The 123,554-nt window shown below is 39.9% G+C and overlaps 6 protein-coding genes and 1 non-coding gene across 17 annotated transcripts in view; all 7 read left to right on the forward strand.

Annotated features, from left to right (window-relative positions):
* Positions 1–16,011, forward strand: part of arntl2 (aryl hydrocarbon receptor nuclear translocator-like 2) — a 23,299-nt gene extending 7,288 nt beyond the window's left edge. For 3 of the 5 annotated variants that reach the window (XM_017690406.2, XM_037540082.1, XM_037540081.1), the window contains exons 2-18: positions 1,994–2,054; positions 4,183–4,312; positions 4,584–4,637; positions 4,724–4,765; positions 6,816–6,973; positions 7,088–7,167; positions 7,487–7,579; positions 7,822–7,939; positions 8,127–8,273; positions 9,016–9,256; positions 9,807–9,913; positions 10,349–10,499; positions 10,679–10,746; positions 10,962–11,076; positions 11,167–11,257; positions 11,356–11,455; positions 11,602–16,011. In XM_017690406.2, coding sequence (XP_017545895.1) covers positions 4,260–4,312; positions 4,584–4,637; positions 4,724–4,765; positions 6,816–6,973; positions 7,088–7,167; positions 7,487–7,579; positions 7,822–7,939; positions 8,127–8,273; positions 9,016–9,256; positions 9,807–9,913; positions 10,349–10,499; positions 10,679–10,746; positions 10,962–11,076; positions 11,167–11,257; positions 11,356–11,455; positions 11,602–11,753 — 1,770 coding nt within the window. In that variant the 5' untranslated portion in view covers positions 1,994–2,054; positions 4,183–4,259 and the 3' untranslated portion in view covers positions 11,754–16,011. The remainder of the gene's footprint in view (positions 1–1,993; positions 2,055–4,182; positions 4,313–4,583; positions 4,638–4,723; positions 4,766–6,815; positions 6,974–7,087; positions 7,168–7,486; positions 7,580–7,821; positions 7,940–8,126; positions 8,274–9,015; positions 9,257–9,806; positions 9,914–10,348; positions 10,500–10,678; positions 10,747–10,961; positions 11,077–11,166; positions 11,258–11,355; positions 11,456–11,601) is intronic. The other 2 variants (XM_017690396.2, XM_017690387.2) reach the window with 2 other exon arrangements.
* A 6,663-nt stretch (positions 16,012–22,674) lies between these two features.
* si:ch211-245j22.3 (uncharacterized protein LOC563798 homolog) lies at positions 22,675–30,422 on the forward strand. Its single transcript, XM_017694765.2, has 5 exons — positions 22,675–22,806; positions 23,817–23,949; positions 28,808–28,957; positions 29,410–29,515; positions 29,703–30,422. The coding sequence occupies exons 1-5, from the start codon at positions 22,697–22,699 to the stop codon at positions 29,825–29,827; spliced, it is 624 nt and encodes a 207-aa protein (XP_017550254.2). The 5' UTR covers positions 22,675–22,696; the 3' UTR covers positions 29,828–30,422.
* Positions 30,423–32,843: 2,421 nt separating this feature from the next.
* On the forward strand, positions 32,844–63,414 carry ppfibp1b (PPFIA binding protein 1b). Of its 5 annotated transcripts, XM_017690318.2 has the most exons (29): positions 32,844–33,065; positions 42,096–42,180; positions 42,966–43,171; positions 43,816–43,902; positions 43,977–44,090; positions 44,262–44,393; positions 46,153–46,245; positions 46,480–46,572; positions 48,395–48,512; positions 48,810–48,854; positions 50,072–50,133; positions 50,222–50,306; positions 50,582–50,721; positions 52,426–52,523; positions 53,118–53,177; positions 53,928–53,988; positions 54,126–54,152; positions 54,238–54,409; positions 55,483–55,624; positions 57,386–57,517; positions 57,797–57,947; positions 60,502–60,613; positions 60,733–60,821; positions 61,002–61,124; positions 61,238–61,363; positions 61,450–61,638; positions 62,690–62,857; positions 63,005–63,070; positions 63,162–63,414. In XM_017690318.2, exons 2-29 carry the CDS (start codon positions 42,117–42,119, stop codon positions 63,246–63,248), a joined length of 3,042 nt encoding a protein of 1,013 aa, XP_017545807.2. In that variant the 5' UTR covers positions 32,844–33,065; positions 42,096–42,116; the 3' UTR covers positions 63,249–63,414. The 5 variants fall into 5 exon arrangements, with proteins under 5 accessions (XP_017545807.2, XP_017545828.2, XP_017545819.2 ...); XM_017690339.2 differs by lacking the exon at positions 53,118–53,177 and having other exon boundaries at positions 32,845–33,065; positions 63,162–63,413; XM_017690330.2 differs by lacking the exon at positions 48,810–48,854 and having other exon boundaries at positions 32,846–33,065; positions 63,162–63,413.
* trnav-cac lies at positions 34,032–34,104 on the forward strand. Its single transcript has one exon. It is a non-coding gene; the product is annotated as a tRNA-Val (tRNA).
* A 4,120-nt stretch (positions 63,415–67,534) lies between the features above and the next one.
* On the forward strand, positions 67,535–72,281 carry endouc (endonuclease, polyU-specific C). Its single transcript, XM_017694638.2, has 8 exons — positions 67,535–67,841; positions 68,069–68,128; positions 68,244–68,343; positions 68,757–68,868; positions 69,981–70,102; positions 70,539–70,651; positions 70,835–70,985; positions 71,702–72,281. Exons 1-8 carry the CDS (start codon positions 67,831–67,833, stop codon positions 71,960–71,962), a joined length of 930 nt encoding a protein of 309 aa, XP_017550127.1. The 5' UTR covers positions 67,535–67,830; the 3' UTR covers positions 71,963–72,281.
* Positions 72,282–74,504: 2,223 nt separating this feature from the next.
* On the forward strand, positions 74,505–103,330 carry polr3b (polymerase (RNA) III (DNA directed) polypeptide B). The gene is made up of 28 exons (XM_017690303.2): positions 74,505–74,576; positions 74,779–74,811; positions 74,967–75,023; positions 76,028–76,092; positions 76,190–76,265; positions 76,361–76,461; positions 76,676–76,767; positions 76,852–76,969; positions 77,101–77,209; positions 78,341–78,463; positions 82,139–82,255; positions 82,421–82,555; positions 85,754–85,915; positions 86,017–86,217; positions 87,794–87,956; positions 89,212–89,365; positions 90,229–90,303; positions 90,528–90,626; positions 90,763–90,890; positions 93,505–93,714; positions 93,992–94,150; positions 94,388–94,505; positions 94,801–94,943; positions 99,432–99,535; positions 101,329–101,495; positions 102,160–102,273; positions 102,401–102,574; positions 102,754–103,330. The coding sequence occupies exons 1-28, from the start codon at positions 74,505–74,507 to the stop codon at positions 102,881–102,883; spliced, it is 3,399 nt and encodes a 1,132-aa protein (XP_017545792.1). The 3' UTR covers positions 102,884–103,330.
* Positions 103,331–105,087: 1,757 nt separating this feature from the next.
* On the forward strand, positions 105,088–120,214 carry rfx4 (regulatory factor X, 4). 3 transcript variants are annotated; one of them, XM_017694338.2, is made up of 18 exons: positions 105,088–105,485; positions 107,664–107,750; positions 107,992–108,061; positions 109,422–109,545; positions 110,514–110,575; positions 110,938–111,151; positions 111,577–111,654; positions 111,808–111,971; positions 112,991–113,091; positions 113,167–113,225; positions 113,351–113,495; positions 114,420–114,514; positions 114,804–114,921; positions 115,868–115,987; positions 116,097–116,258; positions 116,854–116,980; positions 117,065–117,206; positions 118,976–120,214. In XM_017694338.2, exons 1-18 carry the CDS (start codon positions 105,443–105,445, stop codon positions 119,246–119,248), a joined length of 2,184 nt encoding a protein of 727 aa, XP_017549827.1. In that variant the 5' UTR covers positions 105,088–105,442; the 3' UTR covers positions 119,249–120,214. The 3 variants fall into 3 exon arrangements, with proteins under 3 accessions (XP_017549827.1, XP_017549740.1, XP_017550004.1); XM_017694251.2 differs by having other exon boundaries at positions 105,089–105,485; positions 116,815–116,980; XM_017694515.2 differs by lacking the exon at positions 105,088–105,485 and adding an exon at positions 105,535–105,680 and having other exon boundaries at positions 116,815–116,980.
* The last annotated feature ends 3,340 nt before the right edge of the window (positions 120,215–123,554 follow it).

The following is a 123,554-nucleotide window of genomic DNA, read 5'->3' on the forward strand; positions in this document are numbered from 1 at the left end:
TTAGTAATCTAGTAATTACCCAATTTTCTGGTGTTGGACTTATCTGACCTGGAATGGGAATTGCTTATAATAGAAAAATGATACATTTGATGTTTGAAGGACATGTACAAGAATCTTTTATGGCGAAACATGCATAAATGTGTTTCTTACTGTTAGAGAGCCCGGTAGGAGAATTTAAAATGTTTAAAACATCATCCAAACTGCTAAGCTTTGCCAGTTGACCAAGAAGGTAATTTGTAGTCAGTGATTTTCAAGATTATACACCAGTTTAATCCTGGCAACTCAAAAAACCATGATCTAAATCAGCTAAGATGGGAAGATGGACAGAATTTTGCTCCAAAGATATGAATGGCAGAATGGCAGCTAAATTTTTCTTTTTATTTTGGCGACCTGTCTTTAAATATTTTGATGTAAATAATGCGAGTCAAGTAAGTTCATTCATGCAGTGTTTAAATGCTGCTGTTAGACCTGCAGAAATGATATAAATAGGCATTATTCCTTGCTAGATACCTGCTCCTACTTTCAACACATTTATTTAAGTTATTTAAATAAGAAACCGATTTTGTTTAAGAATTAAAAATGTCAATATCTCAATAAAGAGCAAAATATTATTCATATTGTGACTTGGGCTAATAAAAATGTTTTTTTTTTTTCCTTTCACGTTAAAAGAAAAAAATTGAATATTGACCAATTGGACTGTGAATAAATTGGAAGCAGCCATAAACATTCATGATCAGTGCATCACTAATGAAGATTGTTTATGAAATCTAAATAATACTGAAGCTTTTTTAAGCCTGTGACTGTGTAATAATGTTCTGGTCTCACCTCTGTTGTCATCTTTACAACCTGTGGCTTAAATAGAGAAAAGAAACGAATGATTTGTTTAAGCATGTACTGTCATTAGGTCCTGTTAGTACTGAAGGCCATTGGTCAGGCAACAAATGATCTTTTATTTGTGTGCTGTGCTGTGCTGTCTGTCTGTCTGTCTGTCTGTCTGTCTGTCTGCAGTAAAGAGTTAAGAACAGTGAAAAGAGAACATGAAAGAGTATTGAAGCCTCTTGTTGAACTAGGTTGGCCATACTGTGATAACAGGCCTCTAAACACAGAAAGGTAACCTACATGTGCTTACTAAGTGTGTGTGACATGACAATTTCTTATATGAACGTTTTCATCCATGTTCAAGTGTCGCCTTTTAAGGTCCATGTGCAAAACTGGGTTTCTGGGTTTTAAGCCTTCGTATTAAATTTCATCATGAGCTTTTATAAGTGTTTCCTAGTCTGTTATTTAGACCTGCAGTTGTGCAGTGTTCCTCTTTTTTTTGGGGGGGATGTTTTTTGGAGAACTTCATGGTCTTTGTGTACATGCTTGCATTTCATCCATGCCCTGGTTCCAGTAGTGGGAATAGGTGTAGGTGCTGTTTGGGTTCCTTTCAGCACATTCTTTGTTGTTAAGCTGGACAAATTGATTAACTTTTTAAACGATTAACCTTTTAAATGTATTTTACATTTGTTTTCAAGTCAACCTGAAATCAAAATGGACCTTTTTTAACTTGTTAGTTCATTTGCTTGGTTATTTTAAGCGCATTCCATTGCCATATCTTTCAAAATACAAACATTTTAATTCTCTGTATTCTTTGATTGAAGTGTAGTGGCTATTTGCCTGAATCTATAAATGCCTTTTGATGTTTGGTTGTGTCACCGTGTACTATCGAAAGGAAAAAAATGATACTAACTGATGAAAGATGAAAGCATGTTTTTCTTCCCCCTCCCACTATCCTGACCAATCATCGAGCGAAAACACCTGTAATCACCTTCGCTTCTGGCTCTAAATACATGCAACTCCATGTAACCTCCTTTGTTATCCTCACTTTAATCTGTTGTTTTGTTTTTTGGACCAGTTGTAAAAATACTCACTATTTAATGAGTTATTTCAGTTCATGTTAACATTAGTGTGGTAGTTCATATATCTGGCAATATCTGCACTGTTTTCTAAGGTTTTCCGCCATGCTGTGGTGCTGTGAGACGAGCCAGCTAATGACGGATTGACAAGCACAGGTTTATTTTACCTATATTTATTAACATATTATTACCAATATTTATTAACATATTTATTGCTGATGTCTTTTCTCTTGCTCTTCGGTAGCCTCCTATGTCTTAACATTTAAAAAAATGCATATTAAAATCATGCTTTCAACAAATAATGAGTCATGTTTCAGAAATTGTAGAAAAATGTTGCATAACTCTTTTGAAGAATCTTTGACGGTCTGTTTTTTCCTGCAAAACAGACAGATTCTGCTGGTTTCTGCAATCTAATCAAACCCTGAAGGATGAACTCTTGTCCCACCCTCAATTATTTCCCACCCAAATATTTGATTTCACTCAGAAGTGTGTTATATTAAGCAAGAAGGATTCTGTTACACTATCCAAGCTGCCTGTAAAAGAGAATATACAGTACTGTGCAAACATTGGAGACATTTATTTATTTATTATTGAACATTTATTTAATTTCCGGCAAAATGGCCATTTTGTACAAGGAGATATTTACGAGGTCATTAGACATGAGTGAGAGTCAATGGAATATAAGTAAAAAAGCCGTTTTCCAAAAGTAGAATTCATTTGAGAAGAGAAGAGAAGAGAAAATGTGACTCCTGACAACAATGTAAGGACTGGTAGACCACCAAAATGGTCACCACCTGAAAAAAATGTACTTAAAAAAAAAAAAAATCCATCCTTCTACTGTGAGAAGACAACTCGGTGCTGTGCAGCTGTCAAGAAGCTGAGAAACAGCAAACAAAAGATCCTGGTGTCCTTAAAACGATGGACTAGCCACCTAGACCTCAACATCATTGAATGTGTCAGGGATTGCTTGGATTATGAAAAGCAGAAAATGCAACTTCTGAGAGGTGTGGAAAAATGTCCCTGTACATTTCATTGGAAAAACTGAAAGCAAATCTCCTGACAAGAATGGAAGCTGTTATAAAGGCAAAGGATGGACACACAAAATGGTGAAGGTCATATTTAATTGTTAACACTGGAGTATAATTTTCTATTACATTTTTTTTCCTGAACATTAAGAACTTGTAATATTGGCTGTTTTGACAAGAAATTAAATAAATGCAATTAATAAATTAAATAAACTTCTGCACAGCACTCAAAAGGCAAACATGTCATACATCTTGGAGCTGTGTGTTTTAACCAATTATCAGGCGTAAGCAGATGAAACCACTTTATGCAGACCCATTCTAGAGCATGTTCATTAGAGCTTTACTGACCTAGCGTTTATGAACAGTTAAAGCTCTGTCTGGATTAAAGACCAAAATACCTAAACATCTATCTAAGTTGAAGTAACCTTTTCATCAGAAACATTCATTTTTCCATCAAGTCTCCTAAAGATTTAGGGTGTGTAGACTTGGCAGGTTTGGTTCAATTAAAGTTAACCCCGGTACGATTGCACTGTTCATGCGAGTCCTTCTAAGCATGTCTGTCTGACTTCGAGACAAATTGGTTTTTTTGTTTTGTTTTGTTTTGTTTTTTTTTTGACATGAACACAATACAGATTGAAGACATCTAAACAGACTAAGGAGAGAACAATCCATCCTTTGTACAAGGATTTTCTAATGGTGTTTTGACACATGCATGTGTTCTGTCATCTCTTCATTAGCTCTGAATCAGTAATTACTGCATAGTTTTGGTTTTGAACCAAGGCTGTCATTATAAAGCACTCAATATACATTTTTGACTGCACACACCAATGATTTGCCAAGGTTTCTCTTTGTTGTAAAAGCAGCCATTTGAGGCTGCGTTACAGGGATTTTGCTCCGATTTGTGATGTGCAAAACCAGAGTAACGCAGGGACTCTTTTGGCTTATCGCTCTAATATCACAAAACAGATAAAATAAAACAACCAAACAGGCCAGATAGAACAAAGAACGTGATTCAGAAAGTTAAGTGAACGTTATTGCAGTTACTGTACATCATGAAATTTGCCCAGTTAGTTGTTGCATTTTGCTCATGTGACATTTGATGACATCTTTTGGTTTAGCGATAAATGTCAGTGTGAACGCTAAGCAAACTAAGACCGAATTACAACCATGTGTTATTTTCTGCTTTGGTCTGGAACAAGGGAACCTGAACTACAAGCACCCTTAAAATCCCTCTTGGTGGGTGGTTGGTTGTGTTTCAGGGGATGCGTTGGAGGACAGACTCCAGAGTCACTCTGTCTCCATTTCCAGTCTGGTGACCCCCCCTTCAGCCGCTGGCATGGCCTCTGGCATGGAGCTGCCGAGGAAACGAAAGGGTAGCATGGACAACAAGTGAGTGCATAGTTTTATTTGTTTATGTGTGTATATTTGATATATTTTATCATGTATAAAGATGACCTCAATAGTGAGTTTTTGTTTTAAAGAGAATGCAAAGTAAATCTGAATGAAATGTACTTTAGAGTTTCTGGGTTTTATGTATTAGAGCAGAACATGCAGAATGCTAAGAAATATGTGTGGTTTGTATTAGTGCTCTGAGAGTGAAGCCTAGCCTCATTTTTTTGGCTTTGTTCATCACTCAATCACTATACCACTTTGTCTCCAGGGAAACAAAATCTGCATCGATGCTGGATGAGGATATGGAGGATGAACATGAAAGGTACTCGATCTGTGATGACATTCAAAATGTCTCTCCTACATGCTTCTACTGTTGTTTTTAATGTCATGGAGTGTTTCTGCTTTTAGGTCAGAAGGGGATGATCAACATGTGAAAATTAAGTGTTTCAGGTACTAAAACAATTCCTCATCTCTTTTTTAACCATGTTTGCTTCTTGTTGTCTTCTGATCTGATGTTCAGTGTACTTTTATGCCTGTTACAGAGCTCCAGGCAGACATACATACATGCATACACATATATACACACATACATGCCTAATTAAATAAATACTGTGCAAAGGTCCTCTCTTGCTTCAGATAGGGAAAAACCAACAGATGTTTCTGTCCATCCTTCCACTGTGAGAAGGTCTGAAAGAATGTGTAGCTGTCAAGATGTCATAACTAAAAAAAAAAGAAAGACAAAGATGAACAAAACAAAGAAGCTGCCAGTTCTCAGAACAATGGACTGACCACCCCAGAGTCCAGACCTCAGCATCACTGAGTGTTATAACTTGGTTCGTGAGAAGCAGAAAAAGCAACCAGCTTCTAGGATGGAACTTTAGAGGTGTGAAAAAATATCCCTGCAGATTTCTTTGAAAAACCGAAAGCATGTCTCACAAAAAAAGAATGGGAAGCAGTGAAGGGGAAAAAGAGGGCACACTAAATATGGAAAGACGTATACACTATATTTCCAAAAGTATTCACTCACCCATCCAAATTATTGAACTCCGGTGTTCTAATCACTTCCATGGCCACAGGTGAATGGGTCGCTCTCAGGAGCTCAATGAGTTCCATTGTGATACCTTGGTAGGATTCCACCAGTGCTTTTGTCCAGTTGTGAAATTTCCTCGCTACTGAATATTCCGCAGTCAACTGTCAGTGGTATTATTACAAAGTGGAAGCGATTGGGAGTGACAGCAACTCAGCTCCGACGTGGCAGGCAGAGCAGGGTCAGCCGATGCTGAAGCGCATAGTGCGCAGAGGTCGCCAACTTTCTGCAGAGTCAATTGCCACAGACATCCAAACTTCATATGGCCTTCAGATCAGCTCAAGAACAGCGTACAGAGCTTCATGGAATGGGTTCCCATGGCCGAGCAGCTGCATCCATGCCTTACATCACCAAGTGCAACTCAAAGCATCAAGTGCAGAGGTGTAAAGCGCTGCCACTGGACTCTAGAGCAGTGGAGACGTGTCTCTCTGGAGTGACAAATCCCGCTTCTCCATCTGGTAATCCGATGGACGAGTCTGGGTTTGGCGGTTGCCAGGAGAACAGTACTTGTCTGACTGTATTGTGCCAAGTGTAAAGTTTGGTGGAAGGGGGATCATGATGTGGGGTTGTTTTTCAGGAGTTGGGCTCGGCCACCTTAGTTCCAGTGAAAGGAACTCTTAAAGCTTCAGCTCCAAGAGATTTTGGACAATTTCGTGCTCCCAACTTTGTGAGAACAGTTTGGGCACGGCCCCTTCCTGTTCCAACATGCCTGTGCACCAGTGCACAAAGTAAGGTCCATAAAGACATGGATGAGCAAGTTTGGTGTGGAAGAACTTGACTGGCCTGCACAGAGTCCTGCCCTCAACACCTAGAAAACCTTTGGGGTGAATTAGCCCGGAGACTGCGAGCCAGGCCTTCTCGTCCAACATCAGTGTCTTAACTCACAAATGTGCTTCTGAAAGAATAGACAAAAATTCCCTGAAAACACTCCTAAACCTTGTGGAAAGCCTTCCCAGAAGAGTTGAGGCTGTTATAGCTGCAAAGGGTGGGTTGACATCATATTAAACCCTATGGATTAAGATTGGGATGTCACTCAGTTTCATATGTAGGTGAAGGGAGAGGAGTGAATACTTTTGGCTGTATAGTGTTTAGGCATCTCAAATACATGTTCTCATGTTCTATTTTCTATTTTTGTGTGTGTATAGTAGATTGTTGACATGAAATTTAAAGAGTGGTACATTAACACATTTGTTTTACATTTGCACACCTCACTCAATGATCTAAATGGCAACAGTTTTGGTATTTCACATTGATGCAATTAGAATTGTTTGTCATGCACATTTAAACTTTCAGCTTTTCAGCTGGAAAGGTCAGGATAGTGGGGCTTCATGTGTTCCATGAATTTCATGCAGTTAAATCAAGTGAGTTACTTGTCTGCCATTTTTTTGTGTTAAACAACTTCCCTACTTGTAGGGAACCTCACAGCCAAATTGAGAAAAGGCGACGGGACAAGATGAATAACCTGATTGATGAGCTGTCGGCAATGATTCCCACCTGTAACCCAATGTCCCGCAAGCTCGACAAACTCACTGTGCTGCGCATGGCTGTGCAACACCTCAAATCACTCAAAGGTAGGTATCTATCCACAGGCGCATATGGTTACACCCATCAATCGCTCTGCTTTTAAAATCAAGACTTGAGAGCAATGCATCATTTCCTGACTGCAGATTTTCTTGTTTCGCCAGGTGCAACCAGCTCCTTTGCAGAAGCCAATTACAAGCCTTCATTCCTCCCGGATGATGAACTCAAGCACCTTGTCCTCAGGGTAATCCTGCAATATGTACTGCAGCTGGTCCAGTACGGCTGTGTAAAGCCTACCTCTCTGAATGAAAGCGCACAAAGCTTTACGGCTACTGAATGCCAAGATCGGTTCAGACAATGCCAAGTGTATATTTGGAGACAAGTGAAACAGACGGGCTCTGATATACAAGATGCTTTTTAAACAGCACTTGCAGCAAATTCTTCTCTTTTTTTGCTTGTCCATTTTTAGTGCGTTATGTAAACTGTGTGTTCTTAGCAGTGGAACTGCTCTTCCTCTCTGTATGTTTTTCATTCTTTTGACCTGCAGTGATCTTGTTGCCTAGGCTGCTGATGGATTCCTCTTTGTGGTTGGTTGTGACAGAGGGAAAATAGTCTTTGTTTCAGAGTCTGTCTCGAAGATACTGAACTACAGTCGGGTGAGCAGTTTTTCTTCATACGAAAAAAAAAGCAAATTAAAAAAAAGTTATATAGAGGTTGTGGTATTCTGTAATTAGTCATATGGCTTACTGTCCTGGACTTTTACGGTCCCATGCACTTTCTTTAGGTTTGCTTTGTGAACAGGTTGCAAACATCTCAGAACAGTGTGTTTTGTTGTTTATGGATTGGGGATGTTTATTGGGCACACTTTGGCTCATTTAAATGTTATTTTGCTTCTTAGCCAGAGCTGATTGGTCAGAGCTTGTTTGACTATGTTCACCCCAAGGACATCGGAAAAGTAAAGGAGCAGCTTTCAGCCTCAGAACTGTATCCACGGGAACGCCTTATAGACGCCAAAAGTAAACACTCTTAAACTAGAGCTGATTTTGCTTTCTGTATTTTTTTGTGTTCAGTTTGTGGTCAAAAACTGTGCATTAGTGATTAATGTCGTAAGCTATATATTTCTAAGCTGTATGTGTAATTTATATATATATATATATATATATCTCCAATACTTGCTTGTATGACTGTGAATCTCTGCTGCAGCGGGACTGCAGGTGCAGGCAGATTTGCCTGTGGGAGCCGCTCGGCTCTGCTCAGGGGCTCGCCGCTCCTTCTTCTGCCGAATGAAGTACAACAAAGTCACTGTTAAAGAAGAAAAGGACTTCCAGGCAGGCTCTTCCAAAAAGAAAGGTAAGTAGTACAGACTTGTGCCTTAAGGTCCAGGAATACCAATTACAATTGAAGTCCCCCTAGAGAGCTCTGGTTCTTGCACAGTATAACATTTACTTTTCTGTATTATACAATAAAACAATTGCATGAAGTGTCTACATTTTCTTCAGGAGAAATTAGTTGTTTAACCAGAGCAATTACAGACATTAGTCTTGTGACTATTACAGGACAAAATTCTCAGATTTGTGAAATTTTCAGATTTTTCTGAAAATACTTTGGCACTGGTCTCAAAACCTGGGTTAGTTTTACATTAGTGAGGTACTACAATCAGGGATGCACATTCATATTGGAATCAATTTCATATTGATGGATTTTTTTTTTTTTTAATTAGACAGATTTATATTTGACTGATTTACCCGATACTTGAAGTATTTCTTACTCTTAGAAAAAGCACAATGTTTAGGTGACACTGGTCTACTATACTGAGATATATACATTTTATATATTTTATTACATTTATACTCTGCAGAAATAAATGTTACATTTCTCTATGATGCTAATCAAGGTGGATTTGGTCCAGACGTCTATATTTTATAAATTTTGTAGTAGACACAGTCATGTGACATGTTACTGTTATTGAGTGTTGTACCTCCCCTGGTTATTGATTATAAAAACTTTGGTTAAAGTAAGACTTTATTTGTGATCGCACAGCCCTCGTTATGTGAACTTTTTTCCCCTTCTTCATTTCTTTCTCCCATCTCAGAATCTCAGCGATACTGTACGGTTCACTGCACCGGCTACATGCGCACCTGGCCTACCAGCCAGCTCTGCACAGAAGGTGAGGCTGAGGCCGACAAAGACAGCTCACACTTCAGCTGCCTGGTGGCCATAGGTCGTGTGCACCCTCACACCGTCCCCCAGGCCAATGGAGAAGTAAAGGTCAAGCCCACAGAGTTTGTCACTCGCTGTGCCATGGATGGCAAATTCACCTTTGTGGATCAACGGTAAATAGATGGAGTTTTATCTCATATATTTCCAAAACACATTGTAACTTCCTTGTCTTAATACCTCTTAAATTTAGGCATTGTGGTTTGGAAACAGTTGGTGTACACAGGACCTTTGGTCAATTTGAAACAAACGCCTTTTGACACAATGAGGAACTAAATGAGTCAAACTTGTCCTTTTTGTTTGTTTGTACATACCAAACACAGGCTTAAATCATTTTACATGAGCATTTTCCAACCTTGGTTTGTCGCTTGAACAGCATACATGTGAATGACCTCTAGTTCTAATTGGTTGTCCTGTAGTGTGTTTCATTCAAAAAGCAGTGTGGACTGAAAAACTTCTTATAAAATCCTCAAGAATTAGGCAGATGTATGTAAATGTGTTGGCTATTGTTAACATCACAAAAACAGTGAATTCAAAATGAGCGTTTTTTGCAGCTTAGTTTTTTTATATAGAGTGGAGAGTGAACAGTATGTCATGAAACATGTAGCAATGTTTATATGCGGAATCACAAAACTGTGTTTTGCTGAATCACAAAAACCTGTTTAGAGCCACCACCATTCTTGGCTACCTGCCTCAGGAGCTGCTAGGCACATCCTGCTATGAATACTTCCATCAGGACGACTTGCCTCATTTGGCAGAGAGACATCGAAAAGGTGAGCGATCAGAGTTCAGTACAGAGTGGCCTCCGGACTGCGATACTCTATTCTGACCACAAACACTAACACAGTAAAAAGTAAAAGTTAAAGCTACGACAACCTCTAATTTGTTTGATGAAAATCACATGCTAATTGGGGCATTTTACTGTTAATGTTGCCATTAAATTTGATTTGGGTTAAGCTTTTCTGAGAAATCAGGCAAGTTGCTGTTGTAGATTTTTTTGGCAAGTGGCATCTGCGTGTGCCACCTGCACATGCCAAATCCTCATCAGCGATTAGTTGCTTATGCAGTTAGCTCCAGTTTAACAGAGTAAGTCCACTTTACTGCCTTGGGCATGCTTGATGTGTTCAGTGTTCCTGTTTCTAAAATTAGAAACTGTTGACTTTTGTTACTTATATGTAAATGAGTGAATCAACCTTTTTTCTTTGCAGTGTTGAGAAGTAAAGAGAAGATTGAGACAAACTGCTACAAGTTTAAAACGAAATACGGTTCTTTTGTCACCTTGCAAAGTCAGTGGTTTAGTTTTATAAATCCCTGGACCAAAGAAGTAGAATACATAGTGTCAACAAACACAGTCATATCGTGAGTACAAATCTCATCCTTTCCTTAGAAGGACAATTAAATATAATTCTCGACTTGCTGAAGTTTAGTCTCACAAATGCTGCATTTCTATGTTTGAGGCGACTGCTGAATGAGTAGTTCTTCTTCCTGAACATTGAGATGGTGACAGTTTGTTGTTTAATGCTTGTGTTTTGATATAGTGGTAAGAGTAATCCAGGTGGGTCAGGGGACAAGTCAGAACAGCCTGTTGATTCCAAGGCCTCTGAAGGTGATCACTTTGTTTAGTTTGATATTGCATTTATTTGATGATTCAAACTGTAATCAACGTTTTAAAGCTTAGAGATATGATCCTGTTTAATCATGTTGTGTGAAGAAATATTTGGTAACTCCCAACACCAAATAATATTTTCATTATAATGAAGGAACACTGTTTGACTGTTTCAGTCCTCTTGAAGTGAATCTCTACTGTTTTTGCCTCGTCAGATGATGGTAAGAAGTCCCTACCCATCATCCCAGGGATCTCCAATGCCTCAGGCACAATGATATATGCTGGAAGCATTGGGACTCAAATCGCTAATGAGTTATTAGACTTCAATAGGTAAGACTTGGACTACCAGTATTTTAGCAGGTGTTTCTATGACGTAATAGAAATTTAAAATGCATGTGATTTTTGCAAAATTCTCATTAGGATGAACTCCTCCCCATCCAGCGGCAATGCCAGCCCCTTCAGTCTGCTTCAGGACAAGTCTCCACTGGCCCTCACGCAAGCTAGCAGCAACGTGAGTCAGTCTAACAACCATATTCGTGTTTGAAGTCAAACTTGTGTGTGATGCAGGTTTCGTAGTGGCCTAATTACATGATTTTCTATGTTGTCAAGGTGCCAAATGGGGAGGCAACAGATGTGGAGATTCCCGGCAAATCAAGCTCTGAGGATGACGCACGAAGCGGACCCTTTGCAGCAGGCGAAAACGTCTTGGGTACCTACTATTCCATTGTATCAGTGTAGATTTTATCTGTCAGCTTTGTTCATTGTAGTGAAGTAATTCATTTTTAACCATTAGCTCACTATTTGTTTTTGTAACTTTAAAAGACATATATTTCTTTATTTTTGTCGTATCTGCAGAGGGAAGCTCTCAGTTGGATCTTGAGGGGGTTCCAGGGCTGGGAAGCCTGAGCAGTGACGAAGCTGCAATGGCCGTCATAATGAGCCTGCTTGAGACTGACGCCAACTTGGGCGAGGCTGTGGACTTTGACGAGATGCACTGGTCTCTCTAACCTCACGGCTCCAATGTCTTTCTATTTTTCGTATTTCTTTTTTTTTTTTTTTTTTTTTTTGGAAACTTTTTATTTCATGATGGTCTTTTGTTTTTAAAACAAACCTTCCATTGCTGGCAGATCATCTACATTCTCTGGCTCCTAGACATTTTTAATTTATGCTCTTGTGAAAGATACAGCAAGTCCTCCGATGATTCCTCAGTGGAAGTGAATGGGATCCACAGAAAAGGACACCTCCAAACACTTATCCTTTTTTCTTATTCTCTGTCTATCTTCCAGCTGGATGATGAGCAAGGGTCTGCTTGAGGAAGCTGAGTACCTTAAGCAACAAGACCAGATTTTATTGGTCCGCTGTGCATTTCTCTTCTCTGAGGACGCAGGTTGAGGGACAGTTGTTAGCCCCACTCTCCTGTGCTGAGAAAAGCATGCTTCAGCCAAGCCATAAAGCAAGTACCCAAATGGTCCACTGTTCTTCAGTGGATGAAGGGACTTTTTTTGTAATGTCCTTAGATGTTCTTCACTTGAACTATGTATGGAGCTTTTTAAGGCAAAACCGCACTGAAAATTTTTAACAGGATCCCTACATCTTTAAGGAGTCAAGGGAAGCCTGACAGTTATTGCTCTTGTAAGCAGAAAGAGTTTGTTTGAGTGCTGAACCAGAACAACATGGGGATGAAGAGGCAGGCTTGTGGTCATTTGTCAAATAGAAGGACTTTGCAGGGACTTCTGAATTGGCATTGGGGTCTGAATACCACCCCCCACCTCCTTTGGTCTCAAAATCTGTGAACTTTTGTTTTATTTGACCTTGGTTTATACTTGCAGATCTGCATTCAGTGGTGTTTTTAAAAGTTAGTGAATGAGGTCTAAGCTGAGTGATTGAATGCCATACCATGAAGGTCTCTTTCAGAACACGGATAAACAATAGGAGAAAAGCAGTGGAGAAGGCTAAAAATCATTAAAATCAGTCCAGAACACTCAGGGAGCAACTGAATGGGAAACCCTTTGCCATCCATTATGTACAAGTCTTACTGCAAATTAGAATGCTTTCTGTTGGCAGTACAGTATGTATTTTTTGTGAACAAATACCAGAATTAATATACACACAGACACATACACTACTCACAAAAAGTTAGGGATATTTGGCTTTCGGATGAAATTTATGGAAAAAGTAAAAAGTTCACGCTACAGTGATATATCATGAAAGTAGGGCATTTAAGTAGAAGCATGCAGTGGTGATTTCCTCATCTCAAACAATTTATTGAAATAAAAGCCAACAACAGTGATGGGTATACCCCAACAAAAAATGTCAATGTCTTAACAACTCGTCATGTGCACTTGAGCATCAGTTACAGCTTGACAATGACTGTTCACAAGTCGACTCATTGTCTGCTGAGGCATTGCATCCCATTCTTCTTGAAGGGCGGCCCTCAGGTCATTGAGGTTCTGGGGTACAGAGTTATGAGCCTCTACATGGCGACTCAGCTGATCCCGTAGGTTTTCTATGGGATTGAGGTCTGGAGAGACCATTTGAGGTACACCAGTCTCCAGCAGATGTTCCCTAATGATGTGACCTCGATGAGCTGGAGCACTGTCGTCCAAGAAGATGAAATGAGGCCTGTGTTGTTCATGCAGAGGCACAGTGACTGGATTAATGATGTTATTCGGTAGTATGGGCTTGTCACTGTAACATTCACAAGTGTAGGGCATTTCTGTATTGACTAGACACACCTGCCCACACTGCAAGTTGTGCAAAAAGTACTGAAACATTGAACAGTTGGGCATGTGCATTCAGAAGTATAGAGAGGGCCACATTAAGTTCACGTGTAAAGGTTAGAGTGCATTTTGGTTTCATCCTGAAATTTCACCCGAAAGCCAAATATCCCTAACTTTTTGTGAGTAGTGTGTGTATATATAATGAGGAAGAAAGCCTCCAAATGATTACAGGAAAAGGAAAAATCCTACTTTAGAACCAGACTTTAGATTTGCACATTAGACATTAGATTTGTACTTCAAATAGAACTCTGTTCTATAGCTCCATCCTCAATGCTTTTAATCTTTGCCCGATTAGCTCCCATTAGGATACTGATCATTTCTGACGTCTATGCTGTGACTGTGCTCAGAGTCTTTCAACTAAGTACGCACAATCAGTAAGAGCCTTCCACAGACTAAGCTATGGCCTACATGCAATATCTGACTAGCAAAATAATAGTAATTAGCCAAGTTTGGCTGCCATCAATTGTGGTTCGGTAGAAACATAATTTAAAAACTCTTTTCCAAGTATTAATAGTGACCTCTCTGCAACAGACCTGTTTTCCCCACTTCCCCACTTCACTTTCCCTCAACTGGCAGCAACACAGTTGCACTGTTGAGTTTTAAAAAAAAAAAACATGTTGGCGTCTAATGGCCTTATTCGCTGGCATGTGTTTGACTCTTACTGACATACCAAAGTCATTTTGAGTGACAGGATAATTCAGGTTCTCTGCTGCAGTGTATCTTTAATGTACTAGAATAATCTCCTGTAATTCTGTATCATTGGTGTGTTTGTTTTGAAGAGGTTTTGGTAAATGTGCTTGTTCATGTTGATCATTTCAAATGCTATCCAGACTACTACTTGAAGGGAGGAGGGTCCCATCCTCAGTTCCACGAGACTCCCGTGTATGTTTTCCCACCAATGTGTCCAGAAGCTCCACCTGCCTGTTTGAGACATGATTGAGCTTGACCACAGTCCCTCTCTTCCCCATGCGTCGCTTTACCAAACACATGGACTGGAGAGTATTTAGGAAGGGCATTTCCATTAAACCTGCTTGGTATTTCATGGGATCATTTGTAAGTGCTGTTGTGACTACACACTTAAAAAAAAAAAAAAAAAAAAAAATTGTTCTTCAAGGGTTCTTTAAAAAAGAAAATTGTCTTACATAGAGCCCGTTGCATGCTTAAAGGGTTCCTCAGGTTGATGGAGAATGTCTTTTATATGGTTCTATTTAGAACCTTTTTCTTCTACATAGCACCTAAAAGGGTGCTTCCATTGTTACAAGCTTCACTTTGTAAAAATAGAAGAACCCTTTGGTCCTATATAGAATCCTTGTCAAAAAGGCTCTGAATAGAACCATTTACAGCACATCCTCTATCAGGCTGAAGAACCCTTTAAGGTGAGCAAAGAACACTTTAATCAAGCAAAAGATTCTTTATGTATTCATTATAACCTTTTTTTGTTGAAGAACCCTTGAGAAACCATCTGTTTCTAAGAGGGTAGGCAAATTTTCCATACCATGTTAACGGTTTGGAGTACTAGCCAATTGGCAGCCTGGTATGATGGCCAATGAGGGCTTAGATTGGTCAGCTGGGGCCTTAAGCACAGGAACAGCTGCTCTCTCCACCCATACGAACAAGCAGTGAGCTGTGACACATGTGCCATAACTATGAGAGGCAAAAAAAAAATCATTAATTGTCTGTCTTTGAGTTATTGTTTTACTTTAGAATCTATGTACTGTGTGCATTCATGCCCTGGCACAATGTCACTGTTTTTCAGTGTGCGTATGTACTATATGTGTCATCTGCTGCAGTGGCACTAAGCAAAAATTGAGTACTGTACTTAGGTTAGAACCACAGACCTTATCTTCTACTGCTTTTAGCCCCAGTTTCAGATATCTTGAAATAGCCTGCATAGAAATATGCTAGTGTTTTTTTTTTTTTTGTTTGTTTGTTTGTTTTTTTTTGTTCCCTTTTCTTCCAGTGATATCCATGCATGCCGCCTTTTTGTGTACCTGTTAATTTAGCTTTTTTCTACTTTTTTGTTAGTGGTAGATAAAGGTGTTGTTTGCCTTATGAGACAGACTGGGATTTTGTCATTTTGTTTTTTTCTTTCTTCTCCTTTTGTCTTGGAGAGTGGTGGTTAGTGTGGACTGTAGACTGTTCATCCACTGGGGACTTCTTCTACATTTGCGGTTTCCACAGTTCCTCCCTTCCATGAACTGCTTGTGAGGGGAATGTGGGTTGGACATGAGCAGGCCACCGTCCTGCATGCACTCTGTCTAAGCCTTTGGCAGAGGCTGTTGGAAAACAGGGGGACTTCATCGATGCCAGTTCCACACAGCCTCCTCTGTATTTTTTTTTCATCCTCCTTCCCGTTATATTATAAAGCACTTAAGTGTATGACACCATCGCTGCTGCTGTCAACAGGTCTGGTTCATGGCAGCGAAGCTGTCTCTCTCCGAGCTATCCTGTAAAAAGATTCTTAAATAAACATTAGTTTCATTTACGTTCTGATTGTCTTTGACATGCATGCAGTTTTTAACTCGGCTACACTCTGAAGCTGAAGAGGTGGCAAGGGTGTGAAAACAAAAGAAAAGTCAAATTTACATGGCACATCTACTAAAGAGACCAATTAAAAAAAACCTGCTTAGATCAGAGGCTTCATGTCAAAAACAGCCACAATTTCTACATGACCATTTTCAAGCCCTTCTATATCTCTTAAAATTAAACAGGCTGTTTTGGTTACTGTGCCATTTAAGAGAGGCCTGTAATTGACAGCAGGGGTAGACCTCAACTATGAGAGACAAAATGAGGGGGGAAAAAAATCAGAAAATCACATTGTCTGATTTTTAAAGAATTTATTTGCAAATAATGGTGGAAAATAAGTATTTGGTCACCTACAAACAAGCAAGATTTCTGGCTGTCACAGACCTGTAACTTCTTTAAGAGGCTTCTTTGTCCTCCACTCATTACCTGTATTAATGGCACCTGTTTGACCTCGTTATCTGTATAAAAGACACCTGCCCACAACCTCAAACAGTCACACTTCAAACTCCACTATGGTGAAGACCAAAGAGCTGTTGAAGGACACCAGAAACAAGACTGTAGACCTGCACCAGGCCGGGAAGACTGAATCTGCAATAGGCAAGCAACTTGGTGTGAAGAAATCTACTGTGGGAGCAATAATCAGAAAATGGAAGACCTACAAGACCACTGCTAATCTCCCTCGATCAGGGGCTCCACGCAAGATCTCAGCCCGTGGGGTCAAAATGATCACAAGAACGGTGAGCAGAAATCCCAGAACCACATGGGGGGACCTAGTGAATGACCTACAGAAAGCTGGGACCAACATTACAAAGGCTACTGTCACTAACACACTACGCCGCCAGGGACTCAGATCTTGCAGTGCCAGACGGGCACTTCAAACTTCAGACAAGCACATCTGAAGTTTGCAAGAGAGCATTTGGATGTTCTGGAAGAGTATTGGGAGAATGTCATGTGGTCAGATGAAACCAAAGTAGAACTGTTTGGTACAAACACAACTCGTCGTGTTTGGAGGAGAGTGAATGCTGAGTTGCATCCAAAGAACACCATGCCAACTGTGAAGCATGGGGGTGGCAACATCATGCTTTGGGGCTGTTTCTCTGCAAAGGGACCAGGACGACTGGTCCGTGTACATGAAAGAATGAATGGGGCCATGAATTGTGAGATTGAGTGCAAACCTCTTTCCATCAGCAAGGGCATTGAAGATGAAACGTGGCTGGGTCTTTCAGCATGACAATGATACCAAGCACACTGCCAGGGCAACAAAGGAGTGGCTTCGTAAGAAGCATTTCAAGGTCCTGGAGTGGCCTAGCCAGTCTCCAGATCTCAACCCCATAGAAAACCTTTGGAGGGAGTTGAAAGTCTGTGTTGCCCGCCGACAGCCCCAAAACATCACTGCTCTGCATGGAGGAATGGGCCAGCATACCACCAGCGGCGTGTGCCAACCTTGTAAAGACTTACAGAAAATGTTTGACCTCTGTCATTGCCAACAAAGTATTGAGATGAACTTTTGTTATTGACCAAATACTTATTTTCCACCATTATTTGCAAATAAATTCTTTAAAAATCAGAAAATGTGAATTTCTAAAAATTTCTTTTCCTCATTTTGTCTCTCATAGTTGAGGTCTACCTATGATGTCAGGCCTCTCATCTTTTTAAGTGGGAGAACTTGCACAATTGGTGACTGACTATATACTTTTTTTCCCCCTGTGTGTGTATGTGTGTGTGTGTGTGTGTGTGTGTGTGTGTGTGTGTGTGTATATATATATATACTGCTCAAAAAAAATAAAGGGAACACTTAAACAACACAATATAACTCCAAGTAAATCAAACTTCTGTGAAATCAAACTGTCCACTTAGGAAGCAACACTGATTGACAAGCAATTTCACAGCTGTTGTGCAAATGGAACAGACAACAGGTGGAGATTACTGGCGATTAGCAAGACACACTCAATAAAGGAGTGGTTCTGCAGGTGGGGACCACAGACCACTTCTCAGTACCTTTCTGCTTTCTGGCTGATGTTTTAGTCACTTTTGAATGTTGGTGGTGCTTTCACACTCGTGGTAGCAGGAGACGGACTCAACAACCCACACAAGTGGCTCAGGTAGTGCAGCTCATCCAGGCTGGCACATCAATGCGAGCTGTGGCAAGAAGGTTTGCTGTGTCTGTCAGCGTAGTGTCCAGAGCCTGGAGGCGCTACCAGGAGACAGGCCATGCTCTTCACAAATGAAAGCAGGTTCATACTGAGCACACTGAGCACACGTGACAGAGTCTGGAGACGCCGTGGAGAGCGATCTGCTGCCTGCAACATCCTTCAGCATGACCGGTTTGGCAGTGGCTCAGTAATGGTGTGGGGTGGCATTTCTTTGGAGGGCCGCACAGCCCTCCATGTGCTCGCCAGAGGTAGCCTGACTGCCATTAGGTACTGAGATGAGATCCTCAGACCCCTTGCGAGACCATATGCTGGTGCGGTTAGCCCTGGGTTCCTCCTAATGCAGGACAATGCTAGACCTCATGTGGCTGGAGTGTGTCAGCAGTTCCTGCAAGATGAAGGCATTGAAGCTATGGACTGGCCCACCCGTTCCCCAGACCTGAATCCAATTGAGCACATCTGGGACATCATGTCTCGCTCCATCCACCAACGCCACGTCGCACCACAGACTGTCCAGGAGTTGGGACACCATCCGCCACCTCATCAGGAGCATGCCCAGGCGTTGTAGGGAGGTCATACAGGCACGTGGAGGCCACACACAATACTGAGCCTCATTTTGACTTGTTTTAAGGACATAACATCAAAGTTGGATCAGCCTGTCGTGTGTTTTTCCACTTTAATTTTGTGTGTGACTCCAAATCCAGGCCTCCATTGGTTAATAAATTTGATTTCCATTGATGAGTTTTGTGTGATTTTGTTGTCGGTACATTCGACAGAACAAAGTATTCAATAAGAATATTTCATTCACTCAGATCTAGGATGTGTTATTTGAGTGTTCCCTTTTTTTGAGCAGTGTAATTCAAAAATAAAAATAACATCAACTGTTTTTTTTTCGCACAGAGAGGGACTTTTGGGGTTGAGGGTGTTGTAGCATTGACACCCCCTCCCACACACACACTCTCGCTAAACAGGCTGTTTATGTTGTTCTTTAGTGACATTGCATGTTATACATTAACTGTATTATTTTATGTCCAGCTCAGAGCTGGTCACTTTATCAGAATTCCCTTCCTTTAAGCTCAACCTGTAGTTTTTTTAATGGCCATTTATTGATGTACATATTTTGTTGGCCATCCTCAACCCTTCAACAGGAACTTTCATTCAGTATATATCAATGTTCATTCCATATATATAAGTGTTCATTGTGTATATATATATATATAAAACCAATATTCATTCCATATATATCAATGTTATATCATTTGACCAGGGGTGGCCAAATTCTTGCATTTCTGAATTCAAAGATCCATTTTCAGAAACATCCAATTTTCTAGCTATCCATAAGTTTCACTGGTGTTACTAATCTTCAATGGCGTTACACATAAGGAAGGAAACACCAGTGACATTTTAAATGAAAAATGCATTTTACAAAATGGCTACTACAGAGCATCAAACCACATGTTATGAGTCATGGAATATTCAGATTCAGATTCAGTTTCCTTTATTGATCCCAGGGGGAAATTGCAGTTGTTACAGTTGCAGCCATTTATGTAAAAATAAACACTTTACTAATAATTTAAGACAATATAGAGAAATTTACAGTATGTACACCAGATTTAAGTACTTAAGAATATAGTAAGGTGGCGGTGATTGTGATAGTAATGTGAAACATCAGGTATAAAGCAGGTACAATTATTTAAATGAAGTTAGTGTCCCTCTGAGTTATTGCACACACAATTGTTATTATTGCACATATGAACAGTTTCGTATTGAGTTTGTGAATCACACACTGAGGGAGGAGTTATAGAGTTTGATGGCCACAGGTAAGAATGACCTCCTGTGGCGCTCTGTGGTGCATTTCGGTAGAGTGAGTCCACTAATTATCCACTAAAATATATAATTTAATCCATTTGTGTTGTATTTTTTCACAATTACCTGTGAGTAAGTAAGTTAAACCTGTGACTTCAACTAAAAGCTTCATATGAAATCATGAGCTAAATGAGGAAATCTGTGAGAACTGAAAAGACACAGTGGACTCACCGTGTGCTTTTTTAAATAGATCTTCAGAATATAGGTAAAAGAAAGTCAGGTGATGTCATCAGTATGATTTTAGTTCAAAATAAGAGTTTTTTGATACGCGGTAACACCAGTGACACGACTCCTGGGGACAACAGTTTTCATAATATATTGTATAATATTTATTTATTATTTATTTATTGATTTATTTGTTTATTTTTAATAAATATTTTTATTTAAAAATATTTATTTATTTATTATTTATTATTATTTATTTTTATTATTATTTATTATTATTATATATTATTTATTTATTTATTTATTTATTATATGTCAGGATCAGCAACAGGACTTAAGCCAGCATCACCACCTACATCGGCACTCCACAGGGCTGCGTCCTCAGCCCTATTCTCTACACCCTGTTCACCCATGACTGTGTCGCCTCCCACAGGGACAACATCATCCTGAAGTTTGCTGACGGCACAGCAGTGATAGGACATATCACTGGTGGAGATGAAGCAGCCTACAGAAGGGAGGTGACCAGACTGGTGTCATGGTGTGATGACAACAACCTCATCCTCAACACGGACAAGACAAAGGAGCTGATAGTGGACATGAGGAAGGAGAGGAGACCTCATCGGCCACTTTTCATCCGGGAGCTCGAGGTGGAAAGGGTGAGCAGCTTTAAATACCTGGGTGTCCACATCAGTGAAGACCTCACATGGTCACTGAACACCAAGCAGCTAGAAAGGCTCAACAGCGGCTGTACTTCCTGAGGAGGCTGAGGAGGTTTGGGATGTCTCCGGTGATCCTCAGCAACTTCTACAACTGCGTCATTGAGAGCCTCCTGACCAGCTGCATCACCGTGTGGTACGGCAGCTTGACTGTGATGGATCGTCAATGCCTACAGAGAGTGGTGAAGACTGCAGAGAAGATCACCAATTCTCCACTGCACTCTCTGCAGAACATTTACAACCATAGAGTCCAAAGGAAAGCTGCCTCCATCATCAAAGACCCCACCCACCCCCAGCACGGTCTGTTCAAACCTCTGCCCTCAGGCCGGAGGTATAGGAGCATGATGTGCAAGACCTCCAGACTAAAGAACTCCTTCTTCCCCACCGCAATCAGAGTTCTGAACCTGAAATAACTATTCCCACTTCGGTCTGCCAGACTTAGGTACAGACGTGTGATGTGTACCCCACTGGTAAAGAACTCTTTCCTCAGGAATAACCTGCACCTACTGCCACTTTAACTGTAGCACATGTTTACAATTGCACTATTGCACTTTACCACTCATTTCTGCTGCAGATAATCATGTTCCCGGCAAGGCACAGCACTATCCATCCATACCACTGTAATTTATACATTGCACTGTTTCTTGATTAATATATATGGTTGTATATATACTCTTTTGTATTTTTAATGTTATATCTGGCATTCTTAGCGAGGAGCAAAGTAAGCTTTTCATTGTATATAAGGAAACCTGTTTCCTCTGTACATATGACAATAAACACTTTGAACTTGAACTATTTGGTATTTGTTTTTATATATTACATAGTCATTCAAAATATGGCCTCACCCTTTACACATGACTGTGGACATGAGCACTTCTGTGGTGTTTGAAATATTAGATAATTGACTTAAAAACCAAAATTGCTAAATTGATGGCTGAAGAATGTGTCATTGTTAAAATAAGTTACTGTTTTTTTGTGTAAAAAAATTTGTAAAAAATATTGTAACCCTACTATGTTTTTTTTTTTTTTAGTGTATATATCTGTAACACAAAAATGAACATTTCTGTAGAATGACCCTTATGCTTGGGGTGAGGTGTGAACAGTGTGGTTTGAAACTATAAAACCATATAAATACTACAGCAAATAGTCTTAGTTATATAAAAAAGTAAGGAAATCTTAGTTTTCCATGAAATGGGCTTTTCATTCTCAGATGAAAGCACTGAAAAACATACTTACAGGAACACATAACCACATAAATCAGCCTTTCCTTTCTCTAAATTAGGGTAGTCATTACTGTATTGTTGTTAGATGATAAGTCGGAGCATAAAGCTGGCTGAGAAAACCACAGGCTAGTGTTGCTACTTAATCAGATCACGTGTACATCTACATGCATCTGTACTGCTGCAGGTGTCTAAAGTGTATTCTTAACTGGGTCACAGGGTTACATGAACATGGTGATGCGCACGTGGGTGCACATCTCCCACATAGTCACAGAGAAAAACTTAGTGTTCCAATTACTGCTCACAGCGCTCATTAATGTTGGTGTAGGGGAGGAATGGGGTACCACAAAACACTTCACAGCCCACGCACCCTTGAGAGGAGCTGTTCTTGAAGTAATTACATTTGCATCGCCCCAACCTGCCTGTTGCCCCCTGCTGGGAGATTACTTTTGCCTAATTTCACAGATGCAGGATAGCACTTGTAAGAGTGATTAAGCTCGAGAGAAGTAAGCAGGGCTGGGGTATAAATGTGTCACTGTCTACTTTACAGAGGAAAACAGTTGAGGATGGGACAGACTGCAACCTTGCCCAGCAGAAGCGGATGCACTTACGTCACACAGCTCTATGAGTGGTTTAGGTAAGGTTAGATATTCATCGGCGTTTGATTCACAGACGTATTTTATGTTTGCATGAACTGTACTTTACATGTTGTAGTTTTATGGTTTACTTATTTACACGCTGATGACTTCTGGCTTATGGGCATTTAGTTCTTAGAAATAATTGATTATCTTTTTATGGTTCTGACCACATGAATATTACAAATGAGTCTTTGCTTTTCATTTCATCCTATCCTACATGTTTTCAGTCATAATTGCTATATGTATATATGTATACATATATATATATATATATATATATATATGTGTGTGTGTGTGTGTGTGTGTGTGTGTGTGTGCATATATATATATATATATATATATATATATATATATATATATATATACACACAGTGGTGTTTGAAAGTTTGTGAACCCTTTAGAATTTTCTATATTTCTGCATAAATATGACCTAAAACATCATCAGATTTTCACACAAGTCCTAAAAGTAGATAAAGAGAACCCAGTTAAACAAATGACACAAAAATATTATACTTCTCAATATCTCAAATGTTTGAACACTGTTAATTACATTTTTAGTTCATTTTCTTATAAAATGTGGAAGAAACATCCATAAAAAAATATAAAATCCCCACTTACTTGAATTGACAAAATGTTACGCTTCATTTTTTCACAATATGTTAAATAAAAAAAATAAACAGTAATTGTGCATTACAATGTGCACCAGTGTGTTCTCTGTAAAGGATGTGAAACTTATTTTCACTTAGAAAACATCAAGGCTTTTTGCGAATGCTTGATGTCCGTGCTTAATTAATCTGGGTAGATGTGATGAACAGATCCAAAACCTTTTCAGCGTTCTGACCATCATTTCCCCTACTATATGTAGCCGCGTCAAATTAATGGTAGCAAATTGGTTTATGGCTTTATATTAAAATGTTGAGTGGATTAATGGGACCAAATTCAGACTTAATAGTATACCACCATAAAGGGGGGAATTTTGGATTGTGCTGATTTCTCTCTTGTCTGGTAGGAAGTTCTTAAACGAGTGCCCCAGCGGCCTGATCACTCTCCATGAATTCAGACGCCATTTCTGCAATGGAACTGTCGGAACAGAGTCTGCAGAATACGCAGAGCAGATATTCCGCACACTGGACAACAACGAGGTATGGTGGGACTTGGCTGTATTAATTGTCTTTAATTTTCTATATACACTCAAAGTCAGAGTCCACCCCTTATTTATATAATTTCCAGTCAAAACAGTCATGAAGAGATATTTCTTAAGTGATGTCAGATAATTCACTTGCATAAGGAAGCATAAGTCAAAGGAAAATAAGAGGAAAAAAACAGCATTTTCCAGACCTGGAGTTTAAAAAAAATCATTATAAGGTCCAGAGAAATTGAGATTACTAACAATCACACAAGACCTGGTAGACCACAAAACTGTCACCATCGGATGAAAAGTACTTAAAGCTTTCATCTTTGAGAGAGCGGGGAGATCTGCTTCAGGTCTGAAAACAATCCCTAGTCTGTTCACTGTGAGAAGACAATTCAACACTATACGTCTGAAAGGATATGTACAGTGGGGAGAACAAGTATTTGATACACTGCTGATTTTTCAGGTTTTCCCACTTGCAAAGCATGTAGAAGACTGTAATTTTTATCATAGGTACTCTTCAACTGTGAGTGATGGAATCTAAAACAAAAATCCAGAAAAATACATTGTATGATTTTTAAATAATTAATTTCCATTTTATTGTGTGAAATAAGTATTTGATACACCAGAAAAAGAAACTTAATATTTGGTACAGAAACCTTTGTTTGCAATTACAGAGATGAGACGTTTCCTGTAGTTCTTGACAAGGTTTGCACACACTGCAGCAGGGATTTTGGCCCACTCCTCCATACAGATCTCCTCCAGAGCCTTCAGGTTTCGTGGCTGTCGCTGGGCCACACAGACTTTAAGCTCCCTCCAAAGATTTTCTATTGGATTCAGGTCTGGAGACTGGCTAGGCCACTCCAGGACCTTAAGATGTTTCCTACGGAGCCACTCTTTAGTTGCCCTGGCTGTGTGTTTTGGGTCGTTATCATGCTGGAAGACTCAGCCACGACCCATCTTCAGTGCTCTTACTGAGGGAAGGAGGTTGTTGGCCAAAATCTCACGATACATGGCCCCATCCATCCTTCCCACAATACGGTGCAGTCGTCCTGTCCCCTTTGCAGAAAAGCATCCCCAAAGAATGATGTTTCCACCGCCATGCTTCAGGGTTGGGATGGTGTTCTTGGGGTTGTACTCATCATTCTTCTTCCTCCAAACATGACGAGTGGAGTTTAAACGAAAAAGTTCTATTTTTGTCTCATCAGACCACATGACCTTCTCCCATTCCTCCTCTGGATCATTCAGATGGTCATTTGCAAACTTCAGACGGGCTTTGACATGTGTTGGCTTGAGGAAGGGCACCTTGCGTGCACTGCAGGATTTTAATCCTTGACGGCGTAGAGTGTTACTGATTGTTTTCTTTGAGACTGTGGTCCCAGCTCTATTCAGGTCATTGACCAGGTCCTGCCGTGTAGTTCTGGGCTCATTCCTCACCTTCCTCAAGATCATTGATGGGAGATTTTCTGTTATTTTGCATTTCTTCCATTTTCTAATAATTGCACCAACAGTTGTTGCCTTCTCACCAAGCTGCTTGCCTATTGTCCTGTAGCCCATCCCAGCCTTGTGCAGGTCTACAATTTTATCCCTGATGTCCTTACACAGCTCTCTGGTCTTGGGCATTGTGGAGATGCTGGAGTCTGACTGATTGAGTGTGTGGACAGGTGTCTTTTATACAGGTAACGAGTTCAAACAGGTGCAGTTAATACAGAGAATGAGTGGAGAACAGGAGGGCTTCTTAAAGAAGAAGTAACATGTCTGTGAGAGCCAAAATTCTTACTGGTTGATAGATGATCAAATACTTATTTCACACAATAAAATGGAAATTAATTATTTAAAAATCATACAATGTATTTTTCTGGATTTTTGTTTTAGATTCCATCACTCACAGTTGAAGAGTACCTATGATAAAAATTAGTCTTCTACATGCTTTGCAAGTGGGAAAACCTGAAAAATCAGCAGTGTATCAAATACTTGTTCTCCCCACTGTAGCTGCCAAGAAGCCGTTACTGAGAAAAGGAAACAGACAAAGAAGGAAGGAAATTTGCAAATCAGACAAAAGCTGCTGGTGTTTTCAAACCAATGGATTGACCAATCCAGAGTCCAAACCTTACCATCGCTGAATGTGTTTGGAATTACAGGAATTGTGAGAGGCGGAAAACGCAACCAACTTCTAAGGCTGAACTTTGGAGGCGTGGAAAAATATCCCTGTAAATCGAAAGCTAGACTCTGGAAACCAATGGAAGCAGTGACTGAAAATATTTAGCTGTTGAGCTTTTTGTGTAATTTTGTGTTAAACATATGTTTTCTGCTATTTTATCCTTTCATTGAGAAATGAATAATGTAATGTTTGTTTTGACTAGAAAGGGCAGTCTCTGACTTTTGCACAATAGTGTAGGTATATATGGTATATATATGGTAGGTATACACTGTCAGAAAATATATATACTGTCAGTAAAGAGCACTTTTTTGTCCTCCCAAGGTGCAACAATGTTTTCGTGTTCATATGTGTGTCTTTGAGTTTTCAAGACATACTGCATTCACTTTTCCAGTGGAAAGGTGCACATTGGACCTTTTCAGAACTTAACTTTTTAAACAGAATAGTAAAATAAAAATCCTGCAGTCAAAACAGGTCTTACACTTAAAACAGTGGTGGTAAACTGTAAACTCTTCTCCTGGGAGACCCACGTCCAGCACAGTTTGGCGATTTTCCTGCTTTTAACACATCAGCTAAGAAAATTAACTACTGAGTTGAATGCATAGTTGTGCTGGACAACAACCATCCAGGACTGCAGTTTACCACCGCAGGCTTAAAATAAAGACAACTGAATATGTTACAATTACGCTCCTTGACCAAAAGTACTGAACCTCCCTCGTATTCCCTGAATATATATTCACTGTACTTTAGAAATGCTATTTTCTAATCAGCCAATCATGTTGCAGACCATCAGAAAGGGCATACAATTTTATCTCAGCTGAAATATTTAAGTATTTCTATCTGCTGATCTCCTGGGATTTTCACACAAAACAGTCTCTAGGGTCAGAATAGTGCGATAACGAAAAAACATCCAATGACGGCAGTTCTGTGGGTAGAAACTCCTACCCTCCTCCTGAGGGAGGTCAACAGTGAATGGCCAGACAGTGAATGGTTTGAGCTGAGAGAAAGGAGACTACTAATCTTGACTCTACAGTTGTAGTGGGTAGAAAAACATCTCAGGATGCACAATACATCGAACCTCAAGGCAGCTGGGCTACAATAGAAGACCACATTGGTGTAATTGTGTGCAAATGTTTTCTTGGCATACTTTGGGCCTTTTAATATCAATCAGTCATTGCTTGAATGCCACAGCCTATTTAAGTATTTTGTTACTGCATCCCTTCCAGTGGTGGACAGTAACTACATAAATGTAATTCATTACTGTACTTAAGTAGTTTTTTCGTGTATCTGTACTTTACTTAAGTATTTCCATTTTGGGCGACTTTTTACTTTCACTCCACTACATTTCAGAGTCTAATATCTTACTTTTTACAGTGCCACTACATTTTGAGAAATCTGTCGTTCCTTTTGGTTTCTGTGTGTATAAAAACATTACATGTCGAAACGACAGAAGCGCAAAGCCAGAGAACCAATCAGGGCACAGCGGTCACTTTGTTTAGAGCTGGTTTTGACCTGTTGGTCATACCGACCCAGTGCAGCACACAGTTCAACGTCAGCGCAGCAGCGTAAAACTTTGTGAGAGTCTGTTCAACATAAATGATGGAACTAAGCTAACTTTGTGTATGTCCACATATGCAGTTGTGACTGACGCGGCTTTTTTCCGAATTTATACACACTGTTTTCATTTCATAGGAAATTTGTTTTTGCTAGTTTATGCTTATGAACTGAGACCTACAGATCAATACAGTAAAGGAAAAATCATTTGTGAACCTGTGTTTAAAACAAGTTTTTATATTAAACTTAAACTTGTAACTAAATTGCAAATAAATATTAAACTGACACTTTGCTTGTGTGTAAAAAGTGATTTCAGAGCCACTCGGTTCTCCCTGATGGAAACTGTTTACCTTCAGTGTTTTGTGCTTATGATCATTTTAATAGATGTCAGCGCCACTAATTAATGACGTTCTATTAAAAGACTGGTTTACCAAGAGAAACGCTGGAGGACGCTTACCTGAAATGAGTTCATGAAGCCAGTCTTGTTATAAAAATGATAATAGGACATTAAAGTCATAATGAATCTATTAGTACTTTTACTTTTGATACTTAAGTACATTTGAAGGCAAATACTTTTGTACTCGAGTGGAGGTCCAAAGGGAGGAACTTCTACTTTTACTGGAGTAAAATTTTTGGGTATCTCTACTTTAACTGAAGTACATGATTTGTGTGCTTTGTCCATCATTGATCCCTTCATGGCCACAATTCAAACATATTATAATGGCTACTTCCAGTATGGTAATGCACCATGTCACAAAGCAAAAGTCTCAAACTTTTCATGAAAATGACAATGATTTAATTTTTCTTCAGCGACCTTCCCATTCACTGGATCTGAATCTAACAGAACCCCTTTGGGATGTGGTAAACACAAGATTCACAGCATGAAAGTGCTCCTGAAAAAAATCTACCAGCATTGCATGATGCAATCATGTCAACATGGACCAGAATGTCAAAGGAGTGTTTCCAACATCTTGTGGAATTCATACCAAGAACAAATGAGGGAATTTTGAGAGCAAAAACCCAGTATTAGTAAGGTGCTCAACTTGTTAGGAAAAATAACTGACACGAAATGCCTTACGAAAAGGTCTTTGTGTTTTAGCATTGAGAATCACACTTGGTTGTAGACAATGGTAAATGTTGGTTTATTACTTTACAGGATGGAGTTGTTGACTTCCGAGAGTATGCGACAGCCATCAGTATGCTGATAGAAGGCTCATCAGTAGAGAAATTACGATGGTCATTCCGGCTCTATGACAAGGACAAGGATGGAGCCATAACACGATCAGAAATGCTTGAGATCATGCAGGTGGGGCCCTTGTTCAGCATGTGTGCTCAACGTATAATAAGGTGACTGTTTTAAAAATCACTTGTTCAGACACTCCTTCTAATTGAGAATTCTAGTCATCCAACATTTGTACCTGACCTGACTAATGCTCGTGTGGCCAAATGCAAAGGCTTGTGCAAAGCCATTCCAGGAGAGTAGAGGCTGTTACGGCAGTAAATGTGGGACAAGCTCCTTATTAGTTTCTGTCTACAAACTTTGGACATATAGCATATTGTATTGTGTCAGTCTATGTTTGCTTTGTATGAAGAAAACAGGTGAACACTGGAATCACAGTGACTTCTCACTTGGCACCGATGTTTCAACAATTAGATGCTTCAGTTTTCTTATTCATGCAAAAGAGGTTTTCACTACCTCCGTACTCCGTTAGAGGGCAACAGAGACCTACTTTGCCAACATGTCCTGCTTGTTGTCAGGCTGTGTACAAGATGAGTGTTGCAGCCTCCCTGACCAAACCTAATTCACTGACTGCTGAGGAATGCACCAACAGGATATTCGTACGACTGGACAAAGACAACAATGGTAAGGTGATGTGGAGGGGTACAGAATTATTGCCCTTAATGAAATTTAACTCAATTTGTTGGGCTTACACTGGCATTGCATTGCATGACACCCATAGGGTGAATGTGAATGTGGTAGCTCTAAGTGACAACTTATCTCAATTAATGAGAAAGCAGAACCTATTTGTGCTTTTCCTCCATCTCCACAGCCATCATCAGTCTGGAGGAGTTCATTGAGGGAGCGCTGGATGATGAATGGATAAGAGAGATGCTAGAATGTGACCCCAACACGGTGAAGGTGGAAAAATCCCTTAAGGGCAATTCAGTAGTCTAGAGCTTTGAGTTCATTGAAGGATGAAAGATGTCATATGTACTAGTGCACTGGAAAGTAGTTCTATGTATGTAGGATATAAAATGTAAAATTGTGTGCACGCTAATCAAGTTCTATAATAAAAGTGGAGTGTTTTATGAGTAACTTGAAGTTTAAGCATTTTGAGCTCATCATTGATATTAGACATTATTATTTACATCAGAAAAATAGGACAGTGCATTGCTCCGGCTTTTTATAACAGCATTGCTACTGAACTAACTGACTAGTGCTTGCTTCCTCAGCCTTATTACAGTCGTCTTGCAGCATGAAGTTGTGACGCTGTGTAATCACTATGTTTTCAGTTGACACTCTATATAACTTTGGTAACTTGATTGAAAAATGTTTCAAACATGCTGTTAAACGTTTAAATTATATATTTTGCAGTACCTTTTACCTGTGATTGTAATGTTCCTAAACAATTAGAATAGGCTGCATTGATTTTCAGACCGAGTGTTATCGTTTCCACTGTTTAGGATGCCTTAGAAGGATTCCCTGCTTGACAATACAAAAGATGTCTCACTGTTAAATATGCCTTTTAACCAAAAATAAACAGTTTAATGTGGTGATTCCAGGCCACTGCTTCTTCCTTCACAGGTCTTTCACACACTGCCATTTAACACAAAGGCACAAATCTTGTGCTTTAGCACAGGAGTGTTGAACCCCACTAAAAGGCCCATATTAAAAATCCCAACAATTCTGTGGACCAGAGAACGCCTCTGTATTCATTTCTTTAAAAAAAATTTGCTATGACCTAAACTGACCATTGTTTATATTTTGCAGTCTATATTTTGCATCTATATTTTGCAGTAGCAGCTTCGGCATATTTTGAATAAACAATGGTCAGTTTAGGTGGGGATTTTTAATATGGGCCTACAAGTGGAGTTCGTCACTCCTGTGCTAAAGCACAACATTTGTGCCTTTGTGTCAAATGGCAGTTTGAAATATTCAAACCCAGTGGTGGACAGTAACTAAGTAAATGTAATTCATTACTGTACTTAAGTAGTTTTTTCATGTATCTGTACTTTACTGAAGTATTTCCATTTTGGGCGACTTTTTACTTTCACTCCACTACATTTCAAAGTCAAATATCTTACTTTTTACTCCACTAGACTGTTAGAAATCTGTCGTTCCTTTTGGACTATGTGTATATAAAAACGTAACATGCCAAAAAAAAAGAAGCGCAAAGCAAGAACACCAGCCAGGCCACAGCGGTCACTTTATTCTGAGTTTGTTTTGACCTGTTGGTCATACCAACCCAATGCAAGCACACGGCTCAACGTCAGCACAGCAGCATAAACATTTGGTAGTACATACATCTACCTAAATGGTAGGATGGATGTAACTAACCTAACTTTGTGTAAATAGACCACAATATAGAAATATGTCCACATATGCAGTCGAGACTGACGTGTTTCTTTTTTTCTGAACTTATACAAACACTTTCATTTTATAGTAAATTAGTTTCGGTTAGTTTATGTTTATGAATAGAGGCCTACAGATCAATACAGTAATGGAAAACTAATATTAATTAATATTAATTAATATTAATCTTAAACTGAAACTTTGCTTGTGTGTAAAAAGTGATTTCAGAGCCACTCGGTTCTCCCTGATGGAAACTGTTTACCTTCAGTGTTTTGTGCTTCTGATCATTTTAATAGACGTCAGCGTCACTAATTAATGACGTTCTATTAAAAGACTGGTTTACCAAGAGAGACGCTGGAGGACTTTCACCTGAAATGAGTTCATGAAGCCAGTCTTGTTATAAAAATGATAACAGGACATCAGTCATAATTAATCTTTTAGTACTTTTACTTTATACTTAAGTACATTTGAAGGCAAATACTTTAGTACTTTTACTCAAGTGGAGGTCTAGAGTAAGGACTTCTACTTTTACTGGAGTAATATTTTACCTTGGGGGTCTCTACTTTAACTCAAGTACATGATTTGTGTCCAACCTCCACACCACCCCTGCATATTTATTACTAATTAGCTAAAGCTATGCTGTTTGCACATTCATGAAAGCTAAAATAAGCGCTGCTCTCTGTGCTGCATGAATGTACAGCTTTAACCTACAGCAGTTTACCACAGTAAACATTAGCCTGCTGGCTGATGTGTTATTCAGCCGCAGACCGTTGGAGCTCCGCCATGTTTACTTCACAGACACAGCGAACTGTAGACCTCAACTGGAAATGGGGTTTTGTTTAGCCAGTTTACAACCTGCACTGCAACTAACAACAGTTATCTGAATAAAATAAGGCAAAGTTTGACGACTTTGAAGGTGACTGGAAGCAACAAAAGTTCAGCACTTTTCTCACCACTTACAAACGAACTGCGCAGGAAACACTAAATAACCGGCATGTCAGTGGGAAGAATATCTTGGGGGTCAGTCGTGGGCTGGAAGTTAGGGAACTGGCCCTGTGACCGGAAGGTTGCCGGTTCAATCCCCAGGGCCGACAGCACAGGGCCCCCCCCCCCAGGGCCCCAGGGCCCCAGGGCCGACAGCACATGACTGAGGTGTCCTTGAGCAAGACACCTAACCCCCAACTGCTGCCCACCGTTCTGGGCAAGTGTTCTCACTGCCCCCTAGTGTGTATATGTGTGTATATGTGTGTGTGTGTGTGTGTGTGTGTGTGTGTGTGTGTGTGTGTGTGTGTGTGTATTCACTAGTGTGTATGTGGTGTTTCAAGGGTTGAATGCGGAGGTGGAATTTCCCCGTTTGTGGGATTAATAAAGTATCACTTAACTTATCCAGTTTCCCCACCAACAATCAGCAACACATTAACAACATGTACTTTGAGGTGGATTTTCAGAGCGGCTTCCCCCAAATCTGAGCACGTGTCAGTTATAAAAGAGTTATAAATGAGACGAATCTGAAAACGTGCCCGCCTCAACCGTCTACAACTGCAGCCTTAAATCTTTCCTCGGAAACTCTGAAACCGGCTTCACTTTGGCTCCACAGAACTGCCCATGGCGACTCTCGTGCCAATCCCACTGGATTTGGGGCGGGCTTTTCCCAACCAGTGACGCAGTCACGTCCACAGCTCCCTGTCGACATGGCGCAGGGTGAGGGGGAGCACGAAGCGCTGTTGGGAGAACCAACCCTGTAAAAATAAATAAAAAGTAGTAACACATAAAGCGGCGAGAGACGTCCCGGATCGACCGCACATCATCTTTTGATTTGTAGGCGCCAGTTCAGCTACTGGTAAGTTGTTTTTAAAGTAGCGGTCCGTGTAAACAGGCCGAGTCTAACTTTCTTCTGAGACTCTACTTCCAGAACTTGCTGAGTGGACTTGGTGTGGTCTCCTCGGCAGATGGGCTGCGTTATGGATTCACTAACGCTAATTGTCGTATTATTGAAACGAAAGGTTGGCTGAGGCCCATGAAGATATGGCATGTACTTATCTTTAACGACTGGTTCTATCGGCAGTAACGCAATGTGCTGTTTCCTTAGCCCGGGGGACTTCGTGTGATTCCGCAGAAACGCTTTGCCGTCGCCGCTGACTAAATCTTTTTAGAGAGAAAAGATGCCGAGGTTATTATCTGCGCTCTCCATCCAATACCTGAAAAGAAGTCGTGAGTTTTCGGTAACTGAACGACCGAAGTGCTGGTGGCAGACTTGGGCTGTCGTCCACGTAATCACGACGGAAACAGACGGTTTAATGTTCCCTTAGGGAGTAGGGAGGCATTTCTCCAGGCCGCCTGTGCTTCACTTACCTGCTCTAACGCGGGGAAGCTGTTATTCTCGCCCAGCCACTTGCAGCAATATGAATGAACTGGGAAAAGTGCAATCAGGTCCGCGCTTAATAAATCACAGCAAGTCTGGTTTGATTTAGTGGCTGTTATTGGCATTGATATATAATGTTTTTGAAGTGTATGTATATGTTATACAGCTAGTTACAACACATTCTCCTTCAATCTGAACAATCATTTCAGCTGGCAAGAATCGTTTTCTACAGTTTATATTAGGTGTGTGTGTGTGTGTGTGTGTGTGTGTGTGTGTGTATATATGTGTGTATATATATATATATATATATATATATATATATATATATATATATATATATATATATATACAGAGGCTAAATACATACATACATACATACATATATACACATATACATACATATGTGTATATATGTATGTATGTATGTATGTATTTATGTATTTAGCCTCTGTAGTGTAGTGGTTATCACGTTCGCCTCACACACGAAAGGTCCTCGGTTCGAAACCGGGCAGAAACAAAGCGCGCCTTTGGGGCAGTCATGGGCTGGAGGTTAGGGATCTGGCCCTGTGACCGGAAGGTTGCCGGTTCAATCCCCAGCGCCGACAGTCCATGACTGAGGTGTCCTTGAGCAAGACACCTAACCCCCAACTGCTCCCCGGGCGCCGTGGATAGGGCTGCCCACCGCTCCGGGCAAGTGTGCTCACTGCCCCTAGTGTGTGTGTTCACTATGTGTGTATGTGTTTCACTTGCATGGATGGGTTAAATGCGGAGATGGAATTTCCCCGGTTGTGGGATCAAAAACAGTATCACTTATGTTATTTGCATGTGTATATATATATATATATATGTGTGTGTGTGTATGTGTATGTATGTATGGGCATACACACACACCGTCACTAACAAGGAAATATGGCACAGTTATGCATATAAACAGTATGAATGAAATTATACAGTCAAATGCTCTGCTACAGGTCATTTTGAAATGACTGTACAGTTTAGGTAACGTAAGAGCTGCAGTGCTGCTGAAACTGAAGCGTGGAAGTAGAAATTTGTCACTGTGTAACCACAGTTTTCTCACTGTGGTTGTGTATGAGCAAAGAGATGTTTAACTAAGCGTAGTGGACTTTTTGATTTATTTTATTTATTTTTTCCTCTGTATGCTATAGATAGCCAAGCAGCTCTTCTCCCTTCCATGCAGTTGAGAGGGTCTGAAATAAGTGATATTCTTCTGTGTCAGTCTGGCTTGGAATAGGAGCCTGTTATTTATGGCTTATTTAAAATCAGGGTCAGATGGACATCCGTGAGTATAAGAGCTGACAGTCTCCGTATTGATTGGCTGCCCATGTTTAAAATATCTTAGTAACACTCAGAGTGGCCTACACGCTTAAACAGACGATTCCTCAGGTTTTTTTTTTTTTTTTGTAAAGGCAATGGTTCTTTTTAGAACCATGTGTTTAGATAGAGCCATTTCATGCTTAAATGGTTATTTGCATGCCAAGCTTGTAACAATAGAAAATGTAAAGCTTGTGGGAATGGAAGAAACCTTTGGGGCTATGTAGAGCCATTTTCAGAAAGGTTCTAAATAGAACCACATACAACGCGTTCTCCCTGAAGAGTCAGATCACCTTCTGTTTAGCATGCAAATGGTTCTATATAGAGCTGATGGTTCTTGACTTGAACTGAGGCCTTTACTGAGGAACCCTTGAAGAACCATAGTTCTTAAGCGTGTAGTCATAGATCCTGTCCTTCTTTTACTTTTTCGTGTGCTGTGAAAAGACAATATTCCCTACTTAACTCTGTCTGGGGCTGTGTAACGTCACCTGTGTGCTATAGCTGGAAAGACAAGTGCTGCTCTTTTGGGCTTACAGTGGTGCACTGTCTTAAAAACTGGAAATCAGAACAGCTTATGTTTCTCTCTATAAAGTGTGGCGTCAGGCCTAAACCAAAATAACACAGCAGTTTGCCCCCTGAGTTATAATTAAAAACTTGACATTTGAGTGCTTGTCACATGGCACATTTTTGAGCATGTCGATAAGGAATATCTGACTATTGGTTTGTGGTAAGGAAGGGTACAGATATGTTGCCTTTCTTAATGTAGTTGTTATGATATGGAATCTGTACTACAAGATGAGAGATCTATAGTACACGTGCTTTAGAACCTGAAGAGTTTCATTCGGTTTTTCTGCCCATGCTGCTTGTTTCTGCTTCTACATGCATGACTTAAAGTAAGTTTGCTGACCTAGGACTTGCCTGACGCAAGTACTTGTATTTTTTTTTTTTCCGGGACAAAGGACCTGAAGGCTGGTATGTTTTTCCCAGCATGTGCCAGTGAAGGTTTGTTTCTGTCAGCCAGTTTGGAGTTCATAGTAGGACAGTAGTTAATACAGCAGAGCCAGTGAAGTGTAGCCCAGAGGCACCAAGCCTGATGGATCTCAGAGGCCATTAGGGTTTTTTTTCTTATTATTTTTCACGCTTGTTACTCACCATTGCAGGAAAGCATGACTATTGCTCTAAGGCGTGCTTAGAGGGAGAGCAAAATGGAGGGAAATATTTGCATTCTGAGTAGTAAGAGTCAGCTATTTCCATTGAGTTGAAGAGTACTGAAATAGTGTTGCTCGTTAAGTTGCAAGACTGGCTGCAACGTGCGATGCCACTAAAGAAGCTGGTCTTCCAGTTCAGATCTGATTTTACATTTACACCCCTCCCAACTTTTTTGTTTGCTATAGAAGTAAAAAGAAGAAAACATGTTTGTGCATGCTGCGGAAATTGTATGTTATGCTCTGTCTTATCTGTAGTCTATAAAATGAATTTTTCTTCTTTTGGTGGACAGTCTTCTTCTGCACATTGCATCTATGTTCTGGTGAAATTCATTGTTTTCCTTTGTTTGGCCTCACTCTGATGTGAAATTCCAGTGACCACATGTATCTGGAATGCACAGTATCCCCACATGCCCATAGCAGTGATTCCAGAATCTGTGGAGATCTGTGCAGTGATTGTGATAGTGGTGAGCATCACAAAGAACTTGTGTTATCATTGCCCAGGCTGGGAGCCATTGTGTTCCAGCTACGAGAGGAAATTCCAGAGCTGCAAGAATCTGCAATGCAAAGCAATGTGTACTAGCATGAACGTGTGTGTGTGTGTGTGTGTGTGTGTTTGTTGTTGGGGGGTGGTCGGGGTTGTAAAACCCATAAGTAGTTTTAAAGAGAGAAGACACTGGGCTTTACCTATGACCACTGTTTTGCAGGACAGACATAATCAAAACACTATAACATTCAGCTTTTTAAATTAACGACAGCCTAAAGAATGAACAAATTATCAGTGCGTCAGCAGTGATCAGTAAAACTGCACAGTCACATTTTTTGTTCAAATTTAAAGATATGGCATTGTTCTTAGTCAGAAGAAAAACCTACATACATACAATAAACTGTTCTATACAATGCTGCTGCGAGTCACCCTTTAATCCTGAAATGGTCATTTAAAAGTTAGTGTTGGGTTGAGTTTTTTGGCTCATCATATGTTTTATGTATCAATATTACACTCAGAAAGAAGGAAGATCTGAAAATAATAGTAGATAATTCCCTTACAACCTCAATCATTCATCAAGTCTGGACTTGACTCTTTTATGAATACTCTCTCGGATGCTCGCAATTATCAGATTCATCCTCTCAGGGAAGGGGTCTGAACTAGCACAGCTGGATTAGAAAATGTTCTTTTACACATTGTGTGCTATTGTCCGCTTCCATCAAAGGGGTCTGCAAATCCCCCAAAAACTTACATAGTGCAGCTAGTGTAGTAACAATTGCATGATAATGATGCACATTTCTGCCTCTAGTCTCTCTTTCAGTAACAAAACAGATCCTGATGGATTTCAGTGCTGTATTTACTTTAAGTCTTTTTAAAGCCTTCCTGTTTTATCTCTTTTAAGTATTGTACTTTGAAATATTTGAAATGTTATGTATGGTTTGTTATTTATAAGTTCATTGTTTATTGTTCGACCCATGATGCTCAGTTACCCATTAAAATAATCATTAGGTTACTCTGTTACTAATATAATCAATAGTGATTTTTTTTTAGCTAATGATTAGTTGGTGTAAAAATATTTGCAACACAAATTAATTGTCTTAATTTATTCCCTGTATGGAACTATTAAAGTATGAGCCTAGCTCGGCAAATTAACTATTTGCTAGTTCTGTGGAAAATAATTGTGGTTGGTGCAAATAACTGTGATCAGGTGATTATGTAATAAATGTGCCTAACAAATGCTAAAACTGTGGAAAGCATGGGAGTTGAAATGCCTTTTCTAATCTGCATACTGTATTTTTCAAGCTAAAGAGGTTAGGTTTGGAAATATTCTTGTCTCTGGACATGATAAAATACTCCAAGCGTTCTCATTAAGTTGATGTAACTTCGCCTAGGCATTTAGTCAGTAGATTGTTTTGGTTGTAAGTTCTGACTTATCCAGGCAAAAGGTGTAATGCTTATTTGTCTCCTTCACATTTTCAGCCCTCTTTGATCCTTTGAACAGCAATTCAGCAGCCATAGTGCAGCACTGTTCTTTCAGTGAGAACCCAGTAATCACTAACATGTTTACCCTGACCTTGAAGACTTCATGCCTTCTGAACGCTGTTTAGTCTATAGCAGCTGACTGTGGGCCGAGGAGACAACACAAGTAAACCTTATAGACTAATTCCACTTTTATGCAAGCATATAGTAACTTTGGTTTCAGTTTAAACTGGCATAGCTTTCCTCAATGACATCTAGATCTTGCACATTTTCACTGAGTAATCTGAATGATAGCATGCATGACAGAAGAATGCATGACTTGCATCAGTCATGACTTCTTTGTGCTTGTCTGATCCTCAGCTTATTCAATAATACAGCATGTCAAGGCAAAACTGTTGCTTGAAAATCAAGTCTAACCATGTGCCAGTGGCTGTGTTTCTTAGAACCAGACGAGTTGCATCACAGATGTGAAATGTGTGTGGTATTCTGCTTCATTTGGTCTATGGACATTTTCAACAGAGCTGAAATGTTTTTGGGGTTGTATCATGTTGCTTGTGGTGCAGAAAGGCCTTTGAATCCCATTTCATTTGACAGAAATGTGATTGCTGCAAAACCAGGATGTTTACAAATTCAGAAATCACTGCGGACTGTGGATTCACAATATTTCAAGATAAAGGGATTTTATGAAAAGACACTGCTTGAAAGGATTTCTGCCTAGAACTAACTTGCCTAGATAAGCTAGACGGGCTTGACGGAATTGGTCTCTTGACAAATTAATGCCTTAGGTTTCCTCTCCTTTTCGAGGAATGCCAGCAAAATAGTAATTAACTCAAAACAGCATTTGCCATGCAATTTTGAGATTGTAGGGGTTTGTAGGGACTGCTCTGTAAGTTCATAGCTGATGTAAAGCAGAGCAGTGGTCCTTCCAGTGGAATCACCTCAAATCATTGGTCTACCTAGGCGTTTCTAAGCCACCGTAATGGGTGTTGGTTTACGCATTCCTGTAACATGGGCTTTTTGTCCTTCATGTGGTGTGTGTTTGTGGGCGGTTTCTATAAAACATCGAGAGCATAAAAGTGAAAACCGCCACCTGAATGCTGGGTGTCACCAGTGTGTTAGACCAGCTGTTTAAATAAAACTCGCCATTCAGCGGGGTGACTAAACAATTTCTCCAACCTGGAAATAAAAGCTGATGTGTTGTGAAGATTAACAGTCCAGAGCCTGTATTGTGCTTCATTGTAGTTAGTACATTGTATCTCCCACCTAGATAGATAGAGAGATGTGCAGTACTGCGCAAAAGTCAGAGAGCACCATTTATTCAATCATTAAGTTCTAATTATTCATTTTCCAGGAGTTATTACTGAAGAGATTACATATAGGCCATAGGGTAATAAAAGGAAAGAAATAGAATGAAAAAAAAGATATAGAAGAAAATATGACATGGTGCAAGACCTGGTAGACCACCAAACCTCTCACCATCAGATTAAACATGCCTAAAACTTTCATCTTTGAGAGAGAGACAGAGATAGAGAGAGGGGAGAAAATCAAGCTCTGCTCTTGCTTCAGATCAGAAAAGAGTATTTGTCCATCCGTCCACTGTGAGAAGAAAATTCAATGCTATGAGTCTGAAAGGATATTTAGCTGTCAAGAAGCTGTTACAGAGAAAAGGAAATAGACAAAAAAAGAAGAAAATTTGCAAATCAAACAAAGAAGCTGCTGGTGTTCTCAGAACAATGGAGTGACCACATCAGACCTTATGTATTTGAGATTATTTAGATTATGAGAAGCAGAAAATTCAGGACTGAAGTCAATGCATTTAGGCATGTAGAGGTGGTCAAGACACCTTGCTGAAGTGCAGGCCGAGCATCAGAACGGGGAAGAAAGGTGATTTAAGTGACTCTGAACGTGGCGTGGGTGTTGGTGCCAGACTGGCTGGTCTGAGTATTTCAGAAACTGCTGATCTCCTGGGATTTTCACGCACAACCATCTCTAGGGTTTACAGAGAACAGTCTGGAAAAGAGGAAATATCCTGTGAGCGGTAGTTTTGTGGACAAAAATGCATTGTTGATGTGAGAGGTCAGAGGAGAATGGGCAGACTGGTTTGAGATGATAGAAAGGCAACAGTAACTCAAAGAATCACTTGTTCCAAGCAAGGAATGCAGAATACCATCTCTGAACGCACAACATGTCGAACCTTGAAAAAGACCACACTGGGTGCCACTCCTGTCAGCTAAGAACAGGAAACTGAGACTACAATTCACACGGGCTCACCAAAATTGGACAATAGAAGATTAGAAAAATGTTGCCTGGTCTGATGAGTCTCGATTTCAGCTGTGACATTCAGATGGTAAGGTCAGAATTTGGCGTAAACATGAAAGCACGGATCCATCCTGTGATCCATCCCTTTATGACCACAGTGTACCCATCTTCTGATGGCTACTTCCAGCAGGATAATGCACCATGTCCCAAAGCTCATATCATCTCAAACTGGTTTCTTGAACATGACAATGAGTTCACTGTACTCCAAAGGCCTCCACAGTCACCAGATCTCAATCTAATAGAGCATCTTTGGGTTGTGGTGGAACAGGAGATTCGCATCATAGATGTACAGCCGACAAATCTGCAGCAACTGCGTGATGCTATCATGTCAATATGGACCAAAATCTGTGAGAAATGTTTCCAACACCTTGTTGAAAGCATGCCACAAAGAATTAAGGCAGTTCTGAAGGCAAAAGGGGGTCCAACGTTTTAATAGGAAGGTCTTTGACTAGAATTGAAATAAATGAAGAGTGATTTCTGAGTTTTGCATTGGACTGCGCTTTATTGATCCCCAAAGGGAAAATCTGGAGTTCAGCTGCCATAGGTTCCTAACAAGGGAACTGAGTACAGTAAAATACATCTTTGTACAGTAGTGTAATGCACAGTGGTGACCCTACCAGCTCACAACTGATTCATTTTGGAAGTTGCATATATGGTGTGCATTTTAGCCCAGAAATTGAGCCCGAGTGGTGGAGTGGATAGGAGAAGATGACAGGGTTACCCTTCATTTGTTTGCTCTGAGGAGTGAGACTAAGATAAAGACGCTGCTGTGTTCTTGGGTGCTGGTCCAGAAGAGCGTCACTGTGTGCCTCCACTGGTCCCTCAACAGAGTGCCCTGTGTCCCAAGCAGCAGTGTGCCAGTAATAGAGGTAAAAGGCTCAATTATTCTTTCAAATCTGTGGCCAATGGTTGTCTTAACTGGGTAACCCAAGGAACAGGAGACAAGCTAAGAATCATCCAGCCTTTCTCCCAAAAGATTTACCGTGCTCTGGACACTAAAGCAGGAACACTGCAAGCCAGAGCCTCTCAGTCTTGTGCAGCTGATTATACTGTTGTGGTAGGGTCCATGTTTGGAAGGTGAAAATGACAAGCATACTAATGAGATCATGATCTGATCAGTTAATAAATGTACAAAATACAGTGATGATATGTATCATTATTGTGATAAATTTTGTCATGATATGCTTTTTGTTTATATCGTGTATATTGTCAGTCCTTCGACAACACTAATCAGCTGCAGTTTTTCATTGCAAAGAGAGCATAATTCATCCTTTTTGATTGGATGGAGTGCTTTGCTGCACCTAAAACACTGACTAAAATTCATCTAGTTGTATTTTTAAGTCATGCAACCTCTGAAAAATTAAATATCATGGTACATGTTGTGTATCCTGAAAACATGTGTTTTAATGTTTGCAAAATTGTCCACCCTTACTACTGCTCCTCTTACTCTGCCAGAGTGCACTTCCTCCTGTAAGCTTAATACTGGTCACAACATCTTGGTATTCAACTATAGGTTCTGTTTGCTTGTTTGGCCACCCCTCACATTCTCTCTGAAGCACTCTTTGCTAGTTGAGCAGCTTCTGTGTTTGTGAGAGAAGAAAGGTTTCCTACTTTGAGTAACTGTAGGACATGTTAATGGTTAGTCATTTGTATTGTTCATGTTTTTGTTTTGGTTTTTCCTTCCAGGGTAAATTCAGAAGACTAAAGATGATGTCTGATGCCAGTGACATGTTGGCAGCTGCCTTGGAGCAGATGGATGGCATCATTGCAGGTAAGCTCTCTATATTTAGTGTAGATATTCACAGAAATAATGGCAAAAATTTGGGTGCACCATGCACCTGCTGTTTTCACCTGCTGATTTCTCTGAAATCTATGATCCGTTGATGATTTTCTGTTTTACATATCTGTACAAGGCTATTGTACAGTGTCTGAACTATAAGAGCTCAAAGAAGTGTTTAAATGGTATGGTGTCCTGCAACTTTCATAGTCATGAGATTCAACAGTAATTGATGCTCAGTTCACTGAACAGGCTTGTGAAGTACTACCGTTTTTCAGCACTAGTTAATTATGGGGATGGCATTTCTTGTAGAAGTAGCCTGTCACATCACATGATGCCCCGAGGTCTCGGTAACTATAGCCTTTATTCTGGTCTATTTCAGACTCTTATTCTCTGGCCTGTAGTCAAAGAGTTGCCCTCAAGGCTCAGTAGAAGGGCACACTGTTTTGTTCCACAGTGTTAGATAATCATATTTTTCATCGCTATGTCTTAAGTCCGATATAATCATTCCTTAGTGCTGCACTGTGAGAATTTTCACATTTAAAGAGGTCTCATTTTGAAGTTGCTTGGCAGTGCTGTAGAGTGCACATGGTTCTTTAGAATGTTATTACTATGCTGCTTGCATGAAGCCTTCCATGAACAGTGAGGGAAAACATTCAGCTTTCTTTTTTGCCTAAGTTCCTCAAATATGCCATTTTTCTTTTGTTTGTTCTGCTTAAGTCATCGCAGTGGACACATCTGAATGAGTAACAATCTGACATGCTGTCAATATCTCTCAGGCTCCAAGGCACTAGACTACTCCAATGGCATCTTTGACTGCCAGTCTCCGACCTCTCCATTCATGGGAGGCTTGCGGGCCCTGCACTTGATTGAGGAACTGAGGGGGGCCCTGGAGCTTATGGACTCAGAGGAGAGAGAGGGACTACGCTGCCAAATTCCCGACACCACCGCAGACTGCCTGGTGGAGTGGCTGCAGGGCCACCTGGTACGCATTCTGCCTTCATAACAGTGTCATGTTACTGCTGTTCGTTACTAGATACAGGCAAATAGCAATAATAGTATGGTATTGCTATGCTGTAAATAGAACTGGAATTTATACAGAAGTGCTTTACATACTAATGCTTTTGTTTTTTTGTAGTAATATTTCTAGTGCAGTCATATTTCAACTGCCGGTAGAGCAGATTATAACTGCTATTTAAGGCAGTTGGAAATGTTTTAGTTACCATGCTATATCTGAATATTCTGATATGCAGATAATGGTTATCTTTACCAAGAAACCAGATCTGACTGTATGCTAAGAGAGAGGGGTTTGGATGACTGCCAAAGGAATGCCAAAGTCAGCATGTAATACCATAACTCAGTCTGTTTACTCAGGGATTTGTTAGTCCATTCACCATTTAAGGTGGTGTTATGAGAACAAAGAGCTCATGGAAAACACTTGGATTGGACACGCAGCTTCGAAATCCTTCTTTGTGATATTTTGAGATGCTCTTCTTTCTTTACATTTGTGATTATCTCTTAACTGAGTGATTTTTCTCATTGTACCCATTACTAATGTAAATGGACTTAAATTTGTAGTAATAAGCTTATTTTATACTTTTAAATTGTCTGTCTTATTTTTTGATACAGTCAAATGGACACATTTCTGTGACTGGTGACATTTACCAGGACAGACTTAATCGTCTTGAAAGTGACAAGGAGTCCCTTGTTCTCCAGGTAATTTTTTTGTAGATTTCGTACAACTGAATAATAGTTGGCTAATTGCTTTAAGTGAAAACAATGCATTGCAGGTCAGTGTTTTGACAGACCAAGTGGAAGCTCAAGGAGAAAAGATAAGAGACCTAGACATGTGCCTTGAGGAACACCGCGAAAAACTGAATGCCACTGAGGAAATGTTACAGCAGGTTAGTTGCTGCTTCTCAAAGCCAAAGAAAAATGCTGCTGTCTTACTTCAGAATTCAGACTAACTTTCATATTGTACATAATTAAATCCAGTTAAATAGAGATTTCACCTTGCTGAGCTTTCGTATGTGCTGGCCATGCATTTGAATTCTCTGCCCCTCTTTTGCTTTCAGGAGCTCCTTCTCAGGTCAGCCCTGGAGACCCAAAAGCTTGAGCTGATGGCTGAGATTTCCAACTTGAAACTTAAGCTGACAGCCATGGAAAAAGACAGGATAGACTTTGATGAACGATTCAGGGATAGTGAGGTGGGGAAGTTTTTATTATTTTTCTTTTTTTTAAATCTTTTTCTTATAGATTCCCCTGCAATTTGTAGTAGGTAAGATGTCTCATTTTTTATATCCATAGATATCCTTTTTATATATATCAGCAGCAGTTGTCTCGGTGAAGTTTGAAACAGAAAGAAGATTGATTTTATTTGTTTTTTCAACTTTAATGAAATTTGCATTTGGTTACTTTCAGTCATGCATTGTGTTGTTGAGGTACACAGGACTCTTCTAGCCCATTGGAATAGCAGACCTTTATTCATGTTGTGCTTCACTTGCTGTCTGGACAAAGGCTAAGGCAAAAACAGTTTCTGCCAGAAGCCATTTCCTCTCCAAAATTGTTTTGGGTGGCTTTTCTTCTCTCTGGAAGGTAGTTATTACTGTGGAAGCTTTGCTCCCTTTGTGGATTCTGCGAGTCTGGGAGTCGAATGCCGAGTTTCCTGAGAGTGGGTGTTGAGCATAGGACTGTGGGAAGGGTTTGTACAAACGCTGTGGAAAGACACATGTGGTGACTTTATGGATAGCGAAGGACTTGCTGAAAACAGATGGATACCTCATGTTCTTTGTAAAATGGTGGGAGAGTGAGGTGGTGCTAAAATAAAATTTTTCATCAGCACATTTTTTGTTGCGCTTAAAGTTAAGGTTTACGTTGCTTCTGTCACCTTGGCCAGAATGAATAGCTGCTTATCCAGTAATGCAAAAAGCAGATGGAGAACTGAACAGATGCTTTTTTTTTATTATTATTATTATTTTTTTATAAAAAAAAAAGATGTTCCTCTCAGATCAGGGACTAAGAGATGACCCGTCCCTGCATGTGTGTTCACCCATCACCTCCCACCAAGAGGTAATAAAACACAGGGATAAGTCTTTTTTTCCTCCTTATGTTGACGTACTGACAAATCTAATTTCTGCCTTTTTGAACAATCATCTTCAGCATAGCACTGAACACTTCAAAGGGTTTTCTGTCTGCGGACAAAACTTTTACGCCCCTAAACGAGTATACAAGGATTGTTACCAGAACTGTGGATTGTTTTTAGAGTAGGATAGTCCGTGCATTCGTTAAGGATAGGAAAGGTCAGGCCTGTTTCCGGTGTCCCATGATTTAATGGCTCCATGCTGTTCCCTTAAAGATGCTATTTTTATCTTCTAATAGCTGGAGGCTTAAACTGGAATTCTGTTGAGGCATAAAGCTGATTTAATCGTTATCGTATAATAAATTTTGCCAATTTACAGTGTTATAAAGTGTTAATGACTTCAGGCAGTTCAGGCTTGTTTATTGAATCATAAATCTCTTGCTGAATGCTGGACACTAACAAACAACTCGTTCAAGCCCAGTGCTGAATGGAAGTCACTGTCACTGGGTTCTTGTTTTCCTCCCTTTGAAATACTGATCTTTTATGTTCTAAGATTTAAATATTAAGCCAGATTGTTGTACATTTAGTCTTTTATGCTGCTTGAGCACAATGTTAAATGCAACATTGAGCTTTACTGAAAATCACAAATAGGCTTACACTGATATAGAAATTGTGGGCAGATGCCTACATTTGAGGCTGACCCTTTATTACTCGCTGATCATATAAACTGGAACTAGATCCACCTGGATTAGTGTTGTGGAGAAATATAAAATGTATTTGTATCGGGATGCAAATGCAGTAATGTTGGGTCACCTGAACACATGTTGACCAACTATTCATAGATCTGTTTGGGAGTGGTTGTAAAATAGTTTTTTTTTTCTCTGCAGGGTTTGATTCTGGAGATCAATGAGCTGCGGTATCGGGTTTCTGAGATGGACAGTGAACGGTTACAGTACGAGAAGAAACTGAAGTCCACTAAGGTAAGCTTTTAGTTCAGTGTCAGTCTGAGCAGTGTTGCTGTCTTTTGTCACTGCTTTAATGTTTTCACTTCATAGTTTCTTCTTTCACCACAGTTTTTCCTTTTCCTTCCATGATTGTTGTAATTACTTGGCTTGACTCTATTTTCACCCCCTTTTTCCTTCTACAAGTGTCTTTTTCATCTTTAAAATTTTCTCTTTCTCTCTTCTTTCCTGGCTATACCACTCCACTGATAGTCGCTAATGGCTAAACTGTCTAGCCTGAAAATCAAAATGGGCCAGATGCAGTATGAAAAACAGAGGAAGGAGCACAAAATCCAGGCACTCAAGGTTGGCGTACCTCAGGGTGACTGTGTGAAGTTGTTTTGTTTTTTTTGTATAAAGTGTGTACACACACACCCACACACACCAGTCACCTTGCCAGGCAGTATTTTTACATATTTGCTTTATTTACTTAAAGTAAATATTCACCTCTAATTTTGCCAGTCTGTTTATAATTGGGTCTGACCAATATAAACATTTTATGGCCAGTACTGATTTTAAGGGGCTGATCATTTTGTCAGCTGATTGAATAGTTTAGACTGATTTTTGTTGTCAGTTATATAGTACTATAATAAAAAAGTAGCACTAGTTTAGTCTGTATAGCTGTTGTGTAAACAGGGACCTTCTGTTGGGCTTTTGAGTTACAATCCTGGAGATGTTGTGACTAAAAAAGTTATCTATCTTTCTATTTGTGTTTGACTATATGCATTTACATGAACTATAGATCCTTATAGTACTTAAACGTATAGCTATACGTATCAAGTAATTTATTCTACCTCATCAGCAGCTTACTGATGAACACTTTATATTTCACTTTGACTTTGACCCGCAATTTATTTGCATTGTGTTATGCTCTAGGACCATTCTCCCTATCCCTATCCCTATCCCAGTCTGTATATGGCTCCATCAAGTTCTAGTGTTTGAAATCTAGAAACATTGTGTTACATTGGACTTATGGTCACAGTAGATAAGACAATCACAAAGAGAAACCCAAGTCCGTCAAATGGAAAGAACATTAATCATGATGTGCATGCAGGATTTCATAGCAGTCAGCAAAACGCAACGACTTTACCAAATACCCAGACATCTGACTTCCTACCTAGCTAATGCAGAAGGAAGCCAGATAGCTAACATTACTGTGTGGAAGCTGGATATCCCATCTGCATTCATCAGCCTTTACATCAGTGCTAGGCAAGCAGTCAGGATTGCTTGACACCACAGGGTTTCTGATGTTTTTGTGTAATGCAAGCTGGGTGTTCTAGTGACAGAACATTTATGAATGAAAACCCAAGTGATACAGAATCATGGATTCTGTCAGACTGGCGAGGCTGAGGGATATAACACTGCTGTGCATAATATTTCATAACACAACAGTTAACATTAAATGCCAGTTTTAGGCCAGAATGCCTCAGGATGCTTCAGAATATGAGCGGTCACATCATATAGACAAGTGAGCCAGTTCTACATACACAGTGTTATACAGATGTGGTGGGATGATTTGGATCATGAGTAATTCCTTTTTTCCTTACTTCCCTACTTTCATTTTTATGGTAAGAGAATTTACGTGTGGTGTATAAAATAAGACTACCCCAGAACTCTCCTGGCTTGTTATGTATCAGTAAAAAACAGCTATTACTCATGGCCCACTGAAAAAGGTGGCTAGTCCTCTGTGGTTCATTAATGTAGGTTTGAGCTACAAATCCAAAACAAAAATTGTTCACTGTTCGGTTACTTGCAGACTCTACTGCACTGTGTAGGCTGACAGAGTACCTTTCAGAAAGAAAAAAGATGAGTTTGTTCAGAATTATGGTCACCTGCTGTTGAATCAACAGAGAAAGTGGGTGATTTTCTTCATGTTTCTTATAGGGATTACTTTGCTGTAATGTGCAGAAATTATATGCTGACCTCTTTTTGCTTCATTGGTTTCAGCCAGTAGTTTATTGTAAGACATTTTTGCACATGTACAGATCTGTACAGATCTCTGTTGCATAACTTATTATACAGCAGAGATCTGTGGCCAGTTGTTTGTTTGTCTGTGGTGTTGCTTGAGCATGAAGCTCATCAAACTAACCAGTATCTCATGATTTATGTGTATGGGTGTGTTTTTTAGGAGGAGCTGGTTACGTTAAGAAGGCAGCTGGATGGCAGAGATGGAGAACTGAGGAGGCTACAGGATGAAACAGGGTCCAGATCACCCACGCCTGCAGGCTTAGAAAGCACCGAGAGAGGTGGGTCAGGCTAAGCCACTGTTACTCATAGCCACATCACCTGCCTCAGCATGCTCTGGGAACTACCCTAGTCCAGGGCCAGGTTTTGATGTGTCAGTGTTATGTTATGGTGCTAACATCTACATCTTGGTGAAAAATACAAGAGGTTGTAATAGAATGCATTTTTGCATTTTATATTTCTAATGTTTTATTTGATTCCATATGACTGCTGCATGTCTGTTTCCATTTAATAATGGACAGTGTTTTGACAGAAGCAGTAACAAAAGATATTGTATTTCATTACTCTGTCTTACACAGTCTACCATACAGAGGAAACTTTTAAAAAGAGGCTCAAAGAAAAACGTAAGGGAGGTTTACTTTTTATGTATTTATTTATGCCTACATATCGTTTTCTTGCTTAGTTCTGTTCTTCTTTCACAGTCTGCATGTATGTACTCATTATGCTTGCTTTTCTGAGAAACGAAGGAGAAGCGTTCATTACCAGTTAAAACAACCACAAGTCACTTTTAGAAGTAAAGGTGAAAAAGAAAAGATGAAAGAAATTGGTTTTAGGGCTGATATCATGGAAAATGATCTAAAAAGTTCAAATCAAACCATTCATTCCCTGCTCCATTTATGAAAACTAAGATGCAAAAGCATTATTTTTTTGAACTTGCAGTGTAATAAAACTGGACATTCAGATTTTTTTACTTGTACAGTCATTTGCAGAACACACTGCACATTTTATTGCACAATTATTGTTTATTTGCTGAATTTAACTTGTTGAGGGGGGGAAAAAAACTTTTGTTTTTATAAATTTAAATGTTATGTTCTATATTGGTCCATATTTTTGTATGCTCTCTATAAAAGATGCTTGACTTATTTTCACATAGAAAATCAACGATATATGTCATTTGACCAGAACCATTAACCCTATTCTGTCTTAAGTAACAAAAATTGCTTTAATTTAAAAATAAGTTACAGCTATTTTTGGTACATAAATCCATGCAAAAATGTAATAAGTGGACCTCAGGAGGAACATGCAAGAAAAATGTAGGATATCGGCCTTAAAAGCATTAAGCATTAAGACCAAGGTCTACATCGGCTTCTGATTAGTGAGACAGTATGTATTACCCCTTTTAGCATGTTGGATGTGTCCTGTCCACACCCTTGTGTCCAGCAAGCAGCCTGTGTTTTCTCGCTTGTCTCCTTTAACAGTACCACCCCGTCTACCCTCCAGCTGTTCTCAGCACCTCTCCTCTGTCACCTCTCTCTGTCTGTTCTTTTGTCACCTTCACTCCGTCATTAGCAGCAGTGCTGTGACCTCTAACCAGAGGTAGCCTCTCAGGCTGGAGACCAGCGCTGTACACTCTGGCTGTGTGCACTCTCACAGTAAACCCAATGGAGCCACTCCACTGTATTCACTGCACTCAAAGTTCACTGTTGGACCTCAACTCTCTCTGTTAATGAGATTTATGATCTGTTGTCGTCTGCCTTGTGTCGGTGCTTTCAGATGTTGCATTAGCTGTCAGGGTTCTTGTTTTGGCCCCTGATTTTACTACATAGCCTGTACTTTGCAGACATGGAAGTGCAGAGAATGAAGAAGGCAGTTGAATCACTGATGGCAGCCAATGAAGAGAAGGTACCTCCATCTCCTAAATTAATTTAATTTTTTGGTGTTTTGGATGCTTTATGTCAATCGGTCATCATTCCTCTTACCTGCTCCACAGGATCGCAAGATTGAGGAGCTTCGGCAGTCTCTTATGCGTTACAAGAAAGTGCAAGATATGGTCATGTCAGTGCAAGGGAGAAAAGGTAAAAAGAAGTTGTGTATGTACTAATCAGTGAGAGAATTCTTGAGGCAAATTAAAGGCAGTTAGCCTTTGTTTGGTCCTGTGAACTATTTCTGTGCGTTCTTACAAGTGTTGACACATCATCCAATTTAAGACATAATTAGTCAAATTACTCAACTTGCTGTTAATAAACAGTAATTGAAACTGATGTGTGAGTCTAAATTAAATGTCTGTGTTCCGTGCACCCGATGCCAGTTAATGAGCAGGCCTCCCTCGCTCTCTTCTCCTTCTCCTCAGATAAAGTAAAAGAAGGTGAAAGTGATGAGAGCCACAGTGACAGCTCCCTCTCCATGTCAACTGCTATCTCAGTTTCCATGGACACTGAGAAGTCCCTACTGGGTTATACTGAGGAAGGGCCTGCAACGAGTCAGGACGAGGTACTGCGTCTCTCCTCAAACTAGCTGAGTCTTCTTGCACGTCCACACAAGGCATTCCTACATGCAGTGACGGGGAACTTCAGAACCCCTAACTGTATGAGATGTTTTAGGAGATATTATTACTCATTTTTCAGTGCGGCTTTTGTTTTAGTTTGTCAAACTTTGTGAGCCCTGATTAGGGGTGGGTGATACAATGTGATACAAGTTTCTGAGTATATCTTGGTCATCATGAGTACAGAAACAACACCCACCAGCTGAATGTTTTATTAAATAGATGCCTATGTGAAAGCTTTGATGTGTTATCCTGTTGTGGGAAGGTTATGCGTTGGTATTCTGACGATGATAGAATTTCAAGAGAGCACGTTTGGCCCTGCTTAATTGGATGTTGTGATATGTGTGTTAGGTAAAATTCAGGGCTCTACAGTATGTTTTCCCAGAACATTTAAAATAGACAGGAGCACACAGAAAAATCTGTGAGCACAAACTTTATATTAACTTTTTCCCTCTACTTTTTAAATGATTTTTCCTGTCAGCCAAAAAGGATTCATTAATCAGGCTTTTCTAGCAAACCCTTAAGGGTGATCGGAACATCATTAGGATCATGTCATATATGCAGTTTCTTTGATTTCATCTGTATTTCTGACTTCTATCTAATCAAAACTAATTAAGTCTCTTTCTCTTCAAGTTTGGCTTGCGAGCCTGTTTGCTAAGCAGCCATTTCTTGCTGTTATGTCTTGATGGTTTTATATGATTTTTTTTTTGGTAACATAATGCATTTAGACTAAGATCTGTGGAAAATTAAATGATAGATAGTATTGTTAGCATTTGCTAACTTCTAAGTTTTTCAGTTTTATACAGTGGGCATTTAACTTCTGGTTCATTTTGTTAAGCATCCACTTTGGTGGCCCATTTTAATGTCAGTATACAAAATCAACATACTTAGCCTTATTTTGAAGGTGCTGTATTGGCTAATAATCCTCATCAGTGCACTGCAAACACGCAGCTAAGCTCTGTTTCTCTTTCTGTTTGAAAACCCATCAGATTTGCCTTCAATGCTTTGAAACCAAACAGTGTGACTTGACAGCTTCGGAAGTTTATTTGGCAGGTTAGTTAGGTTTCTTGTGACATGCACAAAGCAAAGTAGGCCTGATGTTCTTCTTATGTCTTGTCAAAATAGTAACATTTGATTTATCCAGTGGCTTGCTTCACTAAAAAAATTCCTCCCTCGTATTAACAACATACATAATGAAATGGACTCAATGGGTCAAAATCTGTTGTCACACTGGTGCTCCTAAATCAGCATTCTGTTTGTATTTTTGAAAAGAAGAGCCCTGAAGTCCTGAATGACGATATCTTCATCCATTGTTATATAATATTTTTGTTATATCCGCTAGCTTTGATACTGTTATTTTTGAACATCACAAGATTGCAAGATTGACACTCTAGCCAAACAGTTTTGATCCTATTGAATCTGTCAAGCCTGAGGCTTGAACAGACCCAAGCAGAGGACATTGCTTGTTAATTCCAAGTCACACTTTGCTGCTATAGTTGATCGAACGTCAATTTGCAGTCAGAATTGTCAGGAAATAGAGATCCCTGGAGTGAAAAAGTGAAACTAACAGCCTCATAATATTTAGATAAGCTGAGCTATTGGTTTGATCTAATGCACTGTTGGATATTTCTCTTTTTCTTTTTTGTGTGTAGCCAACTATGTTTGTCAGTACACTGCAGGTGCCCTCCCTCACGCCATCTCCACAAGCCAAACAGACTGACGAAGACCTGCAGCCAACGCCGCCACAGAGGTGAGCTGAGCAAAAAAAACAAGTGTGGTTTCTTGAAATTATCTTGGCTGGCAAGATCACCAACCATCAGTGCTACAGCATCCTACCAAGACATGCACTTGAAGGATTTTGCGATTTCCAAATTAAAAAAAAAAAAAAAAAAAGCATAAACCCGATGACTATGGCTCCTAAAGATTACAGACACCCTTAACACTTTTCTTTCATTTGTATGCCTCACCAGTAACATATTCTATCTTATTATGTGTTTCACATTCATTGTCATCATTCCTAACTATGTTTACATCTCAGTCTTCAAGCCTTCCATATTGACATCTTGATGCTTGTTTATAGCTCTTCAGGATAAAGATAAACTCCTTTCCCTGGTTCCTCATTGTTGTTGTCACACCACTGCTTTTCCTGTGTCCTCTACTGTTGTAGGTACTGTTGGGTCACTGTACAGTTTCAACTCCCTTTGCCGTGACTCTTTTCCACTCTTACTGTGTTTAGCAAACCATTGTCTGAACTCTGTCTAGCCTTGTTTGCAACCCACTGCTTGTCCATCTTTCTTTTCCTTCATGTTTAGCATTCCTATTCCAATGTGTTTGTCCTCTGTAGTGATGCAGGGCATCAAGAGCCAAGCCAATCACAGGAGCCTCCAATAGATACCAAACTAGAGTGAGTATGTGTGCCAGAAAGGGGAATTTCCACAGCCTTTTTAAGAGTTCTCAGTCATTATCAGCAGCATTGCTACATATATGGGTCATTACTGCCATAATTGTCTTTATTTGTTTTATTGAAACATGAATTAACGCAGTGTAAGGATGCACAATATTATTGGAATGATATTGGCATCTGCATACATTTGCTTAAAAAATTTGACATTGGTCAAATGGTTAATTTGGCGGGTATTTCAAACTGTTGTGATAACCTATTTATTGCACTCCTATGCTTAAATGTCTACATTTTATTCATTTGACTGCATTTTTAACACTACAGAAGTAAATTTTATATATTTTTTCTGAAATGTTAGTCCCGGTGGACCTGTTTTGTCATTTTATAATTTATGTATTGGCATCAGCAGATATGTACTTGAAAAATATTGGATACTGGCATTAACCTACAATTCCCATATCGGTGCATCTCTAATGAAATACTACGTACTGACATTTTTATACCCCAATGAAGAACTGTTATGTGATATTAAGTATACAACTTGGTCTGAAGGTATCTTTTGTTCATGGTCGTAAGTAGGCAGAATAAGTGCATCCCAAGTGTATTTGTAAAATTGGATACACTCTGTTTCCTGTTATGCCATTCGAAATTGGTATTTACAAGCAGTTTTATGTTTCCTCTGTTTTGTACGAGTGGTTTGATGCTTCAGAGTTTTTGCGAGTAAATGATGATAGGAAACTCATCTTATTGCAGAACTGCGGAGGTGCCCGGATCTGGAAGCCAGAGCAACCTGGATAGCAGTCCTAGTGAAAAGGTGAACTTCATTCTGTTAAGAACTTTAAAAAATAGTCTTTGACAACACAGGCTTTAATAACAGTACTTTAAAGTGACTGTTGATACATCTAGGAAAAAGCAAATATCTGTTTGAAAACATTTTGTTTGTTTTCTCAGAGACCTTTGGCAGTAGGACCCGCAGAAGTAAGTTTAACTTACAGCTGTTATTTCTTCTCGTACATATGTATTATTTTATTTTATTTGTAATTTCATTTTGTTTCATTTTTAGAGCCGAGCTTTTGATGAGTTCAACAAAATTACGACTTTGCCACCAAAGTCCCCCACTATTTCCCGTACTTCTGAGGATGACACTTTTGGCACCAAGAAGGCCAGGTCGTCCTTTGGACGAGGCTTCTTCAAGATCAAAGCGGGGAAGAGAACAGCCAGTGCACCAAATCTAGGTTTGATATCGTGCCTCTAAAGGATTATTTTTAGCCCTTCCTCTACAATCATTTTTAGGGTCCCAGACAGCATTACTGTGTAATAGTGTCTGCTTTTATGCTTGAAACTGTCTTCTTTGCTGTGATGCACAAGTGTTTGTCCAACCAGCCTGTCCAGTGTGGCTTTGTATGTGCATGTTCTAACCTAACGTCTGCCCTTTGTTTATTTGGCATTGGGGTGGTGGCTGTATATAGAGTTAAGACTGCAGCCAGAGTGCAAGAGCTCCAATGCTAGGAACGGTACAGCCCCTCTACAGCAGAGCTGGGCTTGCCGCATGGCCTCTCTGGAGAAACAAAGCAACAACTGGATATGTTCTGTCTCTGTGAACCGGCCTTAACACACCCTCTTCCAGATGGGCCCCTTCTCCCACACCAAACATTCCCTAGTCTCCTTGTCATGATTTAAACTGCCTGCATCTAAAGGAAATCCATGTGTTTTTATGCATGGATTTTTTATATATTCCACTATTCCAAAACCAAGCAAGCAAAAGTGGATTGGTGACATCTTTGGAGTATTTTGGCATTCCATTCATTCTTTGTTACCAGAAGGAGCCCATTGGGATGAAGAATATGGAAGTGTAGTGCCCCCTTAATCACAAGTTATTCTACAACCACATTGTTCTTCGACATCAGATCATGTAACTTTTCATACAACCTTGTACATGCTGTGTAGACCAGGGCTGCTGTGTGCAGTGGGACTAGCAGGCATGTTTTATGACATAGTTTGTGTTGCATGTTTACTCTTTGGTTTTCCTGCATGTTTGCGTGACTTTTCTGCTCCCCTGCCTCAGTGTCCCTGAAACAAACTCTACCAGTTGTTCTGGAGTCCTGACTAGATGTCATCTGCAAATATACTCTATTATGATGTGTTCCTGTAGTTCTTGGAGAAGACTGTTATATTAGACTTCTTAGTTCTTCTGCACTGGACTTTCTGTTCTGGTGTTGGTGTTTTTAATTTCTGCATCTTCCATTTGCAATGCAGACTTAAAAATATATACTTTAAACTTCATAAACTTTTATATGTGTTTAAACAGCTGAGACTGAGCGTGAAGGTACAGACCATCTAGACCTTGCCGGAATGCCACAAAGATCAGCAAACAGTGACAGCACACACACTCTCCCCATCTGCCCGGATGGCAAAAAGAAGTCTAAGGGAATCAAAGCGTTCATAGGAAAGTGAGTAGACCACTGTCTGTCTTCTATAAACCCATTCCCAAAGTTGGGCTGCTGTGTAAAATGTAAATAAAAACAATGCAAGGATGTGTAGATCACTTATATCTATATTTAACTGAAAATAGGACAAAGACAACATATCTAATGTAGCAACAGAGGATTGTTATAATTTTTCAAAAGAATATTTGCCTGTTTTGTATGTGATGCCAGCAGCACATTTCAGACAAGTTTCAAGTTGGGACAGGGGCAACAAAAGACTTGTGAAGTTGTGTAATGCTAAAAAAAAAAAAAAAACACCTGGTGCAACACAACTAATTTGGTTAATTCGCAGCAGGTCAGTAAAATAATTAGGTATAAAAAGTCTTTCAGAAGTAAATATGGGGAGGGGTTCACAAGACAGTGCAGCAAATAGTGCAACAATTAAGGAAAACCCTGTCTCAGATTAAAATAGCAAACACTTTTGGAGATTCATTATGCACGGCACACGCTATTGAAAGATTCAGAGAATCTGGGGAAATCTGTGTGTGCAAAGGACAAGGCTGAACACAAGTACTGACTGGCAGTGATCTTTGGGCCCTCAGATGGCAATGCATTAAAAACAGACGCAACTCTGTAGTGGAAATCGCTGCATAGGCTCAGACACTTCTGAAAACCATTGTCTGTAACACAATTCATCACTGCATCCACAAATGCAAGTTAAAACTACCATACAAAGAAAAAAACAGATACAAACAGGATCCAGAAATGCCACTGCTTTCTCTAGGCCTGAGCTCATTTAAGATGGGCTGAGGCGAAGTGGAAAAGTCTTGTGTTCCTACAAATTTTTTTTGCAAGTCACAGATGCCGCATGCTCCATGCTAAAGAGGAGAGGGACTATCTGGCTTGTTATTAGTGCACAATTCAAAAGCCAGCTTCCATGATTGTATGGGGGTGAATTAGTGCAAATGGCATGGGTGACTTGCACATCTGCGAAGGCGTCATTAATGCTGAACAATATATACAGGTTTTGGTGCAACATATGCTGCCGTACAGACGTTGTCTCTTATGGGAAAGGCCTTGCTTATTTCAGCCAGACAGTGCCAAACCACATTCTGCACATATTACAATAGCACTGCTCCATATTATGAGTCTGAGTTTGCTGTAAGAGTCTGAGTGCTAAACTGGCCTGCCTGCAGTCCAGACCTGTCACCCATTAAAAACATGAAACGAAAAATATGATGAAGGAGACCCTGAACTGTTGAGCAACTGAAATTCTAGATCAAGCATGAATGGGAAAACATTTCACTTTTGAAAACTACAGCAGTTACTCTCCTCCTTTACCAAACACGTACAGTGTTGTTAAAAGAAAAGGTGATGCAGCGTACTAGTAATCATGCCCCTCTCAACACTTTTTTGAAATGCGCCGTTGACATCAAATTCAAAATAGGCATGCATTTTTCAAAAAATGATAAAATTGCTCAGTTTCAACATTTGATATGTTGTCTTTGTACTATTGACAATTGAATATAGAGTTCAAATGATTTGCACATCATTGCGTTCTGTTTTTTGACATTTTACATACCTTCCCAACTTTTTTGGAAATGAGCTTGTGATTTTTTTTTTTTTCTTTTCTTTTACAAAGTATTTGATGTATAGTGTTTGTAGTGCCGTCATGCAAAATGAGAGGGATTTGAACGATGTACTTTTGCTTTCATTGTGCATGCTTAGAATCCTTTTTCTTCACCTTAATCAGTATAAAACATTACTTTTCACTCTTCATTGAAGGCTCAGAAGAAGTCAGTCAACCACATTCAACTTGGATGACAACCTTTCAGAGAGCGAGTTCAAACGGGGAGGAATCCGAGCCACAGCTGGGCCCAGGCTGGGCTGGTCACGAGACCTTCATAACACCAACAGGTCAGTCTTCAGAGGCTTTGTGACTGCTGGTCTGGCCATATGCACTTCATCCTTCAGTTTTGCTTATAAGGAGCAGCTGTGAAGACAGCACCACCTGGTGGTGAGCTTGCTGATATTTCTGTCTGATGTCTGATCTCTGCTTTAGATGTCTTATGGTAGAAGACATAATGCTTCTCCATTTGTTACACACGACACCTTTTTATTGTTTTTTTGTTTTTGTTTTTGTTTACTCTTGCCTCATTTGGCGTCTAAAAGTTTGTGTATGTGTGTGGTTGTCAGTGAGCTGGATGCTCCTTTTGCGCGCTGGTCCCGGGAGCAGGTGTGTGACTGGATGCAGGAGCAGGGACTAGGGCTGTATGTGAACCTGGCCAGGCAGTGGATCTCCTCAGGACACACTCTCCTGCAGGCCTCACAGCAAGACTTAGAAAAGGTGAGCATTCAGCTACTCTCACACATCCTTGAGGAAGAACGGTGTGTTCCTGTCTTATGTGCTCTTTTTCAATTTGGTTTCAATGGGAGTTGTTCCCATGCAGACGTAACTGTGCTGGAGTGTTTCTCACCAATACAAACAAAATGGGCTCATTCCCATCGTTCCCTTGGTGTTGTATACACATGCACACAAAATATATAGTACTGTGTAAAAGTCAGACACTACTCTACATTCATTTAATTTCTGGTGAAAACAGCCTCATTCATTTTTAGGAGATATTTCTGAGATTAGATAGAAGAGGATCCTCTTAAGGAAAGGGAAAGTCAAAGAAAAGTAAATGTAAAAAAAACAGCAGCTTCCAAAACTCAAAGTTCAAAACTTGATTAAACAAGGCTCCTAACAATCATGCACAGTCTGATAGACCACCAAAACTGTCATCATCAGATAAACACTTATAGCTTTTATACCTTTTAGAGACAGGAGAAAGTCAAGCTGCACTTTTGCTTCAGATCTAAAGAAAATGTGTAAGTTTCAAGACTTTGAGAAAAGAATTTTCACTTGGAAAATGTTTTAGAAAAACTGCAATAACATTAAATGTGAAAAAAATTGGTATTATATTTAGTTGTTTAGGTTTAAGTGTAATTTTGTTACATATGTTTTCTAATTTTTAGCTTTCACTGAAAATTCAAAAACTTGTACTTAATGGCCATTTTGACTAGAAATTGAAAAGATTGGTGGCCTCTGCCTTTGCCCAGTATTTTATGTACACAACAATGGCAACAGCAAGAGTGTTAATTTTAGTACCTGTTGTTCCATTAGTCAGAAATTTTACTTTTTTTCCCGAATGTCCATTTCCTAATGTTTAAGTATTGTATTTTGTGTAGTGTACAAATTAGCATTTTGTGTACATTCAGTGATCTGATCCTGGTGTGTGTGTATGTATATATATATATGTGTATATATATATATATATATATATATATATATATATATATATATATATATATATATATATATATATATATATTTTTTTTTTTTTTTTGTGTGTGTGTGTATGTGTGTATGTATATATATATATATATATATATATATATATATATATATATATTTTTTTTTTTTTTTTTGTGTGTGTGTGTATGTGTGTGTATATATATATATAAAATAACCCCAATTCCAATGAAGTTGGGACGTTGTGTAAAGCGTAAGAACAGAATGCGATGATTTGCAAATCCTTTTCAACCTATATTCAATTCAATTCAATACACTACAAAGACGAGATATTTAATGTTCAAACGGATAAACTTTATTGTTTTTTACAAATATTCACTCATTTTGAATTTGATGCCTGCAGCACGTTCCAAAGAAGTTGGGACAGGGGCATGTTTACCACTGTGTTACATCACCTTTCCTTTTAACAACACTCAGTAAGCGTTTGGGAACTGAGGACACTAATTGTTGAAGCTTTGAAGGTGCAATTCTTATCCATTCTTGCTTGATGTACAACTTCAGTTGCTCAACAGTCCGGGGTCTCCGTTGTCGTATTTTGCGCTTCATAATGCGTCACACATTTTCACAGGCGGCACTGCATTTGCACATAATACATTGCCGCCTGAGGGATCGAAGGTCACGGGCATTCAATGTTGGTTTTCTGCCTTGCCGCTTACTTGCAGAGATTTCTCCAGATTCGCTGAATTTTTTGATGATATTATGGACTGTAGATGATGAAATCCCTAAATTCCTTGCAATTGCACATTGAGAAACGTTGTTCTCAACAATGTTGTTCACAAAGTGGTGAACCTCGCCCGTCCTTGCTTGTGAATGACTGAGCCTTTCAGGGATGCTGCCTTTATACCCAATCATGACACTCACCTGTTTCCAATTAACCTGTTCACCTGTGGAATGTTCCAAACAGGTGTTTTTTGAGCATTCCTCAACTTTCCCAGTCTTTTGTTGCCCCTGTCCCAACTTCTTTGGAACGTGTTGCAGGCATCAAATTCAAAATGAGTGAATATTTGCAAAAAACAAAGTTTATCCGTTTGAACATTAAATATCTTGTCTTTGTAGTGTATTCAATTGAATATAGGTAGAAAAGGATTTGCAAATCATTGCATTCTGTTTTTATTTATGTTTTACACAACGTCCCAACTTCACTGGAATTGGGGTTGTATATATATGTGTGTGTGTGTGTGTGTGTGTGTGTGTGTGTGTGTGTGTGTGTGTGTGTGTGTGTATATATATAATAAAATATGGTGTGTGTGTGTGTGTGTGTGTGTGTGTGTGTGTATGTGTGTGTGTGTATATATATATATATATATATATATATATATATATATATATATATATATATATATATATATATATATATATATATATAATAAAATATGGTGGGTGTGTGTGTGTGTATGTATATATTTTACTTACAGTGATTACCTCAGAGTCTCACCACAAGCATTTCAATGCATAAATGTCCTGACATGTTGTGCAAATGACAAATAAACTTGAAACTTGAACTTGTGTGCTAATGCTAACCATTTGCACGGTGGCCTGTGTGTAGGAGCTGGGAATCAAGCACCCTCTCCACAGGAAGAAACTGCAGCTGGCCCTGCAAGCACTGGGTTCTGAGGAGGAAGACAACAAAGGCAAACTGGACTACCATTGGGTAACAAGTGAGAAGCGGCCTTTTTCTGCTCTAAATGTCATAATTAACTGCAGGCTCCTGGAAGTTTACTTGTTTGGCAGAGGTTTTTATTTCTCTTCCCTAACATTTTCCCTGATCACTTTTCAGGGTGGCTTGATGACATTGGCCTACCCCAGTACAAAACCCAGTTTGATGAGGGGAGAGTAGATGGGAGAATGCTTCATTACATGACTGTGGTGAGTCTGCTTTTTTAATGACAGGCCACTTTCTTTCACTGACATTTTACAGTTTACTTTTTGTTATTACTGCTCTCTGAATCCAGATTTCCCAAATGTCATCGTTCTCATAAAAGGATTTGCTTACTGCACTTTTAAACTTGTACTGCATTTAACAATGGACTTGCTTACGTTGGTCAGGATGATCTATTGTCTCTAAAAGTGGGTAGTGTGCTGCATCACCTCAGCATTAAAAGAGCCATCCAGGTGCTGCGCCTCAACAACTACGAGCCCAACTGCCTGCGCCGCAGACCCTCAGATGAGGTATGTGCAGCTACATTGATCTTTGCTCTGTTGTCTTCAGCTGTGCTGGTCCACTATAGAGTACTCACTGCTGTGGGTAATCATGCTGATTCCCTTTCTCTGTGTTGTTTCAGAACAATATCAGTCCAGCAGAGGTCTCTCAGTGGACCAATCACCGTGTGATGGAGTGGCTACGTTCTGTAGATCTGGCAGAATATGCACCCAATCTGAGGGGCAGCGGAGTCCACGGAGGACTGATGGTGAGCAGTGAGAATGAAAAAAATGGTGTTTTTATATCTTTGAGAAATTAATGGCTTTAAATATATGCGTATGTCTGTGTGCTTAGGTGTTGGAGCCTCGCTTTAATGTGGAGACCATGGCTCTGCTGCTGAACATTCCTCCCAATAAGACTCTGCTTCGGAGGCACCTGGCCACTCACTTTAACCTTTTGATAGGCTCAGAGGCGCAGCAGCTAAAGCAGGAGTGTCTGGAAAACCCTGACCATACTGTGCTTACTGCAACCGCTAAAGTCAAGGTTCACTTCAGTACACCAGCCTTAAAGGACAATTCCTTTCCTTACTCCAAAATGTTTGTATAAATCAGTGGTTGAAATGTAAACAGTCATTCAGAGTAGTTTGATGTAAAATGCTTAATTGTCGAGAAACTTGGCGACTTCTTTACAGTGGTGGTAATAGGAACCAGGAGTCGCAATGTAGCAAATATAGCTATTTTTTCATTATCCAAAGCCACCAGTGACCTTGCAGGTGTCTTATGCACTTTTATATGTAATGTTAATTATGGTAAAATCTGAAAAAAATCTTTAGAAATATACGTGCATGAATGGCTTTTCCACAATCTCAAAATTCAAGTTTAAGGTAGCAGATTTGTATACATTTCTTGTAATACCTTTCATTAAGGAAGATGTAAAGATATTACACCCTTTCAGAGTACCTGCCACCACTTACTGTGAACAAATCTGACGCGATAACTTTTTGTAGAATGGAGGATTTTACATCAAAACTTTCCGAATGGCTTTGTTTACATCTTAATCATTTAATAATTCAGAAATATAAAAAAAACTTGGTGGAATTCCCATGTAAAGCAATCATTCAACAAAAAATCTAATTTACATATTTTTCTCTTTATGGAGTGAATCACCCAAGATACTGAATGACACCGTTATCTATAAAAATGGTCAAAAGTATAGACACAACTTAGGCCTAGAGATATCTGCTAATACTGTTATTAGGTATGCGACCCACACACAACATTTCAGAAGTTTGGAATCACTGTTTTAATTTATTTGTAGAAATTATGGATACAAACAGAATACACTAAAATTAATATTCAGAATGCCTTGTATTTGAGCAGTAGTGATCAAACCTTGAGGCAGAACTTATCAAGCAATCACTAAAATAATAATTACAGTATATTATAAAAAAATTTTGAACACTCTTCTTGAATTAGCCAACTTTAACACTATTTGGCTGATCTACTGTATTTGGTAAAATTTAGTTTTTTTATAGAAATATTGCTTTAATACTGGGGGGCTTCCATCTTATTGTGTTGTTGTGTGTTGTATTTAGCCCCGGAAGCTGACATTTGGAAGCTTTGGGAGGAAGAAGAAGCAGGAGGAGAGTGAGGAATACGTGTGTCCCATGGACGTGGAAATGCCTAAAGGACGCAGCTTCCAGAAGGGCTACAGAGGCATGGAGCTGCAGATCTACGAGGATGATTTGGACCGACTAGAGCAGGTAAGGTTGTGTGGACACTTTAATATTAAAGAATAATATCACAGAAAGGACAGCATAATCGTTGCATCACACAAAATGGGCTTATTTAATTCATTTTAATTTACTAGACTTACTTAATTACTTTTTTTGTTGACTTTGTGGCCACAGATGGAGGACTCAGAAGGAACTGTGCGACAGATTGGAGCTTTCTCAGAGGGCATCAACAACTTGACGGTAAAAATCACATCACGCAAATCATACAGTTGTCATCACTCTATAATGTGTTATAGCGCCATGTATAATTATTATGTGCATTGTGGTGCAGAGTATGCTGAAAGATGATGAGCTCTTTAAGGAGATGTCAACGTCGTCACCCAACCCCAGCGTAACTGATGATGACGCCAACATTTAAGGGCGCTTCCTAGGCTCGCCTGTCCATAGTGCTACTGTGATCGGAACTGACTGTGCCAACTCCTCTGCACACCTTGCTCTCTCTCTCTCTCGCTCTCTCTCGCTCTCTTTCTCTCTCTCTCGCTCTTTCGCTCTTTCGCTCTCTCGCGCTCTCTCTCTCTCTCTCTCTCTCTCTCTCTCTCTCTCTCTCTCTCTCTCTCTCTCTCTCTCTCTCTCGCTCTCTCGCTCTCTCTCGCTCTCTCTCGCTCTTTCTCTGTCTCTCTCAGTCTCTCTCTCCCTCTCGCTCTTTCTCTGTCTCTCGCTCTCTCTCGCTCTCGCTCTCTCTCGCTCTCGCTCTCTCTCGCGCTCGCTCTCTCTCGCGCTCTCTCTCTCTCGCTCTCGCTCTCTCTCGCGCTCTCTCTCTCTCTCTCTTTCTCTCAGTCTCTCTCTCTCTCTCTCTCTCTCTCTCTCTCTCTCTCTCTCTCTCTCTCTCTCTCGCTCTCGCGCTCTCTCGCTCTCTCTCACAGTGCCATCCATACTTTATCAGTCTACATAGGTCATGTTAACTCCTTTAGAAGATCCACATTACAGTATTTACCATACAGAACAGTGCCCATAGCAGAATAGATGTCTTTCCTATGTAAGCTGTCATGTGTAGAAGAAGTGAATATGTCCCAAGGAGCAAGATTTTAAGGGTTAGTTTGTCCCAACTTTTGATTTAAATTATTTGTTTATCAAGTAGTTGTGCTTCGATTGCAGGTATTTTATGAATTTTTAAAGGGAATAAGTGGCAGTCCTACTGTAGTTTGCCTCCCAGCTGGTCACTGGAGACTTATGCACACTTTTTTTTTTTTTCTACAGGCCTTACACTCCTCTGTCTTTTTGTCCTTTTTTATGGTAGTAAACGGAGCACAATGACACTTTTAGCCTCTCTGAATCATAGAGCTATTTAACGAAATTTAGATTTTAAAATTGGATTACAAAAACAACTGCCAAGTTTCAAAGCATTGCACACTCCTGAATAAGGATTGCCAGATATCTCAGTGCCTACAATGGCCATATTTGTATTCTTTTACAAGAATTGTCTTGATCTGTATTGTCTGTCCCTGGATTCTGCATATGCTCATTGATGCATGTATTTGCACGCAGTGTATTTTAACACTATGAAACAACTAAGTACAATGCATTTCTAGGGCCCATTTGTAAGAAATGTCATTGCATGTTATTTAAGCATTTGTCATTTTCAAAAGTATTGTGCATCAATTAACATAAAAAAAATCTGCTTTTCATCAGTGCAGTGGTATTTTTTTGGTGCCTCTCAATCATTTCAGTTGTGTATTGTGGTGTTCTGTCAACCTGTGCTCATTTTAAAAGATTAATAAAATAAGTACAGCACACAGTCTTGTTTTGTTGGTGCACTGGGCGGTTTTTCCATTTTATAAGAATAAAAGTGGTCCCAAGAGGATGAATCTAGAATAACTATAAATAACCATATTAATATTGTTGGGAACTAGCATTGCTTGAACAGTTGCCAACATGTAGTTCAATGCTGTTCCTTCCAAAATCACACTCTGACCATTATACAGGAATGGCAGTGGTGTAATGTAGCCGGAGTACAGCTGAGTACAACTCAGAAAAGTGTGTGTGTGCGCGTATGTATGTACAGGTGCTGGTCAACGAATTAGAATAATTTGAAATAGTGCAATCATGAAATTCTTTGAATGCATTTTTTGTGCAGAAAGCAAATCAGGTGTTCACCGCACCTGTCCTACTCGTTAGACTAATCACAGAACTCGTTACCTGTAGAAAATTTGCTCAGCTGAGCTTTCCAAAAGGCCCATTTAGGCCATTTAACTGTGACACTGTTGTTTTATTGAATTAGAATAATGGAGAAACCGTTTCATTGAATTAGAATAAATGCTCGAATTTTTGTTTTCTGTGAAGAGTGTTCACTGTGCAGTATAAAGTCAGGGTTGAGTAGAATTTCTAAGTTGTAAAATCAATCATGGGTAAGCAGCGCGACCTCTCAACCGGAATAGTGGCTCAAATTCAAGCCCTTCGCCAACAAGGCTTGACCCAAACTAAAATTGCTGAGCAGCTCGGCATCAGCCAGTCTTCCGTCTGCAAAGCTCTCAAGAAAAACTGCAGCAAGCGCACCAACTGTTCCGGCGTCCGAAAAACTTCTGCTCGCGACAACAAGCAGCTGAGAAAGATCGCAGTCAGCAACCGGTTCAAGTCCACTTCCGAGCTCACCGACTTGTGGAACAAGCAGACCGGTGCTGACGTCTCCAGATCAACCACTTACCGTCGTCTGCGCGAACTCGGCTTCAAATCTCGCGTTCCAGCAGTAAAACCGATGCTGAACAAGAAACAAATGGAGAAACGGCTGAAGTGGGCCAAAGAACACAGCAAGTGGACTGCTGAAGACTGGCAGAAAGTGGTCTTCAGTGACGAATCACGCTTCTGCATCTCCTTCGGTGACCAAGGTCCTCGTGTCTGGCGTCGTGGTGGCGAAACCTACAACCACGAGTGCGTGAAAAGATCTGTCAAGTTTCCCCAGAGCGTTATGGTCTGGGGATGCATGTCCGCTCGAGGTGTAGGGAAACTCTGCTTCCTCAAGAAGACTGTCAATGCTGCCGTATATCAAGATATTCTGGAAACGTTCCTGATTCCGACTGTTGAGGAACAGTTCGGCGAAGAAGACTTCATATTTCAACAGGATCTTGCACCGGCTCATGCGGCAAAGTCGACCAAAGATTGGTTCACTAAAAAACAGCTTGAAGTTTTGGCATGGCCGGCCAACTCGCCTGACCTCAATGTCATTGAAAACCTTTGGGCCATCGTCAAGCGGAAAATTCGCGACAGAAAGCCTACTACGCTGGACCAACTGAAGCAGAACATCGCCACTGCCTGGGAAGCTGTGAGTGCGGAAACTTGCGACAAGCTGGTCAAATCGATGCCGCGGATACTTCAGGCAGTCATACAAGCCAAGGGGGCAGCCACAAAATACTGAGAAAGTGATGATTGTAATTATAATAAAAATTATTCTAATTCAATGAAACGGTTTCTCCATTATTCTAATTCAATAAAACAACAGTGTCACAGTTAAATGGCCTAAATGGGCCTTTTGGAAAGCTCAGCTGAGCAAATTTTCTACAGGTAACGAGTTCTGTGATTAGTCTAACGAGTAGGACAGGTGCGGTGAACACCTGATTTGCTTTCTGCACAAAAAATGCATTCAAAGAATTTCATGATTGCACTATTTCAAATTATTCTAATTCGTTGACCAGCACCTGTATGTATGTATGTATGTATGTATATGTGTGTGTGTGTGTGTGTGTGTGTGTGTCTGCCCATGTACAGTAGTGCATAAAGCCATAAGATTCAATAGTACTGTGTAATATTTTTGCCTTCTGATATTTGAATTTACTGTATTTTACACAATTACACAAGACTAAGAATCCTGTAGAAATGTCTCTACTACTATGACTACTAATGAGCATGATGAATTTTTTAATAATGCACCTTTGAGTCAATCTCACTGCTGAAAAGAAGCATTTATAATTATTAATATTGAAAACCATAGCATAACATTAGAAAACAAATGCTTCTATAATAAGATCTATAATAAGATCTACAACCATATAACTAAAGATTTTGTCCATAAAGGAAAGCAAGGGCAGAATAGTTCAAATCATCAGTTACAAAGGATTTCAGGTCTTCTTCTGTTTGGTAGTACTAAAGCAACTCCTGCTAAAATGAAAGCATTGCTACACCTGTTCAAACCCGCTTGCCTCCTGCAGTGGTGGAGCAAGTCGTGAGAGTTTTGAGAACTTAAAAGCGCTTTGGGGCAGGTATAGGGCCCTCACCCCAGTATCATTGAGACGGGGGGCTTGAGAGACATTTTTCCGTTAGCTGGTCAATGCAGATGGAAGAAAGATAGCTAACACTACCGGAGGCAGAGTGCTACATCTGGGGAGGGGAGCTGATGACATACTGGATTATAAAGCATTTTCCTTCCATGCTGTGATGTATGTCTGAGTGTTTGTCCTGATGCTAAGAGAGGAGGTGTTGGTTATTGGTTATTTGTTCACTTGACGGTGCATGAAGATGTAATCCTAAATCAGAAGTTACACAATCAAAGAATATGTGAAAACAACTATTTTTAGTGATACTTAATCGCGTTTAATAGGGACATAAGTTAAAAGGTCAGCTTTGATCTCAGACTGTAAATGCTAGTTTTGAGCCGGAATGCCAGTAAACCACAGGTCGAAGCAGCTGCAGTAGCAGCGCCGCCTGCTGTCTGTTCTGGAGATGTGCACTAGGTTGACACGCTGCTATACTTGTTTGATTGTTTATTTGTGACCGAGCGAAATCTCGCAGCTTTATTTAAAGTCCCCATGTGTGTTAACTTGGCTACCTAACTGAGGCTTACTGCTGTTTAGAGCGGTTTCTACACCTGAAGGCTGAGCCTGTGTTTAGGGCGGTGTAACGCGGCGGCCATTTGGGTGTGTTTATCTAAAGGAGTCTGAGGGGAGGATTCACTCTCTCCACTCTCCAGCTTCAGCTCTGCTGTACAGACAGGACTGGGGAAGCACACAGCGATGGCTAGCGGGTACTTGAAACGTTTATATCTGTCTAAAACTTTCCACGAGTGTCTTAAACCATTGCCATTAGAACACTGTCCATGTAGTCTGACTGCTCTCCCGTCATCCTTAACCGAGGCTTATTTTTTCAGTGTAGCTGAGCAGCAGCTGAGGTTTTCATTAGTAAGGTATGAAGTGCTCTGTGGGGCTGGGATAGGAAAGTTGAACTTTTAAACGTTTTTGTCTTAACTTTCAGGCGTGTCTGTGGTGGTTTCATTGGGCTCCTTGCTCTGTTTGCATATATTGATGCGGCAAGGTGAGTATTTAGTCCTTCTCTACTCACTTGTCCCAGACGCGTTAACGTCTTTAGGTTTATTTAGCTCAGATCTTGAACACAAACAGCTCTAAAACAAACTTATGCCAATCTTCAGCCAAACTGTAAACCAGGAGCTGTCTGACATCTTCAACGAGCTTTGGAAGTTGGATGTGAATCGCTTTAAAGCCGGGACAGACTACAGGATCTCACTGCAGGTACTTCAGGTTTAATAGAATCAAAGGGGAATTTCGCCCATTTCTCTAAGATTCTCAGCCGTTGAGATGTAAGTTCATTCAGAGTGGTTTGATGCAAAATGGGCTGTTGTAGAAAAACGTACCTGTTCTGATTTCTTTACAGTGGTGGCTTTGCTTTGGGAACTAGTGGTTGTGGAAAAAAAGATATTTTACTTACTGTCCAAAACTTACATGTGCTGAAATTTTGAAAAATCTGTGAAATTCCCCTTTAAGGTTGATATGACATGTCATCTACTACATTACTGCATCGCTATTATGCAACTGGTCATCACATTGGTCATCATACATCATTAACCTCGCTCAACTCCACCATTCCGCGGTGCTTCCTGACAACACTTCTAACAGATGTTTTAATGATTAAAACTTCTTTGCAGGGCAAAGCTGGTTATATACCTAGTGGCAGCACTACGGCAACAGATCATGCCTCATCTCCTCTCTTCTCCTATGTGAATGAGAACAAGCTGAAATCCATCACTACCTACGCCCGTAAGTGAAAAAGCATATTCTTTGTTCTGAATGCCTCTGGCTTTTCTTTCTCAAACAGATATTTCCATAAATCCTCAGTGATGACAGTCTAGTCTCACTCCTCTGCCTCAACATGCTCTGACACTTGAAACCCATCCCATTAATGTACTGTTTGGAGTTGTTTGGCTCACACAGTTTGCACAAAAGCTTAGACTGCGCCAGGAGCTGCTCTAGACATGTCTTTCCCAGGGACATGCTTATGCATTACGTAATATAATTGCATTCAAAGCGAGTCTGGCTTAAATTATAGAGGGTTTTTCCTTTACTTTGATTGCCCCAAATGTGTGGCACCCACTTTGCTTGGTTACCAAGAATCCACAATTCACTGTGAAGGGTTTTCTTAATGTGTAGAATAACTGCACTGTAATAAGAGCATTAATAATAAATGCAAGTACAGTGTTTCCCTTTAATATTTCTGTGAAATTGAAAACTCATAGCAGAAGGAATTAATGATATAAAATATGTTACCATTTATTTTAAATGTATGGTACACTAGGATATGAAACTAAAGTTCTTTCAACATGTTTTTTATTTAACAGGCCCATAGCCTATATTATTCACATTTTATTTTGTCCTTGAGGTCCACTTAAAGGTTTTATGTACCAAAATTAGTCATTATTCATTTTTACTTGACCACTCCCTCAACCCCTTTTTTTTTTTTTTTAGAATATATTTAAATGATCTGCATTCTGATTAGCTGCCCTGTAAATTAGTGCATGCTTACGCCCAGAGCATTAAAATATAGCATTGAACATTGTGTTTAGATTGAAAAAAATCTTGACTTATTATTCTCATTAGTCAAGAAAGTGTGACGAATTAGGATTAAAAGTATAACTTGAGTTATATAACGGCCATGGCATTTGGTACATGCTCTTTCCAGAGTGATTAACAATAGAAATAATGTTGCAGAGGTGAATGTGGTGTTAGGGGACTTGTCCAAGGTGATCAAGCCCAGCCTGGGCAATGATGGTACTCTATACCAAAAAGAGACCTTGGGCAAGACTCCAAAAACAATGATTGGCAAAGTAGCAATCCTTCTTTTCTCTTAAGCACAATTGTCTGACTCTTTCTAGGTTTCATGAAGCTGTTGGACAACTACGAAAGGGCCACTGGTGTGGCTGAGAAAGTGACCTCTGAGGAAGTGACAGAGAATAACGCTTTCCTGGATGCCATCTTGGAGACCGCAGTCATGAAGGTATATACACTGTTGACTGTTGGTGTAGGCAGTCATGGAGCTCAGCTGTTATATGTGATTTACAAAAGACACTCTAAGCAGAAGACAATGGAGTGCTGCATACAGAAGCTTACCACGTCACCTCTTATTTTCCTATTTAAAAATTTATAGCATGTTATTTTGGCTTACCACTGTATGATACCATTGTAAACTGTTGAAGAATTGGCAGCACATTAGTCTGGTTGCTGTTCACAGTAGACCTACGTTTAGTAAATTCCACTCTGAGTGGTGCTTCTTCCCGTCACATTCTGTTCTTGAAAGCTGCAGGTCCTGGAACATCTCGGGAAGAAAACAATTTCTTGCAGTTTAACATGTGACGTCCCATTTTGGCTGCGTTCAGTAACACTAACATCTGCTTAATTCATTTGAGGATGATTGTTTCGATTTCTTTCTTCAGCGTGCTCACCAGTACTTGGTGAAGAAAGGCAAATCTCAGTCCAGTCTGAGACCGTTTAAGAGTCAGCTGTACTACATGTGGTTCCGTCTTTACCACAGAGAAAGGAAAGGAGGGTGAGTCTCTCTCTTCTTGTGTACATGCACAAGCACTCATGTCCACATACACAAAAAGCATGTGTTTACATAAAATGAAAGAATATTTAGAGATCTAGTGGTTTTTGTGTCTGTCCATCATAAGTAATTTATGTGTTGTGATGTAACTGATGTTTTTTCTTTTGTCTCGCTCTACTCAAATAGTGAGGACTCCAGTGGATTTGAACATGTGTTTGTTGGTGAGACCAAATTTGGGAATGAAATCATGGGCCTCCACAACTGGGTCCAGTTTTATCTTCAGGAGAAGCAGCATCTGCTTGACTACAAGGGCTACAAAGCCAGACACAATGACATGGTAAAGTCTTTCATAAAGACACTGACACACACTACTGTGCAAAATTCAGAGACCATCCCTCATTCATTTAATGTCCAGTGAAAACGGCTGTTAGATATAAGCTATTAGTTTTTCAGGAGATTGCTGAGGAGATTAGATATAAGATAATCTGCATGCGCTAGGAAATCTACAGGTGTTTCTATCTGTCCTTCCACTGTGAGAAGATGACTCAAGGGTATAGGAAGAATGTTTTCAAGTTAAAGAAGCTGCTGATGTTCTCAGAGGACTTGTGAGTCCAGACCTCAACGTTGTTGAATGTGTTTGTGAGAAGAAGTAAATGGAACCAACTTCTCCAAAGACTGAACTTTGGAGGTGTGGAAAAATGTCCCTGTAGCTTTCTTTGAAAAACTGAAAGCAAACTGAAACTGGACGTTTCAATAAAGGCAAATGGTGGACAAACTGAGTACTGAAAAATAATAGATTTAGTTTTTGCAGTTTCTGTGTAATTTCCTGTTAAATACATGTTTTCTGTCTTTTTTCCTGACATAAAAAAAAACGAACAACTTGTATTTAATGGTTATTTTGACTGGAAATTAAATGAATGAGAGGTGGTCTCTGACTTTTGCACAGCACTATAAAGTAGAGGTTAATTTTAGGGGACATTATACTTCTTTCTCTAACTTGGGACATTCTGTGACCTCATCTCTCATCTCGTCTCTTTTTCTCTCCCATTTTAGCCAGATGAGGATGACCATGTCTTGAATGTGCAGTTCAGCTGGCATGGTCTGGTCAAGCCTGTAGGCAGCACTTTCATTGGTGTCAGTCCCGAGTTTGAGATGGCCATTTTTACCATTCTGTTCCTCACATCCACTGAGAAGACAACCATTGCTGTGGTCAACATGGCCGAGTATCAGCTGGAGATGGTTGTCCACAGACACGGACGCTCCATCGGGACGTCCTATCCCAAACTACTGAGCAGCAACAGCAGACACGTATAGAGTTTATTACATCTGATTGTCCTGCTTGCAGCGTACATAGTATTTTTGCGTTTACTGACGTTGTTAAAAAGTCGGGACAAGCAAGTGAAAGACGTGCTTTTTGTAGAAATCCTTACTCATGTAATGTGTAGTTTGCTGGATTTGGGGCAGTAGTATAAATTCACATAAAGCTGAACTGCATGTATTCAGAAACCTTCTTCTGAAGATTTTTTTTTTGCTTCTTTTAACTGTTTGAAACTAGTGCATTATCTCATGCTTTTTAGAATTTTAACTGATGTGCACAGCTTAGTTAATAAAGCTTTTTGGCTTCATCTCTTCATCAAGTTGTGGTTTGTTTTATTTGTGCTGTTCAAAGTGTCAGGAGAGGTTTTCTGGATTTCTTCTTTCACCTCTGGTTATATTTAGCACGTTGCATGTTATTGAATAATTAGAACAATTAAACTAAATTAGTCCCCTAAAATAAATCAGCTGTTACTTATTTGGTCCGAAATGTCTGACAAACAATGACTAAATCTGCAGACCACTGATGAAAATTCCCACACATTGCCAAGTCTTCGCAGTATTTGTTTAATGTGTGGGGAGCGATCTAATTTCAGCGAGAGACATACATGATGAAATAATGTACTGCTGGTTCTTACTGTGCTGTTATTTCGCCATAACGTCACGGGTTTTTCACAAACTCTGTATCACTCCGCTGAGACGCCGTTGCTAAGCAACACCTTTCCTAAGAGACACTACGGCTATATTTCTGTTTGCGCGCAAACAGAAAACGGACACTTTTAAGATCACATTTGACCTACAGCTGACTTGGTCAGACTCTGAAGATGAGACGACACTACTTTCCCAAAGTGTCAGTTGGTCTGTGTGGAGCTGGAGAACGAAGTGCCGGCTCTGCAGCGAATGAGCGGAGCTCGTTACTCTGACGTAGCAACAGCTGCTTATGAAGGAACTATAATTTGGCGGAAGGAATTGCTGACATTAAATCATGCTAAACGCCGCGTTCACAGTCCAATTGATTGATTTCCTACCGTATCTATTTAACTATTAAAAGCACTACAACACTCGAAGTCGTGTGTGTTCGCTATAAAATCACGGCCGTGATGATCTATGACCAAATCACAGCCGTGATGTTATTTCGCGATAACGCACTCGCTCTCACGTTCTATTGAACTTATTGTCCACAGCTTTGTTTTCTTCTGGTCACTGAGTCTGGAGACATATTTCAGGCTAAAAAGTAGTTTTATATCTTAACAGAGAATTAGGTTGTGTTGGTCTGTCATCTGCGAAAGGCAATGCTGAATATACACTACTGTTCAAAAGTTTGGAATCACTTCCAAGTCATGTTAATGGCTTGCTGTTTTATACGCAATAGCACCTTAAACAATGTGGATTTATTTATTACAAACTGTTTACCAAAAGTCGTGGGCTGGAGGTTAGGGAACTGGCCCCATAACCAGAAGGTTGTTTGGTTTGATCCCCAGTACCGACAATCCATGACTGAGGTGTCCTTGAGCAAGACACCTACCCACCAATTGCTTCCTGGGTGCTGTGAATAGGGCTGCCCACCGCTCTAGGCAAGTGTGCTCGCTGCCCCCTAGTGTGTGTGCCCACTAGTGTGTGTGTGTGGTGTTTCACTTCATGGATGGGTTAAATGTGGATGTGGGATTAAAAAAAAGTATCACTTATATAACTCGGTATAAATTCCATGCTTGTCTAGCGCTTGTTTATCTGGCCCTCCAGCATGGTCAACATACCAGCATCCAAAACATAAATATCATTGCTGTCAAAAATGGTAAATCTCCAAAATGGTAACTTTACAGGAGAAAGAAGAAAAACATTCTTAACTTGTAATGGACATCACTGTAACAATGTTTCTCAAAAGTGATTTTGGACCATTTGTATAGTATTTTTATAGTAGTATAGTATATATTATATTATATATATATAGTATAGTATAATTCATTATAACATTATAACGCAAGGCAAAGAGCGACTGGACAAGAAAAACAACAAAAATGGACATATTCTAGTTTTGCTGGTGACCAGCCATGCTGGTGTTTGCGTGGTTTATAGCAGGGTAGTGTCCTACTGATTATTTAAAACCTGTGAAGCTGGGCAGGGCTAACATATTATAACTATTTTATGCATTCATCTACAACAACATTAGCTTGAGGTTATTGAATTATGAATTATATGATTTCAAATTGAACAGTGATTCCAGCCTCTGAATATAACTGATGGTTTTTCTCGTTGGTATTGATGAGAGGTTTACAGCGCAGTTTTCAAGTCAGGTTCATAATTATATACATTGTGTATTCATTAAAAATGAGTCTGAGCCGTTGGATTGATTTGTTAACCGTTAAAAAAAAATAACAAAGAAACAAGCAGCAAAACATTATTTGTGGCCGGAACTAATGATCTTTGTACCGCCCGGGATTCTTTTTCAGTTACACTACACAGTTCACATGTATCCTCACTGGAGTGTTTGATGAAGTAATATGATGTTGTATCGCGTGAATGTGTGAAATTAAAATTAAACATCATGGAAATGTTGAAGGACGACTTCGGGGACATGTCACCCCAGCAGCTCGCTGCTCCTGTGGACACGGTGGAGGTAAACGAGCATTAAAACTTGCAGCGTGCTTCAGCTCGCTGAGCTAGGTTAACTGAGCTAACAGCAGTGGCTCTTCTGCTTGACTTGGCCTTTAACTGGTTTAAAATGCTGCTTATATGGATTATAATATTATATACCTATATAATATAAAAATATTGTATACCCGGTAATAATGGTAATACAAATATTCTCTGTTTTTAAGGAAAAATGGAAGCTGCTTCCAGCGTTTTTGAAGGTAAACATTCCACCATGTTATTAAAGCTGCTGTTCACCACAATAACAAGCAGTCACACCAGAATAAAAGCACTGTTGGTCTTCATACAGCAAAGCAGGTCTGGGACTTAACTCGTCTTAACGAGTTCTTTTCTTTTCTTTTCACTTAACTCTCAGGTCAAAGGATTAGTAAAGCAGCACATTGATTCTTTCAACTATTTCATCAATGTGGAGGTAAGATGCTCGAGCTTTTAGTGACACATTTGTTCCAGACAGAGGTGGATGAAGTACACAAATCATGTACTTGAGTTAAAGTAGAGACACCCAAGGTAAATATTACTCCAGTAAAAGTAGAAGTCCTTAATCTAGACCTCCACTTGAGTAAAAGTACAAAAGTATTTGCCTTCAAATGTACTTAAGTATAAAGTAAAAGTACTAAAAGATTAATTATGACTCATGTCCTGTTATCATTTTTGTAACAAGACTCGCTTCATGAACTAATTTCAGGTGAAAGTCCTCCAGCGTCTCTCTTGGTAAACCAGTCTTTTAATAGAACGTCATTAATTAGTGACGCTGACGTCTATTAAAATGATCATAAGCACAAAACACTGAAGGCAAACAGTTTCCATGAGGGAGAACCGAGTGGCTCTGAAATCACTTTTTACACACAAGCAAAGTTTCAGTTTAAGATTACTTTGTAAATTAGTTACAAGTTTAATAAAAACTTGCTTTAAACTCAGGATCACAAATAAGTTTTCCTTTACTGTGTTGATCTGTAGGCCTCTGTTCATAACCATAAACTAACCCAAACTAATTTACTGTAAAATGAAAGTGTTTGTATGAATTCAGAAAAAAAGAAACTTGCCAGTCACGACTGCATATGTGGACATATTTCTATATTGTGGTTTATTTACAGGTTAGGTTAGGTCCATCATTGGTGTTCTTTCTTTGCTCTTCTTTCGTTTTGACATGTTACGTTTTTATACGCACAAAAACCAACAGGAACGGCAGATTTCTCACAATGTAGTGGAGTAAAAAGTAAGATATTTGACTTTGAAATGTAGTGGAGTGAAAGTAAAAAGTTGCCCAAAATGGAAATACTTAAGTAAAGTACAGATACATGAAAAAACTACTTGAGTACAGTGACGAATTACATTTGCTTAGTTACTGTCCACCACTGATTCCAGAAGATATTAAGAGCTTCGCTAGGGTCTTTAGGTCTCTTCATATATTTTCAGATAAAGAAGATCATGAAGGCAAATGAGAAGATTACAAGTGATGCTGATCCAATGTGGTATCTAAAGTAAGATTGCTGTTTTCCTCTTTCATTCACACTCTGACATTTGAGTTTTACAGATTTAAAAAATTAAAAGTTAACCTGTACTGCCATGCATTTTCAGGTACCTCAATATCTACGTTGGCATGCCTGATGTAGAGGAGAGCTTTAATGTAACCAGACCAGTGTCTCCACATGAGGTATCTGTGAACTAAACACACTAGAAGTTCTGTAGTTTGTACAAATCTGGGACAGACAGTAGTGACAGTCTCCTCTCTTTATCTTTGCCTCCTAGTGTCGTTTGAGAGACATGACCTATTCCGCTCCAATCACAGTGGACATAGAGTACACCAGAGGCAGCCAGAGAATCATTCGCAATGCATTACCCATTGGAAGGTACTTAATTTATTTATTTTTTTCTTCAACACCCATCTCTAGGCCAGACTGAAGACCAAGGTCTCTATTCTGCATCTCATTTAAGATGACAGGAAAGCTTTAGTTTTGATCAAAGGCTCACTGAGCCATTCAAAGAGATGCTTCCTTGTAAACTATTATTTAAACCCAGAAATGACTAAATAACCAGTTTAAATTGCTTTTTTTTTTTTGCCAGGATGCCAATTATGTTGCGCAGCTCCAACTGTGTCTTGACAGGCAAGACACCCATGGAGTTCTCTAAGCTCAATGAGTGTCCCCTAGATCCAGGTACATCCTTAAATAACACAAGAACCACAACAGTTTATTGGGAGAGACTTTCTGTTGATTTTATTTTTATGTTTCTGTGCACAGGGGGCTATTTCATTGTGAAGGGCCAGGAGAAGGTCATTCTCATCCAGGAGCAGCTGTCCAAGAACCGCATCATTGTGGAGCAAGACCGCAAGGGTGCAGTGGGAGCCTCTGTTACGAGGTGCTGCAAGTCATGTGTCCTGCATGTGTTTACACTGTGTTCCAATGTTTAACACACAAGTGGTACTTCTTACCTTCTTACTCTCTATTTATAATTCTCTGATTGTGTGTCTCTTTTTCTCTGGGCTGTAGCTCCACTCATGAGAAGAAGAGTAGAACTAACATGATTGTGAAACAGGGTCGTTTTTACTTGAAGCACAACACACTCTCTGAGGATGCTCCAATAGCCATCATATTCAAGGTGAGCGAGTGAAGACAAAGGTGTACCATTCATAAATCCATGAGGGGGAAAAAAGTATGAATTGGGGTTCATTATGGATGTTCAGTAGCATAATGTGATAATGTAAGACCCTTTTATACACAAGCTACTCCTTGTTTTTGCTGTATCAAAAATGGATTGAATTGCCAAACCTCTATTATATCAAACACCCCCAGTTGCAGTTCACTTGGTTGTGGAAATGAGGACAAAATGCTTTATCATAAATTTGTAACCGAACCATACTGCATTTCTTGATGGAATGGAAATTCAGTAAATACACCTACTACCCTGATGCATGATTTCAGTCATTAACCACCAGATGGCGCAATATGACAAACAGAAAACCAGTGGGACTGTTGCAGTTGGTTTTAAGTAAAAAAGTGGTTATTGTTGCTACTTTGTTTTCAATGGGTAAAACAGCTGATTGACGTCTTATAGCAGTGTTGTATACTTGATTAATTTGGGTTCCTAAAGTACTGTTCTTGTGTCTGAACTGTATGTTCTGTGAGAGTAACATCTAGGTTTTTTACCAAGTACTGTGGCTCAGAATTGATCTTTCTTTGCTTTGTCTGGGTTTTACTGCAGAGAGTGCCTGTAATCACAATGTAAGTTTCAGTTGACCAAGTTATTTAATCTAAGCTTAAATGAGAATTCCCTCAGCTCTAGAGATGTCATCACAAAGTCCCTTGCCTCAGGCTCTCTCCAAATATACAGATATGACTCGTTTGGGACAACGCACTGAGTAAATTGGCTGTGGAGCCTGTTTGCTTTGCAATTGTGCATCCAGAGTAAATTCCTGCAGGTCTTTTCTTGCTACCCAGTGGCCTTTGCAAACGGCACCGACCTGTAAGTGCCCTGGCCTACTGTTCGGTTCCCACAGTTGTCTATTAACATAAGTAAATGTTAAAAGAGGCCTGGGCCTCCTTATCACTGAAATGAATCTTCTGTGTCAAATTTGGGCAGATGTTACAGTGCACATCTGTATAAATCAGGAACATCTTGAGTATATTTGATATACATTGTGAATTAACTTGTCTTTGTCATGATACAGAAAGTGAGCTCACTCTCTCCCTCTTTTTTCTTTTCTCTGCTTTTGTGTGTGTGTGTTTTCAGGCCATGGGTGTGGAGAGTGATCAGGAGATTGTCCAGATGATTGGTACAGAAGAGCATGTCATGGCTGCTTTTGCTCCTAGCCTGGAAGAGTGCCAGAAAGCTCAGATTTTCACCCAGACCCAGGTACCTCACTGCCAATATCAGACTGTACCTCTTACTGCCTAACATAGCAGAGCTATGGATTTTGATTCATGTTAAAAGAAATGCTTCACAAACTTGTATCCAGTACAAAAGAAGTACATGCTCTCTACAAGCAACAGATTCAATTAGGCATTTTCCTGCTAATTGCGGTGAACAGTTTCTGTTTATTTACTGTTTAAAAACATTTCATTTAATTCAGCAAATAAACAGTGTAGCTTTGCATTAAAATTAGCATACTTTTGTTTTCTGTAGGCGGCGTGTTAACTTATTTTTGCTTGGAAAGTCAACAAAACCTAATTTGACCAAGGTGCTTAAGCTGTTGCATCTGACTGTACGTGTTAGTGAGTGAACTTGGCCAAAATATAGGCCACTATTTGCTCTAATAAATTTGGACTGTATCAGCATTTTGAAACACAGGACATGGCTCGAGAAAATACCCATCTATTGTCTAGCTCATAGACAAAATAATAATATGTAAAACTATGAAAATTGGGCAATATTTAACACATGTATTTTAAACATGTATTGAATCAACTCTTGTCTTAGGTCTTTTTGTTAATGCATAGCTTGCACATGAATAATTTGGAGATTTACACCAAATGGCAGCATCTCTCACAGTTTCATTAGTCTTTACAGGGTTTGTAGATTTATTCAAAAACACTGAAATCATGTTTCCCTTCACTTATATAATGATGAAACTTGGATCTGTCAGAGAGCTCACCGACCCAGTGTGAAACAACACTAAATATGTCTGTCTGTGACGTACATTAGTAAACGCTGAGGCCTAATTTGCTGAAAGCGGATGTCTTATTTTGTAGCAGGCCCCAACAATGGATTGGTAAGAAGCATATCTGCATCCTAGCAACCTGCATCTGAGCATGTCCGAGAGCCTGTTTTGTGGGCCTGTGGCATTGTGCTGGTCACATCAGGACTCTAATGAGCCTCACATGTGTCTTCCTATTGATCCAGGCAGAGTTCAGTTAGATAAGACATATTAGAACAAATAGTTAATAGAGGAAAGAAAGGAAATTGTAGGACCCATCTGTTAATGACCACTAGAGGCAGCATCAGTCATCCCCAAAGTGTAGAAAGACATATCTTGTGGGACCAGGGCAGAAGTTGATATCAACAGTCCGATTAAAAACTCCTCTACATTAATTCAGCCTTACATGTACAGTACTGTGCAGTAAACAGCCATGAAAGTGGTAAAAACACTTTTATTTTAATAAAAAAGCAAATGAACATGGAGCATAACTTTGTTTTTAGTGAACTTATTTATATCTTGGTTAGAAGAATACAGTTAGACATAATTGGTTGCTGAATTCATTGTGTTGATTTGTTCAGTTTCATTAGCAGCAACCCTGGTTTAATTCAAAACAGCACTGTATAAACCATTTTTGATCAAATTGAAAAAAGTAGGATTACTGAGAAATGGAAAAAACCCCATTAAATATGGTCTGTGAGTGGTGCTGCAGTCACCCTGTATTTGAGTTAGAGGCATCTGGTTAGATTTCATTGTAGTTTTTTGGGTTATCTCATACGCCTTTACCTATTCATGTCACACACAGGCTCAAAAACAAGACCTGACTTTGTTTGTCTCAAATGCAAAATCAGTGTTATACTGATGAAGATGTAAGTAATAGATAATTACTTACATCCTCAAGAAACACATCATTTATCTATTTTTGACTGAGTTCTCTTTGAATATTCTATCAGTGAGCTCAGTCATTACATCAATTCTGAAAATCTTTATCCTGCATGAAATGTTTAACTAGTATTTCTTTTCATATGACTTACCATATTTTACATTTTTAGGTTTCTGTTTCATTTTTGTTGGTTTTCTAAGTATTTTACTGTATTTTACTGTGTGGTGCAGGTAAGACAGAAAAAAATGGGCTCCATGCCTATTCTCTGTATACCATGTCACCTCTGCGATGCACTACCCCTCTGCTCAGGCAGCCTGTGTGAATGCTCTTAAAGGTGGTACGTGTGAAACATGCCTAAGACTTTTTCACAGTACAGTATGCGAGTTTGTTATTCTTTAAATTTATAGTCAAAATCTATCTAAATTTAAATATTGGTAAGTATACATGGCATGTAGAATCACTCACTGGTACACTTTTTTTAAAGTGTAATTTTTTTTGTAATTTGTAATTGTAATGTACAGATTTTGTAAAAATTTTGTACATTTTTAAATTATGATCTTTTAATTATTGAACATCTAAATATGCAAAAACACAAATATTGCTGTAAGGAAGTCAAGTTGATTTAAGTCTTTAAAAATTGTTCTGATCTTTCACAAATTTTTGTTCATTTAATTTTATTCCTTATTGTGAGTTGCTCAGCCATGTGGCTATAAGTGTCTGAGTGGGTGGTCTGGAAGAAAATCCCAATCCCTGCGACCTTTAACCTCTTTGGTGGAGTAAGTAGTGCCAAGCTCAGGTGTGTGTGTGTGTGTGCGTGTGTGTGTGTCTTTGATACCTGTTTAGTGAGTCAGTGGGTCTTGGGATTTCCTGCGCATTCAACAATTAAATATTTAAGATTTTTCTGGGAACTCTTGTTGAAATCTTTGGATGGAAATTCAGAAAAACTGATAAAGATGTTGTAGCCCAGGTTCCAAGTTTTGCTATAGTCCCTGAGCAATTCCAGTTTCCAGAGTGTTTTTTTGTGTGTGGCAGATTCTACGGCCACCGAACCTGCCGTCTGTAAAAACAGTGTTGCAGAGTCCCAGCATCACAAAGAAAGCAAAATGCATTGTCTGTGCAGGTTACCATAAATCCATACACAAGGTGCCCCAAAACACCTTTGTTAATTTGATTCATTCTGTTACTTGTTGAGAAGTTGGCAATGAAATTCACATATTAGTAACTCTCTCTCTCACCACCTCTTTGAAATTAACCCTGCTAGATGATTGAAAAATGTTCTTGACGATTTGGATGAAAAAAATAAAACAATGTAGAAAACCACTACTGGGCTCTTATTGCATAAGAGAAGCCCAGGTTAGCAGAAGATCATAAGTGACATAAGCAGAGCAGAATGCAATAGGTCTGTCTGAGGAAGTGGTAAGATTAATAGGAAAACACTACTAAGGTGATGCTGAAGAATCACCATACTTCAGCACCACCTTAGCAGTGTCTTCTTTTCTTTTAATAGGTTTTATGACTGAGCTCTAGTCAGTATATGTGTTTTTAATACCTGCAAATGGTAAAAAAGCAAAACTGAACTGAAATAAAAAAAACTCTGTGTCCTCTAACATTCTGATGTTGTGTCTGTTCCAATGCTCAATATACATAATTCCATCGCACAGTGTCTTGTAATTTATGATGAAGTGTGAACAGAGTAAAGTGCTTGGGGAACATTGTAGTACATCAGTGAAACTAAGCTGGTGTTGGAGAAATATTTGGCAAAAGGGCTAATGCATTACAACGTTCAGTGTTCGCACATTTCCCATCTAAAGTGTATTCTGCTTGGGATGAGGTTGACTGAGAGGAAGACTGGTACAAATTTGGAAAAGAACAGTGAACAAGCTTATACACCTGTCATTGTGTAGTTTTTACCAGGTGACACAACAGCTGTTTGTGATTTGTCCAGCTGCTGTCACAATTGAGAGGTAAAAAGTTTTGACATGCTTTAAAAACTTGTTTTTCTTCTGCACAGGCACTGAAGTACATTGGAAATAAAGTGCGGCGTCAGCGCATGTGGGGTGGACCCAAGAAAACCAAGATGGAGGAAGCCCGAGAGCTGCTGGCATCCACCATCCTCACCCATGTCCCTGTGAGTCTCCATCCTTTATTTCTGCATAGTCTTCTTACTAGGATTAGTTCTGTACTGTGCTGTATGACTTTGTAGCAAAAATTTATTTTGTATTCCTGTCCTGGACTTCTATTATATTGGCATATTAGTGTCCATGTGTAAAGTCAGTTTTTCTCTGTCTCCTAGGTAAAAGAGTTTAACTTTCGGGCCAAGTGCATTTACCTCGCAGTAATGGTGCGCAGAGTGATTCTTGCTCAAGGCAACAACAAAGTGGATGATCGAGATTACTATGGAAACAAGCGTCTGGAGTTGGCTGGCCAGGTAAAAACAATGCCCGACACCGTTCTGTCCATAAACATGCAGAAACTCAGAGGAGGTTCTGTAGAAGCTTGAATGGATATAATGGTGGTCCTGGAATAGGGATGAGCTGACCAATCCTCACACTGCCTCTGAGCAGCTGTTCTTGTGCAAGAGGCCCACACCGTCCCCGTTCTGTCTGCTGTCATTCACAACAACTCTAATTCAATTAAGAATGACTGACAGCCTTTTAATGATGCTTGCCTCAACTAAGACTCTGTGTTTTCTAATGCATTTATCTGGTCGTTCAAAACAAGTACAGACATTTTATTTTGGTGGCTGAAGTTGCGGAAAGTACAGTACCTTGAATAAGTGTTGAGCCTGCCTAAAAATCATCAGATTCATCTGGAATTCAAATGACACACAGATTGTTCCAGCCAGTATTTTATATAGCTTTAAAAAGTAATACAACTGAAAAATGCTTCTTGCATAAGTATTCAACCCTTTCAGACTTTTCCTTGTTAGAACCTCTGTTTGCTGGAATAACATCTTGAGCTCTGTTTGGTAAGTTTCTGCCAGCTTTGCACACTTTTTGAGAGTGATTTTCTCCCGTTCTTCTTGACAGAATTGCTCCATGTTGCTCAGGTTGGTTAGATGACATTTGTGGACCACAGTTTTGAATGAGTACCACCAATTGTCTTGGATTAAGATCTGGAATTTGACATGGCCATTGTACACTTATTTTGTAGTTAAAAAAAGGTACTTCAAGGGTTTTGTAGTAAAGAAAATGGTTCTATAAAGAACCATGAACACTCAAAGAACCGTTTGCATTACTAAAGGGTTTTTGCATCATGGTGTTCTTCAGACTGATGCAGAATGTGCTGCAGATGGTTCTATATAGAACCTTTTTGAAAATAGTTCTATAAAGCACACAAAAGGGTGTTTCTGTTGTTATGGTGTCATGCTTGTAGCAATAGAAGCTATATAGAGCCCTTTACAAAAAGTCTTACAGAATCTACCTGTATTTTGCACCATCCATCTGCTCTTGAGTTTTAACAAGATGCTCAGTCCACAGAGTAAGCAGTGATAGGTTTGTACATATAGTGTTTTGGTTTGGCCTAAAAGCTCCATTTATGTCTCATGTGACCACAAAACCTTTTCCCCTATTTTAGGTTGGTCACACTGATGCTTTCTGGCAAACTCCAGATGTGCTTTGTTGAGGTTTTCCTTCAGTACTGATTCTTCCAAGCCCCTCTCCCATACAGCCCCATTGTATGCAGAGCTCTTGATATTGTTGACTGGTGCTCCTTCACTACATTCTCAGCCATTGTACTCTGTAGCTCCTTCAAAAAGTGATTGTTGGCCTCTATGTGGCTTCACTTACAGGTCCCTTTCTTTTTCTGGTGTGAAGTTTTGTGGAATGGCCTTGTCTAGCGGTGCCTGTGTGGTGTGATGCAACTGCCATTTCCTTACTGTGATGTCCAAATAGTTGGATATTATGTTGTAGCCTTTCACTGTCTTGTGCATGTCTATAACTATCTCTAATTTCATCAGAATGCTCTTTGGTCTTTAGCTTTCCTTCAGATTCACAGTCTGATCAATGATACTTAAGGAATTAAACAGGTCTTACTACCAGAAAATGTGACAGTGTTCTAAAGATTCACAGGTAGAGGCCAATTGTAAATTGATTGTGATGTTGTTGGGGCAATACGTTTCATCTATGTAAACTTGGAGTTTCCACAGCACAAGGGTTTAATTCTTGTACAAATGGCATTTTTCAGACATTTGTGTCACAACATTTTCTTACATAAAACCAATATCACTTTAAATTATTTCATTTTAAAATGAAACCTGCCACAGCCTAAAATATCAGTGTTTTTTGTAATCCAGGCAGATTCTATGTCTTTTAAGTGGGTTGAATACTTCTGCTATGCAGTGTATAGGCTGTCAGTTCTAATTCTATGAATGTCTCCATATTTTACTCACCTTGGTGATACCTCGTATTAATATTGGTTATCCTTACTTTCGGGAATCTAGGCTGTATGTTTTTGATCAGACCCCCCCCCCCCCCCCCCCACATTTCTCTTTTCCTCTCTCCTTCTGTACTGTGCACACTGCTGCTCTCCTGTGTGAAACTGAGCTCTGAGCAGTGGAGCAGGCCTAGCTGGGCTGTCTCACAATCCCTCACCTTTTTCTTTGTGTTTGGCCTCCTTGTCTTTTATTAATACCTTCATTATTTGCCTGCTGCTTTGTTTGTCTCCTCTGTGTTTGCCTCCTCCCTGCGTGGCTGCCTCCCCCCACACCCCCCATTCCCAGCTCGCCTTGCCTTTGTTGACGGTGAGATATGCAGCAGCATAGACAGCACCCAAATCCTGGGCCAGGCGAGCTCAGGGCTTTCTCGCTTTTTATTATTATTTAGCACAGCCACGACAAAAGAATGGCTGCCTTGACTTGAGCGATTGAGTTAATCCACCGGCCCGGCTCTGATAATGTAATTACCGCAGTCTTAAGTCCTTTAATTTCCCCCAACCAGCCTTCTCTGGGGTGAACTGTGTGTGTGTGAGAGAGAGAGAGCGACTACTAAGCGAAAAACCCTTTTCAATAGAGCTTACACACACTCCCAACACTGCCAGTCTCCTCAATTACGAATCCCTGACATTCAACTAATTGGCCCTGCTGCGCTGCGGAAGCTTAATTTCTTTATTAATTTTGACGCAGCCTGCTTGTTTTGATGTATGCTAATGTGGTTGGATGGAGGGGTGCTGCTATTTGAGGGTTGCAGTGAGGATGAGAGGGCCTTGGGAGAAGCGCCAGGTCAACCTTATCACAGCACTGGCACACCTGGTTATTACATCTGTTTGCAGAGCCTAGAGGCTTGATGACACAGAATGTGATATTGTAAGAGCCAGATGCAGTTAATAAAGTTGGTTGTTGAAAGTGGCACTGGGGAATCAGAACAACAAGGAGAAGAAGTTGAAGTGTTGATAGGAATTTAAATAGGACACTGTCTGAATGCTCCAGACACACTGAATTGTTAGACGTGCTAATCAGCAGGTTACAGCTTGATGTAGCATTGTTTTGTGATGCATGTTTTGATCAGTGGCTGCCAGTTTTGAACTGCTGGAACTCACGCTGTGTTTCTGTAAAGTGTAGTGGTTCTAAAGGCTAAGGCTCACAAAAGTTAGCAGAGGTGCTCACCTGGTGATTCCTGTTCCTTCTCAGCTGCTGTCTCTGCTGTTTGAGGATCTCTTTAAGAAGTTTAACTCTGAGCTGAAGAAGATCGCAGACCAGATCATCCCCAAGCAGAGAGCGGCTCAGTTTGACGTGGTGAAACACATGAGGCAGGACCAGATCACGAACGGCATGGTTAACGCCATCTCTACTGTGAGTCTCTGCTCTTTTATAGACTTCATGTCATGGCTTACTGACCAACACATTTCTCACTGCTTCTCTTTTCTGGCCCTGCTCTGGTTTGCTGTCCTTAGGGGAACTGGTCTCTAAAGAGGTTTAAGATGGACAGGCAGGGAGTCACACAGGTACTCTCTCGCCTGTCCTTCATCTCAGCATTAGGCATGATGACCCGGATCTCTTCTCAGTTTGAGAAAACCAGGAAGGTGAGCGGACCGCGTTCCCTTCAGCCCTCACAATGGGGAATGCTGTGCCCCTCAGACACGCCTGAAGGAGAGGTCAGTACAACTCTTCTGCCTGCAAACATGAAAGGTTTTTTTATACAGAGCTAATATGTTGAGTTAACAAAACTATTACACTTTCTTCGACTGCTCTCCCTCACTTTTCCTGCTATGGTCTAATGAAACATCAGAAGCCATATTACTGCCAAAGCTTTCTATAGAACAGAGTGCTTAATTCATCAAGTTTTTCTAAACTGAAACATTGACTTCGTCAACCAATTATCACAGTCTTATCAAAAAGGTAAGTGCATTCTGAATAGTTTTTGTTTGAGTGTACCTCAGGAGTAGAAGAGCAGATATGCAGTTAACAGTTACTTCTGCCAAAATTAATGTATGATATGGCCTGGTGTAATAGCTCTTGTGATAAGAGGCTAAATACAGTAGCCTATAATGTAGCAGCAACCAGAGGAATAGGTTTGGAAAGGTTTTGTTATTAAAAATAAAAGTTGGTAGTTGTATGAATAACAGAGGCTGCCTCCTTAGATCTAAAACTACAACTAACTGATGCAATGCTAGATGCTGGAGGACAAGGTACACAAGGTATTTTCTCCTCATTGGATGATGTGCCAACATGTTAGTTTGTCAGAGAAATGTATTTCCACCGTTTCTGAAACTAGCTAACATAAGTTAGAGTAGTTAGCCTAATGTTACTGCACGCTGATCTGGCATAACTTTTTGACCACCACCTTGTTTCTACGCTCATTGTCCATTTTATCAGCTCTACTTACTATATAGGTGCACTTTGTAGGTCTACAATTACAGACTGTAGTCCATCTGTTTCTCTGCATACTTTGTTAGCACCCTTTTGACTTGCTCTTCAGTGGTCAGGACTCCCATGGACCCTCATAGAGCAGGTACACTTTGGGTGGTGGAGCATTCTCAGCACTGCAGTAATACTGACGTGGTGGTGTGTTAGTGTGTGTTGCGCTGGTCTGAGTGTATCAGAGTATGCAGAGAAACAGATGGACTACAGTCTGTAATTGTAGAACTACTAAGTGCACCTATATAGTAAGTGGAGCTAAAAACAATGGACAATGAGCGTGGAAACAAGGTCATAATGTTATACCTGATCACTGTAGGTCCATGCTGCATCTGCCTTATCAGCCACATCCTGAACAGAGTGTCCTTGGCAACATGCTTATGCGTTTTCAGATTGGCAAAGTGTAACAAACATAATTCTTCACAGATATGAGCAAAAGAGTCGCTTTTTACAGCCTGGCAAGTGGCACTTCATGCAATTGTTACGTTTTGCTATGCTTTCTGTCTTCCTTTCTTGAAACATAACAAGCACCCAAATGGTGAATTGTGTTCAAGTACTGGCATCTCAAACGTTAAACCTAGTACTCAAGTACCCAAGTATTCATGTACATCCCTATTATCAAATGGATTATATATTACAGCAGGGACATGTTCAAGACTTCTTTTACTTCTTAATCCACAGTTGAATTGCTAAAGGCTAATTCCTACAACAGTACCCAATTCATTATTTATTTATTGCTAAATAGTAAGCACAACAGGAAGTGACTGATTTTGGGGGGTTACTCATTTTCATATATTTTAATGTTTGTTTCAGGCATGTGGTCTGGTGAAGAATCTGGCACTAATGACCCACATCACCACAGACATGGAGGATGGGCCCATCATTAAGCTGGCATTTAACCTTGGAGTGGAGGATGTCAACCTGCTATGTGGAGAGGAGCTGTCTTACCCTACTGTTTTTCTAGTTTTCCTGAATGGTAACTCAGCCTTACTTACCACACATGTGGTTTTCTCACACAAAAGCTTTTAAGCTGGGCCTACACTACACAAGTTTAGCTTGATTTTACGCACGATTTAACTGGTGATCTGCTAGTGTGAAAGGTGAAACAAGTCAAGTATTTCAAGGCTCTCCAATATTTTTAAATGTTTATTTCAATTTAAAGCATTCACAAGTCCTATAGGGTGAGATGGTCAGCGATGAAACTGAACAAAGGATTAAGGTAACAGTGAGAGAGTAGGGAGAGAGACAAAAAATGTAAAGAGGGGTGTATATGCACTCCGAAGCATGAGCCTTGGACTGTGGAGACTGACAAGCTGCTTGAGTGCAGGGTAATTTGCACGTTCACTATACTTCTTATGTGTTCATAAAAGTACAAACAGGTCCAGTCCAGTTTAGCATTGTTTGTATCCTGTGATTGTGGGGAGATTTGGGGTTTTGGGTGCTTTTCGTAGCCAAAATTCATGTGTGTTGTACACTCTCTTTGCCTTTTCGTGGAGTGTACATGTCCTCACAACAAAATAGCGTGAAACATGTGTAGGCCCAGCTTTACACTCAGATCACATATTCTTGCAACGTTTTGCATATGTTTTTGTGAAGTAGAGTCTTGCCTTGTAACATTAGTGCAATTGATGCATGTGGAAAAACCTGAACACAGTAAAAACCTATTATGCAAGGTATACAATGAAATGGTTTGTTTTTTGTGTTTGACTTGAAAGGCAGCAAGAAAGTCTAATGAACTTTAGCCACGTTACAGCTGTATACTGCATGCCATAGATTAGCTTTTAATGTCTTGTCAGAGAGGACTCACCTAGATAATTAATTAATGTGTATATGTTTTTGAGAGCACTGATAAGTTTCAAATTATGCAGGCTGCCTCAGAAAGTAATTAATTAGCAAAAACAGCAGGTGTCAGAGCATAAGGCAGAGCAGTCTGTAAATCCAGTCACTGCCCCAAACAACACATTCACCCATTCACTTGCTTGTCTCTGTAGCACAACGGTATCCTGTTATTATTTCACAAATGTTTTTACCTTAAACCAAATCAAATGGGAAAACACATACCTGTCTTCCTAGTGTAATTTTCGTTGCCCTAGCTTCATTTCAGTCAAGTTTGAATCAAGTAGCTTATAATGGTGATCTCAGTGTTTACAGACTTTTTTCTTTCTGTGTATAAAACAGTATGATATGGTGTAGTGTTGTTAACCAGCTAGTACGTGTGTGTAATTCTCCAGGTAACATACTGGGAGTGATTCGCGACCACCGCAAGCTTGTCAACACATTCAGGCTGATGCGAAGAGCTGGCTTTATTAACGAGTTTGTTTCCATCTCCACCAATGTGACTGACCGCTGTGTCTACATCTCTTCTGATGGGGGGCGCCTCTGCAGGTAAATCTCAGTATACCCTAGCAACTGCAAAAGCACACAAAGTGTGTTAATTTGTGTGATTTATTCAGATGTAAGGAAATAATTTTTAACAAGTTCAACTGATTTCTTGCAGCTGGCAAAAATGTGATGGTTATTTTGATTTTTGTGAACTTTCACAGGCGACGTTAATTAAACTACGATTTTCTCTGGTGTGGTCATACCGATATGCAAGCTGAGTTATCAGCTATGTCCACACAACTATAACTTCAAAATCAACCAAAACTGGGTTATGTGTATCTGAGCTATGTGTGAAAGAGATCACAGCATTTTCAGCTCTTGAACAGAGCAATAAAGTTTACGATTTGCCAGTTTTGTGGGAGGATAAGGACACTTGACACTTGAAGACGTTCTGCACATTGGTTTGTTGGTGGAATGGTGAAGATGGTCAAATTCCAGGCAAAAATGTATGATGCGTGTATAGCTTTGAAGAAAAAAAAAAAATCTTGACCGAATATTATGCATTTTTGTGCCGTTATATCAGCCTTTGGAATTAAAACTATGAAAACAATATATTGCTCAGCACAGGCTGAAAAGCTCCATTCTCGTGATGATCTCATACTCTTCTGAGACCTGATTGCACTGTAGAGAAACAGGCAAAAGGACAATTTTGTTTGGATTAACTATTACTGTGGGAGTGCAGGCTTCATCCTGCACCTAAATACTAATGATGGGACATACCTGTGAAATCCACTATGATTGACAGTTATCTTGTTTAATATGTGTAGATATAATCCTTGCCTTTATTTCATTTTTGTGTGGGGTCTCTTCAAATGAAACGAATAGTGAAAGCTTAATTCTGTTCTGCTTGTCTGCTTGCCTACCAGACCCTACATCATTGTGAAGAATGGACAGCCGGCTGTGAAGAACAAACACATTGAGGAGCTGTCTCAGGGTTACAGGTGTGCTTCAGTGGAATCAATAGTTGAAATCCTCATTGATTTTGAAAAGAGGGTCAAACAAGTGGATCTGAAGCTTATTTGTATTGTCCATGCTTTCTTTCTTGAATGCTCTTTCTCTTAAGATTTTTTAAAAACCTGTGTTTGGCATTTCTGAAACCGATGAAAAGAGTTGCTTCATTAGTCCCATTTATTATGTCTGACCTGGCATCTTTTTATCCATATAGGAACTTTGAGGACTTTCTGCATGAAGGTCTGGTGGAATATCTGGATGTGAATGAGGAGAATGACTGCTCTATTGCTTTGTATGAGCACATGATCAGCAAGTGAGATTTATGTATTTATGCCCATTTCCATTTTTACTTTATAAAAGGAATGATTTGTGAAGTAAGAGTAATACTTTTTGTGTTTATAACCACTTCAGATGGTGGTTAAGCATGTTGTTCACTGTATGTTTTTCAGGGACACAACACATTTGGAAATTGAGCCGTTTACTCTACTAGGGGTTTGTGCTGGATTGATCCCTTATCCCCATCATAACCAGTCCCCTAGGAACACCTACCAGTGTGCTATGGGCAAACAGGCCATGGGTAAGAGCAGTGTGTCCATCACAGCAATGTGGTAGTTTCAGCTCAGTAACTTTGGGTGATATAAAATGATGAATGTTATGTTGGTTGTCTGATGATGAATTTTATAATTCAGACTACCAAAGAAAAGTGCCAATATATAAATTATGTGCAAAATTATGGCTATTCAAATAGAACATTAGTAAATAATGAACTACACACACACATACTTTAAACACTACAAATATTATAACATAGATTTTAAAGTCTGGCAAAGAAGGCTGAGCTACATGCAAATGAAACAAAGAAACTCTGACTCCTGAGATCTGGTAGAAGGTGAAATAGGTGAATAGCTGTTAATAGCATTATGTAAGTATTACATGCCATCTGTGCAGAATATAGCTAGCTTTTATAAATTATTAGGTATTATAAGCTAGCCCAGTTGGTAATTTTATAGTAATTATATTGTCATCAAGGGAATATGTAAACAATAGGGTAAGGCTCTGTAATGTGTCAACATGTGATGCTTTGTAACTTGGCTAACGATGCTGTTGTTTATAATAGAATTCAGCTAAGCACAGTCTTTTACCCAAACTTATATTATCGTCCAAGCCTTATGAAGGTTTTCCGAGAATATAATGGGTGTCATCAGTACTTAAATAATACTTGTGTGGGTGATGATGTAACATCATCTTTGAACAAAAATATATAGTGCTGCATCTCACCCAACCCTGTGTTGGAAAAAAATAAAAACACAGATGATGCATTGTCAGTTTCAACATATAAAAACAAAATGGTTATGTGTATTGTGGATGTCCTTAAGTATTGTGTAATAAATAGCCCACTTTAACCATACCATACTCTGCAGCACAGCCTCCATCTTCAGCTGTCATAGAGAGCTTGAGCATTTACACATTTTCTCTCGCTTGCTCTCACTCACACATTCATTCATGCTGAAATATATTCACATTCATAGTGCCATTCACACCCTCATACAAACTGAAGTAAGTGGGTGTATCCGACTGTGTACATCAAACATCGTCTGCTTGTGTAGGCCATGTGTGTGGCAGGGAAAGGGCCTCTACACACAGTCTGTCTGAGTGTCATTAGCCATTCATTGTGTCTTCAGCTCAGTCTGTGTAGTGGGTTAGTGTGCTCAGCTGCAGCAGAGAGAGAGAGAGAGAGAGAGAGAGAGAGAGAGAGAGAACGAGAGAACACAGTGCTCCCCTGGTTACCAGAACTACTCTAGTCAGCCCCCTCCCCACCATCTTTACAAAACCACTGAGACTGCAACTACGTTTGGCCCAATATCCTCACCCTTGTCTCTTATGTTGTGTGGTGTTTTTTTTTTTTTTTTCTTCTTCTTCTTCTCTCTGCCCCCGTCTGTGTGGACTGCCCCATACATGTGCAAATCTCTCTGTGTGGCCCCGGACCTATTATCACACACTGTGTGCTTGTACCCTGATTGTGAAGTAATAGCATCTGACAAATGTCAAGGCCTCAAGGGACGGCTGCTATTCTTCCATAACCTGCCCTGCTTTGCGCCTGTGGATTAAGGAGGTGGTCCTCTCTCGGCTTCATTGCAGCTAAAGATACTGTCACTCTACATGCTCACTGACAAAGTTAGCCAAGCATAATGTGATTTTTAGGACAAGTTTTGTGGACACAGATTAAGCATGGTTTTGGAATATATTTATTTATTTATTTTTAATCTTACTTCAGGTCTAGACCCAGGTTTGGGAAACCATCTCGACAGAACTTGGTTGGAGCTGGTTTTTGGTCATATCTTTTATCTGATATTTCTTGATTTTATGTCTTGATGAATCAAGAACATTTTACCATGGTCAAAGTTTATAATTCATTTTTCCAATTAGAAAATTATGATGTGTCAAAGCATAAAGCCAGCAGCATTATTTATAATTTTTTAAGTATACTTTTAAAAAAAGGCTCTGTACTTGTCTTTCTCATTCCGCACTACGAGAGGTCCATCATGGGACCAGTTGTGATCAGGGGAGGTATCAGAACAAACAAACGTGGTGATTACAGCTTTAAGACATTGTTTACATTTTAAATATACTGCCAGTTTAATGCAGCATTGTCTAAGTTTTTCTTCCATGTATCTCTGCTTCATCACAGAAACGAATGCATTCTACTGATCATGCATTATATGTTCAATTATATCCTGATACATCTTCTAAATAGTGCAGTAAGCAATCCGTTGCTGATACAGGTGTTCAACTGCACATACACACATCTTGCATCTTTATCTCCTTAGAAAAGCATTGCTAATAAAATCAGGCGCTCTGGAGCATATGAACTTATGGTCACCATGACCAGTGCCAAGCTAGAGGGGAATAAAGGCCCCCAGCATTGGGCTTTGGAGCAGTTAAACTGCATTCTCTGGTGTGGTTGAGCACTATCCAGTACTTTTGGGATCAGTTGAATTACCATTTCAACAGTTTTTGAAACCAAACTAATCATCCAGCATCAGTACCTCACCTTACTAGCGTTTTTACATACGAATGGTCTCAAATCCTCACTGCGCTGTCCCAGTATGTAGTGTAAATCCTAAGAAGAGTGTAGGCTATGAAGGATTAATACCCTTTATTACAGCATATAACATATCTCTTGCCCACAGGCACTATTGGCTATAACCAGAGGAACCGGATAGACACGCTGATGTACCTGCTGGCCTATCCTCAGAGACCCATGGTGAAAACCAAGACAATTGAACTGATTGACTTTGAGAAACTTCCTGCAGGTCAGAATGCCACAGTGGCTGTGATGAGCTACAGTGGTTATGATATTGAGGACGCTCTGGTACTTAATAAGGCCTCTCTGGACAGAGGTAAGAGTGCTATTTAAAACAAACATTAATAGGGCTGACAACTTGCATATGTTGAATTTTGCCACATTTGTACTTTGATATTTAATGTAGTTTAATCAAATAGTTTATTCAAAAAAATTGTGATTAACTGCATTGTCTTGTTCTTTACACCCAAAAGTTTTAATCACCAAGTTGTAAATTACAAAAGAGCACAACAACCAATGACTCTAGTAACCAATAAATCATCCAACTTGCCTGCCTCCCACATTCAGCTCTATGCCTCTTCTTTTATTGCCAGGCTTTGGCAGATGTCTTGTGTACAAGAACGCCAAGTGCACCCTGAGACGTTATACTAACCAGACCTTTGACAAGGTGATGGGTCCCATGCTGGATGCTGAAACTCGGAAGCCCATCTGGAGGCACAGCATACTGGATGCAGATGGCATCTGCTCTCCCGGTAAGTGTTATGGAAAGACACTTCGCTATAGCACAGTGCAGGAGCTCCCATCATATACTACCACTTTTTTATGCTTTATTTGATGAGTTCTGAATGCTCAATATGAGTGAAATCCTCATCATGAATTAGCAAGGCTGTAGTAAAGCGAACGTCTTAAAATGTATATTTGTAAATTTGATATGAGGTTCAATGTATGCAATCTTCACTCTTTGCGTATATGCACACTCTGTACTCCAGGAGAGCGAGTAGAGAATAAGCAGGTGCTAGTGAATAAGTCCATGCCCACAGTTACCCAGACACCACTGGAGGGCAGTACCCAGCCAAGCCAGCCGCAGTACAGAGACGTACCCATCACGTAAGTGTGCCTCTCTCTGTTCACAGTTGGTTTGACTGGACACCGTCTAGTGCGTTTCACGTGTTTAAATCACGTCAAATACAAATATTCTTCTATGCTCTTTTGCCCTTTGTGTTTAAATTGGTACAAGACTGCTTATTCCCTTGTGGTCTGCAGGCATCAAAAGGTCATTTTGATGGTCCTCTTGCATGCCAATTAACTTTAAGAGCCTTTTATTGTTTGTTTTTTTTTAAGCTTTAATAACATAACAACAAGTGATGTCAGTGATACTCTGTATTCTGTGCTATTCACACAGGTATAAGGGCTCAACAGACTCCTACATAGAGAAGGTCATGATATCATCAAACGCTGAGGATGCCTTCCTAGTGAAAATCCTGCTCAGGCAGACACGTCGGCCCGAGATAGGAGACAAATTCAGCAGCCGGCATGGCCAGAAAGGTACCTCAGCACACTAGCCCCTCCGCTGAACTAATAAGTGGCAGAGACTATGCCTTCACTGTGTGTTAAGACCTTAACTAGTCGGTCAATGCCAGTGCAAGTGTATGCGCTCTGTCTCCAAAACCATAACTTTACAGGAGAAGGGGGAAAAAAGGTAAATTTGTGTGTATGTATCTCCATTTATGTCATTTTCAGTTTTTGACATTTAAAAAGTACCTGTTGTATTATATGTAAATTTCATGATGAAAGTACCAAAGGAAATGTCCCAAAATTATGTGGAAACAACTCTGGTTTCATTGACTTATATTAAGTATTTTAACTTTTTTTTTAGATACAAGGTTTTGCTCCGACAGCAGTGATATATACACATACACCAAAGACTTTTTTGTCTTTGATGTTGGTGTAGAAAGTTTATTTTCTTTATTCCTCATTTCCAACATGAATTGCATCTGGGGTGCCCCCCCCCCTTTTTTTTATTCATTTATTTATTTATTTTTGAGGGCTGTTTTTCAATTAATTAGCCTTTTGTCCTGATCTAGACTATGCAAATGTATTACAGCAGCGCAGCTCATGGGAAGAAGTGTTTACAGCCCTTATTGTTTCTGCGCACCTCTACTGAGAACGTAGGCCACGATGATGGTTTAATCAGAGCGGTAACTGGCGCCATGCATAATTCACTCATTTCATTAGCCGAGGTTGTCCACAAGCACTCATCACGGCCCATGACAGTGAGCAGGGGTCAGGGAGGGGTTAGCCGCAAACAGCCTGAGATGCTATTTACTGCTCTTTTTAACGGGCCTCTTGGTATTTAAAGGAGTGGCACAGAGCCACTAATACAGGACAGCTAAATGTTGTTTGCGAGGGACAGCGTAGTTCTCTTGAACGCCTTTTTGTGGTTTTAGAGGCTAGCTATTGTGGAGCTGTGTGAGTGGGAGAAGTTGGGTGTTTTCTGCCGAGACAAGGGTATTGAGTCTAGAGAATGGCGGATTGTACTGAGTAGGGGTGTGAATTGTTTGAACCTGTCCTGAGGTTTGTTCAGAATAGTTTTATTTCATTCAGTTGCTTATTTTACCAGGAACTGTCATTTGATGTGGTGGTTAAAATATTTTGGGAGAAAATTTAGTTGACAGTGAAATTAGATAAACATGTATTTTTTTTTTCAGAACTGTATATAACAGTACATAATATATTCAAAAGTCTATGTAGTGTAGAGTTCTATGTAGTTGCACTGGATTGTGTGTGTTGTTTTCTGAGTTTTGGGATAAAGTGGCAATCTGCTTCAGTGCCAAAACTTTGAAAAACAGCTTTTTTTTCTGGTAAATCAAGATTCATCATGTTAGCTTTACTAAACAGTAATCTTCCCCTTCACAGTCCTCTAGCTTCTTGAAACCGTTAGCATGGAAAAAAATAGTAGACATACATTTATCTTTAATACAATCACTCTTTTTCGTTTCTTAGTTTTTCATTCTAGTTTTATTTATTAATAGAGGTGACAATACCAAGTTTTCTTTACCAGTATTTTTTCTTTACCATATTATATTCAAACTTTCTGATACCCATCAAATTTTTCTTTGTTTTAAATTACTGAGTGTTCAAATTGAACATCTAAAAGAAGGCTATCATGCTCAAACTACCCAAACACATTCTACAAGCTCAAGCTCAACAAATCCACAGACAAAGTAAGTGTGTGCTTTTCAGGATAGATTTGTCAACAGATTCCCTCTTCTTTTTTTTATTAAGCGATTTTCTGAGATGTCATCCAGCATTTTTTTTTTTTTTACTGACATTGACCAAACTCAATTACCCATTGATACTGATGTGCCATCTTTATTTATTAACAATAAACTTGCTTCTTTAAGTAGAAATCATATAGACCCAGAGCCAATATGTGTGTAGCACGTGCCTCAGTAGAATATCCATCAGTTTTTTTTCTTAAGTTAGAACTTTTAAATTAATTTAATTAATGCTATAGAGCTTAACACATTTGTGTGGTCCAAATAATGTAAATTACACAAAACTGGAAATTGGAAGATTAATCATGAACTTTTATATCAAAACCGAAATGGATATTTACAGAAAATTGCTTTTCAAAAGGAAAAATTTGGCAGCTTCAGTGGTTCCAAGAACCAATAGAGGACATCCCACAGTGTGCTGGTGCCAGCTGTATTAAGCAAGTTCCGATATAGTTTTGTCTTACTTATTTACCTCCCTCCTCCTTATTAGCCCTGACTAGTCTCATAATCTCTAGTCAAAAGAGCAGAATAGGTTAATTATTTACCGGTGGCCCAAACCTACAGACATAAACAACACCCACACACACACAGCAGTGTTGGTGCGGCCCTTTGTGTGAGCTGCCACGGTGAGCCTGTATGGGGTGTGATGGAGGGCCATGGGCTCTTACTGCTGTCCTGCTTTTCTCTGCTGATTTCATGCCTCTTTTATCATTTGCTCGCACACAAAATAAACAACACAGAGGATGTCTGTGATGGGAATCTCTCTCTCACTTTCTGTGTGTGTGTGTTTGTAATTCTTTTCTGACTTTTAAGCATTTTAGTCTACATAATTTTTGAAGCCTTATTCAGCTTCTCGTGAAGATTTTTCAAATTCAGCAACTGAAGTGCTTCATACTGAATAATAATAATATGCTGCTAATTGCCTCACTTAATTCTGATGTAAAAATGTTATCTAAAATGGCTAGAGGAGATGTTTCTGGAGCTTGCAAAACTTTGTAGAGCAAAAAACTGGACATCTGAGATGTGGAGTAAAGTTTTATGGACTCCTGAGTACTTTTGAGAATGCAACTTCACGATGTATAGCAACATCTGGAGTTGGTGGATTGTATTTGATTGAACTCAGCTTGAAATGATAAGTAAAAACAAATCTAATATATCATGCAGAACTTGACAGAGAAGAAATGAACTATAAAGCAATATAATGATCCCAAGCATACTGCTGACAAGTTCAAAATGCATGTCAGACAAAAAACAAACGGCTTCGTTTCTCAGAACAAGGACTGACCATCCCAGAGCCCACACCTCAACATCACTGAATGTTGTTTGGTATTAATGGAAATGTACGAAGCAGAAAAAGCAACCAGCTTCTATGATTGAACTTTACAAGTGTTTATATATAAAGTATCATGAAATGGCTGTTTTTTGCCTGGACATTAAACAAATGGTCTCTGACGTTTGCATCATTCTGTACATTAAGATTTCCCTAGTCGTTCCCTAGACTCTCTACATATGATTGTATTCGATTCCTCTCACGATTTGATCCTGTCTTTGTGCGCTATGTTAAAGGGAAGCTACAGACGCATAATCCCTCTCTCACTGTCCGGCTAAGCACCTCTCCTCACTTCCTGCTCTTGCCTCTCCTGCCTTTTATGACTTGCAAATGGCCCAATAATGTGTTTGCTCTGGCAGAAGGAAGAGTGTGGAGCTCCTCGGCAAACATTTGCACTCTCACTCAGAGCTGTGCACCACTTCTCTGGCTCACCGTGCAAATGGCTACTGCTGCTGCTATACCACTTTTAAAGAAACTGGACCTGACCAGCATTTGCAGATACTTGCTGTGCTTCACTCGCATTTGTTAATGGCACTCAGTTGGTATGCAAGTGATTTTCATAGTGGGACAGACATTCTTTATGGGATTTTGAGAATGATCCTGATGTCTCTGACACAGGCAGACAGTAGTTGCTGTGACTTTGTTTGATTGTTGTTCTTTTATTGGGCTCTATATGGGGCTAGATTTGAGATGAAATGAGTTTCTGGGCTTGTGTATGATCAACCTTCATATTAGTTCTTTATGATGCACAAACAAGTTAAACGGATGTGTAACTTGAGCTATTGAAGTTATTAATATATAAAATTACCATTTCAATGAATTGTTGGTCTGTTAAATTTTCTCCCTGATGCCCTGAAGCAAAATGTTATGAAGATTTCAGTTATTTAACTACTCGAGCCTGGAAGATGGGAGATCAGCTACATGGAGCCACTGAAACAGATTTATGCTGAGCAGTCATTACATAAATGTATCTCCTTTAACGCACTAAAGTTTTGCTGCAGCTCACTGCCCAGCTTTGGTGTTGCAACAACAGAGGCCCATGAACAGTTCTCATCCAAGTTTAAAATCTGAATTGAAAATCATAATCAGTTTTGCTTTTATACCACAAGGGAATGTATTAGTTATATTTTGTATTAGAGATGTTCTGTGCTAGCTAAGGGTTTAATGATATGTAGAAGTGGTGGAAGGCAGAGGTGAAACAATACTTTTTAATATTTTTCCTTGTCTGCTGGTTTATGGTGACAAACACAAATCAAAAGATGCTTTGGGGCAGACAAAAGTCATCACATTTTGGTCTAACAAGGAAAAAATGGTCAGTTTCTGATATAAATCTGACATTAACAATTTAATAAAGTCACAGAACATGCAATGGAATTCTTGTAAGGTAGCAAGCACTGTTTTAATGAGTGGTTTCTCCTGCAACAGGTGTGTGTGGGCTGATTGTCCCTCAGGAGGACATGCCCTTCTGTGATTCAGGGATCTGTCCTGACATAATCATGAACCCTCATGGATACCCCTCCAGAATGACTGTAAGTCCTTCCTTGTGGAAGTGCATCATCTCTCTCATCCTTTTTTACACATATTGAAGTTAGTGTTCACGTTTTGGATAAGAAGTGCTAGTGGAGTTTATTCTGAAGAATGCATTATTGATGTTCTGAAGAATGCATTATTGTATTATACAGTATTGTCTGTTAACAGACGGAATACATGTGTGTGAATGAGAGGGAGGCAGGTGGAAAGGTGAAGATGCAAGGAGTAGAGGTTGGAAAGGTGGATGACTTCAAATATCTTGGGTCAACCATCCAGAGCAATGGACAGTGTAGAAAAGAGGTGAAGAAGAGGGTGCAGGCAGGATGGAGTGGGTGGAGACGGGTGTCAGGGCTGATGTGTGACAGAAGGATAGCAGCAAGAGTGAAAGGGAAGGTTTACAAGACAGTAGTGTGTCCTGCTATGATGTTTGGTTTGGAGACTGTGGCTCTGTCTAAAAGACAGGAGGCTGAGCTGGAGGTGGCGGAGATGAAGATGCTGAGATTTTCGTTGGGAGTGACAAGGATGGACAAGATTAGAAATGAGCAGATCAGAGGGACAGTGAAGGTGGAGCAGTTTGGAGATAAAGCCAGAGAGGCCAGGTTGAGATGGTTTGGACATGTGTTGAGGAGGAATAGTGGATATATTGGTCAAAGAATGTTGGAGATGGAGCTGCCGGGTAGAAGGAGAAGCGGTAGACCTCAGAGAAGGTTTATGGATGTAGTGAAGGTGGACATGGAGATGGTTGGTGTAAAAGTAGAGGAGGCAGTAGATAGGGCAAGATGGAGGCAGATGATCCGCTGTGGCGACCCATAAAGGGAGCAGCCGAAAGAAGTATTGTCTGTTAACAGTGTATTTTTAACTGTGCATAATCAATTACACTATCATTTAATAAAGTTACTGTTAAGAAAACAAGAACAACCTGTAATAGTAAAAAAAACACAATTTACAAAATGTCATGTTTGAATTTTTTATTTTTTTTGCTCTGTATGTTAAATTCAGCAAATAAACTAATTATGCAGAGTTTTGTTTTTAATACAGGATGTGTATATGTGTTCGCTCTTAAATCAACCAAAACATGCCGACCAGTGGCGCTCAAATTTTTGGATGCCACTTTTATATTACACCCCCTAAATTCATAGATGGTGCTTTTGATGTAGAAATTCTACTTCTGTTGTTAATATGCTAAATTATTTGGATTTAGTACAATCAACTATCTGCATATTAGCTTATTAGAGAGGTAAACGTTTCTCTAAGCTTTTCCATTGTCTACAAAAGAATTTATCAAGTTAATGTAAAGAGAGTCACTTTTAAAATTGCATGAAATATAAAATTGGATTTAATGCACTTTAAAGCCAGTACATTTTGATGTTTCCACAATCTGAAGTGTATGTTTGGGTGCACACAGCAGGATCTCAGATAGGAAATCGTGTAAACAGAAGAAAAGCATTCACCCTTTCACCATCTGCAGGTCAAAGGTCTTCCGGTTCTTTCTGTGAGGCGCCTCCGCCGGGCCACTGTAGTGCAGTGGACCATGACCCTGCTGTATGATGTCACATTCTCCTATTCTCCACCTGCAGAATCACTGACATTAAACCTTAATCATATTCGGCCAAGTTTTGTGTATAATTCTCAGCGTACCTGGAATAGAATAGATTCATGAATAAGTGAATGTGCACGGTGTTGTGATTTTGTGCACACATTGATGCTTTTATCCCTGGTGTACTAAGCAGAAAACATTTTAAGAGTGAATTTGAAAATTAATTTTGTATTTGTGTTGCATTTACTGTGCTAGGTTGGGAAGCTGATTGAGTTGTTGGCTGGGAAGGCAGGCGTGCTGGATGGGCGTTTCCATTACGGTACAGCTTTCGGAGGCAGTAAGGTGAAGGATGTGTGTGAGGATCTTATTCGCTATGGATACAACTACCAGGGCAAGGACTTCGTCACCTCTGGCATCACTGGGTAATACATTTTCTTTTTCTTTTCAATTAATTTTAGGAATACACTCCATCATTATTTTTTTCATAGTCGATTCTATTTTCTTTACAGAAACTCTTTTCTTTGGCTAATTTTTGTCTTTAGTCTTGTTCTGTGTAGACTAAATGAGACCCACTAGCACACACTATTACTGTTTCTACTGACAAAACTGCAACATTATTTGCTCCTTAACAGACCAAACTGGCATTTTAAATTCTTAAATGAAAAATTTGTCAAAATAACAGCATTCAAATAAGTCAGTAAAAGGCAACTGGCTGTTTACCCCAATGAGTCATGCATAATTATGCTGTGATATTTTGGTACAGGTGTAGCAGCAGCAGCAGCATTCAAATACAGCACAAGTGCGCTTACCTGATCCACATTATCCATGTCATAAAATTGCAACCGATGACCAAACAAAAATAAATTGACCAATTGCATGTTTGCAGCAAAAAAAACGCCCTTTTGAAATGAGCATCTCTACTTTCTACATCTCTACTTACTGAAATTAAGATGAAAAATTTAAACTGATACCCAGACCAGTCATTCCTAAACGTCAGTGTAATATATTTAACTATTTAATCCCCCTCCCCACTTATTTTTGGCATCCTTTTATTCTAATGTCACTAGGTCTATGCTTTCTACACAGGGAGCCCCTGGAGGCCTACATCTACTTTGGTCCTGTGTACTACCAGAAACTAAAGCACATGGTGCTGGACAAGATGCATGCCAGAGCACGTGGACCAAGAGCAGTGCTCACCAGGTATGGAGCAGCTATTTATTTTGCTGGGTATTGTAATCACTTGTTGTTGTTGTTGTTGTTCTTCTTCTTCTTCTTCTTCTTCTTGTTCTTCTTCTTCTTCTGCTCATCTGTATGTGTGGTTACGCAGACAGCCTACAGAAGGTCGCTCCCGAGATGGTGGTCTGCGTCTGGGAGAGATGGAGAGGGACTGTCTGATAGGATATGGGGCCAGCATGCTGCTGTTGGAGCGTCTCATGATTTCCAGTGATGCATTTGAAGTGGACGTGTGCGGCCAGTGTGGTCTGCTGGGATATTCAGGATGGTCAGTCACAAACTTCATTACTTTCAGATGACAAATATGTACATATGGTTTATATTTCTGTCATGTAAAAATAATCTGTTGATCTAGGAATGGTTGAAATTAGTACATTTGATGTAATTACCATGATTACTGTTTTTGTGCTAAATCCTTTGTATGTGGTGTGTTTACATGTGCTGCAGGTGCCACTACTGCAAATCTTCATGCCACGTATCATCTCTGCGCATTCCCTACGCCTGCAAACTGCTTTTCCAGGAGCTGCAATCCATGAACATTGTACCTCGTCTTAAACTGTCTCGATACAACGAATAAGCCAGTGATGCCTCTAACAGAGCAGGCAAAAAAAAAAACAGATAAGACATACTACTGTGGAGGTTGCACTTCTGATGTCTCAGCCTGGATATTTGTGACTTGACGTCACAGTGGTGTGGGTGCACCAATCAGTGAAGTTCTTTGTAATCCGCTAGTGGTTACATTTTGCGTTAAATTAAGTAGTTTGACATTTCATGAGCTGAAATGAGCTCTGGACTAAAGAACAATTTAGAGGTTGTTGCATAACTAGCACTTCAGTCTCGAGTGTTAAGACGTTTGGTTTGCATGTGGGAAAAAGTGCCTACTACATGAGGATTTTTTTTTCCTTTATTCAAATAGTGAAATATTAATTATTCCCTCCCCCCAATGTTTATTATTTTTTGCTTTTCAGAAATTGTTACATTTCTGTATGTATATGTAAGTAATAAATGACTCTTTAAATGTCAACAATTGGAGAAGTTTCTTACAACAACTTCTGATTCGTCGCCTTTTTGTAAACCAGTGATTATGGGTCAAGGAAACGGAAGTGTTTGTCCTCAGTGCCCCAAAGGCAGAAATGAAGGGAGAAGTATTGTACGTTCTTGATTAAGTGTTAATGTGACAACACTGACAGCAGAAAAGAGCTTGTTGTTGTGTTGGCCACCTTCCTTCTCTGATGCTTTTTACACTAATACAACGTCCGCTATTCAATGCATGCCCCCACCCACTAAGCAGCTCGGAAACCCTTTGATTGAGAAAATGCAGCAGAATGAGCACTGACAGTGACTTGCTGATAAAAGGTGGAGGGTGGTGGTGGTGTTCGGTCGTCTCTTTTTGGGCAACTGCACCTGTCCTAGCTAATGAGGGCCTAATGAGAGACTGAAAGTGGCAGGACAGAAAAAGGATGTCCGCTGAGGAGGGGAAGAGGACCCCTTCTGTCTTAGGCTCTCGGCCTCTGTCCATGTTTAAAAGTAGAATTAATGAGCCTGTCTTTAGCCTGTTATGACTGCTGCTCTTCTGATGAGGTTCCTCAGAATGTTCAGTGAGTTCGCAGACGCGGACAGCTGGGGTTCAGATTTCAAGGTGTCGAGCCTTGATCTGGATTTTGGAAGTGCTTTCCAAGTGATAAGTTTAATGCTAATGATGTTTATCAGAAAATCAGTTGTGATCTCATATTTGTGTTGTGTAGCTGCTTTCTCCAAAGAAAAGTTATAAACTTTTAGATGTACATTCAGAACTACAACACAGTGCCACTTTTCCTCAGACTCTGTGTGACCTCCACTAGCCAGGAGTCCTGCACCTGCCCTGCATATTTTCTTGCTTTATAGACAGGACAAGTAGCCACACAGTTAAGAGGCAATCACACTGTTCTCCACTTCTGTGCAGTCTCTGAGTGGAGGAAAGTCTTCCTCTGCTGTCCACCGTGTGGGGAGCAGTTCAGCCATAATCCCCCTTTCTCTTGCTCACTCTCCTACTCTCTCCCCCCCCAACCCCACCCCCCCGTGGTTCCATTCATATTCTAATCACAGCTTTCCCCTCTGCAGTTCGCAGGCACTCCATCAGAGCCCTCCCTGCCTCAGGCTCTACACTTTTACTTCCCCCTTTTGTGGACAACGCTCTCCTCCCAGCACACTGAAATAAGGTTGCTTCAAGGAGAGAGAGTGAGTTGGGGGGGGGTTGGTTGTCACACCAATGCAGAGTCCACCAAATTCTCAAACTTTCTTTTTTTCCGCTTCAAGATTTGGCACCATTCTATGAATTTTACTGTTTTTTTTTTTTTTTTTTGACAAAACAAAAGTGTTTTAATATCAGAGAAACAGAGGGAAAAGCAAAAGCTTGAACAGACTTTTGAGCTCAGTTTTGCTCGTACAGAAATAAAATGTAACTTCATCCAGGTTCCCAGGGGAAGACGCAGACATCAAAAAAGTTCCGTAATGGGCCAAAAAGTGGCCCTTGGATCGAGAACTTTAAAATGGAGGCAGTGGGGGCAGTGTGTATGTGTGTGTGTGTGTGTAGGGAGGGGGTATGAAAACGTATTAAATGCTATAATGGGAGACGGGGAGGCCACAGTGCCGGGATTGCGTAGATCTAAGCCTCTTTTTTTTTCTGGGGAGGGAGCTTTTCTTATTCAAAACAGCCCCACAAAAGACTTCCAGTGAGCCTTGCCACATCCCCATCTGACTCGAAGCCATTCATCAGCCTGCCGAGCCTATCAATGACATGTCCCCCATCAGGGCTCCTATAAAATCAGCCCCTTTCCCATGAAACATCAGCAAACATTTTGACGGCTCTGGCTTTTCCCCCCTCTGGATTTCTGGAGTCTCTGACGCCCCCACCACTCCGACCCTCACCCCCACCACCTCTTCACCACCACCACCATCACCACCACCACCCTCTCTCTCTCACTTTCTCTCTCTCTCTCTCTCTGTCTCTTTCTCTTTCTCTCTCTCTGCAGCCCGGCACATCGTATGCATCTCTGTGGCGGGCAGTGCTCTTGGAGAGACGGATGGAGCTGAGGAGGGAGAATCCTACACGAAGCAATTTTCTCTGAGGAGGCAGCAGAACGTGGATGGGAAGAGGATGCATTGTGGGCTGCTGGAAGAGCCTGATATGGATTCCACAGGTTGGTTCTCGCTGAAAGGCCCATGGCTTTGGGGTGCTTTTGGAACAGGGGGCTGCACTGGAATGCAAGCTGCTGGGCCCTGGGAATGTGGGACCTCAACATCACTCAAAAGAAAGTTCCTATAACTTTTAAGTCTTTTTTTCCCCATCAGGACAGCTTTGTGCTCTCAACTTTCTAGAGCTAAAAGATAAGCTGGTATGTTTTTTTTTTCTTTCTTCAAAGGATGTGCATTTTTTGATGGACATTATTATACTGAATTTTACGTTATAGTGAACAGCTTTTAAGTGCAAATTGTTTTAGGTGGAGTACATGTGGCCTCTGGGCGCGTTTAATCTCAATGTGCTTAGGTTGGCAGATTCTCATGCGTTTTGGCATCATATAGTAAAAGTCGGGGAAAAGTTGTGTTGTTGCTTCAGGCCGAATACGGGCTGCACCTGCTATGGACGACATCTCAGTGGGACCAATCAGCAGCTTAAAACAGCCTCTGAATAAAACTAAAATCAAGCTTTCAGAAACAGGTGTGCTGAAGAACAAACTAGTTTAAACTACCAGCAGCTGTAATACCGCCTTGACATCGAAGGAAAAAATCTAATCCAAAATTATAGCTCCACTTTTACCGGTTTCTTAGCGATGGTTAACGTTAGGATAACGTTAGGTTAACGTTAGGCTTACGTTGAAAAAGTTCGTCACTCGAGACTTTTGTATTCTCATTCGTTATTTGGCATATTAATAATACACCGCTAATAATTCAATGAAACTCATTTTAAACGCCGCTAAACATTAAACGTCAACGTTCATTTTCCATTTTGTGGACTTCAGTTCGACACTATAAATGATCCGTGATCCGTCTCGCCTTTAAACTGGGTTTAATCCCATTATTTAGAACTGCTTAAACTGCGCGTGTAACAAATGATTCAATCCCCGTCGCCGTCTGCGGCATATATAACAAAATATAACAGCACAGCACTAATACTCCGTTAGAGAAATTATTTTTCTCTTGGGAAAAAAATAATTTAGTAATGAAATAACATTTTTAAAAATCTAAGAAATCGATTTTACTTATTTAGGTTCAGGCCCGATTCAGACACATGAACGGCTGTGTGTGCCCGCTGAGGAGTGAGAGCAGGCAAAAAATAAAAATAAATAAAAAATGCGCATGAACTTATTCAAACAAGACTGCCTTCAACATTTTATATTACCCAGCGTGAACGTTCCCTCCGCTGGCGGACTCGACGCTCTTCCTTCCCGAACTAAGTTAATAGTTGTGGGGCACCGATGGGCTGAAGGTCACCACAGACTGTTTTAATTATTTTGTTGGCCGTAAATCGGTCGCTGCTCAATACCCTTGACCTCTCCCAGCCTACTTCTCACTCTAAATCCGCTCAGCCATTCTGAATAGATGTTAAATAATGTTTTTATCCAGTGAAGGTTCAACGTCTTTTTAGTTTCCACCCCACACACAACTTTAACCCCTTCTGATGGACTAGTTTCCTTGCCAACACGCGGCCTTGGCAACCGCTGCTATGGTGACCGCAGTCACGGCCCGTGCGGGAAAGTGCTCTAGCTAGCTAACTCTACACAACGACCGGCCGAGGCGTTTATTAACGCCTTATTACTACAGCCTGGAGGACTGTCGAGACGGGAAATACAGGAGCAGAAACTGGGGTCGGTCTCCTGTCATTCTGGTGAAATCACCTCAGAATAAAACCGCGCTAAAGCCAAACTTTCACGCCTGTAATTCATGTAGAGCCTCGGCCCTGGCGTGTGAGAATGCGAGAACCGTTAGCCCTAAACGCTCATCAGTCAAAATCCACATTTTCGCATTAAACCTGCTATGATAACACAAGAGCCAGCTAGGCTAAATGATAAATGCTGTAAGATAGCCAAGCTGCCTTTTAAGAACTTCTTCTAAACTGTTACGTTACGTTTGAACAACATTTCACGTTACGTTGCTGCTGGAAAGAACGTTAGCTTGTTAGGTAACTAACCTAACTAGCTTTAAATCCATTTTTAGACGTAGCTGCTACATCCACCGTTACACCTGTTGCTTTGATTTATAGCGAGAGAGAAAATAGACTAGTCTACCGTTAAACCTACCTTTTCATAACGTGAGCCTCTGAACAAAGCTGGCTGTGAACAGAGCAGAAAGAAACTGGACAATTTGCCTTTTTTTTCCAGAGAGCTGGATCGAAAGATGTCTCAACGAAAGCGACAGCAAGCGCTACTCCAGCCACACGTCTCTAGGGAGCATGTCCAACGACGAGAGTAAGCCCACATCCTCGCTGTGCTTCACCCAGCGAGTCCAAATACATTCAGTTTACAGCCTCATCACTGAAACTTTAATTTCAGCAAACTTTTTGCTAAAAACAAACGAGATGGTGGATTAAAAAAAAAAAAAAAAAAAAAAAAATATATATATATATATATATATATATATATATATATATATATATAGTGCCATTTAAGATAATTTCGTATTTTAATCACATTGCTTTCTTTTTATAAGCTTTCAAAGATGAAGAGAAAGAAAACAACAGAGCCTCTAAACGTCATTCAACACCTGCAACTTTACAATGGTGAGTCTCCACTTACTTATTCTGAGTCAGTGACTCTTCATTTCTGATCCATGAGGTCACACCTGGGCTGGAAATTTAGAACTTGATTGGTGTCATTTTAATCATAGCTGCAAAATAGCCCACCCTGTGGTTGACTGGTTGATTAATGATCAGTCATTTATGACATTTTAAAATTTTATTTTAATGTAATGTGTAAACAGAGCTTCATACACAGAAGTGAATGTATACAGTTCGATCCAGAGTTTAGTTAGAGATTCTGAAGTTGGGATTCAAAAGATGTGGTCGCTACAGTCTTGATCATTTCACCCACAAATCAGGAGAGTTCTAGCAAGAAACCAGATGATGGCTTTTAAAAGTACATTTAGGGATTTCAAAACTACAACGTGTTGTATTATTTACTGTAAAAGATACAGAGATACCGCTGCTATTCTGTACCCTTACCTCTGTAGGTTTCTTTACCCTGTTGTCTGTAAACAGTTAAATATTCTTAGTTTATTTGTGAAGACTCACGGTGTATATATGAAGCTCACAATCCACATATCATGTTATTTAATAAAAGAATAAAGCTACAAATTCCAGGAAACTTTTTTTGGCTATTACAAAAGATTTTACTGTTACAGTGTGAGGCCAAGAAGTGAATCTGCCTTTGGGTACAATTGACTAACCTATGTTATTACGTTATAACATTGTACATGTAAATATGAATTGATTAGGTTGTTGGTATTTAGATCGCAAAGACAATATCAGATACGTTATAAAAATACGTGCAAAAAATACGGATTCAGCTGTCTACATGAAACCAAGGAGACATTGGTTTCTGGGTTATTTTCAGCCAGGATCACTCATGAATTAGATTTTATGTTCTTATTTATGAAAAACATGTTTCTATATCCTTTGAGTCTGGTCATATTATGTTATACAATGTTACCATCATGTTTGCCCTTCTAATAAAACAAGAATGGGTCCTGTAAAATAACGTTTTTTGTTTTTTGTTTTTTTTAATCCTGGCTTTCTCAAAAGTCAAATGTAGTGACGATCTTTAAGTGCTAGTTTTAAGTGAGAGAGATGTATTTCCAGAGCAGTGCAAATAAAATGATTAAACAACAGACATAAGTAATGTGCAACTTGTCAATTAAGTCAAAATGTAAAAAATATGTTAAATAACAATTAATACTTGTGCAAAAATTATGAGAAAGGGAGCAAATAGTATGTACGTATAAACTTTTTAAAACAGAATTTACATCTTTTAGATCTTATTTGCACTACTTTTGGATTATTTTGAAAAGTTGGTTTGAAATGTTTTACATGTGCAGTTAAGTTAAATTGGTGTTGATAAGAATTTTTTTCTTGATTTTATCAGGCTGGAGGAGAACTATGAGATCGCTGAAGGTGTTTGTGTGCCTCGCAGTGCTCTTTACATGCACTACCTAGACTTCTGTGAGAAGCATGACAGCCAGCCTGTCAATGCCGCCAGCTTCGGGAAGGTGAGCTCTCATATTCTTTTCACCTATTCTGAGCTTTGTAGCTGATTTCTTCCATGGAATTACTTTCAATACAAACAAAACTACAAATACTTTTCCCTGAGTTCTCCTTTTAGAAGTAACTAATACTACAATATCATAAATACAAATGTGGTGTGTACAAATTAAAGAGAATAATTGGTGAAACTGGACATGGTAGGACGCCAGTAGTCTTTTTCACAAACTTCTGGACAGATAATCTAAATCCATAGACATGCTTCTTCTTGTTCCCACAACCCCTCCAACCACCTCCTCACATTGCCACCACCTGACATCCCTGCCCCCCTCCCCAGCTCCTGTCCGAGGATATTGAAAAAGAGAGGGGGCCTGGATTAATGTGTAATTAAAGGAAATTTGGAAGGGTGAGATGTTGCGGAATGTTAGATCAGTGGCTGGAGCAGCGTGGGGTGTCCTTTAGGAAGGCTTCATTGATTTGGGACAAAAAAGAGAGAGAGAGCTGGGGCTGCCTCCCTGTCTGCTCATTTATCAAGCCCAGCCTGACAGAAACTTCACAGCTTGGCCTCTTTTTTCTTTCCACACAATGGAGAGCTCCACTGTTTGCTAAAGTTTCTGCACCGGGAGCTGGACCAAGGAGCCAATCTCATGGACAAAAACAGAACAGGGAGAGCGAGACAGACGTTCAGAGAGAGAGACACAGGAAAATGAAAAAGATGGGGAAAAAAAACTGTTGGATATGAATTTTGAGAATGTGACAACTGGCATGAACTTCAGTGGTCAAATACAGGGCCATGGGCTTTTACAGATGACAAGACATTGAAGCTTTTCATCCTTTTGTGTAGAACATGTCCACTAGACTTACTTAAACACTAACTTGTTTTCATGGACAGCCATGATTCAGGCAGATGCTGAATTAGATGAGAAATCAGTGTATGATCTACAATAAATTATTTATTGTCTCTTGTCCTGCACAGATAATAAGACAACAGTTTCCTCAATTAACCACGCGAAGACTGGGGACAAGGGGCCAATCAAAGTAAGTGGAAATCTTTCCTGATATTGCAGTGACTTTGGGATACATATGACCAACTACTGAATATTTTCTCCTGTGCTTTGTGATAATTTTGATTCCTTTTGAGCAGTGAGAGATTACCACTATACTTTCACTGCCAATTATCACTTATTCCAGGCCTATTTAATTGAATAACACTGTGTCGACCTCAAAGGATTCCCCAGTTTAAGTTGTTTTTAGGTTAACTTTTTTCTGCAAAATTAGTCATTTTGGCTCTTTAACATGTCCCAACATGTCCCAACATGTCCCAACATTAGTGTCTCTGAATTTGACCAATTTTTGTTGTAAAATCTGTCTTCTTAATCTCCCAACTATGTTTCCATTAGGTATCATTACTATGGCATAGCGGTGAAGGAGACCTCTCAGTACTATGATGTGATGTACTCTAAGAAAGGCACAGCCTGGGTGAATGAGACGGGCAAGAAAGTGGTCACCAAACAGACAGTGGCGTATTCACCCCGCTCCAAACTGGGCACTCTGCTGCCAGACTTTCCAAATGTCAAAGACCTAAATCTGCCTGCCAGTCTGCCAGAAGAGAAGGTAAACAGAGCCCTAAAACTTTCAGTGACTGCACTCTACTTCAGCCAGCCATCCACCCCCTCTTCTCTCAGCCAGCCACCCTTCTAGCTCCCCTTTTCATCTGCCCCCTGCACCTTCCCTAGCCTGGATTTAAACAAGGACCCAGAGGATTTATATTCTGGGTCCTAGCGAACTCTTAATCTTTTGGGTAGATAATAAGATCTCGCATGCAACAAAGTACAGGCAGTAGCTGTCCCTCTTTAAAAGGCAGCTGTAATTTTAAAGGCTGCTGGTTTCCAAAAGCCACTTTTTATACATTACAGTTGACTGAATCATATGTGCGGTGTATTTTGTGTTTCATTTTTGGTGTCAAGGCTCAACTTTTATAAAATGTATTTCATTTACTATGTCAGTAAGTCTCATTTCAGTCGTGCCTTCTTCTCTAGGTTTCTACATTTATAATGATGTACAGAACTCACTGTCAGAGGATACTGGACACTGTCATACGAGCCAACTTTGATGAGGTTTGTTTCTTTCAGATTTTGTTACAGTCTTTAGTTTCTTTGAACTGGCTACAGGACTGAATATGTTCGACTTCATAAACCAGAACCAACGTAAATGTATGTATTAATAATCCACCTCCCACTGTGTGTTCATTTATGTGTTTGTATGTGTAGGTCCAGAGCTTCTTGTTGCACTTTTGGCAGGGCATGCCCCCGCACATGCTGCCTGTCTTGAGTTCCCCCACTGTAGTAAATATTGTAGGGGTGTGCGACTCCATACTCTACAAAGCCATCTCAGGAGTCCTCATGCCCACCGTTCTGCAGGCCCTCCCTGACAGGTGAGCACCTGTTGATTGTTCCTCTGTTCTAGTAGATGCCAGAAAGCAAGAATATGAAAGCAACTTCAGAAGTCCTATGCTTGTGTGTTGTGCATCCTTTCTATGGGAAATCTATTGGAAGTTGACTTGGAGGCCATGGACTTGCCTTTTAAATAAGTAATAGTGATTCTGGTTAGCTATCAGTCATAAAGAACATACAGCGGCATGCAAAGGTTTGGGTGTCCCTGGTCAAGTTACATAATTTGTTGAGGTTCTAATTGAAAATAAGTACACTTCCTCTACAGATAACACACTTCTGCACAGTTTAGGGCAAATTTACTATTATTTCTTGAATTTAATGTTACATGTACACTGTGCAAAGGTTATGCCATTTTATATTTAATGTTTTTTACCAATATATTAAACTTAATAAATAAATAAATAGATATTGTGCACTAACATGAGCAGAAAAATGTCATACTTAAGTTTGTTTCCTGTAGGGAATTGTGTTGAAAAGCTGCATAAGTTGCATGTGATAAGCTGCTCATCTACAGCTAATTGATTTGAGGGGTATTACATTAGCTTACCACACAGCTCATATTTTTTATAGAGATATTTCTTTATTCTGCCCTTCTCTGCTTGCTACCAACGACAGAAACAAGGACAGCAAAGGATTAATGTGTGTGGCACAACAACAGCGAAGGTTTCATTTTTGTTGCAACTTTGATTCCAACATTTAAATGTATTCACAATTTCCTTCTTTTTGAAGAGGAGACACTCAACATGAGTTAAAAGCAGGATACCACTACAGTTAGTCCTGACTACAGACTTGTAATATGAGATTAATTATTTCCCAACTGTCCTTTTTCCATCATTGATGCACGCTAGCAAACTAGGGTAAAATAAACAAATATTGCCTATAGTGTTTTCAATTTGATAATATGTCAACACATTTAGGTATATCATAATGTCCTCTGAAGAAAAAAATATCACAATAAGTAATTTTTAAAATGATCTCACTGTGCTTTTGGTTCATGTAGCCTGACCCAGGTCATTAGGAAATTTGCTAAGCAGCTAGATGAGTGGCTGAAGTTGGCTCTGCACGATCTGCCTGAGAATCTGCGAAACATCAAGTTTGAGTGTAAGTCTCGTCCTAGCTGGATTTATGTTGAGTTTGGTTTGCTCAAGACTTATTGTTCAACTTTTATTTTGTCAGTGTCAAGAAGATTTTCCCAGATACTCAAACGGCAGACGTCCTTAAATCATCTTTGTCAGGTGAGACAAAAATGTACTTATACACATTCAAATCTGTTTCCCACATAATATAGTTCTATTCACCATTTTCATTGTTTCTGACTCAGAATAAGCAGCGTAATTTTCCACATTTTGTCTTTCTTAAGGCATCACGGACAGTGATACACAGTGCAGACATCACCTTTCAGATGCTGGAGGACTGGAGGAACGTAGACCTGAATAGCATCACTAAGCAGACACTTTACACGATGGAGGATTCACGGGAGGAGCAGCGTAGACTCATCATCCAGTGTAAGAATGAAACGAAACATAGATTTCTTTTTTAATGCATTTTCATGGTGATGACAGCGACAGTAAGCTTTAACTGAAGTAGATTTGATGAAGTCTATACTTACCATAATGTAAGTGTAGACTTCATCTGAACATTTTGTTCTTTTTACTGACACATCTTACCTCTAATGCCTAATTCTTTTAAAGGGTAATGCTCTTTAAATGGTGCACTGACACTCATATGGTAGTGACTGAAGTCTGTGAATGGTGCATGTGTAGACCTTGTATGTAGAAAAATACTTTAACAGATTTGACTAGACAAATGTGTTGACATGTAAACGCATTTCAGCATTTTCGTTATTGTAGTGAAAGTTATTAGACTAAGATAGTATTTGATCCTATGGGAAGACCTAAATATTGATCTTTGACATTAGTCAGATGTCACCGATGCCCATCACTGAATCATTCCCACGGTCAGAAAGACAGGCTTTAATTATAGCCACTTAGAGGTTAACCAAGTTCACCCCCACACTTTGACATCCAGGGGAACATTTCAAACGCATTTCAGTGGCAACCGCTCAAATGACCGATAAGGTCAGAGTTCAGAGATTGGGTCATGCCCTCGCATGAACAGTTTCCAGTTCCTATCTCAGAATTTATTTAATTGTTTTGGGGAACAGGATAAATATCTACCTTTGACAGAAAGTTAACATTTCTTAATGCTAGAGCTAAAATTGGTTCAGCTAATAATATGAAGTAGGAACAATACTGATGTCTTCAGTTTCAATTTGGGTTAGGACTGAGTTGCAAGTTGCATGTCACTTCTTGCTATACATAGATTATTTATAGTGAACTACCATCAGAAGAGTACAAGCACTTAGAGACTACAGTTTTCTCACTGTGTTTCATTTGGTTTTGTTTTTGTGTCTTGCTTTCCTCACTCAGTATATCAGGAGTTTGACCAGCTGCTAGAAGATCAATCCCCCATTGAAGCATATATTGAATGGCTGGACTCTATGGTGGACAGATGCGTTGTAAGGGTCAGTTCAACATTTATTCATTTCAGTGTTTTACACAACTGTTACCTGTTTGCCTACAATTGCACTGTAGTTTCAGAAATCAGCAGCTATTATAGTGCACATATAGGCTTGTGAAAATTTGGTCACCATGGGAACGTCCACTGCTCAGCAGACAATAGTTCAATAGGAGGGTGTGTCCCTGAGGACAAATCAAATAGTTGACATGTTTTTCGTTCCTGGGGGTTGGATCCAAAGGTTAAGGCCTTCGTGCCCCTCCTTCACACTTTTCTCATGGTAATGATCCCTTTAGGTGGCAGGGAAGAGACCCGGGTGCCTTAAGAAGGTTGCCCAGCAGTTCCTCCTTATGTGGTCATGTTTTGGGACCAGAGTGATTCGGGACATGACACTGCACAGCGCCCCCAGCTTCGGTAAGTCTTTTAAGACCAAAATGCCCTATAGTCATTGTCTAATACAACAGCATCGTCCATGTAATAGACATACCACTGAATGCATTGTACTATGGTGTTCGAAGAGGTGATTGAATTTAAGTGTACAGTCTCAAGTGCTTTCGTGTGTCTGGGCCTGAGAAAAATTCACCAAGAGATTCTGTCAACATCATCATAGCTTCACATATATAGGGAAATGCTTTGAAAAGATTTTAAATACTTTAAACTATACTCTTTGATGGATGGTTTGGAATTGTAGATGGTGCATTCCCTTTGATCATATGTTAAATAGCCAAAACCTGTACTCCTGACCAAGACACCCAATCCACATTCTGAGCTTTCCACCAAGATGGCTGCTTTGCAAGGTCTTGGGTAACAGTGGCTCGCTGTCTATGGCAGAGTAGCTGAGAGAGGGCCATAAAAAGAGGTGAAGACCCCCTCCTCTTCAGCTCTGTCTGTGAATATCAAAGACACAGCTGGTTGCAGTGTTTTGATAATGCAGCTCTCTGTACAAAAACAGCTAATTAACAAAGGCAAGCCCCCCCACAAGTGTTTCCTCCTGCTTCCCATTTTATGAGTGGGCAGTATTGCAGTCTGTTCTCTCAATAGCCACAGGGTTTGTAATGCACAGAATGGCTGGAGTTAGCTGTACAAAATGAGGATTGTGCCATGCTCTTTCCAGACCCCCCCCCTCCCCCCTCATTCAGAGCAAGGGCATGGACATATTTGAGCCCCATAACCTTAAGGAGTTTGTGGCTTATGTCTAAAGCAGTGCAAACATAAATTTGCCTCAACAATAAGTAGTTTGCAATTAAAAGCATAGAGCTTTCTTTCTGTGCAGATCTGCTTCCCGTGAAGTTTAGTACATGAGCTGTTTTAAGCAGCTACATAACGTGCAACAAATGTGTTCCTTTTTATGTGTTTGCAGGTTCTTTCCACCTGATCCACCTGATGTTTGATGACTATGTGTTGTACCTGTTGGAGTCCCTTCACTGCCAGGAGAGAGCCAATGATCTGATGAGGGCCATGAAAGGGGAGGGCACTACAGGTGAGTCAATGGGAGAGTTATCAGTTAGCATTTTGTAAAGGACCAAATTAGAGCTGTGATTTAAGGCAAACTACAGTGCATGCTGACGTGCAGAATTACTCCCCTACAGCAGACAACATTGAGGATATGGTGCTGACAGATAACACCCCCACCTCTACATCGCCTGGTCCCTACTCTCCTGCAAAGTCTGTGCACTCAGTGGGAGTACCAGCCATCAGATCACTCAGTTCAGCCCAGTCTCCTGAGTACACTGGTGTGTCTGTTACCTCAGGTAAGGGGAGATTTTAAAAGATACTAATTAATATGGAATCATAACCTCTTAATTCCCTAAACCCCAAAGGCCTGTATGTTGGACTATACTTTACTTTAATTGTACATCGTCATAAAATTTCATCTTTCATATTAACATGAACAGTTGCAGAGTAAGTAATAGCAGTTACTGAATAATGAGTCCTAAGATTAATAGTTGAATAATTAGCTTATGGTTCAAGGGGTTAATTTGCAAGGGCCTGTATGTGGGATCACACTTCAGTTCCTCAGTTTTATAATTGCAAAACTTACTGTGCATATTAGTAATATAGTACCAATAGAATTTAAAAAGTAAAATATATATTTAAAACATTACAGAATAATAAAGTCTTCAAATTAAGGAATGGGAATAGCAGCTTCATAACATCCTTCCTGTTTAAGGGGATCATTGTTTGTGTGGTGACATTTGAATGTTTCTTCTATCTTAACTACGTACAAAATTTATTTATCTTAGAGGAAGCTGATATGATGTCCACCACAAAAAAATGCCTGTTCTGTATGTGTCTGTGTTGTGCCAGGAGCTGTTCAGTCATATACATGGTCCCTTACATACACAGTGACTACGTCAGGGGGTAGCCCCACTGAGGGAGGAGCCCAGCTGTCCTGCATGCGTAGCGGCCCTCCAGTACCCCCTAACTCATCTGGTACCCGGATGCCAGTCTACCCACACAGAGATGAGCATGGGTAAGCCCCTACTGGAGATCTGGCAGAAGATGCTGACATTTATTATTTTCTCTTGTCTGAATCTGTGTGCTACCCTTTCCTCAGCTACAACTACAACAGCTACAACTATAGCAGCTACCCAAACCAGCACCATCATGCTATTCAGACCCAGTACCCAAGTCTGACTCACGAGCCAAGTCTCTCCACCCCGCTGCACTACTCCTCTTACCATCGGTCACCCGCACAGGTCAGCACTCCTCGACATTTTACTGTTAATAAGTTTAGATATAGTAGTGTGAAAATTTTCACTAATAATCTGACAGTATTGTGAAATCTGTTGATTCCAGGCTTTGTCTGATCTAATATACATCTTTGCACAGCCTTAATGACTTGCGGTACATCATAATAGATGCAAAAGATTGTTTATTCCCTTTCATTGAAATGAAAGCGTATTCACCTCCTACCTCTTCAAGAACATTTTACAAGGGCCTTAACTCAGACAGGAATGCTAATATGAATATGAATGGTGAATGACACATTGTGCGTCATTAGCATGTGAAATGCTGAACTATGTGTAATGCTGAGGGGTACATAGTTAGAGAGCAGTTCTCTTTCTCTGGCAGCAATGAGCTTAGCCTGTGGTTGAACTCCCTGTCATTTAAGTCAGTGCTCAGTTCCTGTATGCTCCTTCTTTCCAAGAATGTTTCTGAGCAAACAAATAAAGGTAAAGGTTAATTGAGTGGTACTACCAGTCATTCTGCACATTCTCTACCTCACTTAATTAGATCACCTACATCAAGGTAGTGCATGAATGATCAGCTTTCTGATTATGATGTTGTGATCTTTACCTAACAAATGGCTGAACATATAGCGAGAGAGTATGTAGTATAACTAGGCTAGGAAGTGGCTCGGAATCTGGACTAAACAGATCAATGGTGTAGACAGGATTCTTTGAAGTAAGAATAACAGATGGAATGGAAGTGGTTGAATTGAATTGTTGAAGCAAAGGAAAGAGGCTGCTAGATTAGTGGCGTCATATATTGTAAACCAAAGCAGGCGTGGTGGTAATTTCCTGTCAAGAGCTCTCTGGCCTAGACTGCTTTTGTAACGGGAGATCAGCTGGGTCTCAGTGTTGTTGAAGCGGTCGATACCGAATCCCACTCAACGCAGCGGATGCAAGTTCTATAAGATGGCCTGGCCAGAGCCCAGACAGCACCCCCACTCAGCACTCCTCTGTTCTACACTCAATGGCTGCTTCAGACAGCTCAGCCACAGACCAGGAACCCAGGCACATAACGTGCTATTAAAATATTGTTATTCAATGGCTGCTTTTCTCTGCCTGGACAAGGGGTCACTAAGCCGCACGTCTTGGTCTCTGACCCCGGCTGACTTTCTTTTTCCATGCTGCGGTCCTTCATAATGGTATTGACTGTGTATCGCTTCTATTTAGAGGGGACAGATAGAGTTTTACTTCCACTTGTCCTGCCTGGGTTAAAATGGACACAATGTGTGTGCTTTGTGTGAGAGGATCACTCAGAAGGAAATGACTGAGATGTTACAAATGAAACACTTATTGCTGGTTTCCTCTTCGAGGATAGTAAGCGTTTTTTAGGATCTACAGATGTCAAATGTTGACATGTTTGACTTTTGTTGATGATCAGTAGAATTAGCCATGGCAACAAAAAGGGGATCCAAGTGCTGTTTAGTATTTTTATATGTATTTTTAGAACTCAACTGGATAAACTTCACATTACCATAATTCAGGAAGCAATCATAAAAATGTACCATGTTAATTATTTTTTACCAACTGTGATGCAAGCCAAGTAGTTAAAATCAAGTGCCTTATATTTCCCTGTTCTTCAGACCAACTGACTTAGGCTGCTACTATTTCACAGCCATGACTGATTAAATTACCATATGACCCACATAACATTTTATTGCTTCCAACTTTTAGTTTATACTGCTGCAGCATGTTTTAATACTTATATTGCCTGACTAAGATTTCTCGCTTTGCAGTACCCACTCAACAGCCAGATGTCGCGCATGGAACCATGTCTTATGGGTGGGACTCCTCGGCTGCACTCAACCCCAATGACGCCCCGCTGGCCGGAAGTCCCTTCAGCTAACAGCTGCTACTATAGCACACCCATGCACTCATCCCGCTACGCTTCCACAGGGGACATGTATTCCCCTTTGGCACCGCGCAGAAACTCAGAATACGAACATGCACAACACTTTCCCGGCATGGCCTACATTAATGGAGAGGCCACCACAGGGTGGGCCAAATAGCTGCGTCTTTGTCCAACAAGAAAAGCCCCGTAAACTGGGGGAGTACATCGGCAGATCTGTGCAGAAAGGAAGACCTCCAGCAAGGCCAGGAACATTCAATACAGCACACTCACAAATGATGAGTCAGTGGAAGACAGAAAGTAGTTTCAGAAAGCAGTGTGAGTTGGATGAGAAAGTGTCTACCATGAGAGCTGCCAATTAAACTCTTCTTCTCCGAGCAGAATGTGAGATAATGACAGCAGCTGTAACCTAGTTGTGCCTTTTACTTTCCTCCCAATTTCCCTGTTTCATTTTGAAAGTATGTATATCACGTTTTTGTTGACCTCTGGCTTGCTGCTTGACGTCAAAGCAATCTTTTTACGACTCCACAGGTTTTTTTTCCTCACTATTCTGTAAAAGAACCAGGAAGAACTGAGCTCTCTCTCCCCTTAGAAGGCATCTTGGCCCATTGCCAGAATGTGAGCGTCAAAGGAAGGTTGACTGCTGATCTAAATAACATCCATCAGTGACTGTACATGAAACTGAGATCTGGCAAGTTAACAGTTTGCTTCTTGAAGTGTGTTGACTGCAGTGCGTCAGCAAGTTTGCTTTGTTCTTTGTGTTATAGGCTCATTTACTGTAAGTGTGGGAGAGCTTAACTCTAAACATTTTCCTGTAGCTTTGTAACATGGTGCCCCTCTGCTTTGTTTATATTTGTTTGTACTGTAAATTGCATTTTTATAAATATATATAGAGAGGAGATGTGTTAACCTAGGGTTGTGTGATTTTAAATGCACTCGAAGGTACTGTGGACCTATTACCCTATGGGTAGGAATAAAAAAAGAAAGAAATATCAAAATGTAACATTTATCTTTAGTCACTTTCTCTTGCAAGTTAAAGCACTCAGTAATGTCTGTGGTGACAGCTGTTACCATATGAAATATATGTGGAATTATTTGTTGCCACATAAAGATTTTTTAAAATCCAGAATTGAATCTGATTATTTGCCCAATGAAATGATGATGGGTTTTAGCTATGCTTTTGTATTATGTTCTTTCAGATGTGATTCAACTGTGATTTAAAAGACAATTCTGCCAGTGTTTCAATTGTCTGCATAATTCAAGGCTTAAGCTGCAAGCAAAGTCATTCAAATCAAAATTCTTCACAGTGGTGGTGATAGGAACCAGATGTCAAAAACATTTGTCTCTAAAAGCTTCATCACAGAAAGCTACTACATGCAAAATGGTAATGAACATGCTGCCAGATGCACTATTCTGCAGTAGTTTTGATGTAAAACATATTTTTCAATATACGTTAGTGGAGAAGAGTATATAATGCAAAAGAAGATTTTTAGAGATTAACCACATTATCGAATTTACATGTCACATGTGTAGGTTATCTAGTGGTTTTAAGTAAATAATACACTACATTTGCATAGTAGACATTGTGACCCCAGGTTCCTATGAATACCACTGTAAAGAAATGAGTGGGTAAGCTTCTCTACAATGTACCATTTCACACCAAACTGTTCTGCATGACTGTATACTTCTCAACAACTGCGTTACACAGTCGGTGAAATTTCCCTAATACTCACCAAGATTTGTGCAAGTCGTGGGGCTGGAGGTTAGGGAACTGGCCCTGTGACCAGAAGGTTGCCGGTTCGATCCCCCAGCACCAACAGTCCATGACTGAGGTGTCCTTGAGCAAGACACCTTACCCCCAATTGCTCCTGGGGCGCTGTGGATAGGGCTGCCCACCGCTCCAGGCAAGTGTGCTCAATGCCCCCTAGTGTGTGTGTATTCACTAGTGTTTATGTGGTGTTTCACTTCACGGATGGGTTAAATGCGGAGGTGGAATTTCCCCGGTTGTGGTATTAAAAAAGTATCACTTAATTTAAGATTGGCTGATTGAACCAGTTTAATCGGTACCAACAGAAAATGTGTAACCTTTTCAACCGTTAGTTATGCTGTAGGTATTCTTCACCAATGGGTAAAAGAAGCTGACCTTTCCACCTTATCACTGAAGGTAAAAATGACCTTGAATTTTAAGAAGTGATGAAAAGCACCCCCTGGCGTGTCCAAGGTTGCATTTTCTGCTCTACCTGTGTGAGTTTAAAATGAATAGTGACATTAAGCCGGTCTTGTGTTAATATGCATATTGTACATGGACATTTTCTCAAATGCCAGTGATGTCCTGAGAGATAAGGACGCTGCAAATGTGACTGGATGAGTATCTGGTCTGGAGCCTGATGTGAATTTAGCCAACCATGGCACTGCATATTTGTCATGGTGCGTCATTTTTCGCTACTACCTCTCTTGCATATTCCATGTTGAGGAAAAAAAAAAACATCTTTTCAAATCCTCTGGACCAAAAGGGCCACACTGTGGAAAGAATTAGTCTTCTATAGCCATCACCCCCTGCTGATGAGAGGTTAATGCACCTCCCGTAACCTTTAACCTTTGGACTTTTCATGCTTTCACAGCAAGGCCTTCTTCTGTAGAGCAAGAAAATTTGGCTCGGAGTAGCAACACAAGACCTGCTCAGGAGACTCACTGATTCATAGTAGTGGTTAGCAGTGCTAACAGGAATCTATTGAAGCAGGGACTGGTAACAATTTGGTGATTTCCCAGTTCTGGCACATGACCTAAACCTAGTATTAACTAATGAACTGCATTGTTTTTGATCAGGAAATTCACCAAACTAAGTTTTATGGTATATCAGCCAAAGCATATAATAAACATGAACACCCCAAACAGTGTAGCAGCGAAAACATTTTTGGTGTCTGAAGTTTGCTTGTTTTGCATTGGCACTTCAAAGCGTAATATAACATAATAAAAGCCTGTATCACCAAAATTATTTCAGGTGGCATACAGTCCAATTACTTTAGCTACATTAGCAGTAGCTAAAAACTGCAGTGCAAAACTGACAAAGCCAACTTCAGACACCAAGTATGCCTTGGCTGATCAGATAGGCTTTGGTTGAGAGGAAACTAGATTTGACTTGGTGAACCATGTCTTAAATGACTGGGTCATTTTCCTTGCCTGTGTATGATCATGAACTGAATCTCAAGTAGTTCCACAACATAATTGGTGGTAATCAGCATATGAACTTCCATTGCTGCTGACAAGCATATCAGCATCCAAAATATAACATATGCTGGTTTTGCTGGTGACAAGGCATGCTAGTCTATACTGTTTATACTGGCAGGTTGTGGGGACCTGACCAGCGAAGATCAGGATGTCTAAGAGACCCTTAATTAGTCTGTGAAGTGAAACACCGCATGCACTCTAGTGAGCACACTTGCCCGGAGCGGTGGGCAGCCCAATCCGCAGCGCCCGGGGAGCAGTTGGGGGTTAGGTGTCTTGCTCTAGGACACCTCAGTCATGTGCTGTCGGCTCTGGGGATATTCCGGTCATGAGGCTGGCTCCCTAACCTCCAGCCCATGACTGCCCCAACAAAGTATGCAGAGAATCAGATGTGCTTTAATCTGAAATTGTAGAGCTATAATCTGCACCTATATGGTAAGTGAAGCTGATTAAATGGGCGATGAGTCTAGAAATAAGACGGTTTCTGTTTACTGTACTTAGGTAGTTTTTTCGTGTATCTGTACTTTACTTAAGTATTTCCATTTCGGGCGACTTTTTACATTCAGTCCACTCCATTTTGAGAAGTCTGTCATTCCTTTTGGTTTTTGTGTGTATAAAAAAATGTCAAAACAAAAGAAGCGCAAAGCAAGAACACCGCAGGGCACAGCGGTCACTTTGTTCTGAGCTTGTTTTGACCTGTTGGTCATACCGACCCAGTACAGCACACGGTTTAACGTCAGTGCAGCAGTGTAAAAATTTGGGAGCACATACGTCACCTAAATGATGAACTAACCTAACTTTGTGTAAATAGACCACAATATAGAAATATGTCCACATATGCAGTCGTGACCGGCATGTTTTTTTTCTGAATTCATACAAACACTTTCATTTTATAGTAAATTAGTTTCGGTTAGTTTATGTTTATGAACAGAGGCCTACAGATCAATATAGTAAAGGAAAACTTTTGTGAACTTGAGTTTAAAGCCAGTTTTTATTAAACTTGTAACTAATTTATAAAGTAATCTTAAACTGAAACTTTGCTTGTGTGTAAAAAGTGATTTCAGAGCCACTCGGTTCTCCCTGATGGAAACTGTTTACCTTCAGTGTTTTGTGCTTATGATCATTTTAATAGACGTCAGCGTCACTAATTAATGACGTTCTATTAAAAGACTGGTTTACCAAGAGAGACGCTGGAGGACTTTCACCTGAAATGAGTTCATGAAGCCAGTCTTGTTATAAAA

Source organism: Pygocentrus nattereri, chromosome 7, assembly GCF_015220715.1.
Source record: "Pygocentrus nattereri isolate fPygNat1 chromosome 7, fPygNat1.pri, whole genome shotgun sequence".
Taxonomy (NCBI): Eukaryota; Metazoa; Chordata; class Actinopteri; order Characiformes; family Serrasalmidae; genus Pygocentrus; species Pygocentrus nattereri.

What these genes read in the sequence shown, in the direction of transcription:
- polr3b (XM_017690303.2), top strand. Translation starts at nt 74,505, where the DNA reads ATGGAAATGTTGAAGGACGACTTCGGGGACATGTCACCCCAGCAGCTC. An exon ending in TTTTCTAGTTTTCCTGAATG is followed by an intron (nt 87,957 to 89,211) that starts GTAACTCAGCCT and finishes GTAATTCTCCAG; the next exon opens with GTAACATACTGGGAGTGATT. An exon ending in TATGAGCACATGATCAGCAA is followed by an intron (nt 90,627 to 90,762) that starts GTGAGATTTATG and finishes TATGTTTTTCAG; the next exon opens with GGACACAACACATTTGGAAA.
- si:ch211-245j22.3 (XM_017694765.2), top strand. Translation starts at nt 22,697, where the DNA reads ATGTGTCACTGTCTACTTTACAGAGGAAAACAGTTGAGGATGGGACAG. An exon ending in GCACACTGGACAACAACGAG is followed by an intron (nt 23,950 to 28,807) that starts GTATGGTGGGAC and finishes ATTACTTTACAG; the next exon opens with GATGGAGTTGTTGACTTCCG. An exon ending in AAATGCTTGAGATCATGCAG is followed by an intron (nt 28,958 to 29,409) that starts GTGGGGCCCTTG and finishes GCTTGTTGTCAG; the next exon opens with GCTGTGTACAAGATGAGTGT.
- rfx4 (XM_017694251.2), top strand. Translation starts at nt 105,443, where the DNA reads ATGCATTGTGGGCTGCTGGAAGAGCCTGATATGGATTCCACAG. An exon ending in GGGACAAGGGGCCAATCAAA is followed by an intron (nt 110,576 to 110,937) that starts GTAAGTGGAAAT and finishes TGTTTCCATTAG; the next exon opens with GTATCATTACTATGGCATAG. An exon ending in GAAAGGGGAGGGCACTACAG is followed by an intron (nt 115,988 to 116,096) that starts GTGAGTCAATGG and finishes ACTCCCCTACAG; the next exon opens with CAGACAACATTGAGGATATG.
- endouc (XM_017694638.2), top strand. An exon ending in TGGAGACCGCAGTCATGAAG is followed by an intron (nt 70,103 to 70,538) that starts GTATATACACTG and finishes TTCTTTCTTCAG; the next exon opens with CGTGCTCACCAGTACTTGGT. An exon ending in AAGCCAGACACAATGACATG is followed by an intron (nt 70,986 to 71,701) that starts GTAAAGTCTTTC and finishes CTCCCATTTTAG; the next exon opens with CCAGATGAGGATGACCATGT.
- ppfibp1b (XM_017690318.2), top strand. Translation starts at nt 42,117, where the DNA reads ATGATGTCTGATGCCAGTGACATGTTGGCAGCTGCCTTGGAGCAGATG. An exon ending in AACGATTCAGGGATAGTGAG is followed by an intron (nt 44,394 to 46,152) that starts GTGGGGAAGTTT and finishes TTTTCTCTGCAG; the next exon opens with GGTTTGATTCTGGAGATCAA. An exon ending in CCAATAGATACCAAACTAGA is followed by an intron (nt 53,178 to 53,927) that starts GTGAGTATGTGT and finishes ATCTTATTGCAG; the next exon opens with AACTGCGGAGGTGCCCGGAT.